This window comes from Pteronotus mesoamericanus, unplaced genomic scaffold (genome assembly GCF_021234165.1).
Source record: "Pteronotus mesoamericanus isolate MK-2021 breed Mesoamerican mustached bat unplaced genomic scaffold, CSHL_Meso_final contig_20, whole genome shotgun sequence".
Lineage (NCBI taxonomy): Eukaryota > Metazoa > Chordata > Mammalia > Chiroptera > Mormoopidae > Pteronotus > Pteronotus mesoamericanus.
In genome coordinates, this window is record NW_026555085.1 from 94,050,185 (window position 1) to 94,194,029 (window position 143,845).

A 143,845-nucleotide genomic window follows, 5' to 3' on the forward strand; every position below is an offset into this window, starting at 1 on the left:
TGAGTCCCACTCACACACTAAAACCTGCCTTCATGGAGGTCCCAATGAGGAGAGGCAGCACAGCATATTTTCAGATACGTGGATGAGAACTTGTCGGGAGTGAATGCCGTGGGAGGGATGATTAGGTTGGGGATGGCCTCCAAGGTGCCTTCCACCTCGGGGACCCTGCAGCCCTCCAAAAATTTATTTGATAGTGCTGTGAATAAGGGCAGTGACAATGAGCAACTTCATATGTTAGTTTTATTCCTACCACATAAAGCTTGTTTCTTATGAAATGTGTTGCATATAAATTATTCAGAGGTACTGTCTTTTACTTGATTATAAATGCCCTTAAACCAAAGCAAAGCTTCAGATTTAAAGCTGTTTCCAGTTCAAGCTAATAGTCTAAGTTTAGACACCTGGCTCCTTCCTTCTACCAATATTCAGTATGATGATTAAGGGAAATTATATACATTTCTATGGAAACTGAGATGGGTGCCAACATGTATGAAACCTGCAAACACTTCAGCAACAGATAATGCAGCTGAAAGCAGAGGCACAACAAGCTTGACACACTGTATGTGGAAAATGTGCCACCAGGGATGTAGGCTCCTTGACTTCGAGCGAGGATGTTAGCCTGCTAACTGTATGGAGAGGGTGCTTGCACCTGGTGGAGAGGGGTACTGTACCTTAGGCCGCATGTACTGTAGCAAGACACCCACACGAAGGGAAAAATAGAGCCAAAGGGAAATTCACAGCTATGTTTATATTATTGAACCCATGTGTTTACTGGCAAGGAATGTGCATCTGCCTATATTTGTTTTACAAAATAAAACCTACACATTGATGGATAAAGAACATACAAAAGACTATTATTTGCCATTATAAGTACTGAAAATTTTATTTATTGTTTTTCTGTAATGAATTACTTTTATACGAACAGTCTTAAAAATTGAGTCTCCTGCAGATAGGACCCGAAGGTGCCCCGGGCTGTGAGTGCCCAAACATGACTCAATACAAGGGTCCCAGGGGGTTAATGCGCAAAGGAACCCCAGGTGCCACGTGATGTGGGCTGAGCTGACAGCACAGCCTCTCTGCAGGCCGAGTGGGGCTCCTCGTGCGCAAACCAAGCCCCAACGCTTTACAATGAAACATTTAAAAAGCGAACATGGGTGTGGAAATCACAATGTGGTATTCAGTACAATGGAATATCGTTCCCCCATAAGGACAGTTTGGTGGTCTAAGTCGACCTGCAATGTGAACGAACCTTGAAAACATGACACTAAAAGAAACGGGACACAATAGGCCACACATGACATGATTTCATATGTAGAAAAGGTCCGGAATAGGCAGAGCCACCAAGACAGAATGTAGGTTCGTGATTGCAAGGGGGTTGGAGAAGACCAGAATAAGGACCGGCTGCTAATGGAGGTGGGGTTACTTTGAGGGAAGAAGAGAATGTGCTGGACTTAGATAGTGGTGATAGATGCATAACTTTGTGACTATTTTAAACCACGAACCACACACTTTAAGAGTAAACTAAAGGTATGTGATTTGTAGCTCAGTAAAAAATAAAATTATCATGAACTTTTCTGTATACAGGTTATATTTCAACAGTTAAAATTTTGTAAATGCTGAAGGAAAAAAGATGTTTCCACTAATATAAACAGATAAAATATTCCTATCAGCAACATTTTCTTTCCTTCTGATTCTTTGGAATTCAAAATTACTAATTATCTTTAATAAAACATTTTTGAGCCAAATGTATACAAAAAAGCAGATGTATACATGTGTTCCATTGTTAAATGTTGACAGAAAACAGAAACAAAAAAACCCTGAGATAAGGTAGCACAAAAAAATTGAAAATACTTGGAGAAATGCAATAGTTTATAATTACTATTACTAGATTACAAGTAAATTAAAACACTTCAATTATATAACATATTTGTCATGAAGGTCTTAATAATTCAATAATGTATTTAATCTACGAAATTACGAAAAGACAATGTCATTATACTGTCTTAAAACATGATGGTAGATCATTAATGTTTTGGATAAAGATGAAAGCAAAATTCCTTATTCTTACCACACCATCATAATGGCCTCTTATGTTACCTATCCAATTTTAGTGTGGGAGTAGGCTCATCTATCAATATCAAAACCTATTTGATTGCACAATGTCCAGCTCAGCAAGTTTCAACTACACTAAAAAACTAAGGAAAAAATCCTTAGGAACAAAATGTTTTTTTTTTTTCTTTTCAAGAAAAATAAAACAGTTGATAGAGGCCCACTCAAATGTATTCCAATAAAGGAACCTGTCAAAACATTTTCACCTTTAAAAAAAAAGTCAGTGTTTTTGTTCTAAATTCTTTCTGAGTAAGTTTATTACAGTCATTAAGGAAATAAAATCTGAAAGGATTGAAGAAAATACTTGCAATGAAAAGAATAAACATTAACACTGGCTAATGCCATGTACTCTTGATACAAAGGAGAGGAACCTGTTGGTGACCTGCTAGTCTCGCGTAATCAAACATGAAGAGCAGCTCCCGTGAGCCGTCCAGGAGAGTCTGTTTGAAGGCCGTGTATTCATCAACACAAGGCTCCCTCTGTCGGTCTTCCACACGTTCCAGTTCTTTTGCCATCAGTCACCTATCAGATTCTGCAACTGTCAGGGCAATTTCCAACTAACAAAATCCAAAACTGACACTGCCATTAGCCACAGTTTACCGATGCCACCCCTGCACATTTCACATTTTTCAATAATAAATTTGTCAAGATGTTGGAGTTCAAAATGTTGACTATGTGTTTTTACCTGAAATCTTACAATGAAAATATTTTTATGAAAAAAGTTGTCTAGTAACATAAATTGCTTCTGCATCGGTTCCACACACAAGACAAGGACCTAAAACATCCAAACTGTTGACGGACAAAGTCCTGTTGGGAAGCAAACTTGTGATCTCAATACGGTCTTTCGCCGGGTCAGTGCTCAGCCAGGAGCTTAGAAGAGACTGGTGAACGTTAGCCTGGTTATTGATGCTGTGAGACAAAAAAGTACTACTTCTTCCTCCTGAGAGAAAAGAAAAGGGGGGTGAGGAGAATCTTTTTATTTTTTTCTGGTCTTCCCTGGGGATTAAAAAAAAAATTGTTGACACTATTACAAGGGTCCCTATATTCCCCCCCCCCGACTCAGCCCCCCTACCCCGCCTTCCCCATATTGTTGTTTGTGTCCATGGGCAAGTACGTTCTTTGGCTAATCTCTTGTAGTCCCTCCCCACCCCCTTGCCCTCAGATCTGGTAGCCCTGTGTGTCCATATTGTTCTTCCATTTAATTTGTTCATTAGATTCCACGTATAAGTGAGATCATATAGTATTTGCCTTTCTCTGACTGGCTTACAGGTTCATCCATGCTATCACAAGAGTTTCTTTTTTTTTTTAAACAGCTGTGTGGTATTCCACTGTGTAAGTGTACCTTATCTTTCTTAGCTGCTCATCAACTGACGGGCCCTTGAGCTGTTTCCAGATCTCAGCTATGGTAACAATGCTGCTATGAACATACCTTGGTGAAAGAGAGATGATTTTTCAGGCACGTCTGTGGAGGCATCCCAATGCCAGAGGGACCCATCCTCAGAACAGGTAAACAGGTGATCTGGGTTGGATGGGTGAAAGTGAACTTCCCACACTAAAAGATAAGAACCAAGAGGCTTAGTCTGTGCAGATTAGTTAAATAAACACTAAAACCCTATCTCTAGAGGTGATCTTCCATTAACCTCTATTATACACCTTCAAACCCCAAGGCTGTAAGATCAAAGGCTTCAGAATGAAACCACACCATACCTCTCCAAATGGCTTTAATGTGTAGACAGGGTGAAGAGGCCACGTAAATCTACAAGTGTATTGGGCCAGCAAAGGGATGAAAATAAATGCTAAGCACCTGACCTATTACCTTTTTTTAATGTAAAAGTATGATTATTGGATAATTCTAAAAAGTGTTTTTAAAAATTGGTTTAAGTTCTCTTATTTTCAGATCCTGTGTTATTAATGTACGCAGGTAACATTTTTGGAAAGGCTGAGAGAGAAGACTATAAAAGTAATATAAAAATGAAGTTCTATGAGGCAGCGTCTAATTCGACTCACACCAGGGCTTGATACTTCTGTATCACAGAAATAACAACTAGCTCCTAGCAAACTAAAACCTGGAAGTGCTCCAAATCTGGGGTCCAGTTTTGGATGGAGGACTCTTAAGAAATGAATTTTGGATTGAGGACGCCTCAAACTTGAAAGCTGAAGGAAACATCATGTGCCAATAGACACCTGGGAGCCAATGACTGGCCAGGGCACCTTAGGACGTTCTCTGCAGCCTGTAGATCTCTATAAAGAAACCTTATTTCATTTCTAGCCTAGAGTGGGAATGAATACATCACAATCCACTACATTTGTGTGTTTACTACATAACAACAAAGGCGGGCAATTAAAAAGGGGCTGGAAGGAACAGATCTGAAAGTTTGTAGTTCTGCCATCACTGGGTCAGCCAACATCAGACTCCCTCAGGGTGTACCCTACTCCTGTTTATTCATTTATTTTCTGGGCAGAGCTATAAATGGAAGGAGCAAGAAAATTTCTAACCTCTTCTTTGCTTTATTTAAATATAGTTTTAAGGGTCATTCATCTTTCCAAGATAATAATATGAAACTTATTAAACTGAAATTTTAATACTGATGTTTGCTTTTCTGTACTTTTATTCAAGTATTAATACAACTTCTCTCAAGTCAGAATTTAAAACACTAATCCACCGTCACAATATCAGAAACAGTGGTCAGATATGAAAAATTTCTGTCTGGCTAAGAAACCTCCACCAATATCACAAGACATGCAAACAAATAAAAAGACAAGAACCAGTACCTACTGTTTCTGTTAAAAGAAAAAATGAACATGCAGGCTAAACACTGGGCTTTGGATAGGATAATGAAACATGTTAAAGTACTTAAGTGCCAAATTTAATGATTTAAATTTGAGATAAATTAATTATTATAAACTGATATGATTCAGCCACAAGCTAAGATGCAAGGCAGTCTATGTTACTGTTATGGAAAGCAGCTTATAACATACAACTTGGCCAAAGAAAACTTGTATGTCTCCATAACACTTACTTTCAGCTTCGTGAGCCTTCAGCAGAGACACGGGCATGGTACCTTGTCTCACATCCCAAATACTCAATGTTCCATCCTGGCCACCAGTAGCTACAACATGCTGTTGGTTGGGATGTCTATCGACACAGTGGAGAGGCACTCGGTCACCAGTCCTTTTATGGGAGATACAATGACATCAAGTATGTTATAAGTTGTACTTTATCTTTGCAAAATCCATGAAACGGCTTTTATTCTAGTAACTAAATGATCCCTTTGTGGCTAGAGTTGCTGGCTGAATTGAAATCATGGCCTAAAATTGACAACATTAAATATACTTCTAAATATGAGAATCAGAGGGTGTGGTTTAAGGCCAAAGGTATTCATTCTCTTCAAATTGGGAGGCACTGAGAGCAAGATAATCTCATGTATGATCTGCAAAACACATTTCCATTTTTTGGCTTCCAAAACCATTATGTATCAACTAAACAGCACATTCTTTATTCCTATCTTGTTTAATGTTCAGTTTATGTTTTTCAGATTGACACATTCTCTTTTCTTATTAGAGAAGAGTAGGCCACACACATATAAAAGGGGATTTCTGCTCAAAAAAAAAAAAAAAAAAAAAAAAAAAAAAATCTTGGATTTTATTTTTCTCCCAGTCATAGCTAGAATGTATTATATCCACTTATAACAGAATCGTCTGATGAGCAAAAATAAGGTCCCCATTAAAGAATATAAACTTCAAAGAGATAGAAGCTCTGAATTAAGACAGCATATACTAAGTGCAGCATGGCAGTATCAAACCCACCAAATTATATTTACTTTATCAAATGTAAATAGGAATTATTCTCTTAAAATGAAATTACAATATGGTTTAAAGTCAATTGCTAGAAATGAACAAATTAATTTTGCATTACACAACTGAAATTAGAAATCAACTTACAGGGATAATATCTGAGAGGGCTCGTTTCCTTGTTGTCTGAAATCCCATATTTTTAACTGTCCAATTGAATTTACTGTAAGAATCTCAGGAGTTCGAAGGAAGGTTACAGCGTGCAGTGTACTGCTATCTGCATTGTCTGCAAATGAAGAAAACGGTCGTGTGTGTTACTAGGTTTTCCCTGTGTCGTGAAAAATTAAATCACACCGCTTTTCATTGAAATATTACAAGGAAATTTAAAATACATAACAGTTTAATTTCTGTAAAAAGTGTACAGTACTATGTATGTTAAGATGACCTCTCCTTGATAGAAAAATGGTATAACTCACAGGACACCTGAACTGTTTTCTAAAGACAGGGCTGAGTTTTCATGTACGTATTTCTCCATTTCCACATAAGACTGTCACTCTCTCCTTCTGAGATAGCTGCGCAACCTTTGCACATGCCATTCTATTTCCGCCCAGCGCTTAACCCGGATCCTCCATTTATTCTATGGGGCCAACCCCAGCACTTTCTACAGAGCTCCCTCTAGTCTTGTGTTATTCTGCTGCCTCCCCTCCAACTTACTCATCTTCCTCCTCGTCAGCCCTCTCCTCCACGAAGTCCCTCCTAATTGCTGTAACGGTCCTCTCCTCCCTTTGACAGTGTTTAAGCTTATACCACATAACATAGCACACACTCACAGACTTTTGTTTTGTCACACTCCTCCAAACTGCCACCAGGCAGTGGTCCTTGAACAAGTAGAGTTCCTCAGAACTAAAAATTGGAATAAATTACACAAAAAACTGACTCATGAGCTCAGTCCACAGAGGTTCTGATTCAGGTCTGGGTTGGTGGGCTGTTTAAAATTTCCTCAGGCAAGTCTTTGTGAAACCTGGTTTCTCACTACCCCAGCAGAATATTCCTTCTAAAGCACAACAGGAAGTATATCACCCACTTGCTCAAAAAACCTTCACCTGCTACTTAGTGCCCACCTAACAAAATGTAACCTCAGTGGCTTTTTTAGTGCACTAGACTTCACAACCTGGCCCCAATTCCCCTTCCTTGCTTCATCTCTCACCTCCCCTACATAAATATACAAAGTCAGGTCAACATACACTTCCTGTCACTCTCTAAATGGCCTTATCCTGCCTCCACACTATTCCCTATATCTGGTGTGTCATTTTTTACTTATTTATGGTCTAGGACCGAGATGAAATGAATTGCCACGTGCCCCTCAATTCTTCATCCAACAACCCACTCCAGCCCAATAAAAAAGTTTCTTTCTTCTGTAGCCACTCAGCCATAGATGCCTTATCAACATGCTGTCTTGTTAAAGGCAGTATGCTTTGTATATTTCTGTATCCCTTAAACACCTTGCATTGTATTTCCTTAGCACACGGTAGGTGCTCATTATTATGTGATGGATTAAAAAAATATGACTTTTCTTACCTATGGTTCTCACAGCTTCCTTGTGATCAACTCGGAAGAGATTTATTCGACCATCTTCTCCAACTGTGACGATCTCTGGGTTGTTGCACACGACACCTGTGCATGGTGCACAGCTCCAGGAAGGACTGCCTGGCCCCGAGTGGTAGTGAGCCGCTGCCCACTGCTGGCTGACCGTCAGCGTCTAGGTGTCACGAATGAGTTATAATTCATCGAAGCAAAGCTCTAAAAAAACTAGCAGTTTTCCCTAACTGAAGGATGTTTTAAGCCCTGGGTGGTATGGTTCAGCGGATTGAGTGACGGCCTGTGAATGGAAAGGTCACAGGTTCAAATCCCATTTAGGGCACACACCTGGGTTACAGGCTAAGTGCCCAGTTGGGGGCGTGTGAGAGGCAAGCGATTGCTGTCTCGCATGTACACTGATGTTTCTCTCTTTCTCCTTCCCCTTCTCTCTAAAAATAAATATATAAAATCTTTTTAAAAAGAAAGTTAAAAAAGAAATCAATCTCTAGAGCACTTTCTAAATGATGTATTAGAGAAACGGTAAGAGCTTGGTCCTGTGTTTACTAAGCGTGGTTTTAAGCAAGGTAACTTTTATTAATTCCAAAACCTATATAAGCTCTCTCTTCCAGCAACTTAAAACTGTTACACGTGGGGCTCCTAGAAAGGGTTGCTTCACCACTATGCTTGGAAGGTCAGCACTCTGGGCTCTAGCACACAAGGCAGGCACCGTAAGCATGTCAATGGTGATGGAAGGAGATTTGATTTGGGGTGGGGAACGCATAATACAATGTACAGATGATATATTGTAGAAACTGTACCCCTGACACCTATATAATTTTATTAACCGATGTCATCCCAATAAATTTAATTTAAAAGGAAAACAAAAAGTCAAATCTTCATACAGAATAGCCTGTCTTTTAATTAAAACCTAGGTTCTAGTCACAGATGCAAAGTAGTAGCATGTTCTTTCTCATCATACTTGAGCTAGAAGGTGCTCTTTCTTCAAAGACCAGAATAGGAACTTAAGAGAGAATTACGGAAAAATTAATGGCCAGAAAGTATATTGTTAGGTCTAAACTAATAGAATTGAATATATATCCTATTTCAATAAAAGTTGATACACACATGGTTGTAGAATTAATCTACTAAAGGATGGGTAATATAACAATATTTTCTCCTATGTTTTGAGACCATAAAATTTAATTTTTTCTGTGATTAAGTACAGCCTTTCTAAAAATAATTAGAATACAAAGTTTAAACAAAATTTTTTTACCTGGTTATTCGGATGGTGAAGGAACACAGTTACACATCCTGTTGATGAAGCAGCTACAATTCTTTCCTGATCAAAAAACTAAAAAGAAAATTCCTGCTTGCTATAGATTCAGAAATATCAGTATGGAGGAAGCTCATTTGTTTAACTTAATTAGCATTAACAACAATTTCTTAAAAAGCTTATAAATGCCGCAAGTAAAATGTGATGATAGATCTGCAAGTCAAAACTCCTATACAAATAAATGTATTTTTGTGAAGGAAAAAAACCAATATTTTTTCTCTAAACTCATCCATCTATAATTGACTGAATTAATTATGGACCACTACCATAAAGTTTTAGAAAAGTATCATTCCCGCAGTGAGGCAACTTTCTGTAGAAAATGCAGGGACTCTTAAGTCACAAAGATGCAGATTTGAAAACTTAATTCCATTCCCATCATTTAGTAGTGGCTTTGAGACCTTAGCCAAGTTAAAACTATCTAAGCCTAGGGAAACCTTTACAAGGGGAAAGCTAATGACTACTTAGAAGGCTGTGAGAATTCAAAGAAAAAATAAAAGTAAATTCCCTTTCAAGTAGTCCTCACATAGTATGTGCTCCAAAGATCTTAGTGTCAGTTTTCTCATTGATAAATCACAACAATCTCTGATTCGTAACTATGGAATGAGAATTAACTTATGTAAAGTTCCTAAAAGAGTGCTTGGCATACAATAGATAGTCAACTAATTTAAAAAAAAAAACACACCTAAGATTAAAAAGCTAATATTAAATCCACTGCCCCGGTTCTGATTCTGCCATTAAGTGGCTATAGGTTTGAAAATCATAACCTACAAAGAACTCAGTTTCCTATAAATCTGGAGTGAGAGAAGACATAATTTAAGGTCTTTTGCATCTCTAAATGTGTTACTCTCCGTTTTTAAAAAGCTACCTTTCAACCCTGGCTGGTGTGACTCAGTGGATTGAGTGCTGGTTGGTCGAATTCCATTCAGGGCATATGCCTGGGGCGGGGCGGCGGGGGGAGGGATGGGGAGGCGGGGGAGGTCCCCAGTAGGGGGCACCAGAGTGGCGACCACACACTGGTATTTCTCTCCCTTTCTCCTTCCTTTCCCCCTCTCTATAAATAAATAAATAAATAAAATCCTTCTTTTTTAAACAGCTTTTGGATATTACACACACGTACTTGTAAATCCATAACATCGCCATAGTGCCTGGTACCGCACAATAACTGGTGGTCTCCTTCAAACCCTCCATCAGGGTCCAAGCTCCCCAAATCTCCAATAGACCACAATGAAACATAATTTTCCTGTAAAGCAAAATGTTTTATCTTGAGGTGGAATAAACGTTAAACTCTCCAAAACTAAAATTTGCATTGCCTTCAAGCTACCTTGTTTTAAAAGCATCTCAGAATATACCCTGGCTGGTGTGGCTCAGTGGATTGAGCACCGGAATGAGCAAAGGGTAGTCAGGTCACATGCCTGGGTTGCGGGCCAGGTTCCCTGGAGACGGGGTTGTTAGAGGCAACCACACGTCGATGTTTCTCTCCTTGTCTTTCTCCCTCCCTTCCCCTCTCTCTACAAATAAAGTATATTAAAAAAAAAAAAAAGCATCCCAGAATAATGCGATAAAGAGATTCGAGGTTCAGGCACACACCATCAATGGCTCAGAGGTATAGAGCAACAGAGCCAGAAACGGGGTCTCGGAGGGTGCGGGGAACAGAAGAGGGCGAGAGGATCTAGAAGGCGAGAGGATCTAGAAGGCGAGAGAATTCAGAGGGCGAGAGAACTCGCGCGCGGGCGGGCCGGGGGTGCGCGTCCCGGAGAGGACTCCCTCGGCCTGGGAGCGGGGATACCTCATTGTCCCAAGAGCCCGTAGCGAAAGTTTCTGCGGTCTGCAGACTCCCGGAAGGCACCGGTCGCCAGCGGGTTTTGCTGATTTTCTGAGACACAAACTTAGCAAAAATTTCCTCCATGCTGAAATTGTTCGCACTAGGCAGGAGCCCAGCGCGCGCCCTCAGTCCCGCCTACGGGGCCGACGGTGGCTGCGGAGAGCCAATTCTGTTCCTCCAACACCAAGAGGAGGAAGGAAGTTAGGATGCCCTCCGTCTCCGAGCAGTCCATGAGGAGAGGCAACAATGTCCTTGTACTGTACAAGTCTGCTCCTAAGCTGCAAAATCAGTATAGAACACAGATGCAATGCATTTGTGCAATAATTGTTTAATGTATAACAAATTTAAGAGCAAAACCAAAACAAAATAAATGCAAGAAAAATCACCTGCTGGCTTCCTAAGCTTTCAGTTTTGCAATTAACGGCGCAGAGTCCAAATCCTTCATTTCTCATGGAAGTCCAGCTCATTAACCCTCCAGCATATTATTCTAAACCTCTCCCTTTTTGTCTCCCAAACAAATCTTTTGCTTCAACGTTGTTAAAACACTGTCGGAGCCTGAAGCTGGAATTTTGAAGACTCCAGCTCTAGTTTTGACGACCGTTGCCTAGCTGTGTAACCTTCCTCAATTCATTTATAAATAATTAAGAATGAGTCTCATATATAATGCTGATAGCTCAGGAATCCGTGCTGTAGGTTCTTTCTGTACTTTTGACTACACCTATAATACCCTTTTATTCCTCTTCTCAGATCCTACACATCTTTCCAGGACCAGTTCCTTCCCATGTCTTTTCCTGATTACTCTAGTCCATGATCTAAATTAATATAGTACTTGATATTTAGATCACTAATAGAACTTAACTTTTGCCCTCTGTTGCTAGTTTTCTTTTGATGCAGATCCCCAATTAGAATGTAAGTCCTATTGCATAAAAGAGGTATGACTTACTCATCTGTAAAAAACAAATCTCCTTTATACAATATTTATAACGGTGTGTTTGTTGTCAACTTTAGAGAGATATCAGGTTTTACTGAAGACTGAGACTGTTTTTGTTTTGTTTTAAATGGAAGACCATCAGGAACCTTAGAGATTAAATGGAAAACTATTAGTCCCGAACTGACAATTTTATTTCTAATATTGAAGAACACTGCTTTGAATGTGGTTTCATTTATGGTCATAGAATCCCAGAAAATGGGTAATGTATATTTTGGATTGGAAGTCGGCTGAGTATTACACATGACAAAATCTCGTGAGAACTATAATTTAAAAAATGCTGCTGACGCAATAGCATAGATGTCTTGACATACTTTGTTTCCTTCCTTCAAAGTTTATTGGACTAAATGATGACTGGATCCTGTTAGTTTCAATTCTGATAAGCAGTCAGTAAGTTGGATGCGGTGGACATGTTCCCTTTCACCTTCTGGCTCATTGTCCGGCAGAGCTGACAGCGATAAAGTTGGTGTCCAGTCTAACGGCAGAATTTATAAGGCTTAATTTGCTGAAAACGCATACTTGTGTTGGGAAAATAACACATTCGACAAAGGACAATGTGTTATTTTTAACCGTTTGCATTGTTCTAACAAGTAAAACGTTCCCCACGTGCCCTTCTCCCCTTCCCATGCCATGGTATTCTTTCATTCTCTGAATTTGTGCTTTAGAATTGAGAACAAACCAGGGTGTCATGAGTCTCTGCTAATGAAACACTGATGTACTTGTTACAAAACTAGAGGCTGGAGCACTCGGGTTAGAGGGCCTTTGCCCTCCTGTGCCTACATTAAGATCATTGAGGCTCCACCACAGGGAGCTCTACTCTTAACCAACCTAAGTATTAGCCAACAGGGTTGGGTGAGGCAGAACGGAGGAAGCCCACCATCTAACAATCTGGACAGCTATAGGAGCAGACCCGCTGCTCGCAACAGCTGACCCATCGGCGACTGCGGAGCCACCGGCAGCGGCGGAACCTTGCCGCCACCGCGCTGGGCGACCAGATCCGCAGCCAGGCACACGACCGAACGCGCCGGGGCCCACCCCGCCTGGCTGTAGGGCAAATCCTGCAAGGAGGCGGTGTGCAGCCCGAGGGTTGCACGAGTAAAGGGACACGCAGCGGCGCCAGCGGAGCCGCTGATTCTACCTCGCTTTCCTACCCACCCCCAGCAGCCACCGCAGCAACCCGCGAAGGCGGCTGGGCTCCAGGCCACACCCGCCTCCGGCCCCACCCAGCCGCACGAGGCCGCGCGGCGTCACAGAGCGCATGCGTGCCGCGGGGGATGCCGGGAGCGCGCAGTGGCGGCAGCGGTGGCGACGGCAGTCAGAGCGGCGGCAACAGTGGGGACGCGAGCGGGGCGGTGACCGTGTGGGAGGTGGTCTCACTCTTGGCGAAGCTGCTAGGCACCGTCGCCGCGCTGAAGGTGGTTCTGTACCTGCTCCGGGTGTGCTTAGCGATGGCCTGGAAATCCGGCGGCGCCAGCCACTCGGAGCTAATCCACAATCTCCGCAGTAAGTGCCACCCCCGCCGGGTGTGGGGCATCTGGGGCAGGCCAGGCCTGGACCGGGTCCTCCGGGCCGTCCGGAACATTCTGTCTGCACACCCGTGCCCGCTGGAGGGCTTCGGCGCAGGGTTGCACCAACAGTCCCGAACCGCATGCGCTTGAGATCGCGTCCCCCGGGACCTGTCACTCATCGGCGACTCGGTCTCGAAGGGGAAAGAAAGAGCTCGCTGCCAGTGGGACAGGGGCCGGGGCAGGCGTCTCCCCGGGGGGCTAGGGGGAATGGGAGCGCGCGACACAGGTGGTGTAGCTGTCATTCGAGTCCGCCGGCTGCGCTTTCGGGTCCGGAGGGCGAGGGGCGTGCACTCCGGGTGGGGCGATGTTTGCCAGGCCTCCTGGACACTGGGATGGACCTGAGGGAACTCCACCCTGGCCCCTCGCTTGTCACCTTCCTCCTCCATAATCGACCTCGCTGCAAAACGCTCTCTCCTATCCTTCCTCCCCCGCCCTCCGTTTTTTCCTCTGGAGGGAGATGCCACCGTCTGATACAGGCGAGGGGAGGGAGGGGACGATGAGAGTATTGTCATTGCGGATGCTGGGAGAAATTTCTGGGGCGACTGTCCAGTGGAAAGCTTCTTGGGGGGGGGGGCCGGTGCAGGGGAAGAAATAAGCAGGGGATGCTGTTCCTGAGAGACTCGTATTTCAAGAGCCTTTAAAGATCTTGGGATACATAAACAATTGTGTGTGTGGAATGTTCTGACTTCTTCAGGACTACCGTATGCTTTACAAGGATTGTATGGGAGTTTCTATATATCATTCTCTTTAGTTATGGTATTCCTTCCTCTGATGGTAATTTTAGGGTGGGATGAGTGCTGTGTCACTTTCTTTTTTTAAATCGAAATACAGTGTCGCCGTCTGGTCGGGAGACCAGGACCGCAGTTCTGTAATACGCTCACTCTACTCAGAATTTATTTCACTCCCTTTGGCACTAATTTTGCCAATAATCACATCTTGGCACACGGTGTTTTTATGTTATTTAAATTTCAGATGACATTTAATACTTTTAAAGAAAGATACACAATTTCCGTTTGTAACACACATCACATGAATTAAGATATACAGCTCTCATAGTGCATTTCAATTAATACTTTTCATTGATGGGTTGTGTCCACTGCAATGGATTCACTGAACTTTAGATCACAATTGTATCAGGAGAGGCAGCACTATGTAAAGGGTATGCGTTATTTACGGTAATAGATATTTTTCAAAGAGTATTTCTTTTCATCTCCATAACAGCCTGAAAAGAATATGTGATGTTTCCATTATGCAATCAAGAAAGTTAGTTCCAAAATTTGAGGCAGGTTCCCCTACCTGGGCTCTGCTCTAGGCAGTGAATTCAGGTCTGCCTGTTCGAAAGTCCACACACTTCCCACTGCCTATTAGTGCACTAATCTACTAAGTAGTGCAGTAAATAGGAAAGGGGGATGGAGACATTCACCTTTCCTTCTAGGTTATTTAAATACTGAAGGAGTTTTATGTTTTTGTTTTTGTTTTTTTGACCACTTACTACTTTATCTCTCAGATTTTAATTATAAATGCAGACATCATATCTTTACTATGCAGTTATAGACAATTTGAGAGCAGAATTACTGTGTAATTCTACTTTGTGTCTTGTAGAATACCTAGAGCTGAGATAATAAACTGACTTGACATATTAATAAAGGACTTCAAGGAATATGGGTGGAAGGGGAGAGATAAAGATAAATTGTCCAGGCACAAGTATCTCAAACAATTGGTCTAAAGGGGACTGACTTAGAATACATTTTAGACACATGGTATTTTTCATTGTAGTAGGTTACTTTTTGTGTGTTTGTCATGTTTCCTAATTCAGTTTGTAACCTGTGGGACTTAAAAAAATATCTGAATCCATTCAAAGAACTTAATACTCAATTCCTTTTTTTCCTCATAAATTCCAATTAAATGTTCATTATACACTGGGATATGTGCTAGGAATACCAAGATGAGTAAGAGAAGTAAATAACACTGTATGGCACATGGTAAGTGTTTAATATTAGTCATTTGACTTTTTAAATAAACAGTTATTTAAAACTTGGAAATTGTGGCCTTAGTGTTTAGTAAGGAAGAATGTTTAGATTTTAAAGTTCTGTCAAGCATGGTCAGTATTCACTTTATGGAAGGCTGTTTGACTGGAAGTGGACACTTACATGCTGAGGCAGTATTTAATGTGATTTAAGTTCCCCACGGGTTGCACATAAGCTCAATGTGTTGTAAATGTTTTTGTAAAATTTCTGAAAATGGCCTGCTTACTATTGCAATATACACACCTGAAACATTCTATATACAGATTGTGGTTAAGTAATTTTCCACCAGTAGGTTATTGTAGTAGTCACTTGGCTGTGGCAGAAATTTGTAATCAATCAGGCTTTTAACGTTTCTCCTTTTTAAGCCAAATTTGTAGTAAGCCAACACTAGATCTTTTCCCAGTGGTTTTATAGTCACTTTAATGTATTGCATTACTATTCTTAGCTGAAATTTCTGAGGATGTTTTTCTATCAGCAAATTTGATAAGAAATAGTTAATGTACATGTTGAAATTGCAAATGTTTAGTTTATATTAGATCTATGGTAAGAGGAAATTAGAATACTGTAGCAGCTTAGGCATTTTTTGTAACACTTGTGCAACATTAGTTTCAACTTCTTGCTGAAGTAATTCCAGCTAAGAGATACCATTTTTATATATTACTTTATTATAAGGGTACTATTTGTTCATGTAAAAATGTCAGTTGGCACAAAATTTGAAAATATCTCCCTTTTCCTAATTATTCCACTACTGTCTATTCTCCCTAACTTAAGGCTTCTAATTAAATCTTTAGAGAAAGATTAAAATGTGAATGTGTCAATAGGATGTGAAAGGGATTTGCCAGCTCGAAGAGGAAACAAATTACAGTGGCAATTTTTTTTTTTTTTAAGAAATGAATTTCATGATTTTTTTTTTGTCCTTACCTAAGGATGTTTTAAAAATTTTTTTAGAGAGAGTGGGGAAGGGGGGGAGGGAGGAAGTGAGGGTGGCAGAGGAGGTGGGAGAGAGAGGAAGGAAGGAAGGAAGGAAGGAAGGAAGGAAGGAAGGAAGGAAGGAAGGAAGGAAGGAAGGAAAACATTGATGTATGAGAGAAACATCTATCTGTTGCCTCCTTATATGTGCCTCAGCTGGGGAGACTGGCAATCTAGTTATGTGCCCTGGCTGGGAATTGAACCTGCAACCTTTTGGTATACAGAAGATGCTCCAGCCAACTGAACCACCTGGTCAGTGCCATGATTGGTTTTGAATATTCTAAGGATTGAAAATACTAGTTTTTCTTTTATAAAGCATACTAGAAACATGATTGTGTATGAGTTTATAATTGATATACCATTCATAGATTATTTTAGGTTGTAATGATATTTCTTGTGATATAAGTTATGTTGTGTGACAACTACTCTTAAGTAACTTAGAACAATGGTCTAGGACTTAAGCATGCTTCAAAATCTACATCACCTGGAGAGCTCCTTAAAAACTGATTAATACAGATTGCTGAGGCTCTCAAGAATTTGTACAGTTGGCCCTTGAACAATGGGGGTTTGAACTTCACGGGTCAGCTTATAAATGGATTTTTTCCAATAAACGTACAGGCCAGCCCTTCATATCTCTGATTTGGCATCTGCAGATGTCTGATGGAAAACAGTATTTTCCATCCATGGTTGAGAATCCAAGGATGTGAAGGGCTGGTTGTATACATTGTTCTATGCCATTTTGCAATATATAAGGGACTTGAACAAAGCACCCCTGGATTTTGATATCTGAAGTGGTTTCAGGAATTAATCCCCCATGGATACTGAGGGGCAGCTTTTGTTAAGTTTTAGGGGAGTCAAAAGCTGTACACATATTTTCAGCTTGGGGGTGGTATCTGCATCCCTAACTGCCACGTTGTTGAAGGGTCAACTGTTTCTCCAATGAGTTCCTAAGTAATGCGCTGCTGGTCCAGGGACCAGACTTTGAGAATCACTGGTGTAGACAATTGAAAATTACAAGGTTAAATTCTGCCAGCGTTTTAGCTGACTGAGTTTTATGCTTAAAATAACATTTTTAGGAAAAAAGTCTATGGTAGTCCTGCCCAATAGGAATCTCTGTAATTTCTGTATCTGCTGTTCAGTGTGGTAGCCACTAGCTGCATATGGCATCGAGCATTTGAAATATCAGCACAACTGAATAACTGGATTTTGCTGTTTAAATTAATTAAATAATCACAGATAGATAATGGTTACCATATTAGTGCAAGTCTGTAGAAATGAAAAAAAGTCATTTTATAATTATAGGCTGATAATGTACTCATGAAACAAAATAATGTAAAACAACTATGAGCCTGCTTAATTTAGGGAATGTGACAATTTAATGTTTATATTAGAGTTTATTTTCTATTTTTATGGTGATAATTTCAGGCTACGGTAAAATTGAGGAAAAGAGAGGGGGGCAGGAGTGGATGAGGTCGAGAGAGGTGGTCTCCAAAAGTAGGGATGTCCAAATTGGATGTTTGTGGAAGGTTAACTCTTAACTAACAGGCGTCCAGATGCTGTAATGGCCACTTAAAACAATGCTAATGATTGTTCTTATACCTAAAAATATTCAATCCACTGCCCTAACACATGAGTTATTTCTACTTATATTTACTTTGCATCCCTGATTATGTTGTTTTGTGCATATAATGTATATAGGATTTGTCATTCAGTCAACTGATCAACTGATACTTGACTGTCTGCTATATGCTAGGCACTACAGATGCAGCAGTGAACAAATCAAACATCCATTCTTTCTTGTAGCTTACTTCTAATAGGAGCAGACAAATAAAATATATGTCATGCGATGAGTGATAAAGGGAAGGAGGGTGTGGGGGGGTGTAAGTTTGCAGTTGTAGGGGAGGAGGCTGCACTGAGGTGTCATTTGAGCAACGATTTGGTAGAGGGGGAGAAATTCTAGCCAAGCAGCTAGAGCTGGGAGCTGAGCACTCCAGGCAGAAAAAATAGCAGGTGCTGGATTTGGATTCGGGGTGTGGGAGAAGGATTGGAGCCAAGGATGGGGCACCAGTGTTTTAGGCCTGGGCAACGTGGAGGTGGTAGTCTGCCCAATAGCTGTTTTCTGAGTTGGAAATAATAAATGAGTGGGCAGCAGGGATTTTGGGTGTGTGTGGGGGGGGAGGGTGGAGTATGTGTAAGGAAGTGTGGGAGAGCAGTGTGTCTTGGGAAATGCTGGGCTGGAGATGCTTCCAAGACATTTAAGTGGATAGCTTCAGTAGGTGTTTGAGTATATAAGAATTATTATAATCTGTGTCCTTCTTTATTTCTGCAAATAAATGGAAATCATTTAAAAATTGTGTTTAGAGTGTGATTTGTTAGCCACTAGCAGCCTACTTATGGAAAAGGGAATATTCTCTTAGTTTTATCGTGTACATTCACGGGCCAAATGTAACCAGCTAATAAAGTTCTACGGGGCTGTTTTCAGAAATTGGGGCCTCCCTTGAAATCCAGAAAATACCTCCTCATTTTACAGATACGTACAAGTAAACTTGTGGTGCACCGAATAAAATTCAATTTAATTTATGGGATTGGGAGGATTTTAATACCAGTATGTGCTTAAATTTAACTTACTTAAAATTAAATAAAATGTAAAGGAGTCATATCAACCACAGTTCCAGAGCTCGGTGGCTACATGAGGCGAGTGGCTGGTCTGTGGAACAGTGCAGATGCAGAACACTTCCATCATCGTGGAACTGCTGTTGGACAGCACCAGATCGAGGCACGGGGTTGCATTACAGCCTTTTTAATGTGATCTAAGTTCCATTGTGCTGTTCCGCGTATTTTTGTTAGTATTGCATTCAGCTCTGGCCAGCATGCATTAAGTGTGGCAGTAAAACACCAGAGATTATCAGACAAGGGTCATCAAGATGACAAGAGTATCACACATTTTATATAATGATTCTATGGGATTCTGGTTTCATTTAGCGATGAGAAAGCTTAAGAGAGCAGTAGTGTTTAAATATTTGAAGAAATGTCACATACTAGAGGGTCAAACCAGGACAAATAGGAGGCAGACTTTGGCTAACTCTGAAAGTAGTCACAAAGCTATCCTAACAATCAAAGAGCTGGCTTTGAAAAATAGCGTTTTCTGTTACTGGATCCGTTAAAGCAAAGAACGGTTGACAATTTCACTGTAAGGGATATTGTAGAGGAGATTTGTCATCAGCTTTGATTATACACTAGATATTCAAGGATGCTTCCAAATCCAAGATCCTGTAACTTTAATCATGTGATGGATTGTGTGAAATCACCTGTGTAGGGTGTGTGTCTGTGTGTGTGTTAGGAAAGAGCCAAAAAGGTTAACATTTGGTTATATATATTGTATTTTTTTAAGTTATTTTATCATTTCTTTTTAAAATTTTTTTATTGGTTATGCTATTTCAGTTGTCCCAATTTTACCCGCGTTGTTCCCCTCCCGCCTCCCCCCCAGCTCTCCCCACACCCTCAGGCAGTCCGCCCACCATTGTTCATGTCCATGGGTCATGCATATAAGTTCTTTGGCTACTCCATTTCCTATACTGTCCTTTACATCCCCATGGCTATTCTGTAACTATCTATTTGTACTTCTTAATCCCCTCACCTCTTCACCCATCCTCCCACACCCGCTTCCCATCCGGCAACCATCACAACGCTCTCAGTATCCATGATTCTGGGTTGGTCCTTCTTGTTTTCTTAGTTTGTTTTTTAGAGTCAATTGTTGATAGATTTGTATTTCTTGCCATTATATTGTTCATAATTTTGACCTTTTTTTAAAAATAGGCTCCTTTAACATTTCATATAATAATGGTTTGGTGATGATGAACTCCTTTAGTATTTTCTTGTCTGGGAAGCTCTCTATCCACCCTTCAATTCTAAATAATATCTTTGCTGGGTAGAGTAATCTTGGCTGTAGGTCCCTGCTTTTCATGATTTTGAATATTTCTTGCCAGCTCCATCTAGCCTGCAAAGTTTCTTTTAAGAAATCAGCTGCAGGTCTTATGGGAACTTCCCTGTAGGTAACTAACTTTTTTTCTCTGGCTGCTTTTAGGATGCTCTCTTTATCTTTTCCCTTTGGCATTTTAATTCTGACATGTCTTGGAGTGGGTCTCTTTGCATCCATCTTGTTTGGGACTCTCTGTGCTTCCTGGACTTGCGTGTATTTTCATCACCAAATTAGGGAAATTTTCTTTCACTCTTTTTTTCAAATAGATTTCGTGTCTTGCTTTTTCTCTTCTCCTTCTGGCACCTCTATGATGTGAATGTTGCACCTCTTGGAGTTCTTCCAGAGGCTGCTTATACTATTCTCGTTTTTTTGGATTTTGTATTCTTCCTGTTGTTCTGATTGGTTGCTCTTTGCTTCCTTGAGTTCTATAACGTTGTTTTGAATTTCGGCTTCATTCACTCTACGGTTGTTTCCATATAACTTGGTCTTTAGTTCAATTAGTGTATTCTTCATTTCTGACTGGATTTATATTATGCTGTTGAGGTCCTCACTAAGTTCCTTGAATGTCCTTATAACCAGTGTTTTGAACTCTGCATCTGATAGATTGCTTATCTCCATTTCATTGAGCTTTTTTCTGGAGTTTTGATCTGTTCCTTCCTTGGGGCGATGTTTCTTTGTCTACTAATTTTGGCATCCTCCCTTTGTTTGTTTCTACCTGTTAGGAAGGGCTGCTTTGACTCTGTGTCTTGGTGGTGCGGCCTAATGCAGTAGGTGTCCTGTAGGGTCCTGTGGCACAGCCTCCCCTATCACCCAAGCTGGGTGCCTGAAGTGTGCCTTTCGTGTGGGCTAAGTACACCCTCCTCTTGTAGTTGAGCCTTGGTTGCTGCTGGCAGATCAATGGGAAGGATTTACCCAGGCCAGTCAGCTGCAAGGGCTGTTTGTGACTACTGACCACCAACCTCAATCCTCTGTGGAGGATCAGCTGTGCAGGGCAGGGCGGTTGTGGTGCTCCGACATGGGCTGTAGCTGTCCACTGGGTGCGCTGGCTCTGGGTTTTCCAGGTGATACAGGCCATGGTCAGTGCCCACCTTTGTTTTGCCTGGGGTCACCTTTCCAGAGGTATAAAGCAATCTGAGAAGACTGCTACTTTGGCTGGCCTCAGAGGTTCCCAGGGGAAGCCAAGCTGTGACTCTAGGCTGGCTGTGGCTAGTGCAGGGGCTGGGGCTCACTGAGGTCAGCTGTTGCATGTTTGATAGGATTTAGGAAGTAAAGATGCATGAGCCAAGACCAGCCATTCACATGGAAAAGCAGCTTGGGTGGGCATGTAAGTTGGGTGGGGCGGAGTCTCTGGGGAGATCTCTGAGTAGATCTCTGAGTAGGGTCAAACAGTGTTAGCCAGGTTGTTGGGGTCTCAGATATGGCACCAGCTTGCTGGCTCTGTGGCTCTGTGGGGAGAAGGTTTAGAAAAGGGACAATAGCCTCTGCTCCCTTTGATGCCAGACACTTCAGTTTCTTCCTGTATGCCACCGGTACCTTTCAGGCTGCTACGTTGGTGCTAGAGCTCAGAGAGAGTGAGTCTGAGTGGGTGAGTCCATGTGTGGGTTCTCTAAGAGGAACTGCTTGTGGCTCCCAACAGTTTCTTCCACCAACTCAATCCTTTCTGGTTTTGCAGCCAAAAGTTGTGGGGACTTACTTTCCTGGCACTGGAACCCTGGGCTGGGGGGATCTGGTGTGGGGCTGGGACCCCTTGCTTCTGAGTCATCCCTCCTCAATTTTTATCCACCACACATGGTTGTGGGACCAGCCTGTTCCCCGTCGGCGCCCCTCCTACCAGTCTGGATGGATGTGGTTCTGTAATTCTGTAGTTCTCAGACTTCCATTCAACTTCATTTCTGATGGTTCTGAGGGATGGTTGTTCTGTATTTTAGTTGTCATTTTGATGTGGTTGTGCGAAGAGGTGAGGCATGTCTGTCTATACCACCATCTTGACCAGAAGTCTGGTTATCTTTATTTTTGAGTTTTACATAATATTTTCATTTGTGAGGAGTCCAAGGATCATCAGCCTTTGGAAATAGTGTCAAAATAGCTGGCTTTATATGCACTCTTGTACTAAGAGTGGTCACAATTTAGAGAAAGATGCTTTTTTGGAAAGTAATCCCTGGTACTTAGATGATATGCTTTATCATAGCTTGCCATCATACAAAATTTTTCTTTGATAATGGTGTGAATTTAAGACTAATGCTTTTCAGACTTCCTGTATTGAATGTCTCAGGCTCTTCCTAATTGTTAAATGGGAAGTAAAAGGTGACTTTTGTTCACTTTTTGTTTTTCTTGCATGTTGATAGTTGAGAAGAAATATAGACTAGGTGATTAACAACTGTTCAAGTCATATAAATGAATATAATAATGTAATCCTTCCTTTATTGGGGTGTAACTTTGATATCAGCTTAGAGAAGGTTTCTATTCCTGTGTTTTTAGTGCTTCACACCAACACAGACCCTCTTGTTTATCATTCTGCCTGGGTTGCTTGCTTGCTTCTATTTTCCCAGATCACAAATCTTTGCGTAGTCATTGATTCTCGGATTGTCACCAAATTAACTAAGTATAGCAACTCTTCACTTAACATCTTCTATAGGTTCTTGGAAACTGCAACTTTAAGCATAACAACATGTAATGAAACCAACTTTACTGTAGACTAATCGATACAAACATGAATTAAGTTCCTATTGTATATTTCTGCTCACGAAAACATCACCAAACATCTAAATAAAGACTGAAAACTCTTCTCTATTAAACATTGAGATAAATGCAGACTGTGCAAGTATTTAAGAAAGATTAATGAAAACAAGTAAGATCATTATTTTACAACCCGTTTCTTCCAGTTCAGGGTCTTGGGAGGCTGGAGCCTCTCCTGGCAGCTCAGGGAGCAAGGCGGAACCCCACTCTGGACAAGACACCCTTCCAACACAGGGTGCACACACCCCCACCCCCACAAAGACTGGGCCAGTGTGGGCGCGCCAGTGGGCCTGATGTACACGTCTTTGGGATGTGGGGGGCGCTGCAGTACCCAGAGAAAACCCGTGCAGGCATGGAGAGGACGTGCGCGTTCTACACAGACAGTGGCCTCGGCCGGGAATTGACTTTTTCTCTTCATCAGTGTTATAGTGAAATGACGTTTAATGAATTGACAGTAGTCAAGGACCTGTTGTAGTTCTTACAGATGGCCTTTTATAGCCGTCTCACTGTATTTTCATTGATACCCTCCTAGCCTAGGTTCTTAGTGATATTCCTCCAAGTATCTGATTGGTCGTCACACTTTCAACTCTCCTCCCCTCAGATCTTTTTACCCATTATACTGATTTTTCTCGTGTACTACTTTCTATTCTGTCACTTTTCTCCCCAGGTTTCTTGTCACTTACTGTATAACGTGTAATCACCTCTTGCTTAGTTCTCGGGCATTTTTAAGGACTTATACAGCCTACTCCCATGCTCCAGCTCTAATCCTGGTCTTCGGACTGATCTCATTTTTCTTTTCTGATACTTTGTGCATTAGGGGATCTCTTTGGCTGCTAGAACAAAAATCAAAATAACAATAGCTTGCCCTGGCTGGGTAGCTCAGTTGGTTAGAGCATCATCCCAAAAAGCCAAGGTTGTGGGTTCAGTCCCCTGTCAGGGCACTTACACCGATGAATGTATAAATAAATGGAACAACAAATCAATCTCTCGCTTTCTCAAATCAATTAAAAAAGCAATAGCTTGAACAAAATCAGTTTCTGTGTCCTGTAACAATCCAAGTAGGCAGTTCAGGGCTACTATGCCGGCTACATGGTGTTGAGGACCTGGGCTGCTTCTCTCTTGTTGCACTTCCTAAAGCGTTTCCCTCATCTGCAAGGCTGAAGATGGTTACTTCTATCATTTCCATATTCCCACTGAGGGGCATAAAAATTGGGAAAGGGGAAAACCTCCATTTCTTTTAAGGGTGTGATGTAGAAGTTGCATACATAACTTCTGCATCTGTTCCATTGACAAGAACTCAGTTGACAACACATAACTACATAATGCACACGATTAAAATTCTACCACTGTGAAAGAAAGGAAAGGAGTCTCTGCCAGGCCTACATCTTGATAATAATTAGAGGATGCTCACCCATGTGTGTGCATGCACGTTGTGGTATAACTGTATAACTACATACTATCAGTGATAGCAAGGTTAGGATAATTTAAAAGATTAATGTTTAGTTACATAATACATGTACATGGTTAAAAGATAAAATAGTACAGAAGGGCTTATGATGAAAAATAATGATTACAAGCTATGTTCTTTCCCACCCCCAGGCTCTATAGTGAACCATTTTTAACCATGTTTTTGGTTCTTGTGGATTATATTTATGTCTCTAAATCATATACTTAAACTGCTCTTTTTTGCTTTATCAGCTTTGGACATATCTACTGACCTCCTGCTAAGAAGGATGAGTATTTATACCCTCCCCATACAGTTATACTCGTATCATAATTTTTGCTTCCTCTGTTTTGGTTACTTTTGTAACTTTGAGTAATATACTTTAACCTCAATTTCTTGTTACATAATTTATAAACTGATACTACCTCTTAACCCCTCCACTTCGTCAGAAAAGATATTAGGAAGCTCCCTTCTCATTTTCCAACTAATTAGCAGATTTTATGTTGTTAAAGTTAACATTTACATTTTGTTCTGAGCGGTAATTAAATCTTTCCCACTTTGTTGAAAAATCCGTAACCATCATTAATTATATGGCTGTGTCAACACATTGTTGAGCTATATACTCATAGTGTGCTATGAGTTTATTCCCTGCAATTATTGTCTGATATCACTGACCCATCTGTTGAAGAGGAATAGTCAGATGTTTTTTTTGTTTTACACTTCATCAGTTGCTTGAAATCGTGCCACGTTTTCATTTTCTTCATATCTAAATCATGACTTCTGTACAGTATTTTTTTTCTTGGAATTTATTTTCTTCTGTATCCTTCCTCACCCCTCAATATAAAAGAAACAGATACCCTAACATGGCTCTAATTTTTTTAGGTGTTTTATTATTTGGCTTATAGCTTGCATGCTATTACATTCTCCTTTTGACTCCTACCAACTTCTCATTGGAATCAATGGCGTATTTGGGCCAACATTCGCCATTTATTATAATTCTTTAATTAGGGTCGTTGGTCCCTAGGGCACAGGAAGATTGGGTATGGATGGTTCTAAAGCTGTTCACTGTTTCAGAAAGCCTAATGATAGTTGCATGTTTACTCATAATTAAGGTTATACACACAAAGTGAAACATAAAATTAGTTTGCTGTTTGCCAGAAACATTTTAGGGCACTGGCAGTTGTATAGGTCAGATTACCACAAATGGGAGAATTATTCAGTAACTTAGTAAATGTAGCTTTGTTTAGGTAATTTTTAACATAATGGAGTTACGGGCAAAAATAAATAACAAGAACATTGTGGTGAAAGTACTGGAAAATACCCGATAATGGCCTAAGAAAGCTTATTCTAAGTCTTGATGTGTTCGACTTTTTAATAAATGACTAGTGACATGCTTTTAAAAACTATAGGGTTTTTAGTAAATTCCATATACCTCTACAGATTAAGAAAGCAGCCAAGAAACTCACATGAGTGTGATAGAAGTATATTATCTAGTTTAAGGGAAGTGATCTCTATAACTTACTTTGATTTTTAGAATATGCCTGGAGCAATATGTTTGACTTTAGATATCATACTTCAAGTATCCATCTAGACAAGAATGAATAATGGCTCTGGCTGGTGTGGCTCAGTGGATTGAGTGCAAGCCTGTGAATCAAAGGGTCGCCGGTTCAGTCCCCAATCAGGGCACATACCTGGGAATTCCTCTCTCTAAAAATAAATAAAATCTTTAAAAAAAGAATGAATAAATTAAAATTGGAATTATTGAGTGAGGCTGCTTAACCTGAAAAAGACCAGGCTTGAAGTGGCCATGATATGTCTTTAGATGTATAAAAAAGGTTCGCCGGGTAGAAAATTCCATGTATTCTTTGTGGCTTCAGAAAGAGAGCAGCACTGAGGAGTCTTGTAAATGGGTTATAAGGAGGGAGATTTCATCTTAATACAGGGAAGTGTTCTGTTGACAGTGGAACTCTGCAAGCAGGGATCCTGGCACTCATTTATGAAGTTAGACTTGATGGCTTCTAAGGCCACTGTGACCTGGAGAATCTATGAATCACCTCTCTGGAATTTGAGTTGGGTTCAGGGCTAATGAACGACTCAAGATTTATTTTGGGAAATGAATTAATAGAAGTCACTGAACTCTTTGAATATGTCAGTAGAAGTACAGTGAAGTAGTCAGTAGGAATCTGGTACCACATTTTGAATGGCCCTTACCTGTTATTCACTCTGTCATTTTGAACAACTTAAGTCTCTCATCTAAACTCAATTTCATCATCTGTAAAATGTAGTAATAATAGTGCTTACTTTATAGCACTGTAAGAGATAATGTAAGATTGTTTCATAGTTTATAGTCTATATAAGTTCATATCTTAAAAGTGATAGTATATACAGTGTGCTTAGGATTTTGTCTGGCACATGGTAAATATGCAATAAATGATATCTATTCTTACTCTGATTTAAAACTTAAAAAAATGCTTTCACTATTTTATTTTAATAACCTTTTCAGGTAGCTTGCTTAATCTTGTTTGTGTAGAAATATTGGGTTGGCCAAAAAGTTTGTTTTTTCTTCAGTAAGATGGCTTTAGTAGAACTTAGTTATCTTTAACTTCATTCAAAACAGTTTTGTTAGATTGTATTGTGACAGCTGTCATTATCAGCTTGCATTTAAAAAAAAAGCTTATCAAAATTGGTGAATTTTTGTGTAGACATTTTGATATTGAAGATGGAAGAAAATATGCAACATTTCCAGCATATTATGCTTTATTATTTCAAAAAAGGTAAAAATGCAACTGAAACACAAAAAAAGATTTGTGCAGTATATTGAGAAGACGCTGTGACTGATTGAACGTGTCAAAAGTGGTTTGCAAAATTTTGTGTTGGAGATTTGTCGCCGGATAGTGCGCCACAGTCGGTAGACCAGTTGGAGCTGATAGCTATCAAATTGAGACATTCACTGAGAACAGTCCATGTTGTCCTGTGCAGAAGATAGCCAACATACTCAAAATAATCCAAATCAATAAAGTTATTGGTGAAAATGAAAAAAATGTACCTTTTGTTTTACAGAAAAAAACCATATAGACTTTTTGACCAACCTGATAATATTTTCTTTTTGGGTTACTTTATCTAAAACTTTTAAAAATGGAAACATGATATAAGTTTGTCTATGCCAGACTATGACTATTTACTGTGTTTTTCTATTTGGTGTGCCTGCCTTGTTTGCTGATTTTTAAAAATACTCTTATTTGTAGGGTTTGTATTTATATCTTTTATAGTGTCTTTAACCTACCTTTTTCTTAACTGTTTACCATCTAGTCAGTATTAAGTAGTGTCCTTTGATTCCTCCTATTACCTGTATGACAGTGTTCTAATTCTACTTTTGCCCTTTTTCTCCTCCAGTTGTTTTTAGTTTCTTTCATTCTACTTTGTCAGAACCTAGAACATATAGCACCCATGTCTCCTCCCTTATTTAGTCTTTGCTGTGCAATTTATGTGTTCTTTGCTGATATATTTCCAGTTATCCCTTGGTTAGACGAAGCACATCTCTACAAGATTCTTCAGGAAGGGCTAATGTGTACAACGTTCCCTGAGCTCTGGCACATGGAAAATGTTTTTTGGTGTTTGTTTTTTCTTCCCTATGGCCTTGACATTTGAAGGACATCTTGGCTGGACATAAAATCCTTGGCTTACACTTTAAAGAAATCAACTTTATTGAGGTAGAATTTACATGAAAATTCACCAAATTTTAAGGCTAAATTTGAAAAATTTGACAAATGAATACAATCTTAACTACCATCCTATTGATAATAGGACAAAGGTCAGCAAACTGTACCCGACAGGCCAAATCTGACCTGCTTCCTATTTTGGAAGTAAAGATTCATTTTAACACAGCCACATCCTATCATATAGTATTGTCTATGGCCGTTGTTGCTAGTACATCGGCAGAGTTGAATAGTTGCAATGGAGACCATCTGGCCTGCAAAGCCTAAACTATTTACTATTTGGACCTTCACAACTGTTTGCTGATACCTGATATAGAACATTTCTTTCACCCATGAGTTCTTTCATGCCGCTTTGCAATTGCTCTCCTTTTTTCATCCCCAACCCCTAGCAACCACCAGTCACCCCTGCCACTATAGTTTTGACTTTTCTAGACTTTGAGATAATTGGAATCTATGATGTATAGTCTTCTTGTCTGGCTTCTTTTGCTGAGATTAGTGTTCTTGCGATTCATCCACGTTGTTGAGTGCATCAGTAGTTGACTCCCATTTTGTTGACTTCATTTTCCCTGAATTTCTTGAAAACTCAGCTTCATTCTTATTTTTCTTTGAATGTTGATGGTTGAAAACATAAGAAACCTGAATGCCTATTTTTATTTTTACCCCTATTAGGTAATTTCATCTTTTGCCTTGAGACTCTGAAGAGGTGTATTTTTTGGGGGTTGTTTTTTTTGGGGGGGTCGCCTTTAAAATCTGATAGTTTTATTAACAGATGTCTTGAAGTTGATTGTTTCTAGAAATACTTGTATTCAATACTTACTCTCTGCAAGGTTTTTTTAGAATATTGTTTTAAATATTGGATTCTTTTTAATTTGTGGAAATGTCTTCTGTTATCTTTTGTTTCCAGTAGTTTTGAATGGAGTATTTTTTTCCCCTTTTTCCTACTTTAACAGTTCAGGAGCTTTTGCCAGTACGGTGACATGCGCTTTAATGGATGATGGATGATAGTGGTGGTGAGAAAAGGGAAGGGGTTGGCATATCTTGTTGCTCTTTTGTTTCTGTAGGATCCTTAGTTTTCTTCCTTCTCTCACTTCATTGTTACTTCAAGAGGCACCATCCTTTCCCTGTTTATCTGGTTGTCCTCCAGAAATAGTGCTTCTCTTGGTTGCCACCTCTGGTCCCACTAATTTTTTTAAAAAACAGCTTTTCTCAGGTATAATTCCATACCATATTCATCCAATTATATTGTAAAATTCAATGGCTTTTAGCTAAATCGGTTTGGTTAAAAAATTTATTTCTGGATTGCGAAAGTCAATTTGATACATTTAATCTTACAGATCTTAGGTCTGTGAGTACAGGAACTATGCTATCTTGTTTATTGTTATAATCCTAAGCATGTAGCACTGTGTTGGGTATGTATTAGTCAATAAATATATTGACTTGATAAGGGCTTTATTGAAAAACTAGCTATATGCATGGTACGATGAGGGTTATTGAAGTTTAACATACTATATTTAATCTTAAGGAATTGATAGTTGGGGGAACCAAATATATATACTATTAATATTGGTTTACTTTTTGAAAAATTTGTTTCTCTTGGACTCTGTCAGTTTATCTGCTTGATTTTCATCCGACACCGTGGTTGCTCCTTGTCATAATCTTTAAAGGCTCTACTTCTTTTGCATATCTCTTAAATGTTTATCTTTCTTTTTCTTCTTTATGTGACCATTTCTGGCCACTTTAGTTCACTTGCATTGCTTCAGTTGACATCTATATAACTAGAAATCTATTATCTCTAACTTAGATCTCTTTCCTGAGCCCCAGATCCACATGTTTAGCTAGCTATTGAATATCTCTATTTGTGTGGATCATAGCCCTTAACTGAATAAATTAGTTATCCTTTTCCTCCTTAACTCTGATCCTTTTCCAGTATTTCTCAAATCAATATATGACATCATCTCAACCATTATCTGCCTCTCTACTCGTCAGGTTTATACAGGGTGGGGCAAAAGTAGGATTAATGAGTAAGGGAAACACAGAGTTTATTCTTTCTTTCTTCTTTTTTTAGAGGGGAAGGGAGGGAAAAAGAGAGGGAGAGAAACATTGTTGTGTGAGAGAAACATTGATTGGTTGCTTCTTGCATGTCCCCAACTGGGGACCTGGCCCACAACCCAGGCATGCGCCCTGACCAAGAATCAAACTGGCGACTTCTCAGTTTGCCAGTGCTCAGTCCAATGAGCCTCAGCAGCCAGGGCCCAGAGTTTATTCATGTATCACTATTTACCAATTACTGTATTATTTTCCACATGAACAACTAGAAACCTCCTTTTGCTCCACCTTACCAAATATGCTTCACATCCTTCTACTTTTCTTCATTCTTACTATCATCATTAAAGATCAGATTGTGATTACCTGGGCCATTGCAACAACTTCCAATCTCGTTTTTCAGCCCAGTCTCCACAGTGCAGCCAAAGTAATTATTCTAAAATACATCTCACCATCTTACCCCCAGCTTAAAATATTTGCCTCATTCATTTCAGAAAATGGAATCATCAAGACAGATAAAGTATTTGAAGTAATGCTGGCTACTGACCGCTCCCACTATGCAAAATGTAACCCTTATATGGATTCTCCGCAATCAATAGGTAAGCTTTGGATTTCTGAAAATGACACATTTTTTACTTACTTACTGTATATTTTTTGTAAGTAAAATTGACTGGTACACAGATATTTATTATTACCTTGCTGATTTGAATTGTATGCTGTTTTAATAAAATGTTATGTGTTAGAAGTATCTTTTCTATTTTCTCTAATATATAACTTTTTAAAAAATTTTCATAAAATATACTTTTAATGAAATTTACAGTTTAAGCTGAGTGCTGAGTTTTCTTTAGGGTCCTTAATATTGACTAAGGTTGTTGTTTTTTTCATTGGCATCAATTTTAAAAATCAGTACTAAAGGAAATAAGTGTACTTAAGTTGTTACTGACTTCCTTGCTTCACTTGCCCTGAATTATTTGACCTGTGCTTGGTTTTAGAAAGTCCATATTTAACTCCTTCTCCTGAAGCAGGTTTTTTGCTGAACTGCTGAGCCTTGGCAGTGGGCGCCTTTGAGGCTCAGAAGTGCCTCAGGATCCTGTCGGCCAGCTGCCATGCTTTCTCCTTTTGAAGCACTGTAACAGCCAGCAGAGAAGATCCTGGGGGGCTTCTGAACCCCGAAGGCACCTGCTACCACCGCTCAGTGAAAACTGCTTCAGACGCAGAGGCAGGTAAATAAGTTTTGAGAAAGCAACCTTGGAAGGAAAGAAATTAAAAGTTAAAACCTAAAAAAAGATTGTATGAATTTACATCAGGTGTTAGTATAAAGGGTAAATTGAAGTAGTTTATTAGTCTCTTAACTACTTTGATTGATGGGTGCTCTAGTTGCCGGACATATAAAGAAGTTGAATTTTGCAAAGATTTTGCATACCTGTTGTATATGGAAGCTTATTTTCTTTTTATAAATCTGAAGTGAAAACAAGTCAAACATTTACCACCTTATCAGAATTCTTCCTTTCTTAGCCAACTGTACAGGAGAAGAAAACTTTAAAAATACTGTTGTAGTAGATGAGCACAGTAGCCTTCGGCTTGATTGGATTTCCTAATTTTAACTACTGCATGGCATTACTCTAAAGTACAAATTAAAAGTTTTATTTTCTTGCGGTCATAACATTGAAAAATATTGTGAGAAGTAATTTATGGATGTTAGAAAATGAATTACGTGGAACATTTGGTATATTTTTATGGCTGAATATATCAGGAGTTCTCTTCTTCTTTTGCAGGTTTCCAGGCGACAATCAGTGCTCCACACATGGTAAGTGAACTTGGGTCATTTGGTACTAATGGATCACAGGATCACGTTTTTCCGTTAAGATGATTTTCTTTAGTAAAAATGGTTTAAAGAAAAGGGAACTCTCCTTGATAGAGACTGTCAGTGAAGTTTTTGGTGGTTATGGTTAGCATTTAATCATGTAAAAATTCGATATAAAATGTTATTTAGTGATGACTTAATTAAGCCAGAGAATATTTCAAATAATGGATATACTATATAGAAACCTCAATTTGAATATTAATTTCAGATTTTATTTGGAAAATTGATTAGGAGCTGGTCAAGTATAGCAGCTCTGAAGCTATATAACTTTCAGAAGGACCTATTTTAAGTCATCTAGTACTTTCAATCTGCTGGAAATTTTCTTGGAGTTTAAATGTCAGTTATTTGAATGAGTACTCTGTTGGTTTTTGGTGAAAACAAAAATAGCTTTCCTGACTCTGCAAGTATTTTGATTTGGACAAGCTCTTACTTAAACTTAGAGCTTTCTTTATAGTAAAATAAATTCTGTACATACATTCATAGTGAACTGATAATTATACTAGAAGAAAAATACAGGAAAATTATTTATAAACATTGAATAGAATTACTTTAAAATATGAAAAAAGACTAAGAAGCCATTAAAAAATTGACATTAAAAAAACCCCCCCGATGTTTTGCAGCTTAAAAATTTGGGATTTCTACAGCGGAAAGAAATGTTACAAACAAAAGTGAAAGGAGAAAAACTAAGGGAAATATTTGTAATACATAAGATAGCATAGTGCAAATTCTTATGTATACATGTATTCATGTATGTGTGTATCCTGTATATTAAGGAGTAAAAGACCAATAAGTCCAAAAGAAAATGGGTAACGTACAAGAAAATAAGGTTGGCATTTAAATGAAAAGATGTCATTTTCACTATATTTAGGAAATTGCAAATTAGTGCTATAGTGAAATACCATTTTTCAGCTACCAGAAGGATCATCAGAGGTTAAAAAGTTTGATACCTTGTTATGAAGGGGATCACCTAGTAAGTTACCTAAGTGTCTAATCATTATGCTCTACACCTGGAACTAATATTGAATGTCAGCTGTAATTGAAAAATAAAAAAAAAATTGTTTTTAAAGTTTGATACCTTGTATTGGAAAGGGGAAACTGACAGTCACATACTTTTTTTGGTGGGAGAGTACATTGATAGTGCTGGAAAGCAATCTGGCAATATCTATTAAAAGGGAAATATACCGTAGGTTCTCTAGTCTCACTTCAAGATATTTATACTACCATAGTATATTTGTACAAGTGCAAAATGACTTAAACATAGTCATTGGCACATTATTTATAGGAATAAAACATAACAATAATCAGTAATCATCCACTAAGAGTGGATGGTTAATAAATTATAGTACATTCATGCAGTGAAATATTGTGAAACTTTTAAACGTGGAAGCTCTGTGAGTATGAATGTAGCAGGATCTTCAGGAATCATTAAGCATAAAAGTAGAGTGCAGAAATGTATTTAAACTATTCTTTAATTGACAAAATCAGATATACACAGATGGATACATGTGTCCTCCCAAAGGCATAAAGATTAGAAAAGATTTCTTCTAAGGTAAGGCGTTAGATGCCGTATTATAGAGAGGGCCAGGAGTGGAAGTGAGATCTGCTTATATTCTTCACATCTTATCAATTTTTTTCTGTCTCTTTTTTTTAAAAATCATGGACTAGGGACATTTTTTTTATGTGTTACATATTCAAAGAAATTAATTACTTAAAAAAATGTTATAGTCTTAAAATTCCTGCAGGTAGTTTGAACTACTACTTAAACTAAAAGATTTACATAAAAACATTCACTTAATCCTGAAAGTGTTTTTGAAGAATTGGTATGTAGCCTGTTTGGGAAATTGACTAAAGGAGTATGTTTCTAGATGTTCAGGGAAATACTGCATGAGTTATCAATAACAGCTTTATTAATATATTAACTCACCTACTGTAAAATCCGTCCATTTAAAGTATGCAGTTCTGTGGTTTTTAGTCTATCCTAGAGTTTTGCAAACATCACTGCTATCTAATGCCAGAACATTTTCATCACCTCATAAAGGATCCCTGGACCCAGTGCTGCCCATTCTCATCCCTCATTCTGCCCAGGTCCTAGCAGCTGCCTTTTATTTCTTTGTCTATTCTAGACATTTCACATAAATAGAATTATACAATATATAGCCTATTGTGACTGGGTTTTTATATTTTGCACAATATTTTCAAGGTTTATCTATGTTGTAGCATGCATTATACTTAATTTCTTTTATTGTGAAACATCACTACATTTTATAGATATACAACATTAATGTTCAGAGAGATTAGTGCTCCTTGGAGAAGTGACTGAATGTTGGAAAGTGAGGAAGCACTCAGAGGCTGCTGGAGAAGTGTCTGAAGGACACAGGAGCAGGATGGAGGAGGCTCCCAGGGGCCACGTTGGGGACAGTCTGAGAGTGAAAAAATGATAGATAATGAAGGCGAGCGATTGTAACACAGTGAATTAAGAAACAAAATCCATAAGTCCCTAGAGATTAAAAAAAAAAAAGGCAAGACAGGGGAAAAAAGAAAGAAGAATGCCTGTAAATAAATGTGAAAGGAGCCCTAGCTGGCCTGCTCAGTTGGTTGGCACATCATCCCATATCCAAAAGGCTTCAGGTCAGGGCACACGTCTAGGTTATGGGTTCCATCCCTGGTACGGGCACATACGGGAGGCAACCAATTGATGTTTCTCACTCGCTCTCTCCCTTCTTCTCTTAAAAAAAAAAAAAAGTCAAGTATATCCTCAGGTGAGGATTAAAAATAAAATAAAGTGAAAAGAGTGATGGAATTTTTAAAAAATCACTGTTTTGTAATCATCAGTTAATCTAAAACTATTAAAAGGAAGGTTGTTGGGGAACAAAAATATCCATGTAGTCTCAAATTATTACTGTACATGTTACTTGTCAATTACCAAGAGAAAAATAGGCCTTGAAAAGAAAGTGACCTGGTGATTACCCCATGTACTGAGTGGCTGAGCTTGGCAAGTGCGATAGTGAGATTGCCCAACGTTGTCGCTGCCCGATGTGATGCAATGGGAGATACCCAGTGAACCCTGTGGGGTGCTCTTGCCAAAAGCCGTTGTCTGAATCTAACCATGAGGAAACTGATATACCTAGATTATGGGGTAGTAAGGAGGACAACTAGATGGGACTCCTTAAAGGAGTCAGTATTCTGAAGAACAGAGAGAAGTGGTAGATGGAGGAGAGTTGGTAGGGAAAATATGCTAGATTGGCAAATGCAGTGAATGAACTTTGAATGGATTGGGGAGAAAAACAGCTGTAAAGGACTCATTTTTAGGACAAAAGGGGAAATTTGAGTATGGTACATGTGTTGGGTAATACTAAATCGATGATTTTCTTGAGCGTGATAATAATGGTGATGTGTTTGTGAAGCAAGATGCCCTAGTGAATGGGTTCCCCCGCAGATGCATGCTGAAATATTTAGGAATGAGGTATCATGTCTACAGCCTGTTTTTAGATGGTTTGATAAAATAGTAGAGCACAGTATACACAGTTGGTCACTTATTATATGAGGAGAATATAGTGTTCATTGTATTTCCAGTTTTTTTAATGGGTTTGGGATTTTTTTATAATTATAAACATAAACTTTAAAGAACTGTTAAGTTTTAGATTTAGAGATGAGCATGGGTTATCCAGAAAAATACCTATAGTGATAAAAACATGAAAAAACTAATCGTGATTAATGGCCTTGCAATTTAAATCTGAATGAGACTTTAAGAACTTAGTATACCCCTTTTTTTAAAAATGAATCTTACACAAACATGATAGTGAAGAAAATTTATTGAGTTTCTTTTGGAATTAAGTTGGGACAGTACTACCTAGAGATTGGGGATTGGTACCTTAAAGAAGTCCCTCCTAGTCCTCTGATTTTTTTAATTCAGGAAAATCAGGTATTATAGGAGTTATCTTGTTTTTTTTTCAGTTATTTTTATTTTCTTATGGTGTGAGACTTGTTTCCTTATTAATGGAAATTATTAACTTTCAGGGAGTAATGATTAAGAATGTGATAAAAACTACAGATTTCATTCCAAAAACGTACACAAACTTTTTTTCTGTAGAAGCTCCATCTTTCAGGTTAAGCCTCTTGTCTAAGAACAATAACTAACTTAGTAAAATATCCCCAGCAATTTCCTCAGTAAAAGTTAATTAATCCAATGTATCTCTTAGCTACATTGCTAAGTGTCATTATACTAATAACACTTTCTTGCTATGCTGGTTGATGATTTGGAGATAGTATCCCACAGTATCATTTTGAAACATCAATGAAAGATAAAGTTAAAATTTTTAAAATCAATATCCTTTCTTTTTAATTGATGAGAGAGAGCGAAAACATCATTTTGTTGTTCCACTTACTAATACATTCATTGGTTGATTCATGTATGTACCTGACTGGGCATTGAACCTGTAACCGCAGTGTATTGGAATGATGCTCTAACCAAATGAGCTACCTGACCGGGACAATACAATTAAACTTTTAAAAAATTTGAAACAATCTCAAACTTACAGAAAAGTTGCAAGCACAATATCAAGAAACTTTATCTATTTCTTGAGTGTAAGTTGGTGAAATGGTTCCCTATCACCCTTGAATACTTTGGGGTATATTTCCTTCAAACAAGGAAATAGGCAGTATAACCTATATAACCACAATATAACCACCAAAACTAGGACATGGACATTGGCACGTTACTACCATTTTATCTTCAACCTCCTTTCAAATATTTCCAGGTGTCCCTGTGATGTCCTCACTGTAAGAAAGGGGCCCACAGGATCACTCCTCTTTCAGTCTCCATCAGTCTGGGACAGCTCCTTAGCTTGCTTGCTTTGATTTCATGGCCTGAGTCATTTGAAGATCTCAGGCCAGTTTTTTTGTTGATGTCCTTCAGTTTGGGTTGTCTAATTTTTCCTCATGATTAGACTCAGGTTATGCCACTTTGGTGGGAATATCACAGAAGTGATGGTGCGTGCTCTTTATAGTCCTATCAGACAATGTACAATTTTGATTTGTCCCATTTCTAAAGATATGATACTCACTTGATTAAGGTGGTGCCTGCCAGTCTTCTCCACTGTAGAGTTACTCTTATTGGCTTTTGCAATTAATAATTATCTTATGAGGGTTTACTTTGAGATCATAAATGTCTGTTCCTTATTTATTTATACGCATATGTTTTTGTAGTTTCCTGCTTTCTCCCTTTCCATATTTAACTTCCTTTTCTAACAGGGAGAAGACTGGTTCCACTTTCCTTAATATATTTATTTAGTTGATCAATCCTCATGTTTGAAACCAATTTCCCACTGCTATCACTGTCTGTCCCCACCCCCCGATACTCCTCCTTCTCCACCATTTATGCTCTGACACTTAGCAGGGACCCACCGTGGTATGCAGAACCCTCACCTAGCGTCGGTCTGACTCTCGGTTCAGTCCTTTGCCCTGTGTGAACACAGGTGCCCTCCTGAACCTGCGTGGGTTCTGACACTTCTAACTGGGCATTGCAGCTACCCTCTTGGCCCTCTGGGTATGGTCAGCTTACTTGCTCAGCCCATCTTAATGGCTTCAGGAATGACCTGTTCAGAAATGGAAGGGATGGGGCAGGATGGCAGGAGAACAGGGAAAGGGGGGCGTTTACCAGATTTTTTTTGACCAACCAAGTCATTTCATTCTTTAATCAAGCATAAGAGGGAGTCTTCTGATTGACAGCTATATACAAGATTTCCTAATAGAGAGTTTACCAAAAACACACTAAGTAGAAGTAAAAGATCAACTAATTGTTAATTTTACCTTTATAAATGACTTGGAAATACCTTAAAGAGAAGCAGCAAGAAGTCATTGTGCTGTAATGGTTGACTTTTTCTTAATGTAAACATTATATGTTTCATTAGTAAATCTTTCAGAATCTGTAAAGTACTTTTTAAATACATCATGACTTTTAATAACAATGATACTTCTGTGGAGAAAGAAGGATAGCAACAGTGTTTACATATTTAATGACATGGAAACTGAGAACAATGAACTAAAAATAATATCCAATGTCATAGGGCTGATAAATTTAGAACGAGCGGAATCCAGTACTTTTGGCATTTAATCCAAAACTTTCTTCATAGTATTGGTGGTTTTCACTCTTTAGACAAGAATCTCTTTGCAAAAGAATTTATATGACTTCCTTTTGTCGAACCATTTTAAAGAAAATTTCAAACATATTTTACCCCTAAATACTTCAGTGTAAATCTGAGAGACTTCAAAACACAACTACAATGCCCCATCGTGCCAAACAGTGTTTCTTAACGTTATCTTTGATCTAATCCATATTCAAATTTTTCCAGGTGTTTCAAAAAGAATTTTTTTTTACAGTTGATTTGCTTTTTCAAGATCTAAACAAGGTCCATATATTGCATCTTTCTAGTCTTTTTATTCTTTTAAAAATGTTAACAGTCCCTTTCTTTTTGCTATTTATTTATTGACAGAACTCATTCATTTATTCTATTGAATTTCCCATATTCTGAATGTGGTTGTTTCGTAGTGGTATTTAACTTTTTATTTTTTTTAAAGTTATAACATACACACAGTAAAGTGCACAGATTGTTAACACAACTCAATGAATGTTTACATGTGTGCATATTTGTGAACACTACCCAGATCGAGATAAAGAGCATTTCCTGTATCCTACAAGGTTCCCTCATGCCCGTTCCTAGTCAACTCCTGTCCTTAGAGGAACCAGTATTCTGGCTTTTATCACCTAAATTAGTTTTCCAAATAGGGAGTTTCCAGCCTGTCCTCCATTTTGAACACATTACTTCTTTCTGATGATTAATTTTTTTTATTTTAACAGAATTTTAAACTTACAGAAATGTAAGAATACAAATGAATTTCCTTTACCTTTTATCCATACTCCCTGAATGTTAGCATTTTACCATATTTACTTTATTAATTTCTTTTTTATTTCTTTCTCCTTTCCCTCTCCTTTCTCTTTCTCTCTACACACACAAGCGCACATATACAAATATATATATGAAATATATATATTTCTTCAAGAACTTGGGGAGTAATTTGCAAGCAGAATGCTTTTTATCTTTAGAAACATTCTCTTAAATAATCACAGTACAATTATCAAAATCAAGAAATTAACATTAATACAACACTGTTAACCAATTCATAGACCTTATTTAGATATCATTAGTTGCTCTAGTAATGCCTTTTATAGGAAAAGGATATTGCGGATCAGAGTTTTATTCAGTTGTCATGTCTTAGTCTTCTTTAATCTGGAACAGTTCTTCAATCTTTTATGGTCTTGAAGATTTTTATGAATGCAAGCCAGTCATTTTAAAGAATGTCTCTTAATTTAGGTTTATCTGCTGTATTCTAATAATTAGACATGGGCTATGCATTTTTGCCTGGAATATCCCAGAAGTAATGTGTTTTAGCTAATGTCATGTGATGATGTCATTATATTCCATTAATGATGTTAACTTTATCATCTGATTAAAGTAATGTCAACTAGGTTTCCTCACTCAGAATTTTTTTTTCTGAACTCCACTGTAAAATTATGGTTTTCCCTTTTATAATAAGTGTCTTGGGCAAACACTTTAAGGTTATGTAAATACTCTGTTATTTCTCGAATTATAACCCCCTGCCTTTAGCATTCACTTATAATTTTTGCCTGACTCATTTGTTATTAAGATGGTTGCCAAATGGTGATTTTGTAAGTTTATCATTTCATCTATGTTTATTGGTTGGGAACAATTTTCCCTTATTCTCTGTTTATATATGTATAGATGTATGTATGTATTTACTTATTATCACTATAGATTCATGGATGTGTAATTAAAAAAAATTTTAAATCCTCACCCAAGGACATGTTTTACTGATTTGAGGGAGAGAGAGAGAGAAAGGAACATCTATGTGAGAGAAAAACATCGATGGGTTGCTTCCTATATGTACCCCGATGCACCCTGACTGGGGATCGAACCTACAACAACCTTTTGGTGCGATGATGCTCCAACCAACTGAACCACATGGCCAGGGCATGAATGTGTATTTTTATCAACTAAATTCTGGTAGTGAATGTTTTATTGCTATAGGATTTGATGATTTTTAGTGAACATACTAGGACAGCTCTTAAGATAACATTTATTAGTTCTAACCTCATATTTTAGAAAAGCACGGAAATGTAAGTTTATAAAGAAGATAATGTAGTGAAAGTTTTATTTCAAGGTTTAATCCAAAGCATAATCATTATGATTTTATTTGATTTATAATTTATATGTACTGTAAATATAAAAATATATCCTTTGGCCCTCTCAATTCCACTTCTAGAAATTCATTCTATAGATACACTTTATAAGATTATTATATTATCCTGCAGATATACCTTTTAAGATTATTTCATTTCTTTGTGGTCTTGGAGAGTGGAGCTACCTTAAATATCTTTCATTAGGGGTGTTTGTTACTATAATACATCCATACAAAAATATGCTCCTCAGCCATTAAAAAAAGGAACAGGCTACTTAAATATTGATTAGAAAGTTTCTTCAGGATATAATAAATGAAAAGACACATATGCATTGCTTATATATACATAGAATGGATATGTTTGGAAGGCAGCATAAGAAACTGGTAATACTGGTTGCCTCTAGGTAGTGAGACTGGTTGGGCGTGAGCGTGGTTGCAGTGGGGTGGGATAGAGACTTTTCACTGTAAATCCGGGTGTAACTTTTGGCTTTGAATTAATTAAATTTTAAAATTTGCACACAGGAGATCAAAAATTACTGAAACATTTTAATTAAATGTAAGAATGTAATCAAACCATGAGAATTTTCTTACTTCCTGTGTAGGTGTGAGTACTATATAATATGTTTTCATTGTCTTGGTAGATGACAATAGTAGTAACACTGGTATGAAGTTGGCAACTTTCTTTATATGCTATGATACATATATTCTTGAAAAGAAAATATTTGCTTTGTTTCTTTTGGCAGCACGCATATGCACTAGAACTTCTATTTGACCAATTGCATGAAGGAGCTAAAGCTCTTGATGTAGGATCTGGAAGTGGAATCCTTACTGCATGTTTTGCACGTATGGTAAGACCTTTATTTTGTTTTTCATTCTGGCCCCAACAAAAGCTTAGTTCTACGTGTCCTGCGTGTGATTTGGCTGTATATTTTTTTCATTAGAAGCTACTGAAGGTTTTTTGTTTTTGTTTTTGTTTTTTTAATTCTACCAAGGAAGCTGTTGGAATATATATCACTAAGATTTTTTTATTGTTCTGGCAAGTGACAAAACATTCTATCTAAACTGGCAGAGCTAAAAGGGAGTTTGTTTGGTTTACATAATGAAAACATCTAAAGGCTTGGCTGGCTTCTTATGTGGCTGGATTCAGAAGATCAGATGTTATCAACAGTGGGTTTCTCTGTGGTTTTTGGTTTGGCTTTGCTTATCTTCACATGTTGGCTTCATTATCAGACGGGCCCTTCTCTTATGATCTTAAGCTCCCAGACTATATTCTTCCAAATTCTCATCTGGCAGAAAATAGTAAATTCTGATATCTAAATACTCCTGCAGGCTTATTAGGAATGAAGAAAAGTGCTCTTAGAAAAATGCCTTGTTTAGTATACTTCAACTTAACAGTACCAGAGGCTTATTTGGTAAATGACTACCAGAGTGTTCAGAGTGAGCCTGGAGACCTACTCAAGCACCTTGAGAAAAGGTTCAGCTGTGCTCAGATAATCAAATCAAGTCAATTATGAAAAATCTTTTCCCTGGAGGCCGGATTGGAAGGTTCTGGTTTAGTTAATTTGGGATTTAGGGGTCCATCTTGGACTAGAAGCCATTTAACTTGCTATACATGTATAATCAGCAGACCACTAGCATGTTAAGTTCTAGAGAGATAGAAGTTTTGTCTGATTTTTTTCCTTGACATTTCTTAAGCATTCAGAATGGTGTCTGGCACATAAGGATGCAGATAGTTCTGTTCAATATTTTCTTTTTTTTTTCCTTATTTTATAGAAGGTAAGCCCTCACTAATGGGATGTCAGGGCCTTTTTTCCCCAAAGCTTAGAAATAATAATGAGATTATTTTCTATACTTGAGATATTTATAGTTTCAAAGGGAAATTTATTTTTTAAAAAATCATTAAATTCTGAGTTCTCTTTTTTAAAATTAGGTAATTTAATGTTTTTCACACATTTAGCACATGCTGGTCAGTGTTCTGAATGCTTTTCATATATTCTCTTATTTAATCCTCATGCCATTTTTGAGGTATATACCTCTTAACTCCTCATGTTACAGCTGAGAAATGTGATTCATGGAGTAGCTTGCCAAGGTTATACAGTTGTAAGTAGTAATGAAACTTAGATGTGAACTCAGCTAATCTGACATCTAAGTCTTTACTGTGTTAAATTTTTTTAGAATTAATATTTCTATTTGGGGCCATTTTATATTTTTATGTATTTTATACTTTCCACAAAATGGCAGTAGAATTGGGTATAGAAATTCCTATAAAATTATCTTAATCTCTATAAAATGTTATGTAATATTTTAGTATTTAAAGTCACACTTCTAGGTTTAATTTAAGTAAAAATGATTGTATTAGCTACCATTAATATTGACAGTTAAGTCGTCCATCATGGTCCTGGATTTAAAAATTATAAATTAAAGAATGATAGCATTTTTCTTAGTATTTCAAGTTTTTATAATCTAGTCTAGTTTTTAAAAATGTCCACCCAAAGGTATGTTTTTATTGATTTTAGAGAGGAAGGTAGAGAAAAAGAGAGAGAGAAACATCAATGTGAGAGAGAGAAACATCAATAGTTTGCCTCCCGTATCCAGGACTGGGGATCGAACCGGCAACCCTTTTGGTGCATGGGATGATGTTCCAACCAACTGACCCACCCAGCCAGGGCTAATTCTAGCTTTTTAGTTACTTAAATATAATTATTCATTTGAAGGTTATAGTCGAGAAAGTTGTTTGGTAAATAATTTATAATAAACTGAATAGTAATCTAATCGGAGGCTTTAGCTGTTTGTCTTTATTTCTCATTTGAGAATAGGACTTTACATAAGGAATACTTTAATGACAATTTAGAACAAGTTTAGCCTTAGCTGTTGTGGCTCAGTAGATTAAGCACTGGCCTGCGAACCAAAGGGTTGTCGGTTTGCTTCCTAGTGTAGGGCACATGCTTGGGTTGCAGGCCAGGTCCCCAGCAGGGGGTGCACGAAATGCAACCACACATTGATGTTTCTCTCCCTTTCTTTCTCCCTCTCTTCCTGTCTCTAAAAATAAGTTAAAAAAATATTTTATTAGAAAAGAAAGACAAATTTAGACCAGTCAGCTATTGAATTATTCTCATTTCCAGGTTGGAGCCAGTGGAAAAGTTGTAGGAATTGACCACATTAAAGAGCTAGTAGATGACTCAATAAATAACGTCAGAAAGGACGACCCAATGCTTTTGTCTTCAGGGAGAGTGCAACTGGTCGGTGAGTATCAGAAAACTTTAAAATTTTCCTCTCTGGAGAGTTTTTATTTTCAAAAGATCCCCATGCAGCTAAATAATACTCAGAGCTAATTACTGCATGTTTTAAACATTCACTTTTAAGTACTAAGTTGGAAAACAATTACTTGAAAATGTTATGCTAGTTCTACCTTGACTTTGGGACCTTGGCTGATATAACTGTTAACTGTTTCAGAAGGTGCCCATGTTAAGGTCTTTCTTCACTGCTTTTTTAAAAAAAAATTATTGGGGTGAAATTAGTAAAATTATATAGGTTTCAGATTTACAATTCTATAATACATGATCTATATGTTGTATTGTGTGTTCACCACCCCAAGTCAAATCTCCATCCATCACCATTTAAATCTTCTTCCATCACCATTTAACCCTTTACCCAATTCTGTCTCCCCACCCCCTTTCCCTCTTATAATCGCCATGCTATTGTCTGTGTCTGTGGGGTTTTTTTCTTTACTTTAAAACACTTCACCTTTTTCACCCAGTCCCCATCCTTCTTCCCCTGACAGCCGTCAGTCTATTGTCTGTCTCTATGAGCATGTTTCTATTTTGTTTGTTAGTTTATTTTGTTCATTAGATTCCACATATAAGTAATACCGAAGTAACAAGTATTCATTATAAAAAAATTTAAACAGTGTAGAGACGTCTAAGGTAAAAAAGAAAGCCTCTCCTTTTCCCTTTTAACTTTTCTAAACATAAACATATGTACGAATGAACTGCACACACACAGAGTTTAACTCATACTGTGCATATTTTCCTGTAGTTTGCTTTTTTATACTCAGCAATATAAAGTGACAATATTTCCATAGGAGTACACTTTGTATTGTAAAAAATAAGAAAACATTAAAAAATGCATAAAACATAAATGTGAATCTTAATAAAATACCCATTTAATTACCACACTGATCAAGAAATGGAGCATTATTATACCTTGGAAGTCCTTAGCTTCCTTTTTCCTCATCATAATTCCATCCCTTCTCCCTAGTGGTAGCCAGTATCATTACTTCTGTGCATTTACTACCTAATTGCACTTCCAAAGGTAACATTTAATTTAATTTTGAACTATAGATAAATGGAACCATGCAGTATACATTCTATGATGAATGGCGTATTTCATTCAATATTATGTTTGTAAGATTCACCCACTTTTTGCGTACAGTTCATCTTTATTGTTGTACAACGTTCCATTGGAAGAACATCACCAGAACTTGTTAATTCTACTGTAGATGGGTATTTTGAGTTATTTCTAATTCATGGATATTCACAATGCTGTTGTGAACATATATTTACATAAATCCAGATTCACACCTTATGCGAGCACTCATTTCCGTAGTAGTATTGTAGGTTCTAAGGGTTACCATAGACATAGCAAAACTGTTTTTTAAAATGATTGAACCAATGTACATTCCCAGAAACAATTTATCAGGATTTCTGTTACTCTATATCTCTACCAGCATTTGGCATTATTAGACTTTTCTTTTTGTCCATTTAGTGAGTGTATAACAGTATCTCTTTATGATTTTAATTTTGTGTTTTCCTATTAACCAGTGAGGTTGAACACTTTCATATGTTTGGCCATTTAGTTTCCTTTTTTGTGAAATGCCTGTTCAGATATTGAGTTGTTTATCTTTTTCTTAGATTTGTAGGACTTCCAGAGACTAGCCCTTTGCCTCTTTCTGTATATTATAAATCTCCTCCCACTCTGTGGCATGCCTGTTTACTCTCATATAGGTGCTTTATGATAAAATGGAAATTCTAATATTAATGTAGCTAGACTTACATTTTTTTCCAGTGCTTTCTGTACCCTGCTTAAGGCTACTCTGAAGTCATGAAGGTATTTCTCTATATTATTTCTTAGAACCCTTATTATTTTTAGCTTTTCACATTTAGGTCTTTGATCTTCCTGACATTGACTCTTGTGTATATCTGAGGTAGGGGGTCCAAGTATATATTTTTTCCATATGCAGATTCAGTGGTCCCACCATCATTTATCTGAAAAAACAAAAACCAAAAACTGTCCTTTCCCTGCTTTAAAATCTTCACACTAAGTAGTTCTACCTGGACAGGTATTGAAAGCATACTGCTTTTCTTTCAGTTGGGGATGGACGGATGGGATATGCTGAAGAAGCCCCTTACGATGCTATTCACGTGGGTGCTGCGGCCCCGGTTGTGCCCCAGGCAGTGAGTTGTTTTTTTTTTTCTCTGTGTTTGTGTGCTTTTTTCAACTAAAATTCTCAAAGATTTAGAGAGGAATGACTTATAGGTAATGCTCAAAATATAATTAGACTTTTATGTTGTACATTTTAGTTACAGTTAGTAGGTGATTATTGTTTCCATATGCAAACAGTTGTATAAATGATGCCAAGGTTACCAAACCCCAGCTCATGGCTGTCTTTTGAAGCAATATTTGAACTAGCAAAGAACGAGAATGCCAGTGGAATGGGGAAACTGCCTCTAGAGTTCATGACCTGATAATCACTTGATATTTTATGTAATACCAGAATACACAAGATGATTAGGTGTCTGGGAGAGCCAAGGAGTATTTGTCCTACATTTTACCCTCACAAAGCTTATATCCTAGAGGAAATGTGTCATATCCATAACAGGGAAATTAGTGATGTAATATCACATCATTAGCATATGATATATATTGAATAAAATGAAAATCCTTAGGAATTCAAGGTAACGAAAGAATTTTGCATGGAGTAATAAGGAATATTCATACAGGAATGGAACTTGAACTGATGTTCAGAGTAAGAGAATTTGTATTGTTTCAATGAGAAGGAAGGCTATTCCAGTATTATATATTATAGTCAAGGAAATATTTTAAGTACAAAATTAATTTTTCATTTTGCAAGACTGATAAGCTTATGTTAGCTCTTAATAATTCTTGGTTAATTTATTGAAATCTTAGGTTGCTATTATATGAGTTTTACATAGTTCTTGGCTAGATGACAAGTAACATTTTCTGCCCAGTCTGATCCACTCCTCAACCTAGAAAGGATTCTTGTTGTTGTTTAGATCAGGTATGAGAAGCTGAAAGTTGCGGAATTTCTTGTAATCATTGACTTGCTACCTACTGACTGCATCACTGTGGGAAAATCATTTATTCTGTCTGGCTCTGTTACCTGATTTTTGTGTTTGTTTTTTTTACTAAACCAGTGGCTTTAACACATTTTTTAAAAAATCCTCACCTGGGGATATGTTTATTGATTTAAGAGAGAAAGGAAGGGGTTGGGGAAGAGAGAGAAACATCAATGTGAAAGAGAAGCATCCACCAGTTGCCCCCCATACATGCCACAACCAGGGATTGAACCTGCAGCCTCGGTATGTGCCCTGACAGAGAACAGAACCCACAACCTTTTGTTGTACGGGATGGTCCCCTAACCAATGGAGCCACCCGACCAGGGCTGCTTTTAACACATTTTAGTTGAAGTATTAACGTGGTATGGAAAGGTATACAAGTCATAAATAACTCAAAGAATTTTCATTTATGAACTCACGATCAGCAGTTTTGTTTTTTTTTTAACTAAAAAAATATATTGGCAGCCTAGTACAGACAATTAAAATCTGAAATAAAACTGTATTTAAATAAAGGGACTTGGGTGCAGGACTCATTTTCTCCACTAAGAACCCAAGATGATCCTGAAGGACATTCATAGCTTTAACTCAATATGATTTTAAACATAGTAGCACTTGTAAGTATTATAGGGGTCCTATATACATGCTGAAGGGGCTTTCCAGTTTTAAGATAATGTGTAAAGATATTTATGCCCCTCTTGTATGTCACCCCAAAGCAACTAGGAAAGCCAGAAACAGAAACTATGTTCAGCTGCGTGGGAGACTATACGTGCAGTTCTGAGCTATGTAGTGTGTGAAGATGGAAAGCAGCTGGAGCGCTGATGACTCTGCAGGATGGAGGAGACCAAACCAAGGAGACCGCAGAGGGTGCCGTCACTGCAGCAGTGGTTTGTGCTGCAGACCCCTGAAAAGACGTAGAAATGAGAGGCATCAGGACCTGGGAAATCAGAGATGAGGCCTGGGTCTGAAAAGAGGGGCTGTGGCTTGAAATTTTTATAAGGGACAATTAAGCCTCAGTCCTATGTAAGAAAATCTCTAAGAACTGAAGGACATGATTCTGTAATATGAACAGATCTATTGAGTGTCCGGATGATGAATTAAAAAAAATACCAAACAAACCACAATATCACCGTGAAATTTCAGAATGTTAAATATAAAGAGAAGATCCTACAAGTTTCCAGAAAAGCAAAAAAGATAATCTGTTAAGGATCTGTAATCAGAAAGGCATCTGACCATATAATAGCGACATTGGAATCAATAAGGCAGGGAACACACCATCGCAGTTCTGAACTGCAGATGATTTCCAACCTGGAATTCTGTACCCACACATATTGCCAAATGGGTAGGATAGTTTTAGACTTGGAAATCTCAACTGTTGTCCTTTGCAATAGTCTGTGCACTGTTTCACAGAATTTTTCTGGAGAAATTGCTTTAATAGCAAAAAATGAGGGAGGAGAGAGACAGTAGGTAAAAACCAAACAAGGAAGCCGTGAGATCCAGGAAGGCAGGATATCTGTTTTAGAAGAGAGGGGATGAGAGTTCCCAGTGTCACTGCAGAGAGAAGTCCCTGGGTGAGGGCTGTGCCGCAGGCCGGGAGAACCCCCAGGCCAGATTTGGAGCAGCAAAAGGCGGCACCGGGAGATTCTGCCCAAACACAGTTAAAAAGGAAATTGAGTGAAAAGAGAAAAAGCTTCGGTTTTTAACTGCAGAGAAACAACTATTGTACAATATAAAAAAGGAAACAATCTTTTAATACCTCTTGGCTCAGCTGCAAATTATATTTACAGTCACAACAGAAAGTGGTTTAAATAAAAACCAAGGTATTGGTTGGATTGAGGGAAAGGAGGAGAGTATATGTAAGAGAGCTCAGTCCTCATTTAGTATATAATTTGAAATAAAATTAAATATTATACAGCATGGTAACTAGGTAATTCTGTATTGTATATTTGAAAGTTGCTAAGAGAGTAGATATTAAAAATCCTCATCACAAGAAAAAAATCGTAACTGTGTGGTGATGGATGTCAGTTGAACTTAAAATATGGTAATCATTTTGCAACATAATACATATATTGAGTTATGTTGTATACCTAAAACTAATACAATATTATGTGTCAGTTATATCTCAATTTAGACAAGTAACCCTGGCCTGTGTGGCTCAGTGGATTGAACAGTGGCCTGCGAACCAAAGGGTCGCTCGTTTGATTCCCAGTCAGGGCACATGTGTGGGTTGCGGGCCGGGTCCCTGGTTGGAGGCATATGAGAGGCAACCACACATTGATGTTTCTCTCCCTCTCTTCCCTTCTCTAAAAATGAATACATAAAATCTTTAAAAAAAAAAAAAACACATCAAAATTGGTGATTTTCTGAGCAGCCATTATATATTGAAGATGGAAAAACATATGCAACATTTTTGGCATATTATGCTTTATTATTTCAAGAAAGGTAAAAATGCAACTGAAATGAAAAAAGATTTGTATAGTGTATGGAGAAGGGGATGTGACTAACAGAATGTGCCAAAAATAAATAAAAAAATAAATAAAATCTTCAAAAGAAAAGATGTGCTTTAGAAGTAAGCACCTCCAAATAAAAAGTAACCAATGGAAGACACAGCTATAAGGATTAAAATAACTGGATTTAGGAAGCAAGATTGGAGGGAAGCAGCCTGCTCTTCTTCATCATAAACCTTGACATTTAAAAAAACCAACTCAATTGTTGCAAATATTACTTTATAAAGATTAAAATAGCAAAAAAAACAACCAACCAACCAAACTTGCTGACAACCAAAATTTTAATTGAGACACCCTTTTGAGGGGGGTAATACTTTTCAAAGTGTGGTTTCTTTCTCATTGTTTGTGATTAACGGTGATTTGTAAAGCTACAGTTAAATGGTAACATGACTTTCAAACTGACTGAAGGGGCTTTCATTGAGCGGCCTTGGCTCTTCACGGACAGGGGAGCCCTCGTTCTAACGCGTCAGGGGCTGCAGCCCTACTGTCCTTCGTCCCGGCACCAGCAGTCCTAAATTCCATTGTAAAACCAAGGTCCCCTTAGCTCTGGTTAAGTGATGCCCTAAATTCTACAATGATAGGGATTCCCTGCAGAATGTCTACACTCCCCTCTAAACCACAAAGATTCAAAACAAGCAGAAAGGCATTGGAACTTTCAGCTTTGCCTTTAACCTTCCCAAGAAGATAATTCTATATTATGTGTTCAGCTCAAACATTTGAGCATTGCAGTTGTACCAGACCGAGTAAGACACAGTCCCTATGGTCAAAAGACTTGCAGTTTAGTAGGAGAGGTAGATAAGTAAATGAGTGGGAATTGAGTGATAAGTTTAACAATGAAAGTATATGTGTACCAAATAAAGTACATTTGTACTTTCTGCCCATGAACACTGAAGGCTGTTTATGGACATGTAAAATGGCTATTAATATAAAATCTATAACTTTGGTGTGGATGTGGTTTTTTCTCTCTTTAGCTAATAGACCAGTTAAAGCCTGGTGGGAGATTGATATTGCCGGTCGGCCCTGCGGGTGGAAATCAGATGCTGGAGCAGTATGACAAGCTACAAGATGGCAGTGTCAAAATGAAACCGCTGATGGGAGTGATATACGTGCCTTTAACAGATAAAGAAAAGCAGTGGTCCAGGTGGAAGTGATTTTATCTTCTGCTCTTTCTTCTTCCACACATGCAAGGTGAAAGGGTGTGAATTTTAAGATGTTAGACTGCAAGAGCTGCTTTTTTGGTTATCACTTTTATGCTACTCCATTTTAACATCAGAAATTCACTACATTAAAAATTAGAAAAATTTTGCATGGTCTGCCCCTCTTTTGGTTTAACTCACATCTTTGGGGAAGGGAGGGTGAGACTTGGTTGGCACAAATGTGTTTTTTTAAGAGGCTTTCAGCCAGAGTTTAGTACTGTCTAGGGAGATTTTATCATCAGCCTCCCCGTTTCTATATTTACAAATCATTTTTATACCTGCTGTAATGTCATGGAGGTAAAGGCTTTGGTTTGAAGAGAAGGGGCCATCCTTTCCTGCCCCGTTCATTGTCATAAAGAGAAAGGGAGGAAAAGATATTCTTGTCCCAGTTTTTGAAGGTGTCGGAATCTCAGAGGGGACATTCTTCCTCTCAGCTTGATTTCTCTTTCAGTCAAGTTCATAGATGTCTGACAGCCTATGCCTGTTTTATACTCAGCCGTTATTTCAGAGCCACTGTAACAAATAAGCTTATTGCCCTTCTGTAGAACGGGCCAGCCAGTGTTTAACCTTTTTTAACTAAGTTTCTGGGGAGCGGAGGGGATTCCATGACCTCAAAGTGAGTGCCCAGGTCTCACAAACCCACCCAGAGGCCCAGCAGCATGCAGCATAGTCTCCAGCACGGCATGGCTCATCATGACACCCACTTTCGTTGTACATCTCAGCGTAGTCTGAATATTTTGGTGGAAGCCAAGATTTCTTCCTCTTCCTGCTTTTCCCCACTCCCACGGGAGGAGTGCGATCAGTAAGTCACAGTGACATTAGCTAAGACCGCTTCGGGTTAAATGCCAAGATAAGAAAGGCTTTTATAGTTTCCTTGTTTTAGATTCTATTTTTATTTGACAGAGGTATTTATTTTAAGATAATGATTTTCTTCATAAGTAACATGGTGATTGTAAGTTTAATAGATCTCCCAATTTTGTTTCCGAATGAATGTTTAATTGCAAAACTTTTGTTTTTCAATAAATTAATTGTAATGAATATAATTCAGTTTGTTCAAAACTGAGTTTTACTTTTAACTGAATTCTGATTGTTAAAATGATTGGTCATTTCTGGGATATCTTACTAGGAATTGCATTCTATTCATCACCAATTGTAGTTACGTTGTTTTCTTTGAGTTCTCACTTGGAGCACAGCCACTTCTTTTAAAAAAACTAAAAAGTTATCAGTCTTCAGTTAAGAGTCATGTTGTTATTAACAACTAATTACATCCTTCCTACACTTTGCTTCTAATATAGTTATACCGTTACATAATTGTATGACTTTTACTGTATAAAGGGGGCAAACATATCATTGAAATTACTGAAATTTGACATCAAGTAAGATTTCAGATTATTATTTCTAAGGTTAAACTTTTTCTTTTTATTAATATATACAATAAATACTAGTATTAAGCATCTACATATAATTTAATGAAAGAAAAAAAGTACTCTGTTTTGCTACCCAAAGTAGATTTTTAATGAAGCTCATGAAACCTAAACAATCAGGGCCCTTACTTGCTTAGGGTCGTTCCTGGCCTTATACCTAATATTACATGAATAGTCCTGTTTTTAGTTTTCTTTTTCTCCCCCTCCTTTATAAAGAGGTTTCCCCTCCCCCCATTATATAAACTTTAGGCTTCCACAATACCTGTATTAATTCCTAATAAAACTAAACTATTTATATTAAATTTATAATATTTATTTATTAAAATAATTTTTAAATTATGGGTAATTATTAAGTCAATTACCAAATATTTCATTGTATATATACTTGGTTTCCTTTCTGGCCTTCAGCTTTTTAAAACATAGAGCAATTTTACATGTATGCATCATTGGAAACTTTTCTCCTGTACTAGGAGGACTTTCTAATTTTTTCTTTTTAAGTTAAATTTTCTGTTCAAGTATACATTTTTCTACAATCAAAGATGTAGTTGTAATTACAAAGGTAATCAGTTACTTAATTGTAAATCTTAAATTTTAAAGAATACCAGTTTAAAGAATATAAAGGTGAAATAGATTGGAATAAGAACAATTGCTATATTAAAAAAATTGTACCATAAAAATTACTGGAAAATAGAATGTTTCAAGGGGTAAAACATCAATAGTTAACCTAAAATCCTAAGAAACCATTAATCTGCTTTTTCTATTTGTGTTCATAAACTATCAGTCAGAGTCAAGGCAGGAAACATAAATATTTAGCCACGATTTTGAATTGATTTTAATGAAGGGACTATTTAAGAAACACAGGAAAGGTTATGGGAAACCAGTAAAGGAAGTTGACTTACCTAGGAGCCAGGGACACCATGGATAATTTGTTTTGTTAAATATTTTTCAGTTTGAGGATTTGTATTAAAAGATTTAATTTATTTAGTTTTAGAGAGAGGAAGGGAGAAAGAGAGGGAGACATCAATGTGTGGTTGCCTCTTGCATGCCCCCTACTGGGGACCTGGCCCACAACCCAGGCATGTGCCCTAGACTGGGAATTGAACTGGTAACCCTTTGGTTCTCCAGCACTCAATCCACTGTGCCACACCAGCTAGGGCTCAGTTTGAGGACATTCTCAATACATTTATTAATTCAGTAAGTGTATTTCTGCCCACTATGCCAGGCCCTGTACTAGTTTAGGAATACACAGCTGTTACTTTGAAACTGACTGTTCTTGTGGAACTTACAAGTCATGTGGGAGATCCAAAAAAATCCAAGGACCAAGACAAACGGACATATAGAGGCACACCTTGTTTTAGTGGGATTCATTTTATTGCACTTTGCCAGTACTGTGGTTTTTTATAAAATGAAGGTTTGTGGCAACTCTGGGATAAGCCAAGTCTATCAGCGCCATTTTTCCAGCATCATTTGCTCACTTTGTGTCTCTGTAGCACATTTCAATAATTCTCTTAATATTTCATACTTTTTAATTATTACTACAGTATGTTTATTATGGTAATCTGTGATCAATGATTTTTGATGTTGTTATTGTAATTGTTTTGGGGCACTATGAGCCATGTTCTTATAAGATGAGTAACTTAATCACCAACTGCTGAGTGTGTTCTGACTGCTGCACCAACTGGCTCTTCCCCCATCTCCTTCTCCTTGAGACACATGAATATGGAAATTAGGCCAGTTAATAACTGTGTAATGGCCTCTAAGTGTTCAAGTAAAAGGAAGAGTTGCATAAATCTTACTTTAAATCAAAAACTAAAAATGATCAAGCTTCGTGAAGAAGGCATGTCAAAAGCTGAGACAGAATGAAAGTTAGACTTCGTGTGCCAGCAGTTAACCAAGTTGTGAATGCAAAGGAAAAGTTCTTGAAGCAAATTGAAAGTGCCACTCCAGTAAACACACAAATGATAAGAAAGTAAAACAGCCTGTTGTTGTTTTAGTGGTCTTTGTATTAAAGAACAAACTAGCCACGATAGTCTCTTAAGCCAAAGCCTGATCCAGGGGAAGGTTCTGACTCTTCAATTTTCTGAAGTCTGAGAGGTGAGGAAGCTACAAAAGAAGTTTTAAGCTGGTAGATGCTGGTTTGTGATGTTAAAGGAAAGAAGCCATCTCCATAACATAAAAGTGCAAGGGGAAGCAACAAATGCTGATGTAGAAGCTGCAGCAAGTTATCCAGAAGATCTAGCTGGGATAAAGAAGGTGGCTACACTAAACAACAGATTTACCATGTAGACCAAACAACCTTCCTTACATTGGAAGATGATGCCATCTAAGACTTTCATAGCTAGAAAGGAAAAAGCAGTGCCTTGCTTCAAAGCTTCAAAGGACAGGCTGACTGTCTTGTTAGGGGCTGATTCAGCCGGTGCCTAAGTTGAAGCCAGTGCTCATTTGCCATTCAGAAAATCCTAGGGCCATTAGTAATTATCCTAAATCCACTCTGCCTGTGCTCTGCAAATGGAACAAAGCCTGGATGACAGCACATCTGTTTGCAACATGGTTTATTGAATATTTTAAGCCTACTTTTGAGGCCAGCTGCTCAGAAAAAAAGATTTCTATCGAAATATTACTGTTCACTGACAATGCCTCTGATCACTCATGCTCTGATGAAAATTTAACAAATTGATACTGTTTTTATGCCTTTTAACATAACATATATTCTGCAACTTATAGATTAAGGAGTAATTTTGACTTTAAAGTCTTGTTATTTAAGAAATACATTTTGTGCCCTGGCTGGTGGTTTGGTTGGAGCATCATCTTGTAGACCAAAAGGTTGCGAGTTTCATTCTCAGGGCACTTGCCTATGTTGCAGGTTCGATTCCCAGTTGGATGCGTATGAGAAGGTAATGAATGATTGTTTCACTCTCTCACACCAGTGTTTCTTTCTTTCTCTCTTCCCCTCCCTCCCTCTTTAAAAATGTCCTCATGTAAGGATTTACAAAAAAAAAAAAAAAGAAAGAAAGAAAGAAATGCATTTTGTAAGGCTATAGCTGCCATCGATAGTGATTCCTCTGCTGGATCTGGGCAAAATTCATTGAAAACCTGGAAAGGATTCACCATTGTAGATGCCATTAAGAACATTCATGATTCATGGGAAGAGGTCAAAATGTTCACATACATGGGAATTTGGAAGAAGTTGATTCCAATTCTTGTGAATGACTTTGAGGGGTTCAGTAATTCAGTGGAAGAAGTAACTCCAGATGTGAAAATAGCAAGAGAACTAGAATTAATAGTGGAACTTGAAGATGAGACTGAATTGCTGCAACCTCATGATAAAGCTTTAATGTATTAGGAATTGCTTTTTATGGATGAGCAAAGACAGTAGTTTCTTGAGCTAGAATCTACTCCAGGTGAAGATGCGCTCTGAAGATTGTTGAAATGTCAACAAGGATTTGGAATATTATGTAAACTTAGTTGGTTGATAAAGTAGTGGCAGGGTTGAAGAGGATTGACTCCAATTTTGAAAAGTTCTGTGGGTAAAATGCTATCAAATGGCACCACATGCTACAGAGAAATTGTGAAACAAAGAGTCAGTTGATCTGGCAAACTTCATTGTTCTTATTTTGAGAAGTTGCCAAAGCCATTTCAGCCTTTAGCACCCACACCATAACCAGTCAGTAGTCATCAACAGTGAAGCAAGACCCTCTACCAGCAAAAAGACTATGACTCGCTGAAGGGCCAGTGATGGTTAGCATTTGTTAGCAATAATTTTTAAATTAAGGTATGTATAGTGTTTTTTAGACATAATGCTATTATTGTACATTTAATAGACTGCAGTAAAAACATAACTATTATATGCACTGGGAAAACATTCGTGTGACTCACTTTGTTGTGATACTCACCTTACTGCGGTTGTCTGGACCTGAACCTGTAATATCTCTGAGGTATACCTATAGGGCAGTGATTTTCAACATTTCATCTCATGGCGCACACAAACTAATTACTAAAATTCTGCGGCACACCAAAAAATGTGTTTTCTGCTGATCTGACAAAAAATTAGGTATAATTTTGATATATTCCCACCAGATGGCTATTGTTATATTTTTGTTGGTTGTGTTGGCTTGTTGTCATTTTTTAACTTGGCAGTCTAAGGGAAAAGAGGTCAGTGCCACTGGCTAAATAGTCAGGTATTACATGTTTTAAAAATTCTTGTGGCACATCGGTTAAAAATCGCTGCTATTGAATGGAGTATGTTTAGGCTCTTGCCTTGAGGGCGGTAGAGAGCAACGGAAGTGGTGGAGCCAGGCAGTGGAGCCAGATCGGAATGACATTTCAGAAAGATGACTGGCTGTGATGCGGACTAGGTTGGAAAGGGACAGCATTAGAGTCAGTGACAGGAGGTGGTTGTAGCAAGTCAGGGGTGAAATGATGGTGGCCTGAATTAAGGCGATGGTTATAATAAGGATAGAATGTGGTTAAGAGTCTCAAGATTTTCTAAGTGCCCATCCCACATTTGGGAGTCATCATCTATAAAGCTCCTTGGTTTGCTGCCTAGATGGCTAGATGATTTCTGTTCCTTCAGACTTTTTTCAGGATTAAATTTTAACAACTCATCCTAGTACTTATGAACCTTCTCTTGTTTCTCAGCACACCCCTCTCTCATGGAGGAACCCAGAGCTAGGTGCAGTGTTGTGAGAGCGTGAGGTCTAGTATTTGCTGAGGAGATGTGATAGAAACTATTTCAAAAAGAGGGAATTAAGTGGGCATGTCAAATTCTACTGCCAAATAGAGCCCCAAGCCTGAATGTTGGTTTATGTCGCCTTCTGCTTGGGAGAATGTCACTTTTACTTTGGTGGATTAATAAAAAAGGAGAGAATGCCAGCTGTATAGGCCGTAAACCTGGAATCTGTGGTATTACGTTCATGACTAAGGATGTGTAATAGTTCTATTAGTTGCTTCATAAACTCTTAATACTTTTAGATTTTTATTTTATTTTGCATAAGTATATTTATTTCATATATGTAGAAACGATATTGTTAATCTGGTTTTATTTTATTTTTGTTTTTAATAGCCATAAGAGTCAATGGAATAAGTTAACCTCTGCTTTGTAAAACTGAGGAATGTTTCGGGGTTCTTGTTCCATAAGCATTTTATCAGTGTTGTCTTAAAGTGCCATGCACGTGTGAAAAAGATGCTGTGAATTGATTGGACATTTCTAAGACTGACAGTATAGGTCCTAGGGTATCCAGTTGAACATATTGTTCTATATTGTCCCTTTTAAATTTCTTTACATATGTTACAATATTATTACATATTTTGCATCCTTAAAGGCAGGCATATATTCTGTTGCTTTGAAATTCTTTTAATGTCTCATGATGCTTTGTACAAAGCTTTTATTACCTCAAAAAACCCATTAACTAGAAAATATTGATGGATTTTAATTATTTTATGGTAGAGCATCTGTTTGTTTTCAATAAAGAATATATAATACTAAATGTTAGGGTATATAATACTAAATGTTAGTAGCTTAGAGTTATTAACCTAATAAGTTGTGTATAATTATATATTTTATAGCAAAGTAATCAATTATACAGTTAACCTAATGAAAGTATTTAGCACTAGAATTAATAGTGGATTAAGAGAATTAATAGAATTAATTAGAAAATATATGGTGATTTTAAAGAGATATTCTAGAAATTTAGGACATGCTATTTGTTATTGTGAATGATCTATATATTTAAGTCAGAAAAAATGCAGAATTTTGAACATTAACAAAAATTAATAACAAAAATTATACAGATTTTGGAGTATTAGGATGTGACAAGGTTATACATGCACAGGCAGCAAATTTTTGGTTTTCTTGGTATACAAATGTTAAAATACAGGTCTGTAAACTTGAATTTTTTTTTTTTCATTTTAGTACTGTACATTTCCTTTGTTTTTAACAGTACTATTACTGACACCAAAGTAATGCATATGCATTATCAAAATAGAAAAAAAGTACAAAGAATAAGGTAAAAATCACCCATAATCGCAGAACCCAGAGATAACCACTATTTAATATTTTGGTAATTTTTTATACTCTTATTTATAGGTCTATGTATTGATACATCTCTTTTATAATCCTGAGATTATACAGTAGCATTATTTCATAATCTTTTTTCATAAAATGTCACCAACATTGTTCATATCACTAAATTTTTTTTTTTTTACATTATGATTTTTTTCCAGTTTTACTGAGATATAATTAACTACAGGATTGTGTTGGTTTTAAGTATACAAAATAATACTTCGATGTATGTTTATGTTGGAAAATGATTACCACCATAAGTTTAGTTTTATGGTTTCAGGTCCTATATTCAAGCGTTTTATTCATTTTGAGTTGAATTTTTTGTGTGTACGGTGTACGATAGGGGTCCATTTTCATTCTTTCTCATGTGGCTATCCAGTTTTCCCAGCACCATTTATTGAAGATACTGTTGTTTTTCCATTGTGTATTCTTGGCTTTTTAATTACCTGACCATATATGTGTGGGTTTATTTCTGAGCTTTCTAGTCTGTTCCACTGATCTGTGTTTTATGCTAAAGCCACACTGCTGTGATAACTGTAGCTTTGCAATATAGTTTGAAATCAGGAAGTGTGTTGTCTCCAGCATAGTCTTCTTTGTAATACCATTGCTTTAGGGTTTTTGTGTTTCTATACAAATTTTAGGAGTGTTTGTTTTATTTCTGTGAAAAATGCTGTTGAAATTATGATGGGGATCACACTGGATCAGTAGATTGCTTTGGGTAGCATGGATATTTTAACAATATTAATTCTTTCAATCCATGAGTAATGGAATATCTTTCCATTTTTTGTTTTCTTCATTGTCTTTTACTCTAATGTCTTATAGTTTTCAGTGTATAGATCTTTCACCTCATTGGTTAAATTTATCCCTAGGTATTTTTTTTTTTTATTTTTGATGCAATTGTAAACGGGATTGTTTTATTAATTTATTTTTCTGATAGTACATTATTAGTGTATAGAAATACAACTAGTTTTTGTATATTGATTTTGAATCCTGCAACTTTATTGAATTAGTTTATTCTAACATTTTTTTAGTGGAGTCTTTAGGGTTTTCGGTATATAACATGTCATCTGCAAAAAGAGACAGTTTTATTTCTTCTTTTCCGATTTTGATGCCTTTTATTTCTTTTTCTTGCCTAATTGCTCTGGCTAGGATTTCCAGTACTATGTTGAATAAAAGTGGCAAGAGTGGGCATCCTTGTCTTGTTCCTGATCTTAGAGGAAAAGCTTTCAGCTTTTCACCGTTGAGTATGATGTTAGCTGTGGGCTTGTCATATATGGCCTTTATTATGTTGAGGTACGTTCCCTCTATACCCAGTTTATTGAGAGTTTTTATCTTTTTTCTTTAAATTTTTTTTCTAAATGGAGAGGATATTTGGAAATGTTGTACTATGTTGTTGGGCTATAAGGGTACTTATTTATGATATCCTTAATGCCTTGCAATAGGTAAATAAAATGTGGTAAATTATTTCAAAAACAGTAATAGTATCTTCAATGCATAAAAAGCACAAGTGAATTTAACTTATGAATAGAGCACTTTGGAAGTGCTCATAAATATCTTAATGCATGATTTTAAGTAAAAGGTATTCTATGAGAAATATAGTACTTACATATTTAAAAGAATATGTTAAGTATGAATATACATTGTATGACAAAGGTAGCTTATGGGAGAAGTAATTTTTAAAAATATTTTCTTGGATAATTTACAAAATTCAGTTTTAAAGAAAACATATTGTCTGATGATCCCTTAATTCACCACTTACTTGGGATATTTTAGCTCTTTTATTTGCCTTTCTTTCAAATTTATTTTACCAACTTTTAAAAATCTTTTTATTACAGAACAGTTGTAAGAATAGTGCAAAAAACTGAATCTCTTCATCTAGAGTTACCAGTAATTAACATTTTTCCATATTTGTTTTCTCCTTCCCTCTCTATATATTCATATATGTAATTTTTTTTTTCCTGAATCATTTGAGATTTGTTGCAAACATCAGACTTTTTACCCTTGAAGTGCTTGAGTGTTACAATGTTTTTGTCACTCAGGTTGCCCGCAGATATGAAGCTTTCGGGCTTTTTGGCTTTATTTTTTCACTTTTAAGAGCTTTATTTTTTCATTTTTAATACCTTTATTGAGGTATAATTTACCTACCATACCATACATTTGAGATTGCATTTTTATTCCTTCCTTCCTCTCACTGGCAGTTGCTGGTACAGTGCTACACGTGGCTGAGCGCATGGTTTCTTTTGGAGCAAATAAAGCTGACTTATGAAATCAGCTGACAGGTATATTATACCTACAGGCGATGCCTTTTCTCCCAAAGAGTTTGGGTTGAGATTGACCCATTCAACAATTGCTAAATGGATACTCTAAGCAAAAGGCTAAATTTTTTGTCCAATTTTGTGACTGTAACTGTAAAAACTTATTTGAATTCTTAAGTACTCAAATCATTTTACAATAAATAGTATTAGCAAGATTCTAGATCTAAAAGTAATTTCTCTGAATTTTTGGTCTTGAAGGAAGAAAGTTATCTTTAGAATTAAAAAAAGAATTCAGGCCCTATAGGGTTCATACTTCATTCTGAATTAGCATGAGAGATGTTTGAAGTGGCTGATTTCCATTTTTGCTTGGACTTGAGACCATTTGCTTTTTTTTTTTTTTTCCCTTTTAATATATTGCTTGGGGATCAATGGTTTTTTTTCCTTTTTTTTTCTTAGTGATTTAATAGTTGTATCTAAATTATTAGAAAGCCAAGTCTTGAAGTATGTGACTCCTATTTACATATTTCTCTTTTTCTCCCCCAGGGACGAACTGTAAAAGCAACATCAGCTTGACCAGTATATAATATTACAGTGGATTGCTCATCTCAGTCCTCAAAGCTTTTGAAAACCAACAGCATCACAGCTTGTTTTGGACTTTGTTACACTATTATTTTCAGCATGAAAATGTGTGGTTTTATAGGATTTTTAATTCTTCAAAGAGGCAGAAAAGCCAAATTGGTAGAGAAAGGATGCAAAGTGTACACTTGTTCTTACTTTAACATGCCCACATTTTACTTTAAAATATTAAATGAAAGGGTTCTACAAAATGGGAAACTTAGTTTTTGAATTGATTTTGAGGAGTAGTTTTTCTTTTCCTAGACATTAATTCTGTTCCAATATTAATTTTTCAGATTGCTTTTGTGTATCAGTTAACACCCCCATTCACAGGTTAAGAGTCTTGATTTTTGGATGTCTGTTAGATGCTACTAAGAAAAAATAGAGATGAGCTTCCTTTTTTAAAGCTTTTGATGTGGTGTCATAGAATAGCATGTTGTAGATACAATCAGCTGCTTCGTTATCTTAAGACTAAGCAATTGTAAATATTAAACTTTAAGAAGATGGAAGGTGATGTCCCTTAACATTCAGCAGTTCAGATTGGACATGACTGACATAGTTCTTCCTTTTTCTCTTTAAAAATTGTAGGAGACTTGTAGTTCAGTATTATTTCTTCTGTTTCTAATTTGCTGCTGATAATGTATATGAATTTAACATGCTGTGTAAGCTGTGTCCTAGTTACTGAGCAGTTTATGCAGTGCTGCTTTGCCAAATAAAGTTAAAAGTAAAAGAGGCATTGGTGGTGTTTGAATGCGGAAGAAGGAACAGCACGTCCACCAGGTACAGAATGCTGACCAAGATCGCAGAAAAAGTTTCTCTGATGCCCGTCTTGTGAAATACGAGTAGGTTAATGGCATGATTCAACTATACATTTGTGAAATAAATGCGACCATATTCCTTGAGGACAAGGACTACACCTCATGTAACATTTTTCTCTACCTAACACAGGGCTTGCCCACTTGTAGATGAGCAATAAATGCAGAACGAGTGAGTGAACGAATGGACTGAATGTCAGGGAACAGCTGGGTTGAGGATAAATGTACCAATACCCATCTCTTACCTGTAAAGGATTTGTTAATATAATGACGATAAGTGAGTTTCTAAGAAGTCAGTAGCACTTTAGAATCTTGCTTAAATATTGCGGTTTTCTACTTTTCATAGTGGGATCTTAGTGTCTCTCAGGGTTCGAGAACTTGAAGCAATATGAGCTCTAGAGCTAGCAGAACTAGCACTCCCAGCAAAGCCCTTGTGTCTGCTGATAGCAAGTGCGTATAATTCTGGCAATTAGATGCTTAGGGCGGGAGGTACCTTTCCCCTACCCCTTAACGTCTTAAGCTTTGCTTTAAAAATGGCTTTAAAAATTATGCATACATCTCACTAGTGTCTCTTTTGGGGTAAGGTCTTAGACACAAGAAACTAGCCTGAGTTGGTGGCCAAAAGTTGTGAGTTTCAGTTCATCACCGGCTTCAGCTTGCTGCTGTTGGTATTGCTTCTGGACCTAGGCCATGAACCCTTTTGTCCAGGACTCAGTGTCATTTGAGTTAGTTTCAAAGGTTAAGTATCCTTTCAGACTTTAAATTAATTCTTAAACTAATTCACTAGTCTGTATCCTTCATAGCCATTGTCGGCATTTTATTATATGTAGATCTCTCTGTTCGGTCTTGGGATAGAAAACGGCCCTTTCGAAGAGTTTACAGTCTCGTTGACGGGACAGTGCATAGATCGGATAGCACAAAGTGCCGCCTTTTTGGTATAGGCAAATACTGTGCCAAGCATTGCTCTTGGACTTTTACAGTTTTGTGAATTAAAATTTTAAAGTATTGGAAGAGCTGAGGGAGGGAAGGTGGGAGGGGGCAAGGGAAAGAGGTGGGGGGGGAGGCAGAGACAAATGTATTTAAAAAGTAAATAAATTAAAAAAAAAAAAAGGAGAAGGAACTAAACAAAGAGCATGTATGAAAGACCCATAGATATGGACAACAGAGTGGGAACAGACTGTGGGAGAGGGGGGCAAAGGGGGAAAAATTGAGACAACTGTAATAGAATAAACATGATTTAAAAAAAAGAAAAAAAAATAAAATTTTAAAGTATTAATAGATAGGAATGGATATTAAGGGAGCATATATAAATGGGTAGAGATGGAAATAATTTTAACTAGGTTTAAGAGCTTTTCTCTTTAAGACTTTTGAATTTATATATGTGTTGGTCAAAGATAAGAAATCTCTTTAATCTTTGCTATTCATAATTTCTAAAATATTTTAGCATTTTATTTTTCCTTAATAATATGAAGAGCAACAATGAAAATATTTTTAGAAGTTCCAGTCTAGCGAGATCCTTTTGAAACAAGGCCCTTTTTACAGATCTGATTTTATTAAAGGTCTAATCTAGCTCTCTAGCTCTAAAGAACTAAAATCAAGAATTCGAGTTTCTAATGAGGGTTTCAGCTCTTTCCCAACCCATAACATTAGGGGGGGAGAAAAAGTGACAGTTGAGGGAAAATAATACACTGATGTTGTCCATACAAATATTTAAATTCCTGTTGCCTTAATTTAAAAAAAAAAAACCCATTCAAAAAAAAACTTGATTACACTTTTTAAGTGGAATATAATGTACCTATACTAAAGCATCTTAAAAGTCCAATGTATTTTAAAACAGAATAACAATTTTTAGTAATAGTTTAATACTCATGAATTCTTTGAAGATATTCTTGGCATCTGATGGCCAAGAAATAAAGTTCCTTAATATTTTAGAGAGGTGGGTGCTTCTGATTTTCAGCTAAATGTTAACAAATTTCCAATAGCTTGGTATAGCATTAGAACTCATGCCTATGGTAATTGAACACTAGTATTATAAGTAAAATAAGCATGGGTAATTTTAAAAACATTCTAAATGGAGTTCAAACACCAGTAGCTTATTTTAGGCAAGTGCAAAAATTTATTTGCAGGGTATAAGTTGTCATTTTCTATCACCGTGTTATTAAAGCAGTAGACTAAGTAGACTAAGTTCTGATTGATTTTAGATTTACCTCTTTTGATTTCTCCTACCACCTTTCAGAAAGTGACAGGGTTTTGTCCTTGTTGTATTTAAAGAGTGGCTCAAATACAGTGCCAGTAAAAAAAGCCTGCCTGAAGGAAAATGGCTGGCCCATGGGGCTCAAAGAAAATTGTGTTTGTGAATTGCTATATAATAAACATTTAAACAAGTCTGAAAACTTCCTTATTCTTAATCCTTCTAGTATTGCTACAACAGAAGTTGCTGGTTCCCATTTTGGCTTCATCTCTTTAACTGACTTTGTGGTGTTTGGGCCATGGCTCTAAAGCACTTCTCTTGCTTGGAGAGAAAAGAAAAGCTGGCTTAGTTCCCATAGCGAGCTGTGCAGGTTCAGTGAATCCCTTCCTCCTCTTTTTTCCCCTCCCCTTCTTTGTCCTTTCCCTACATAAGAGGAAGTTCTAAGTTCTAAGGCTGCTGAGTCTGAAGAGCTCATTCTCACTTAGGTGGAGTGACCACATAGAATGGGTATCACAGAATAATTTTTTTTTTTTTTTTTTGTCCAAAGAGCAAGTGATGACAATACGGAGGACAATTTTAAGAATAAGGGGACAGCACTCCAGAGGCAGCTGAGGATATTTGTATTTGAATTCCCACATCTTGAACACTTTACCTTCCAAGGGATCACATCACTTGCAGTAATCTCTCTTGCTAGCACTATTTGTTTACTTAATTGTTTGGGTGGTTATCCTGCTAGGAGTTTGCCAAAATTACATTATGGATCAAAGAACTTGCCAAATTTCCAAGTTAACCCTATTGTGGGTTGTCTTTTCCTTTTGTTGATGGTTTCCTTTGCTGTGCAAAAGCTTTTTAGTTTGATGTAATCCCATTTGTTTATTTTTATTCTTTTGTTTCCCTTAGCTAGGAGACACATCTGAAAGACATTTCTGAGAAATGTCCAAGCTGTGGCCAGTGTGGCTTGGATGGGCAGCAGTGTCCTGGTTCAGTTGCCAGTCAGGGCACCTGCCTGGGTTGCAGGTTCGTCCCCAGTCAGGCAACCAATTGATGTCTCTCTCAGACGTCAGTTTTTCTCTGTCTTCCTCCCTCCCTTCCCCTCTCTCTAAAAATAAATAAAGTCTCTAAGGAAAAAAAAAGGAATGTCTGAGATTTTACTGCCTGTGTTTTCTTCTAGAAGTTTTATGGTTTTAAGTCTGACATTTAAATCTGATCCATTTTGAGTTTATTCTTGTATATAGTGTAAGGTGTGGTCTAGTTTCATTTTTTCCAATTTTCTCACCACCATTTATTGAATAGACTTGTCTTGACCCCATTTTGTATTCTTGTTTCCTTTGTCATAGGTTAATTGACCACGTAGGCATGGCTTTATTTCTTGGCTCTCTATTGGTTTCGGTTGATCTATATGTCTGTTCTTAGGCCAATACCATGCCGTTTTCATTATTATGGCCTTGTAACATATCCGTATTCTGCTATGTATAAATGCTCCTGTGTATAAATGCTCCTGTGTATAAGGCACACCCATGTTTTTGGCCCAAACTTTCAGGAAAAATTTTTTAATTTTTAATTCAATTATTTTAGATACTTGTTTTTTGTATTATAAAGCAGTTTTAGCATTTATTTTTGCTAAACAGAATCTCAGACTCAGATGCGTATGTGACAGGCACATCATTAATTTGATGTGGACGGGACATGCAAAGAGGAGGCTGGGGCCTGTGTTCTGGGGCACACTGTACTGGAATGCGTGAATACACAGGTGAGATCCAGTTAATTCGTTAACAAGGACTGCCTTGAACAGCAGATTGAGGCCCAAGCAGAAACACACTTCTCTGTTCACGTCTTGGGAAAGCACGGTGAAGTGCACTTGAATGGCTGCCAGTGGCTGGCAGGAGGTGTGGGTTAGTGTGAAAAGAAATGGGGGAGCATAGCACGTATTTTGAAAAGTCAGTGGGAAAAAGGTGGAGAAATTGTTATTTCTATGGAAAAGAACATATTTGTTACTTGGGTGACTTGAAACATTAAAATGCTTGTGGAAGGACAGAGATAGTAGCTGTAGTCTCCTTGTACTGAGGATTGAGTTTTTAGTTTTCAGAAAGATGGTTTTGGTGGGCCTTTCCTCAGGAAGAGAGATGTGAATCACAAGGATGTGTTGGAGAGAGAAATTGTGGACAACTTACCCTTTAAAATTATTTTTAATTGTCTTAGATGCAGAATTCCTACCATCACAGAATCAACAGGTAAGTTGACTTCAACAAGTCCTGTTCAGTCCATCTGACAACTTAAGTATTTTGATCCTTAAGTATTAAGATCTTGATTCTGCATCTCTAATTCTTAATTTCCATCTTTGTAAAATACAGTTGGTATGATTAAATCCAGGAAGATAGTACAGCTCACTAAATATTGGCAATTTATGATTATATTGAAGATTTATAAAGGCTTAAGAATAAAATACAATTTATTAATGAACTATTGTACACGGGACATCTTTTCTCAAGTTCTTCAATATCACAGCAATATTAAATTGTGTTTAATTTCTCCATGTATAAAAGATGTGCTGAAAGACATGCCTCAACAGTTTTTATTTTATTGGGTATGGCTATCCAAAACAAAGGGCACAGCATCACACAGAATGCAAACATCTTTTCAAAGTTCATTGGCACCGCCATTTCTCATAACTTCCCTTGAGGAGAAATTTAAATCTTTGCTCAATTCTAAACTTTCAACAAAATGCTTGAATTTTTTAGGAAATAAAAATAATTTGTTTTTCTAGAGCTTTCTATTTGTTAATGTATTCAGTGATGTCTCCAACCCAAATTAAGCTTTTTGCTAAAGGAACAACCTGTCTCAGGTTCAGTCTGAAAATAATGTGTTCTAGTGTTTTTAAGAATTTTAAAAGGTTTGTCACTTATGGTAAAAAAATAAATTAATGTAAATAGGACTATCATGTGAGTGTAGACAGGCACCACGTTATGTAGTCCACTCAAAATAATTTCTAGGAAATGTATAATTCCCGTATTAGGTAATTATGGAAATAATTTGCCTTTAAATTCCTACAAATTAAAAGAGATGCTAAGCTGGATGCCAGTTTTCTATAAAGATGAATTTGTGCAAAACTACTTTATGCTCTGGGAATACCTAAGCCTGGCATTTAGCCGATTGCACATTATAATATTTTATAGCATTATATAAATGGGAAAAACTGTTCATTCCACCGGATGAAAGAACCTGCTAATATGTAAACGTGGCATTTTTACAAAAGTGGCACTCAGAAATCCACTCAATGTCCTGCTTTTCAATTTAAATGCATTTTTCTCTCCCATCAACACAGACTAATGTTGAAAACTGGTGCCTGTGAGAGCTGCTGTGTTCTGGACCATCAAGCAGTGTGGAGTAGGTTCGAGAAAGTACTAGTGGTCCTTGCTCACTCTGCCCACAGCTAAGTTTCTGTTAAAATTTTTGACCTGCCAGCTTCTCTGCTTCCACCCTGATTTCCCGTATCACTCATGACCACGCTAGAGCTATTTATAATTCAGTCTGAACTTTTTCTCCCAAACGTCAGTCTAATGAGGCAGCCACCCATGTGACACGTCAAAGATGTTGGAAGGCACAGTTTGCTCACCTTCCTCATCACTGACCTGCACGTAAGGCCCATAATTTAGATATTCCCGCCAGAGGTAAAACCTGACGGAAGGTATAAACTCACTGGAGATCCATTCTCAGAAACAGGTTTTGAAGGGGAGAAGAGAAAGGAGAGCTACAGAAGCTTGAAGTGAGGACTAGGAGGGCCACAGAATGAGGAGGAGCCAGGCACAAGGGGGTATGAGGTTGCCAGGGGCCCATGGTTGTCTTCTAAGAAGTAAAGCATTTTAAGGGCACCTCTTGAGATACTAAATTTTCTGTCTTGGCTAACTACAAATTTCTGTTTGCAGGGACAGTTTATGTAAATCACAATTAGGTCTATAAAAGTCTTGAACCACATGGACTCCTCTAAATTCAAATATTTCACATACTTCCCAAGGAAAAGTTTTCTACAATAAATAAGAGCACAGGTTTGGGGCTTGTAGAATCTTACGGGTTTTCTGTACCTTCCTTTGCCCAGTTAAAAACAAGTTCTAAATATCCAAAACCCAATATATGTATCAATTACAAGTGAAACATGTCCTCGTCCCGGCTACTGAAGTTCTACTCATTAGAGATACATCCCATTGATGAGGTAGTCCGATTCCTCAGATGTAATGGGCCGAGCCTTCTTAAGCTTCTGTTTCACCAGGCGCAGTCGGCAAGCAACCACGAGAAGCAGCAACACAGTGATGGCCAAACCCAGGGTCAGGGGCAGCACTGCACCTGCGAACAGGTGGAAGGGAAGAGGGCAGGTCGGTGAGCAAGAGCAGTGACAGCCACAGTTTGCCATGCTTTGCCTGTGCTGGGTCACCTAATCTGAAGAACTTGCTCGAGTGGATGCCCGTAGTACCACCTTTCTGCAGATCAACTGAGGTGCCGAGCGATTAAGTAACTGGTCTAAGAGCACTGAGCTTGTGAATGGCAGGTCTAGGTCTCAAACCCAGACTTCTTTAAAAGCACATTCTCTACCAGGTTCCCACAAAATTTGATGGCATCAGTGGGTACAAATGTTGCAATCAGATCACCCTTACAGCCACTGTCCCGTAAATAGACATCTGTAAAGACACTGGGACCATAGGAAATTTTTTCATTGTAGCCATAGGTTACAGGTATGGACCCACACATGATCACTGTCTCTTAAAATAAATATGGACCAACTCCTGATTTATTGTTCCAGTTAGGGTTTTAAAATTTTTATTTCCTTTTCTAAATTCAGGGAACCTACTTTCAGCTAGTAGAACCATTGCTGAAAACTAACTTCAAAGTGGATATACTGGTGTCATTTTGGCTAAGGGTAGTTGGGGGGTGTGTGTCTAATTCTTCACAGGGTTTCCTCTGGAGTTGTTTCTATACACCCAGACTAGAAGCAGCCTTTAGCTGGGGTGTCCAACCTTTTGGCATCTCTGGGCCACACTGGAAGAAGAGTTATCTTGGGCCACACATTAAATACATGCAACATGTAATCACACAGAAACAATCTCAATTGTTTTAAGTAAATTCACGATTTTGTGTTGGGCACATTCACAGCCAGCCTGGGCCGTGTGCGCTGTGGGCTGCGGGCTGGACACCCCTGCTTTAGAGGCTTGCAGGAGCCTGGAAGGGACAGGGCAGGCCCTGGATTGGTCTTTTTTAAAGAAAAAATCTGAAAAATTGGATGCGTTACATTTTTTTCTTTTTAATCCTCACCTGAGGACATATTCACTGATTCTGAGAGAGAGAGAGAGAGAGAGAGAGAGATAAGAGGAGAGGAACACTGATGTGAGAAACATTGACTGGTTTGTGTCCTGTATGTGACCAGCTGGGGATTGAATGCACAGCTTTCTGGTGTACGGGATGATGCTCCAACCAACTGAGCCACCTGGCCAGGGCAGTATGTTCCATTTTATAAATTTAAGGTATACAGCCTGTTTCATACACTTACATATTGTAATATAATTGCCCTTGAAGCAATATTTATCATATTACATTATTATATTGTAGTACAGTATTATTGTCTTTATTCATTATACTGTGCATTAGCTCCCTATGGCTTATTTACTGAGAGAAGTCGCAGAGAAAGGCCATTATTATGTGATACCATTTACATGTGGAATCTAAAAAAGTCAAACCTGTAAAAAACCAGATCAGTCTTACCAAGTTCAGGAGGCTCTATTTTTAGTCTGGCCTACTCTGTAGTCAGCCAGCCTTGCAGATGAGATGGTGGAGCTATTTTTAGCTGCAAGGGTCTTGCCAACTGGTGAAGCTGGAGGAGCAAAAGTCTCCAATCCATAAGCTTATTCTATAACATTTTGTGTGTGTGTGTGTGTAAGTTTTACTTCTAATGTGTTGGTCCATGTATCTGTTGACAGTATATAGAAATACTTGGTTTTTATTGTTAAAGTACAGTCGTCTCCATTTCCCCTGCCCCACCCGCCCCACCCTCAGTCTTACCCCCCTCTGCCTTTGTCCATGTGTCCTTTATACATGTTCCTTGAGGACCCCTCCCCTTCTTTCTCCCGCTACCCGACTAGCCTCCCCTCTGGTTACTGTTAGTTTATTCTTTATTTCAATGTCTCTGGTTCTGTTTTGCTTGCTTGTTTTATTAGGTTCCACTTACAGATGAGATCATATGGTATTTGTATCTCACCCCCTGGCTTGTTTCACTTAGCATAATGCTCTCCAGTTCCATCCTTGCTGTCCTGAAGGGTAGTAGCTCCTTCTTTCTTTCTGCTGCATAGTATCCCACTATGTAAATGTACCACAGGTTTTTGATCTACTCATCTACTGTTAGGCACTTAGGTTGCTTCCAGCACTTGGCTATTGTAAATTGTGTTGCTATGAACACTGGGGTGCATAGGCTCTTCTGAATGGGTGTTAGAACATTTTCTTTCATTCATTTACTCTTTCCTTCTGCACCAGTGGACAGCCAGGCACCTGGCCCTGAGCTAAGTGCTGGGATTCCAAGAGAACGAGCTGATGCCAAAGAGCGCCCACACTGCCCTCTGGGCCTTACCGCCTCTTCTCCCATGGACTTTTCAATTTATTAATGAACTATTTTTAGGAATCAGGATACTTTTCTTCCATTTACTGAATATTCCCTCTACCTCCTACAGTTTCCCTGTTCCTACTGTCTTGTCACTAGAACACTTGGAGAGAGAACTGGGTGCTCAAGACCTTCACTCTTGTTGTATCATGAACAACTCAACCATAATAGCCATTATTTCTATGGCCCATTGTATGAGCCAAGCACTGTGCTAGACACTTTATCTTAAGTGTCCCATTTATTCTCCCCAACAACTCTGTGGGGCAGGCATAGTGATTACCTCCATCTTACTAACGAGGAAATTGGTATCCAGGGAGATAAGATAACCTGCCAAGGCCAAAGAGTTACTGGTGGAGCAAGGATCCGAGCCGTGGCATCTGATTCTAGAGCCCGTGTTCATAACCACTGTGCCATGAGGATGACTCTTCACAGAAAGCTACGCCTGGAAGGGGCTGCTAATGAAAGAGGAAGCGAGGTGACTGGTGTAAGGGTCCAAAGGTGAAGCAAGCTGGGAACACAGCTCCTTTTTATTTTCAGCCCCTCCAGAATCTATCCCTCCCTCTTAGTTTTGCAAGCACTTGTACTGTCTCCTTTTTAGTAGGTTGAAGAACGTATGCCATCGTGTGATGATCCTTGTCATGAGCTCTAAGAAATCACTGTTCTTTACCCTTCTTCCAACAGTCAGCAAGCATCGTCCCTTTTATTTTTGAATGCTTCTCAAATCTAAGGCACTTAACTAAGAGAATATGGCTCAGACCCACAGGTTGCTGCTCTTGTCCTGAATTGCTAAGGCTTTATCTAATATCCTCAGCCAAAGGGTATGTGGCTCTGCAACTGCTTATACTCCACCAGGCATTTGCAAGGCGCACGTTTACCTATTTCTGGGGCTGGGTGTTCCACTCCTGCTCGATCGCTCTTGGACTCGAAAATATAATTTTCCTCTTTTCTGTTCTTCCCTGAGGAACCACTATCTGTGGAAAATAAGAACACATACTGAGGGTACATTAGAAACTTTAGGAGACAGACATGAAAATACAGCCTTATTTACTTTTTTAAGATGGACTTAAAGAAAGGACTTAAAGGATATCAAATATATGAGCATTAAAAATGCTCATACGTTTAATACTTAGAAGGTAGTATCCAACACAGGCCTAGTCAGAGGCTATTTAACCTGAGTCTCTCAAACAGACTCAGTGCTGGACGGGGCCATAGGTCATCTGGTTGAAATCCCTTGTTAACTGATGGGAAAACTGAGGTCTAGAGATATGAAGCAACTTGTCTCTCAAGGCTCTAAGGGCGGAGCTGAGACCAGAACCTAATCAGAAGACCCAACCTTTGGTCTCCACCCTGCCTGCTGTGAATTCACTCATGCACAAGTGCGCCTCTCTACCATGGGGATGCAGCAAGAGTTCATCCGCCCTGGCCTCCGAAAACTCGGTTCTCTCCTTCAGCTCTTCACCCCTCCTGCCAAAAACACTAGGCCTCCCCTGACTGTTTCTTAGGTGGCTGTCTACTCCAAGTAGAGAAAACGGACTAAACCCTAAGGCAGTGCTGGGGGTGACAAGTTTGACCATTAGGTGGCAGTATCAGCAAGGAATTGAGCAAAGCAGGCACCAGAAGTGCACATAACCTGAACTGTCAGAAAGGCGCCCTGTATGGAATTTGTGCAAATGTATTTATTTGTATGAAGGCACTTAAAACCTACAAAGTAGATAAAATATTAGAAGCAAATATACCAAAACATCAAAATTTGTTTTCAATAAAGGGTAATATTTCAAGCCATTTTCTTTTTATTACTTGCATACTCTGTATTTTCTGCAATGGACAAAAAATTTTCATGAAGAAGTTATTAAAATAGTGACAAATTATTTCAGCTTAATGTATGCAGAGTTTTAGTACTGAAAAGATTTGCAAAAGCATACATGTGATCATCTATACTTGTATGTCATACAGTCATGCAACTATAAATGTATAAAAAAGAAATCTAAAATGACATCTTGTAATGCTTCAGCAGTGTGAATACATTTAAAAATATTATTGGCCTTATTTAAACTATAAATTACAGATCTAGTTAAACTAGAGCATAACAGTGAATAACTAGCACATGCAACCATTTCAACATGAGATAATATTTTCTTTTCGTTTACTTAGTGTGAAGAGGATTTACATGAATACATAGGGGTTATACTGCTTCATCTCAAAATAATCTAAAATTTAACACTTAGGCCATTAGTTTCCTTAACATAGGTGTTAAAACTTTAAACTCTATCCCTGGTCAGCGTGGCTCATTTAGTTGGAATGTTATCCTGTAAACTGAAGGGTCATGGGTTCGATACTCAGTCAGGGCACATGCCTTGCCTAGGTTGTGGGTTCAGTGCCTGGTGAGGGTATGTATGAGAGGCAACCTATCGATGCCCGCCCCCCTTCCTCTCTCTCTAAAATCAATATGCATGTCCTCGCATGAGGATTAAAAAGAAAAAAACTTTCTAACTTATTTACAAATAAACATTGATACTTCTGGAATGTGTATCTAGGTATTAATGTAAGGATGTATTTAGTATTTCTTACTATAAATAAGCAGTACAAATGTCAGGGATTTTTTTCCTTTTGGCTAAATTCTTCATTTTACCTCTTGAGGTATCTCCCTAACACTCCTCAGATATAACCTTTATTCCCAGCCAGTGTCATGACAGAAAACGAGGCTCTCCGTGGAGGGCCTGCCTCAAGTCCTTACCTGGCCCCACAGGGTCAGTGTGAATCTTTGGCCCCCAAAGTGTGGAACGATTCCTCTCCTCCGTGTCTGATAACGCGGGTGGCCTGTCCGGGGCCGCGGCTTGCTGAGCCTCCTCCCACCAGACGCCCCCTGCCGCGTCTTGGCTCGGTCCTGCGGCCCGGGGCTGGGCAGTCGCCCCGCGAGTCGCCGTCTTCCGCTCCAGGCTCACTGAAGCGCAGGAGAGCTAATGAGCTGTTGGGTTTCTCTTCTGAACTTTAACTAAAACCACTAAATTTGCCATAAATTTGAAGTCATGGGTATTTGGGAATAGTAACCCATCTATTTAAGACATGTCAAAGCCTCCATGAAAACCTGCTCTCCCTCATTTTCAAGTGATCTCTCTTCTTCCAGTAATTCACTTTCTAAATGTCACATATAAGTTGACAAAGACAAAACTTTTAAACCTAACATTGTGACATTCATCCTCTTTCCTCAAGCTGCTTTTCCTCAAGCAGGAGCTGCTGCCGCTTTTCCTTTTTTACGGTGCATGTTTATGTATATGACGTAAGACTGCTTTAGATGGCTTAGCCACACCCTGGTGTGTCAGAAATTTTCTTTAAAAGTTTTATCAAAACAAAGTGTTATCTCACTTAAGCTTTTTGAAAGCATATATAGCAGAACCTTGCTAATTCATTCCAAAGACAGTTTGAGAAGCGGCTTGTTCAAAAAAACAAATCTCCTTTGTTGCCTGCGAGGCACACGCCAATCACATGGGTATTGGAATAAAAGAGTTGTCAGGCAGAGAATCTAGACCCAAAATTTTGGACAACCGAGGCATTTTTCTCCATGAACAACTTGGTTGTGAACCAAATTGTTTGAGAACCAAGGTTTGACTAGAGCATTTTTAGGATGGTAAAGAATCTTTTGGAGAACTGAAAACAATTTCTTGAAAATGCTAGCAATACAGCATATTTGACCTTTGTTACTACCATTAGAGACTCATAATAAATGCTGCTTAATTTAAGGCAAAGCTTGTTCACAGGAAGTTAGTTATACCTGAAATCGGGCAGAAAAAGAGCGATACTGGCTTTGCATGTTATTATGAGAATACAGACATCCCTTCTCCACAAAACGCCATGCAGCTGACTCACAGTTTTGACAGAAAGCTTCATCAGATCCGTCCGGACACTGCTCTACTCCATCACAAGCCAGTGTGATGTCGATGCAACAGCCATCGTCACAAAAGAACTGGTAGCGTGAGCAAACCTTCGAGCATCCTATTTATAAACAAGGCTCAAGTCACAGGAGCGCCAGAAAGCTGACTTCCACCGCGCCAACATGAACAGAGAGACTAAATGTATGATGAAATGCATGTGGGTAAAGAGAGGCAGATAATGAGGAAACACCCTGTGGTCGGAACTGGAGCAATAGGTTCTGGAAAAGTAGGGTGGCCTCTTCTTGGCGCCCCGACTTAAATCCAGGAATCACCATGGGCAGACACTGCCTGCGAGGTGCGAGGAGAGAAGCAGCAGCTCTGGCCCCGCTCCTGACATGGGCTTCCTTGCTCCGGTGTTTCCCTCTGAGCTAGTTCATCCCACCGTCCCCCCAGCCTTGCCCCGCATGGCACCTGGGTGGCCGGCCCTGTTTCACACATGCTATGTCTTATGTTCTCCTTTCCTTTTTGCTGATGTTCACTTTTTACTCTTGAACCCTGGCTGCTGACTGCCATACCTCCTTGGCACAATAAAGAATAAATAGGATCTTTAGATACTAGATGGTATGAATTTATTTTCTTTAAATAATGAAACCGTCTCCTTTTTGGAGCTCTTAGGGGTTTTTAATCCACAGTGCAATTCATAGAAGCTATGATGTATTTTTGTAAGAGGCTTCCCCCACTCCCGAGTAAGCCCAATTTAGTAGGCTTAGCTACACAGCAACTGGGGGGCTGCCTGAAACCGGGGGTGCAGATGGGAGAGTTCGGGCCAGAAGCACGCCATAAGGAGCCCCATAGTTCTCCAGGGACGGGATGGACTAGCGAATTCTCTCAGGACATGAGACAGTGGTGGTGATGTTGTTCCACTGAGACACATGGCTGAGCACAGTGCACGTGCTCAAGTGAAGTCCTGGCTACACAGGCCACTGGGAGGCGGTTAAAGACTGGCAAAGAGGTCAAAGGGAGGAAGGTAAAAGAAAGATTGGTTAAAGCTCCTGAGAAAGAAGAGGAATCCAAGAGCCTGCAGTTGTGACTGAAAACTTGGGCCTAAAAAAGAGAATCTGCTTCTGTCACAGGAAGGGAGTTAGGAGGAAAAATGAAGGGGACATTGTGAACACCAAGCAGGACACAGCTCCTGCTCACATTTCCTAAGTTCATGATGTAAATTTCCTAAATGCATCAAGGTTTTACCTATTCCCTGGCAGTTTTGGAGATAGAGCCATATTTATAATTTATCCATCTATTTCCAGATTAGAGGTCTCCAAACTTTCGACCATGCATCCTGATCAACAATATATTGGTAAACACACATCTCCAATCTATAAATAACATGCATGTACTACTGTGCGAACACACTGTGCATGTTATAAAATATACTGAGAACTTAGAAAAGATTAAAAATTCATAAAACATAGATCCTAGCATCTTCCATCCTAAAAAATGTCTTCACCATTTGTTGGGGATCCTATTTGGAGACCATTAATCTAGCTCATCTTGGAAGTGTTGGCTTGCTCTTTGAATGGATTACTTTTCCCAAAACTTGAGGACATCCAAAAATGTGCCAAGTTACTATCCCATTAGCAGAAGTATGGGCTTGTCTGTTTACCCCAGAAGGTGCTACCCTTGGTTACCATTACAGCTGGGTCATTAGATCAATATTTGCAACAGAGGGGAGAGAAACACCTCTTCCTCCCCATCTCTGGTTGTCAGTGCCTCGATGTGGTGCTTTATTAACTTTAATTCATAGTATGTTATTCCAGTCTAACCAGTGAGCGACTTCAGAGGGCAGTTAGTATTATAGCTTTCTTTTCTATTTCCTATATAAAGTTACATACATTAGACCTATACCCAAGAGGCCTTTCAGTAATCAAAAGTGACTCCAATAACTGTTTGCCTCTTCAAATACATTTTATCATCATCTTGGAGAAAGGCCAGAAATGTACAACTGGCAATTTACCTCTGGAGCCCGGAAAACGGACCTGAGTAAATACACCAGGAGGAACAAGTGGCTGGTGAGCCCCAGTCACCCGTGTACCTAAGCCCAGGCCCGCCCTCCCTCCCAGGCTGTACCAAGCAACCCTCCTCCAATTTCTGTAGGGAGGACAGGGCTTCTCTGTCTTCCTCCCATGAGCCCTCTTCCCCCAGAACCAGCTCTCCCCTCGGTCCCTGCCTAGGCCTGCACTGCCTCCCAGGAAGACAGCCCTCTGCGCCCAGCCGTCCTATGCCCGGGGAGGGGGGGAGGGTGACTGGCTGGAGCCAGTGTCGTGTTTCCAGAGGCCCTGGTGCTCGCCCTGCACGTGAAGACACATAACGTTGTGGGTGGCCGTGTGCAGGTACAATATGTCCACAGGGCCTGCTCGCATCGGCAGGGCTGATGGCTCCGCTCCCTCTCCGTCCCTCCCCGTTCCTTTCTCCCAGAGCCGCCAGGCGGTAGCCTGGTGCCTGGTCTGCCCACGTGCACTCGCCCCTCCCGCCCCTCCTCAGGCACAGCCAGCTTAAACCTGGGCTGGGCCGTGAGCCAGCCCCGCCCCGCCCCCGCCCCCCAGTTCTGAATGCTGCTCATGCTCTGATTCCCGGGGAAGGCAAATCACCAAGACTGCCAAGTCCTTGGGATTCTAAAATCTCCTCCTTTCATTGTTTTTTCTTCCAATTCAGCAAACAGTTACTCAGCAAAACAGCACACAGAGAAGTGTCCGTGGTAGGTCAGAGCAGGCACAGCCCTCCGGACGCCCGGATTGCCAGCTGCTTCGGTCCATGGGTCAGCAGCTCAGAGACTGCACCTCGCAGAAGGAACAGCAGCCTGACCTTTGTCGTTAGAATTTACCCCATCCTCGGACGGAAGCACAGCTGCTCCCAGATCTGGCATCTCACGGTCGCTTCACACATTCTGCTTCATACAAACATCACACACAACGGGATAAGTGTATGAAACCTGCTTGCGCCCCAAGAGCTGCCCTGGGGCCACGGCTTGGGCGGGGACCCGCACTGCCGTTTGGACGGCTGCGGGGGCAGCAGTCTGCCGGTCGGAGGGCCCCCTGCACGCGGTCACTAACACACACCGGGCAGTTAATCTGCTTCCCCCTTCTTTTTGTGCGCCTCCGCTTAATTTTTTTTAATACATAATTTTAATGATAGTACTGTTTAAGGGAGAATTTCAAGTCTCGAGTTACCGATATTGCTTGCATTTCTCTATGTCCTCAATGGAAGACAAGATCAGCAACAGTACAAGCAAAGCCCGGTCCCATTCCAATCTGCATTTCCTTATTCTTCTAAGTGCTGGCTTAATTACCATCCAAGTCCTGAGCAATCAAGGACGTCAGAGACATGCTGCAAGTTCACCAGAGCTACGGCTAGTGACAGTGCAGGTTCAGAGCCCAGGGATGGGGACCAGGTCTCTGGAGCCCCGCCCAGCGCAGAGCACAGAGTCTGCGCAACGCAGACGCTCCCACACGTCTGCCGACTGAATGACAGGCATGCCAGTGCACAACCTGTCAGCACTTCTCCGCAAGTGAACGGCGGGGGGTTCCCCCTGCAACATCCCTAGGCCTTCAGTGCATCCGTGTTTCGTGTGTGGTTTTTTTTTAACTTGATGAGCTAATCTTAGAAATGAAGATGTTTGGGAAAGTAAGACACATTCATAAATGAGATAAATGAGTTTACATTGTGCAACACAACGTCAACCTTAAGACAGGCAGGGAGGGCTATACTATCAATGTATCTGTGCATCTCCACAAAGTGTCCACGAAAATTTTAACTAGTCCTTTTAAATTGACATGCGCTTCATATGCTTTAATTTGTCTTGAATGTACTCCTTACTCTTGGATGTATATAGCAGACAGACCACCATGCTTTAAACGAGATCCTTCCTGGAAAAGCCCTTTATGGAATCGAGTGAAGGGAAGATGGATCTTCTCTGGCTCACACAGTCTATTCCCACCCTGACCCAGCAGCGCTGCTCTGCCTGAAGCATTGTACAGTGGAGCCTACTTTTGTTATCACATTTTTAGTAGAGACTGTCTCATTCAACAACACCCCCAAATAAGAAGAACCCATGGAATGCACAGTTAGGATATAAAAAGCCAATCTGATACCATCTTTCCACAGTAATCTGGTTTCCGCTGGCCACTGTGAATGCGAGGGACGGGCCTTCTCCTCACCTCCCGTGGCAACGGCCAAGGGCAGCACCGTCACCGAGATGTTGTCGGAGCTCCTCTGCCCGGCAGTGTCCGTCACCGTGAGCTGAAAGGTGTACGTTCCTTCCTGTAAGTGGGACAGCTTCACAGTTCCTGATTCAGGCACCTGTCACCCACACAGGAAACATCACACTGGGTTAGGAGACACGAGGCACAGAGTCCAACAGCGTCCTGGACTGGAAGTCAGTACCATCCTTGTAGCCGTCCCACGACCTGCCTCCCCACTCCTGTCCAAGGCTGCAGGAGCCTAAATCAAATGCTATTTTGGCAGCCTGGCCTGACTTTGAACTCACAATGTCCAGTTTTACCTGGGCTGATAATGCCCTAAGCAGGTAGCCCTTCTCTCGTCCTCAATGAGCCACTGTTCCAAACCTGTTCCCAGCTCCATACCCAATACCTGGCCCTTCCTTCTCGGCAGGTGACCCCATCTACTTCAAGAAGGAAATCAGGACCATGATTATGGTTACAATTATGGCCCCACCACCCGCCACCATGTTACCTGTCTCTATACCATTGCCCCCCCTTCCTCCAGCCATTAGATGAGCTGCCGCCGTCTTACACCCCACCCTCCATCTGGTCCTTGAGCCCCTATCCTCAATCACCTCTCTGCTCCTGCTCCTCTGGACCTAACCAACAAAACGACAACAAATAAAAACTCCCCAGATCTTCTCTAGCCACAGTGTGATTCCCTTCGCATTTCAGCTCAGCCCCCTGGAAGGGCCATCTGTCCACGCTGCACACACTGTTTCCGTTCGGTCATTTTCCGCTCGTTGTTTATCCCACCTCCGGAAACTGTGCTAGTAAAATGCACTAACTGACCTGTGAAAGGTTACCTAGCATCGAGGTCAACAATACTTATTCTTCTTGTCTTTTTAAAAAAAAATAACACTGGCCCTCGTACTGTGTTTGACAGTGTTGGCCACTCCTGTCTTCCGAACTCCCTACTTCCCTGGCTTCTGCTCCTGTACCCGAGTTCCTCCGGCTGTTCCTTGCCGATCACCCTCCGGGGTGTCTGTTCACTCCCTGAACCCAGGGCACCAGCTGGGACGTCTGCTCTCCTCACAACAAAGCAGCTTCCTCGTCCTGAGGCCCAGTTCCGCGGAGTGATTTTGGCAATCAATTTTAGATGCTCAATCTAAAGACTATTTCTCTGAGCCTCCCCAATGATACTATTAACTGTTTAATATCCTACTTTTTAGAAGATTCTGCCCTGGCTGGTGTGGCTCAGTGAACTGAGCACCAGTCTGTGAACCAAAGGGTGGCCAATTTGATTCGGTCTAGGGCACATGCTTGGGTTGCAGGCCAGGTCCCCAGCAGAGGGCGTGTGAGAGGCAACCACACACTGTTTCCCTCCCTCTCTTTCTCCCTTCCCCTCTCTAAAAATAAATAAATAAAATCTTAAAAAAAAACCCCACAAAACATTCCTTTCCACTAAAATGAATTAGTTTGAAAATTGTTCTCTACCAATGAATTCTGACCTTACACATTTTATCACATTGATGCAGTAATGGATTTGAAATAACCTGCCTGCTTGTCTTTATTTATGAAATCCTAGATTTGGGACTCCTGCACATAACCTTAGAGGATCTGTCAGTACCATATACACACAAGCAGAAGGCTTTACGATCATCTAGCAGCAGTATAATGAGATACAGTGGTTGTCACACTTTAGGCTGCTCCAATACCACGCAGGCAGATTTCCAGGCTCCAGCCTCAGAGTCTGAGTCTGTGGCTCTGGAGAGTGGCATCTGGGAGTCTGTGCCTAACAAGCACACCTGGTGACCCAGGGACCATGCTGGAAGAACCACAGGCGAAGCAGTAAGGCACGGAGCCCCGCGTCCAGCAGACCTGGGTGGGAACACCGGCCCTGCCGCATACCGGCTGGGTGGCCTTGGACGCGTCACTTAACTGATCTAAACCTCAGTGCCTTCATCTGTAAAATGGAAGTGACAGCATCTACCTCGTGAGGATCAAATGAGATGACCATGTTAAAAAAAAAAAAAAAGCTTAATGTAGGCCCTAAATATAATATTACATAAAATTAAATTTTTTTTAATATAATAAGAGCTTAGTATGGTAAATGAGTAAATATATCCACTATCTCCATTGGCTTGATTCTCAAGTTGAATGACATTATCCTGTTTTTATAGACAGGGAGCTGAAACCTAGTAAAAGTGACTTCCCTTCACTGAGACTGGCAGAATTGAGGCCTCCAATTCGTAAAACAGTCTACACGCTATCCCATCGCTTTCACTGCAAAAGCTTTAAGCTAGAGAGTTGGCGAAAAAGGTCACCTGTCCTCTGTTGTTTATTTCAAAGAGATGTTAAACAGTATTCGCTGCCGCACTGTTACATTATCTTCAGGTCCAAGTACACGGAGAGGGTACCAAACAGGGGCCACTTATGTGAGCACTAAATACCACCTGAAAGGCCAGCAGAGAGAAAGCTAAAGACCAGAAGATAACTTCAGAAGAGCCTGGAGTGGGCAACTGATCCTCAGGGACAAGAATGTACTGAGTTGAAGGTGGCAGGCAGTCTGAGATACTCAGATGAGTAAGATTTAAAACAAGATAAGAACTGTGGTTTAGAACCTCAGGGACACATTTTAACCCTTCTTTTCTTTCACATTCCACCAATCCACCAGGAAAAACTGAAAAGGATGTAAAGTATTTTATAAACATTTCTGAAGTGTCAGGATTCAGGATAAATCTACACATATTTATACACCCAAGTATATACAACACACTCAACTTTAGTAAAACAAGGAGTTTCTAATATCTGCCCAAGATCTGTTTGAGCCTTTGACATGTATTTTCTGGTAAACCACCAATGTATGTATGACTCAGCCTGCCATTCTGACTCAACTATGTCTCCCGGGCAGGTTAAGCTAGTGTCAACTAACAGTTAGGTTTATTTAAAACCACTAAATTACACACATGCCTACACATATTACTATACACTTACCATTATATTCTAAGCAACAAAATAATACCTAACTATTCTTTTCACCCAACAATTGCTTCTGAAATATGTAAGGCAATCAGGTGTAAGTCAATTACGAACTAGGGGTGAGATAATGTGGTACAAAATACTCCAGTAAGAAGCTCCACTGAACTAATGAATGCAACCAGCTTTCTGCCTCACCTCAACTAATCTAATTTACAAAGCTGGATAAGATCTCTATGAATGGTTTGATTAACATAATAATCCCTGTAAGCCAAGGACATCTTGCCAGAAATCTTGTGAGGGAGACAAATGAGGCAGTTACCCTGAGGCCGGGAAGTGAGCTGGTGCTGCAATTGTCTAGATTAGGCAGGTGAACGCGGGTTTAGGCCCTGCTCTTTGGTGAAGGGTTCCCTCTATCTACTTTCCATCGCAAATAGGATATGGAGATCTACAAAGAGAAGCAAGATGAATCCAGCAGCCTGACCTTTCCTTGTATATACATGATGAAATGAATGGAGTTGGACCATATTTACAAAGAACAGAACTCTGACATATCCACCTCTCTCAATTCTGGATGAAGGTGTTAAGGGAGTTTCCTTAAGGGTTGGGAATTTCTCTGGTCAGTCTCTTGGCGTCTACTCACAGATTTGCTGATTAGAAAGAAAAGATCTTTTTAATACCCACTTTTCCATAAACAATAAATGAAGTTATATTTGTTGATTTGAAAAAGACAGTAAAGAAGAAACAATTATAATTAATCACCCTAAGACAACCATCAGCAGCATTTATATTATTTCTTCTTTTTTGACTTTAACTTGGATTTTTTTGCATACTTTTAATTTTATTATAAATTATGGAATGGGTGTCTTCAAATCAATCCAATGCAGAAAATGATCATAATCATACCTCATCATCCTAAGAAAGAGAATAAAGGTTCTAGTGGTAAAAAAAAAAAAGAGTTGGGAATTTCTCATATAATCATGCCCAGAAGAGGATCATTTTCAAAAGAATATGACCAAAGAAGGCAGTAATTAAGACAATTAAATTGCATATATTGAGATTTCAGGAATCAGAAGGAGAAATATTTTTGGACTTAGGCCTTTCTCTTTCCAAATCCTCTTAAAACACGTTATATAAACAGTGGCTCACTTCTAGAATTGGCCAGGATGAGAAGCCTCTAGAATTAGGGAATGGAGGGAAAAACACTTATTCTTCCTTTCTACAACCCAACCAAATTTCACTTGTTTTACTGTTTCAGAATATGTTTACAATTTTCTCCAACTGCCCTTATTCCCTTTTCGAGCCTCTAACGCAACTCAATCAGAGAACTATTTTTTAATATCAACATTGCAAAAACGCTTTTAGATATAAGCAGAGCTGCTTACTTAGGAAGAAGAGTCAGAAGCACAAAGGAACAGTGCATAAAATCAGAGAGGAAAGGCAAACTGAGCTCTTAAGAGTGTGTAAAAACAAACAGAGAAACAGAAGAAATAGCCTTGGCTGGTGTGTCTCAGTGGACTGAGCGCCAGCCTGTGAATCAAAGGGTCCCTGGTTTGATTCCCAGTCAAGGCACATGCCTGGGTTGTGGGCCAGCTTCCCAGGGTGGGGTGCATGAAAGGCAACCACACAATGATGTTTCTCTCCCTTTTTCTCTCTCCCTTGCCCTCTCTAAAAATAAATAAATAAAATCCTAAAAAAATAAAATAAATAAAATCTAGTTGTCAGCCTCTTGGTTCTGACCAATCGTCTCTCCTATTCTTTCTTCCTAAATGAAGAAACCAAGTCAGGAACACCAGCTGTCCCAGTGCGAAGCGCTTAGCACAGTGCTGGACATGCACTATGTGCTAAAAAACGTTAGCTATAAATTGTACTATAATTAAGGCGGCAGCATAATTCCTCTTACGGTGAGAACCTCCCTGGTTTTTGTTGTTTTTTGAGTACCTGGATCAGTTTTGGACGTGAAAAAATAGGTCCTTCAACCTGGTCATAAACTGTTGCAAGACAAAAGGAGGGCTGACTGTCTCCCACAGGAGGTGAGGGAAGGGGCGAAGGGTGGGAGGTGGGAGAAGGACTTCGGATGGGGCTACGTAGGTGGGGGAAAGTCCAAACAATGAGAGCTCCCGAGAGGCTGGGAATGCACAGAAGTTAACAGGGGACCTATCTTGTTTGTCTAATAATTACAGCTGTTTAAAGATATCATAGGACATGATGTGAAGTAGTGAGTGCTCAGCTCTGGAGATATCTAGGCAGAGAGTGGGAGATCCCCAAACGGGTGTCACAGAAGGGGCTCTTATATGGATGGGAGATGGTACCATGCTAAACAAGGGCCCAGCCCAATTCTAAGACTACATAACCGCCGAGTAAATCAGTCTTGAGGGACTAGGTGATCAGTTCCTGTTTCTGTTTCAAGAGAATATAAATCACTATTTCCCAAAGAGGTAAGATCATGTGAAGATGACACAGGAAGGAAAAGGCAGCCAACCAACTACAAGCCGAGAGCAGAGGCTTTGGAAGAAGCCAACCCTGCTGGAACCTTGATCTGGGGTTTCTCCCCTCCAGAACTGTGAGGAGATAAATAGCGTCTGTTGCTTAAGCCACACAGTCTGTGTGGTTCTTTATGTGGCAGCCCTGGCAAACAAATACAGATCTTTCCCACTTCCGCTGTTTAAAGCGGTTTGGGTGAAGTTTATCTTCCTAAACCAGGAAATACTGCTAACCAGAAGTGGTCCTGGCGGGGTTAACAACAAGCCTCAGGACTCAAGGCTCAGTGCGCCTGCAGCTGTGGCTCACTCCTACCTCCACCAACCGCAGCCCGGCCCAGAGGAGCCTGACGGGAATCAGGGTGGCGCGCGCACTTATTGGCTGGCTCTCTCAGCCAGGCCTGACTGCTGGGTAAGATGCCTGCTTTCTGGATTGTGTCGAGAATGAGTTCATTATGATGTTATTTTCCTCCTCATGCTCCTTTGTGTTTTTCAAATTTTCTACCTGGATCTTGAACTAAGAAAAGAAGAAATCAAAATTTTAAACAGTAATCTGAGTCATTAAAACAAGCATGAGTCTTTTTCCTCAAAGCTTTTTTGTATACTGGAGAAGTCAACAAAAGAGCAGCAAGAACAAAGTAAGCTTCAAAACAAATGATGAGAATCACTGTTTACTCAGTAGAAAAGTAAATTCACAGACTAAAGCATTTTTTTGACAATTGCTTTTATACTTTCTCCATTTTATACCTTTCCTGCTAGCTGACAGGCCTTTTGGAAACATAAATGGAAAGACAGTACCAAAGACCACTTCACTGAAACATCTATTTCCATGACAATGAAGAAAGACAATAGTTACCTTCACGTCCACTGATGGGTCACCCTGCAGCAGTGTCCACTCATACCGGACGATGGCATGGTCGTCTGTGCTCTCTCGGCCATCCAAAGTCACCTCGTCCGTGGGCAGACGCAAAACCACATCCTGCCCGGCCTTGCTAAGTGGAGGTTCATCCTTTTCTGTGGAAGAAAATAATTCACGGGAGAGATGATTCCCTATTCTTTCTAATTGAGATGTACCTTGTTTACTAGGATAGAGGTAGTCCAGCAAAGAACTGCTAAGAAAATATCTTGCAACTGAAAATTGTTTTCTTATTGATTTTCACTGTATTCTCTTTACATAATAAATAAAATGGCAATAATTATGAATACAAAATTTAGCTGTAATACATGCAGAAGGAAAAGTGTGACATGTCAGGTATGAGCAATAGCAAGAACAAACTTGCAGGTATATGGCAGTGAACTAGGCCCTCCAATGTGTGAATCTGAAGTAGTTTTATTCTCCTGGGTGAAATTTTCACTTAATTTATAAACTACTTATGTTCAAAGTTCTGTTAAGTGAATTTATAACAACTATTCTGGAAACAAATGTTAAACAAAACCAAATCCACCTCTGATATAAATTTTCTTATCCTCAAAAGTGTGTCAAACAGGAGTGATATCAAATGTTCGATGGATGGGAAACAATTTGGAAAGTTCAGACAAGTTCTTGAACCCATACAAAATGTAGCCCACACGAAAGTTTCTGGAGTCTAGTTTTTCATCTAGGGAAGCAGAAGTTCACAGTTCTTAATAACTAAGTAGTTTAAGGCTACTTATACTCAAATATATTTTTTAAAGATTTTATTCATTTATTTTCAGAGAGAGGGGAAGGGAAGGGAAAAAGAGAAAAACATCATCGAGCAAGAGAAACATGGATCGGCCTTCAAGAGAAACATGGATCGGCCTTCAGGTTTGCAGGCCAGCGCTCAATCCACCGAGCCACACCAGGCAGGGCTATATCCACTTCAGTATTAATAATTAACTGACAGCTACTTCAGTAATGACTGATGGGAGAAGCTGCATTTCTAACAGCAGAGTTGTAACTATATTAACTGATTTAAGCTTATTAGTAAGTTTACCCAAATGCACATATATTTTAAAGAAACTTAGTAATATCACTTGAAACAAACTCTATGGGGTGGTATACACACTTTTTGGCATCTATTATTTCCTCTGTCCTCCAATGCCAAAGCTCTGGTCTAAATGCCAGCCTGGACTTGCTCCTCCTTAACTAAGTATGGACGAGGTTGGAGGTAAGTCACTGCCTTTCTCCCTCTAAGCCAAAGCTGTCTCCTAAGAAAACTTCTGTGGGTTCCAGGTGTCCCAGTGCCTGAGGTGTGAGGCCAGCTGCAATCCTAGGAGTTTCCCAAGAGGCAACAACAGGTAGTTGCTCTTGATATACTGCAGCTAGAATGATGCTTCTGGAATGCTAACCTAAAAATCCTCCGACAAGTTACCATTCCCTTTCAGATGTTTAGAGATCTACTTGTCCAGCACTATCTTCTCAACTAGTGATTCTCTCAAGGCCCAGAAACAGGCGTTCCATGTGAGCGGCCTGCAGCTCTTTGAGCTGCGACTTTTCTCAATGAAAAGGCTGCTGCCAGCCTCAAAGGGAGATGACTTTTTTAATGAGCATGTTACAAGGAATAAGCATACTTGAATGTTTACTGAGAATATAATGAGTCTCATTTTTATAGTTCTTTAAAACACTGGGGACTTGTAACTCAGATTTCAATAAGCCACTGCTTAAGAAGAAACTTGTTCTGACTTTTTCCATGTCTTAGCAAAGGTCCATGCCCAATGTCTTTATTCTGCTTCTCACAGTTAAAAAGAGATGTAACAACTGCATTATTAATGGGCCCTTTTATAGAGATTTATAGAGAACTCTCCTTTGGTTCTGGTTTTCCACACAACGGTTTACTACTTTATAATTTTGGAATGCATCATGTAATTCTGCAATACTACATTAGGATTACCAGCTACTTGCATTGAAATTTATCTTAAAATACTATTTGTAAGTAGAGAAGCTGAAATATGACTAACTATATGCTATAAACAGCAATGGATGTTAATAATGCATATGAGTATACACACACACACACACACACACACACACACACACGTATTTCAACCCTCAAAGATTTAACCCCAAAGATTTCAGAAAGAAGAATCAGGTAAGTGCTGAAATATCCCATATATTTTAAAACTAATTAATCTTGCTTTCCAGGAAGAAAAAAACCCATCTTTTAATTATTTACTTTTCCTTACGTGAGCTTTAAGATATGATTTAAGAGCACAGTGAAACCTTCATATCCTCTAAATTGATCACTGTTGTATTTGAAATAACAGAGACACATTCCCTTCTCAGTTCAAGTCCCGGCAAATTACATTGTACAATGTTTTTATTTACTTATTTATTTATTTAAAAAAAAGGATTTATTTATTTTTAGAGAGAGGGGAAAGGAGGAAGAAAGAGAAAACATCTATGTGTGGTTACCTCTCCCACGCCCCCTACTGGGGACTTGGCCTGCAACCCAGGCATGTGCCGTGACTAGGAATCAAACCAGCGAACCTTTGGTTTGTAGGCCGGCACTCAATCCACTGAGCCACACTAGCCAGAGAACACTATGCAGTGTATTTTAAAATGAGCCAGAGCTTATCTACTCAGTAACAGGCCTTTAAAAAAATAAACAAATGATGATAAGAAGAGGAAAGGAGTATGCTACACTTAAAAAGTTGATTTGCTGATGAAGCACAAGATAAATGTAATTTTGAATTTGCATCATAAAAATGTAATAAACCAATGTTAAGTACTATGGTAATACTGATTTTTTTAAAAAACCTAAACGTCTTGGTAAAATCTACAAAGAAAAGACACACCAATTTTGGTGGTACAGGTAAAGGTGGTATTTTATACAGAGAATAATTATACTGTTAACTAATCTGGTTTATAACACACAGCTGTAAACACAGCCTTAATGACAAGGAAGAGCTTCTGCAATCTGAATCTGTACTGTGTGGGCACAAATGATAGAGCAGAGGCTGAGACTTTAGTAGGGCCTCCTGAAGTCGAAGTGGGGCCAGACTGGAAAAGAGGCTTAGGTAGTACGGGTAAAATCCCATCATTTTTTAAATCGTGATTTTTAAAATTGCAACACGTTAGAGAAAAAAGATCCATAACCTCAATATGATTATCATCATTTTTGGTGAGTACTGTTCTAGTCTTTCTCCACATGAACTGATGATGATGATGTTGGTTTCTTACAAATGTGCACAGAGAATAAGGAAGAGGGATTTTGGTTTTCTGCTCTTGGGATTTTTGAGTCTGTGTTTGCACACAGAGGAAGGATACATGTGTATCAGCCAGAGGCCCCTTTCAGGGATGCTGGTGGGGGTCTATGTAAAAATGCCTCCTGCCCCCCCCTTCAGGGAAAAAAATGAGGTCCTTCCCAGTGTCTGCCTCGAGGATGAGGCTTCAAAGTGACCTTCGCTGTCTGCTCCTATGACAAGGGTTCTGAGCCTCCTCCTTCGTGGAGGTGGGTAGGGCACTGTGCACACAGATTTCCAGACCCTTGCCATTGGCCCTGCAGGTCATTGAGACTCCAGATTTCCAAACCTACGGAGCCTGCTCCTCTAATCCTGAATCAAACAGTGAGTGATCACTGAGCTGACCACAGTCAAGGCTTTAGACCCTCAGTGACCTTCATCTCCAACTACTACAACGTTTTGTGCCTCCTTCTCTGTGTCCTGATTCTCTCATTCTGAACATCTGCAGAAAGCACAACTATCCCTTGAAAAGCAGGATTTTAGCTCTTTTTGAAAAGAGGATGTGACCTAAACTTTATTTTTAACTAAAATTAAGTGCATGGATCCACTTCAAAAACACCTGACACGTGCTCTTCCCCATTTTTATCTGATCAAAGCAACTATAGGTGGAACCAGGAGTCGGGAGAGCCAAACTAAGAAACGGTGTGTTATGAGTAATCTGGGATGTAATTAGATTTTGCTCTTGCAGTTATTTGACACAAGCCATACCCTATTAAAATCTGAGATTAAAATAAACAGGTGGGGGGGGGGTGTTCTATGTGTTTTTCTCTCTGAGCTTTTCTCCTTTAAACTGAATTTCCGTGAATGCGCTCAGCCTCTCTATCACCAAGCGTAGAAAAACTGCAAAACCAGTCGCCCGCCCAATCTACAGGGATTTTTCAGAAACCAGCTCTAAGACTGAGAAATCAAAGCCACTCCTCTGGATCCCCGCAACTAAGGTAACTTGGAACACGGGTGTTGCATTTCTGCCTTGGCTGGGGAGGGCCCAGCGGTCATGCCCAGGCGAGTCTTCCAGATGCAGCCACATAACTGGTGCAAGGGCAACAGGGCCCCAGCGGTCTGGCCGCAGCCCCCTTCAGCGGCCCGCTTACCCGGGCGAGGCGAGGCCCGGGCGGTGGCCGGGACGCCGGCTTCCGGGTCTTGCTGCCCTTCCGGAACGCGGCTGAGGCTGTAGCTGCTGTAGCCGCGGTGCAGCGCGAACCTGCAGACGCTGCGGCCGCTCGCGGTGCAGTTGAAGAGGTAGCACCCGAGCGCGGGGTCCGGGAGCGCGGGCCGCCGGGGCAGCTCCACCACGGCCACGGAGCAGCGCGGCTCGGAGCAGCAGGCCGCCACGCACTGCCGCCAGCTACGCACGGCCGCCGGCGCCCTCAGGAAGCTGGCGCCCGCCGCGATGGAGTCTTTGATGCGGATGATGACGTCGGACATGGCGCTGTAGCGGCCGCCGCCCGGGCCGGGACAGCTCTGCTGGGGGCCGCCGCCCGCGCGCAGCTCCAGCTCCAGCTCCTCCTGAGGCCGCTCCTGCTGCAGCTGCCGGCGGAAGTCCTCCAGGAGCTGCTCCACGCCCGAGAGCTGCGCGTGCAGCTCCGTCAGCGGCGCGGGGGGCGGCCCGGCCGCGCGGCCGCTCGGCAGCCACAGGCAGAGCAGCAGCAGTCCGCGCAGCGCCGGGTGCCGCGGCGGCCGCCTGCGCTCCGAGCTCGCGCTCCCCGCGGCGGCAAAGGCCATGGCGGCCGGCAGCAGAACACGGGAGCCGAGATGGGCCGTAGAGTGCGAGGCCGGCAGGCAAGCGCCGGCCCTGTGCTCCTCCTGCGCGGCCGCGGCGGGCAGAGACCCTGGAGCCTCAAAGCACGGCCTCCTCGGGGCCCCGCGGCGCCCCCAAGGCTGCGGGCGCGCAGTCGCCGGCTGGAACCGCAGCCGCAGGAGTCATAGCGCGCACGACCTGGCACTGCTCCTCGTCCTTTCGGGAGGTTTCCCCGCGCCCCTGCGCCTGTTTTCTGCGCGGGGCTTTCTGCGCGGATCAGCACCGCGATCGTGAACAGCGGCCGCGTCCAGTCCCGCCCCCCCCAGCTCCCCCCGTCCCCGCGGCGCCGTCCCCTCCCGCCGCCCTCCCGTGGCTCCGTCCCCGCCCGCGACTCCGCCCCTTCCTTGGCTCGCAGCGACCCCGCCCGCTCCCAGCCTGTACCACTCAGAGGGAAAGGAAAGCTGGGAGGCGAGCTGCGGGGAGCGCCGGGCTGGGGGAGCGGCCGGAGCTAGGGAGCGGCCGGGACGAGTCACACACGTTTGTGTGTTTCCACAGTGGCGGCTTTACTAGGGGAGACCCCGCCACTAAGCCGGCAGGGTCACATGCTGATCACACACGGAGAGGGAACGTACGCCTGGAGGTGAGCAGAACGAGCGGCGCGGCGCCACGTCCCAGACACGGGCCGGTGTCTGAAGCGCCCTCAGTCATGACCCCAGTGGTTGCACCTCTGGAAGAGAGAGGGTCGCTTTCGAGTCTTCCCTGTTTGTCACTTGGCTGAGTTTATACCCGGCAATGGCAAGGAAGGAGAGGAGAGCCACAAAAGCTATTGCTCAACGCAACTTTTATTGCTCAATTGAACTTTTAAGGGCAGGTTGACACAAACTAGAATATCAGTATCACATTAATAGCCTGTTGTGGTATCACACAATCACCGCAACACACATCAGTAAATGAGGGACAAAGAACCCAAGTCCCACAGGCACAGTCCCAGGTTCGGGAGACAGCGCAGCGGGCGAGGACCGTTCCGTAAGGAAGATCTCCGCGCACCGGATCGGAGGCCGAAGCCTGAGCAGAAGCCTGAGCAGAAGCCTGAGCGGAGCCTTGCTTGGGCGGAGCCCCCGGCCGCGCGTGGCCCGGAGTGTGAGAGGAGCAGCTTCTGGAGGTCGGAAGTCTTCAGTCTTGGCGGTTGCTCTGAAGTCCACGTCCATTATACCCCAATTCTTGGCACCTGATTGAACTAGGGAATTCTGTGGCTTGGGGCCGAGAGCCCTCAGAGCTCTATCACTAGGCGTGCCCTCTCTGCAAACACACGGGTGTGGTGTGCCGCTCTGGCAGGCACTCAGCACGGCGCCTGGCATGACTAAGGTGGTTTCCTTCTTGAACCAAAGTGTCATGGCTGACATGAGTGACACCATTTTGTCTTCTATATGTCATCCTATCTCTGTGGGCATGGGTCTCAAGCCACGGTTCTACAGTAGCACCTGTGGGGTGGAGTGCAAGTCTGGCAGGGCTTGGGGCAGTTACCGCAGGTACAGCCAGGCTCCTGCATTGGTGGTCAGGGCTCGGAGTTCTCAGAGCCCACCAGGAGTGAAGGTCCCATTCTTATCAGTGTCCAGATGGAGTCCTTATCCAGTGTCCAGACTTGTGGTTTTGTGCATTCTGTCTCACCTCATTTTCTGTCTTGACATGGCACTTGACATAACTGTCATGGCTGACAGAGACTCCATGTATGATTGTCAAAGTGTTGAAAAAGTCTTCTCTGCTCTTGTTCTATACAGTGGTTGTCAGCACCCGTGAATCAGGACAGGGTTTATATCAAAGCCAAACTTTCTTTCTTTTTAAAAAATAACTCATTCTATAATATTTCTCTATTTCACAGTCTTTATGAGTTAATAAGGTGAACGACCACTACCATCACCCTCCTAGGGCTCCTCAATTTCCTCATCTATCCTCATAGGGAGAGAAAGAAACATCAATTGGTTGCCTCCTGTACATGCCTGTACAGGGCATCAAACCCGCAACCTAGGTATGTGCCCTGACCAGGAATCGAACCCAAAACCCGTACGTCATAGGATGACGCTCCAACCAACTGAGCCACACTGGCCAGGGCCAATTTTACTTATGAATACTCTGCACCTCAGAACAACCTGCTCTACTGCTCTAGTCTGTGAAATAAACCTGCTGCATACCTTTTTAAAATTATGGCATGTAAAACCGTGCATCAGTTCAGTGTTGGTTTTTCATATATTCCACTAACCAGGATGTATGCTGACTCTCACCACAACATCCTATGGACAACAGCAGGTGGCATAAAGGCATCACTCATGTTCATTTTGCAGCATCGGTATTCCAGGATCTAAAATGAGAAAACAAGGTTTGGGGGGACAGAAAGTTTGTATCAATGCTGAAATGAGACAGGATAACAGAAAATTCTGGAAGTCTTAGTGGTCTTCACAACATTATGCTGTAGGATCTAATTAGCCACTGCCTGGCACAGTTGATAAAGCCAACCTTCTTAAAAATTATTATTATTAACTATTCAGACCTCCTAAGGGTATGAGTTCAAAGGAGCATGAACTCTCGGGGAGGAGGGGCTCTCCACGAATCCTTGTGACTTCAGGGACTACTCCGGATACATCGACGAGCTCATCCGGGGAACCATGAGACACCATATTCAGTTCTTCATCGCCAACGTCCCTGATTGTTCCCACATTAGGTCCCTGAGGTGTTGTACTTGGGCAACACAGTGCTGTTGAAAAATATAAAAATCAGTAGTCACACTTATTTGGTTTTCTACAAACATAACTAGAAATATGAACACAGCCAACTGTGGGGACCTGATAATTTCTCTCTACAGCCTGTGGAGGGGCCTTCAATTAGGTCACGCTGGATCAAAAGGAGGTGTGTTTTAACACACAGTAAGGTATATGAAAATGTCCAACCCAAGGGAGGCTATACTGGAGAGTTCTAGCTGCCTGCGAGCAGCTTCTGCAACTTGTTTATATCTGAGTCAGTTTCAACTGACTCGTTTTTCTCCTGATTATGGATCACATTTTGTTGCTTTTTAGCATGTCCGAATATTTTTTGATTGCACATTTGAACGTTATGAGTTTTACATGGTTAAATGTCTGTATTTTTTTTTAGAAGGGCAAAAATAAATAACTGGATTGAAAAAATGCAGTCTCTACTATAACGTTTTATTTTCAGGACAAACATTGAGGAAACTATAGCTTTCAGACCCAGAACAGAGTAGGAGGTAGAACTAGAAGGTAAAAATAGAAAAAAGAAAGGGAAAAAATTAGCTCAATATTTGTCATTCCATGAAAAGGAGAAATTGTAAAGTTTTTTGGGGTCCATCTCCTAGTGAATTTGAGGCAGAAAAACGTGGCCTCTCGGCCCAAGCTCTGTCTGGAGTGCACCATGGTGGGCCGCAGGGCCTCCCCCTGCCCCCACCGCCCCCGTGAGATACTCGCCCTGCACAACTGCGGTCGCTGTAAGATTCCCTTGAAGCAGCGTAAAGATTTTTATTTGGCCTTAGGCCTCAGAGAGCTTAGGTAGGCTTGTTATGAGGAGAAACTCACACTTGTGATAAAAATCCATGAAGGTATCATCACACCTTTTAAATACTAGTTATTATAACTATGAATATTAAAAATAAATATGTTGATAATATGTTAACCAACAATTGTGTATGATTTCAAAGTTTGCTGAACACTTTCCTGTACATGATTTCAAATGGCTCCTCTGGAGTGCGGGGGCTCAGCACTAACAAAGTGCATCATTTCTACGTAGAGATGGATGAGGGCAGAAGGGTTTGGGAGACCGTGGCTCACCTCTCCCAAGTCCTCGCCAGACTACACCCTGCCCAAGAGCCAGAGGCCAGTCCGCTACTTACCTCCCACCCTGCCTGATCTATGCATCCTAATAACCAAGAAGATGATGCCGACGACGACGATGACGCCACCGACGCTGATGCTGAGGAGAGTGAAGTTGACTGCACCGGTATTCAGTGAAGTGCTTCCCTGCGTACTTGGAGGGAATGCTGAGGGTGGTAATAGTGTTACTAAAACAAACAAAAAAGCAAAAGCCCTATCAAATATGAGACAACACCTAAACAGCACCTATTTTCCCAGGCAGCACAGTTTGCCCCCATATTTACTGGCTCATCATGGGACAGCCACTCTATTAGGTCCAAGGGTGTAAAGATGTACAGGGGAGGTGCTCTGTCCTCAAGGGTCTCATATTCTACTGAGGGAGATAGTAAATGTCCATCTGATTATCAAACAGTTTCTAGACCTTACTATGTGTAGGCCTTTTTGGGGATGACAGAATTAGGGGTGCTTAATTCTATCTGAGGAGAGAAGCAAGGGCTACATAAAATGTGACCTTTGACCTGGTTATAGGATAACTGAAACACAGGAAGAAGAGAAGGCCTGGAAGCATTATAATGCATAGAGATTTGGGGCCATCTGGTAGTCCCTGATGCCTGGATCATTGCTTAGTGAAGGTGGGAACTCTTGTGCTGAGGGAGGTGGGATGGGAAAGGGGGGTGATGGGAAATCTCACGGCAGTCCCTGACTCTCTAGATAGGAAGGCTGCCAAGAAACCAGTCAGTCCATCCATCTGTCAAACTTTCTATGACCCACACACACTCTCACACCAACACAAGGAGGCATTAGACCCTTAATGACGGCTACCATGTCCTCCGCGCCCTGCTCACTCACCTGTGGGCTCCAGCACTCCCTCCCAGTGCACTAAGAATTTCCTAAGCCAGCACTTGCAGTGTCCCTTGGAGAGCTTCTTGAACTCCTCCTCCAGGTGCTCCCAGTTCTCCTTGTTGCCACTGGCTCCAGGATCAACGAATGTCCAGTTCATGCTTCTTGGGTCGAAGAGGAGGGCGGTCTTTCCATTGAAGCTGAACTTCCAGGGCCCTGCAGTGCACTGTTCTCCCTCACACCGGCAGGACGCCTCGGCCTGCAGGGTGGGGGGACCTGCAGGCACACACAGGGATGACGTCCTGCCTCTCAGAGCTCCGCCATCTCCCACAGTCAAGCGTGTCTCTGCACATGTGGGGGCTGCAAACTCCTCTGCACGCCATGCCCTTTTCTTGCCCTTAGGTCCACCGTGGCTCTGAGGTTGGACTGCAGTGCAGTTCCTTCCACCAGGGCCCCTCCCTGCCTGTGCCCCTCCTTCCCCCTCCTGCTCACTGTGTCCGCCTCCCCTTCCCTCCCCTTCCCTCCCCTCCCCTCACTCACCCCTGGTCTTGTTTCTGTCCAGTTTTATGGCAGCCAGGATCATCCTGAGCTCTTTCCCCTCATCTTGAAGCATTTGGGGTAATTCTGTCCATGTTTTTGTGGCCTTTACCTTCTCTCCCAGGACACCCAAAGGTTTGACCTCGTTGCTGTCACTGTCATACTGAAAAAAAGGCTCTTTGTCCACTGAGCCCTGGACTTCACACTGGGGCTGTCCTGGCCTGGACTGCGATTGGACAGTAAAGTTGAGGACAAGAGAGTGAGCACCTGTGGGGAAAAAAACAAAGCAGAGGGGTGGCCTGGGGGCTCCCTCTGAAGGGCCTGGCTGCTGCGAGAGGGGCCCCCAGCCCAGCGCCCTGCATCTCTGCAACCTCAGTCCTGTCTCCCCTTTAACTACCTGCTGCTCAGGAAAGTACCCTGATCTTACCACATGCTCTGTTACCAGGAGGACTCATCTGACAGATGTTTTTAATGACATTCACCAGTTGTGAATACAAAAACACAAGATTTTATCTGTCCTGCCAGTAATTAAAATCAAGTTGAAGAGGCAGGAAGTAAAACACAAAAGGAAGAACGACATCAGCGAAGAACACATGGCACGGCACTCGTAATGAGTGCAGGCTATTCAGGAAAGGCTTCCCGGAGGAGGTGGGACATGGCAGGAGAGGGGGAGCTTTCAGGGGCAAGCGAGCACAGTATGGGGTGCGGTCCCCTGCGACCTGGGTGAAGGTAATGAGGCAGGGGAGAGAAAAGTTAGGAAAATTCCTTCACGAGCAGAATAAGGGAAACGGACCCAAAGTAATTAAACAAGGCCAAGCAATTTGAGCAATTTGCAGGCAGCTAATGAATCACAAAGTTTTATCTTCCCAGAGCAAATGGTTTACACATTCCAGACCATCCCAGAGCAAACCAACTTTGGTCCTGGTCCTTCTTCAATAATGTTCTTTAAAAATAAAACTACAGAAAAAATAACCTTGCTCCCTTTACACACTCATTCTGATGAATCAACAAAGAAAAATAAAAAGCCTCAAGACCAAGAATCCAGGGCTGCTCTTGCTAGAGCACACTCCCGCCTGGGTCTCTGTTTTTTTCCTAAACTCTGAGGGACCTCACAGGACTTGCAGGCAGGGCAGCAGGGGCCAGCAGCAGCTCCTCTTGGGTTTACCCTCCAAGCCTGTCTCCAAGGCCCCCGTTTGCTCCGACTTCCCAGTGAGCTCATTTCTTCTACGGTAACTTCTATTTCTTAGGGAGCCAAAGCAGCCCCGCCTAGTCTATCTCATGTTGCTTCTTCTATCTCAAGCCTTTCCTTTGTTTCACTGTCCCCAGCTTTAATAAATGTTTTCTCAAAATCCCCTGGACTTATGCTGTGAAATCTTTCCTACACGAAGTCAAGGACCCCCACGCACCACTGGCAGGCTGGAGGCTGACCCCCTCCCGGCCCAGACCCCTCCAGAAAGAGCAACGTCCTGGGGTGTCGGTCCAGCCATGCCACACCCACACCTACCCTTAGGAGCACCTGGACAGGCACCCACCTACTTGCCTGATTCCTGCATGAAGCCCCCTTCCCCTTTCCCCCTCCTCAGCCAAGACTCCAGATCCCGGTACACTCACTGTCCTGCAGTAATTGCCAGGCTTGTACCAGAAGCAGTAGAGGACAAAGACGAGAAGTGAGAAATGCTCCCAACATGCTGATGAGCAGTCCTGGCAAGATAGCCAGGCAGGGGATAATAAATATAGATTATCCTGGGAGTGACCAATGGGTACACGCCCTCCAGCAGACCAGCGAGGTCCCAGTGATCCTCATATGGGGAAATTTATTCCTATGATAGAGTTTTGCAATCAATACAATTACTCACTGAAAAAAGGAGTGGGTGTACAGAAACAAAGAAATTCACTTTGAGTAACCTTTCTCCAGTCTCCTCAAAGACGTGAGCAGGATTGGTGGAAGGTCTGTGAGCTCCTCTCTTCTCTCATCTTCCACCTACGTCCTCTCTCCTTTTGCCCTTCTTGTTCTTCCCCTACTGCCCTGTGTCCATCTTTTCTTTTCTCTCGCTTCCCTCGCCCAAACCTGAAAAGGGCCCTGTGCTGAGGCCCAAAAGGTGGCCCACAGTCAGGCAGCAAGGGCATCTGGGCCTCGCGCCCAGCCTGGCCTCACTGGCAGAGAACCCTCAGCAACCAGAGCTGCTGCTCTGCCAGTTGTTGCTTCTCCGCACTGGGACCAGTGGCTTTCCGCCTCTCTCTCAGCACAGGTAATCCGTGCGTCTGTCAGAGTCTGGAGTTTTCTGCCTTCCAGGTGCAGAGCCTGAGTTTACCTCACCTCAACTGCATCAAGGTGCAGGCACTGAGGCCACCAACCGTCAATCACAGAAGGTAAGAGTCTGATGAGTCAGCTTGGCCCTGTGGCCTAACAGGTCCAGTGACTCAGGTGCAGAGATTATGCAGTAGAAACATGGTAACTGCAGGACCTGGTCTTATCCTGTTTCTAACCCAAACGCAAAGATTAATCCTTGGATACACCGCTTACGAGTTACACTTGTGAATCCTTAACTGTTACCCTTTTAAAAGGTCGCCTTCAATCCTGGATCAAGAACACAGACTGAAGGCTTGCCTCCTGTCCTCCAGCCAGTGGACTCACAAATAACACTCAGTCCTCGCAGGCGGGTGCCTTCGTATGGGCCTCCATGCACGCTGGGCGGTGACCCTCCTTCAGTGGCAGCTTTGCTGTGGACATGGCCTTCCCTCCCTCAGTGAGGATGGGGTGGAGGAAAGGGGGTGGGAGGGCACTCAGGAAAACCCTGAAAAGCTGTCTTTTCTTTCACTTAATTTTTTAAATTATATTTTATTGTTCATGTTATTACGATTGTCCCAATTTTTCCCCTTTGCCTCCTTTTGCCCAGCCCCCCGCCACTGCCTTGGGCGATACCTGCACCGTTGTCCATGTCCATGGGTCACGCATATGAACTATAAGTTCTTTGGCTTCTCCATTTCCCACACTGTACCTGACATTCCTGTGGCTATTCTGTAACTATCTATTCATACTTCTTTTTCTTTTTCTTTTTTTTTGGATACAGGCGGCACTCTTGTTCTTAATGCACCTCTAACTGGGTTACCTACTATTGTGTTTTCCCTCGTATTCGGCTACTGACCAGATGGGAAACTTAAAAAGTGGGAGTGTCATTTAACCATTTTTCCTGCCTCTACACAATTTCCCTTCCCCTTTACTTCCTCCTCCAGGAATAGAGTCTTCTTCCTTCATGAAGGAAGTGCTGTTAATGACCGGGTAAGATGTGAAACAGGATTTTGCTTCCCTCAGAGCCTTATTATGTGTGGGTCACACAGAGCGAAGACAGTAATCAAGGCAGCCTGATGGAACTATGAATTTAAAAAAAGGAAAGAAACAAAAGCAAAACCACCTTTTCTCAAACTAAAGGAGAAACTGAGGGATAGAACAGCTTCCAGTGGTGATGCCCACAGTTAGGAGATGATGGCTGGGGACCACCTTGGCAGAGTCAGATTGTCAGCACTAGCTGACCGCTTCCTCGCAGGTCTCCTCAGGTCCTTGTATTTATCCTCGCAGAGGCGAGAGATGGTCTCAAGTTTGTGAGTCCTCTCCCTGCTCAGGAGCTCCAAAGGAAAGCTCAGATTATTTGCTTCTGCCAGAGAACGAAGATCAAAATAATACTTGGCATAAACACTGGAAGGAACATTGATGTTGCACTGAAGCAATTCAGGAAACTGTCATTCTAGCTCATTCATATCTTCCACTGTGATGTCTTTCAGGATCTGATAACAATCCACATTCCGTACAGCCTGGCCACCCCACACCTTGGAGGCCAGCAGGCTTGCCCCAAGGACAATTCACTTCCAGTTGGCTGGACAGATATCTACCCCTGCATATATTAGAAGTCTTTCAAGGTACACCAAAGTGACAATGGCACATTCAGCCGTGAGCTGAGCAGCACTGAACAGTGTCCGAAAAAACGGTAAATCTGCTTCTGCTCTGGGTTGTGTTTGTCATAATCTGGTGGCACTTCGGATTTCAAAAGAGGACGAAGGTTTTCATCAAAAATATCTAAGAGCATCCTTCCATCTGAGTCCCTGTTTTTGATGTGATAATATATTGTGAGAACTGCACATTTAATTGTATACTTGAGGTTTGGTTGACTGACTGTGCTATCTTCTAGGAAAATCGTGGAGCAGGAACTGTATTTCCTTGCTATTTGTCCTGGAGGAGGATGGTTAATGAAGAGACTCTTGCGTTTTTCTCTGTCTGTCTGTGAGTTACTGAGGAATATTGTGCTGGCCCGAGGATGGTCTGAAGGATTGAATTCCATGTTCAAATCCTGGTCTCTGGCAAAGGCGGGGCAGAGTGGGCTAGGGACGCCTGAGGACCCACTGGGGAAGGAGGCTTTGGGGAGAGAACTGAGAGAGTAGCTGGCGAGATCTCGGGGCTGAATCTATTCGTACTTCTTAATCCCCTCATGGTTTTCACCCATTACCCTGGTGCCCTCCCAATGGGCAACCATCAAAACATTCTCTTTATCTAGGATTCTGTTTGTGTTCTGCTTGTTTGTTTATTTTGTTTTTTTATGTTCACTTGTTGATAGATTGGTGGTCATTGAGATTTTATTGTTCATATTTTAAATATTTATTTATTTATTGCCTTGAAATGTTTTCTTGTCACTTTGGTTTAATGGAGAGTTATTATTGTTTCATAATGACATTGTATTTAGTCAAATGACCATCCCTTTTGATATATTTTGACAAACTTTCCAAAATTAAAACTTTTTTTTATTGTTTAAATCCATTTGTCTCCATTTTCCTGTCCCCGCTTTCCCCTGCCTCACTCATCCCCGCCTCCCACCCTCAATCACTCCCCACTTTGGCTTTGTCCAAAGGCCCTTTATACATGTTCCTTGATGACCCTTCCCGTTCTTTCCTCCTTTATCCCCCTCGCCTGGCCCCTCTGGATACTGTCACTTCGTTCTTTATTTCAATGTCTCTGGTTATATTTTGCTTGCTTGTATTTTTGTTCATTAGGTTCCACAGTAGCTACACACAGGTTGCCCTGGGCCAGTCACAGGCAGTGTCTGACATTGCTTACACTGGAGTCTGTGCAAAGAGGTCCCAGAAACAAGACACCCAGGAGTGGGCCTCAGACAACATCAGAGCAGGATCCAATTAGCTTCACAAGCAGCACATCAAAGAGAGTCCTCGCAGGCACCATGACCTGCTGAAGCAAATTCCACTCTGTGTGGTCAGCACCTGCACAGCAGTTCATACACTGTGGTTAAGGTCGATGCTCACAGTCGGCTCTGAGGGTTGATCCATTCACAGAAGGGCCTACAGCATTCAAGACTCGATCAACAGGAGGACTCACAATACATGCTCAGGGGACATTCCTGAAACACCTGTGATCAAGGACTGGGCCACTGGGTCCCACCAGACACCAACTACATAAGGCCACCCTACCAAGAATGGAACACAGAACCGATCTACATAATACACAGAAACCAGCACAGAGCAGTTGCTGAAATGGGTTGACAAAAACAAGTCCCCCACAATAGGATAAATCCAGAAAAAGAACTAAATAACATTGAGGCTAGCAATCTAGCCGATAAAGGTTCAAAACAATGGTTATAAGGATGCTCAAGGAACTTAGAGGAGGATTGGGTAAACTCAGTGAGAACTTAAAAAAGAGTTAGTAGGTATGAAAAAGAACATAGAAACTATAAGAGATCTTTATAAATTTTGGATATTAACTCTTTAGCAGATATATCACTGAATACTTTCTCCATACTGTGAGCTGTCCTTTTATTTTGTTGATGATTTCCTTCCCTGTGCAAAAACTTTTTAGTTTGATGCAGTTCCATCTGTTTATTTTTTCTTTAGTTTCCTTTGCCTGAAGAGACATATCTGATAAAATATTTATATGATCAATGTCTAAGATTTAGTTGCCTATGTTTTCTTCTACGATTTTTATGGTTTTGGGTCTAACATTTAAGTCTTTGACCAGTTTTGAATTTATTCTTGTGTTGATATAAGAAGGTGGTCTACTTTCATTTTCCTGCATGAATCAGCCCAATTTTCCCAACACCATTTATTGAATAAACTGTCTTTAGCCCATTGTATATGCTTTCTTCCTCTGTCAAATATTAATTGATTCTAAAGTTGTGGGATTATTTCTGGGATCTCTATTGGGTTCAATGATCTATGTGTCTGTTTTTATGCAAATATCATGTTGTTTTGATTACTATTGACTTAGCATGGAATTCATTACTACCAAACCAGTATTACAAGAAATGTTAAAGGGTCTTCTTTAAGGAGAGGAAGAAGTAAAACACAGGAACATACTTATAAAGAATAAAATGGCAATACATATGTACTGATCAACAGTCACTTTAAAGTTAAGTGGCTTAAATGCTCCAGTCAAAAAACACATCTGGTAGCTGAATGGGTAAGAAAACACGACCCATGCATATGTTGTCTACTGGTGACCCTCCTCAGAAGGGAAGACACGCATATACTAAAAGTAAAGGGATGGAAAAGGGGGGGTTCTTCTGAACTTTGGGGCTCACTTATCCAAACAAGTGGATGTGGCCAAACCACCTCTGAATCCATAGGTGCAATACCACTACCAAGTGTTCATTACTCTGACGACTTCGGCCACCCCATGCGGAAACCCTGATCACATTCTTGTCATTATCAGAAGGAAGTGGGAGTCCCAGCGGCCCCTGACATCTGGGAAGTCTTAGCTCATGGAGACGGGGAGAGCCCCTGAGCCCTTTCCTCATTTAGAGGAGAGAAACAGACAAAGACCTCCTACTCCACACATTCATTTTTCTGGATCCTGTGTCATTTTCTGCACCCAAGCCTCTTCTCAAACCAGCAATGTGTTACTAGAACGAGAGGCCCAGGTCAATGAGGAGGAACAGCAACTGCAAAGGTTCCTGCTGTCCATTCCCAAAGAGCCACAAGGCCACTGACTCAGGAGAGTGTGCACTGGAAGCAGATTCTATATGTTCATTCATAAAGGTGAGTTGTTTCCTTTCTCTGTTATTTTTTAGATATTTTTGACTTCTCTTTTGAATTCTTTTACCCTTTGGTTATCAGGAATGTTAATTTTCACACATTCATGTATTTTGCAGCTTTCCTTTTGTTGTTGACTTCAAAAATTATTTGCATTCTCTGCACACACAAAAAAGTGCTTTCTGTTCCCTCCAGCTCTAGGTTTGTGGGTCAGGTGCAGAGGCGTTTGCTGGGGAGCGAGTGTGTCCTCAGGAAAGGGAGATTAAGGTGCCACGGGTGGAGGGATTAGGGTCACTTCAAAAAGGAAGGTGTTGGAGGCCCTGGTGTTTTTAGGACGCCAGAGAATTGGGTAAAAATATGGTGTGAGCTGGGGTGGAAGCAGTGCCTCTTTAGGAGAGTGTCTGGTGAGCGAGCTTCACTGGAACGTCGCCAGAGGGCGCTAAATTTAAAGGTTGGAAGACCGGGCGGGGGTGGGGCGGGGAGGTCAGGGGCCGGGGACCCCCGAGTGGCGGGGATGGAGGGTTTGTTAGCTGCTGACAAAGGCGTTGAGCAGATGAGGGGTATGCAGCTGCCCTTGGGTCCCTACCCTCAGGGACGTCTCCTGTCCTTTTCACTCCACGATGGCAGGGGCTCGGGAGCCAACTTCACAAGAAGCAGTTAGTGGGCGAGGTGGGTGGGCGTTCGGGGAGCGCTTTGCGGGGCGCGGGGCGGGGATCGACGGAGCTTCTTCAGAAATTCCCGCTCCGTCCTCCTCTTTCCTTTCTCTGCCCTTCTACCCTCCCCGTCCATTCGCTCAGTAAGCCTTTTTTTTTTTTTTTTTTTTTTTTTTTTGCGAGTCGCTACTTTCAGCTCCTCTTGCCTGGAAGACCTGTGATGAGGTCTTCCTTGCCTGGAAGGGTCAACCAGTTACATAGAAATCATGATAGATGGTGGTCGAGGGGCCAGCGGGGTGTGCGCCCCACCCGGCGGGAAAGTTCTGGAACCCCGCTGTGGAACCCTCCAGTTCTTCCCCCGCCTACCAGTGGTTCCCGCCTCGGTCCTCGCCGACCCGCTCTCCCAGGTTCCCATCCCGAACTCACCGCGGGGAGCAGCCGGCGCCGGTACCAGAAAGAAGAGGATGAAGACAGCGGTGACCTCCCCTGTCCGCACCATCGCGACCCCTGCTGTGGAGCCCAGCAGTCAGTAAGGTGGAAGGAGCAGAGGGTCTGGTCCCTGAGCGGTACTGCGTCTGCCTCGGCGTGGGGTGCGCCGTCGAGGCGGTTTGGGCTCCGGAGAGGAGCGGGGCGGAAGCTGTGCAGGGACGGAATGCTGTGCAGGGGCGGGATGCTGTGCAGGGGCGGGGCCGCCGCAGGGGCGGGGCCGCCGCCCGGCAGCCGCGGGTGCACCTCTGTGTGCTGGCATTCGTGGCTTTCTTGACTTCTTGGCCACAACTTTTCCTCCCCTTTTATCTATCTATTTATTTTATTTACTTATCTATCTATCTATCTATCTATCTATCTATCTATCTATCTATCTATCTATCTATCTATTAAGAGAGAGAAGGGAAGGGGGAAAGAGAGTGAGAGACACGATTTACTGTTGCACTTATTTACGCATCCATTGGTTCATTCTTGCGTGTGTGATCAGGGATCCCGCCTGGGCCACGGCAGATCTGGTTGAAGCTTGAACCAGCTTAGCTTCCCGTACCTTCCTTTTTTGGGGGGAGGGGACGGAGGGAGGGGCGCGACAGGGAGGGAGGTGTGCTGAGAAGGAAACTTCTTTAAGGGAAAAAAAACACCAACTCACCTCAGTGTTACAACAAGGCTTTTATCCAGTCTGTGGAGGCCCCTTTCCCCTCCTCCGACTGTAATTCTTGTGATACCGGGTTGGCCAAAAAACCCGTTTAGGTTTTTCGCAAAATAAAAAACACATTTTTTTTTTCTGTTTTTGGAATAGCATTTACAACTTTATTTTTTTATTAAAAAAATGTTTTCTTTTTCTGCCCTTTATTCCCCCCCACCTTGCACTGCCTCACTCCCTCAATTCTCCTCTCCCCTCCTCCACCGTAGTTCATGTCCTTGAGTCATACATACACGTTCTTTGGCTTCTCCATTTCCTACACTATTCTTGACCCCATCTCCCCGCCTATTTTTTACCTATTCTTTATGCTGCTTAATCCCTGTATCTTTTCCCCCATTCTCCTCCTCCCCCTCCCCTCTGAGCTCTATTTCTATGATTCTGTTCTTGTTCTAGCTGTTTGCTTAGTTTTTGTTTTTGTTTTCCTAGGTTCAGTTGTTGATAGTTGTGAGTTTGTTGTCATTCTACTGTTCATAGTTTTTGATCTTTTTCTTAGATAAGTCCCTTTAACATTTCACCTAATAAGGGCTTGGTGATGATGAATTCCTTTAACTTGATCTTATCTGGGAAGCACTTCATCTGTCCTTCCATTCTAAATGATAGCTTTGCTGGGTAGAGTAATCTTGGTTGTAGGTCCTTGCTTTTCATGACTTTGAATACTGCTTGCCAGCCCCTTCTTGCCTGCAAGGTTTCTTTTGAGAATTCAGTTGATAGTCTTATGGGAACGCCTTTGTATATAACTCTCTCCTTTTCTCTTGCTGCTTTTAAGATTCTCTCCTTATCTTTAATCTTGGGTGATGTAATTAGGATGTGCCTTGGTGTGTGCTTATTTGGGTCCGATTTCTGTGGGACTTTCTGAGGTTCCTGGATCTCCTGGAAGTCCAATTCCTTGGCCAGATTGGGGAAGTTCTCTTTCATCATTTTTTCAAATAAGTTCTCATTTCTTGCTCTTCCTTTTCTTTTTCTGGCACCCCTATGATTCGGATGTTGGAAGGTTTAAAGTTGTCCCAGGGGTTCCTAAGCCTCTCCTCATTTTTTTGAATTCTTGTTTGTTCAATGTGTTCTGGTTGAATGTTTATCTCACCCTTCTGCTCCCAGCTGTTGATTTGAGTCCTGGTTTCCTTCCCTTTACTGATGGTTCTGTGTATATTTTTCCTTATTTCAGTTTGCATAGCCTTCACTCTTTCCTCCACTTTGCAAATATACTCAACCAATTCAGTGAGCATCCAGATTATCAGTGTTTTGAAGTGTGGATCTGATGAGTTGCCTATCTGTTCATCGCTTAGTTCTTTTTTTGGAGCTTTGATTTGTTCTTTCATTTGGGCCATATTTCTTTGTCTCAGTGCACCTGCTACTTTGGGGAGAGAAGCCCTAGGTATTCACCAGGGTGGGGCAACCCTGGTGGCTTTATTGTGAGGCTCTGTGTTGGGGAGGGGTCTGAGAGGGAGTAATGCCACTTGCTCAGCCCACAGCTGGCTTTCAGTCACTTCCCCTGCTACCCATAAGCAAATTGGGCCATTCTGGCAGTTCTGATTATTTTTTGACTTTAAATTTGTTGTTGTCCTTTTGATTGTGCGAGGAGGCAAAGTCTTTTTGTTGAGATTCCTTACTGAAAGTATTCAAGTTTAAATCTCTTAGTACCAGAGAAAGTTTTTGTGATGTGTTTTATTAAAGCATCAAAGAAGATAATGAGGAGAGAAAGGACATGAGATGTAGTATTTCCTATCGCATTTTGGTCGATGGCAGTCTCTGGACATGGCAGGATTGAGTCTTGCTGGCCTAAAAATGAGCTGCAGGTCACCCAGAGGCAACATCTGAGAGGCGGTGTCGCTGAGGCACACCACACTATCGGGGGCTTCTTGATAGCACCGTGGGCCTGCAGGAAAGAGCAAGTGTTGGTCCCTGTGTCTGAGGGAAACCTGGGGCCATTCTGCTGGGGCTATAGACCCCAGTCGCTCCCCATCCTGAGCCCTGCCCTCACTAGAATCATGTGCTTCCCTGAACCTGCCGCCCCTGCCCGGGGGCCTGCAGCCTGTCCTGACCTCTGCCCACCGCTTGCATGTCACAGAGTCAGTGCCAGGCCCTGCCGCAGGCCTGTTGGACTGAGACTGAAGTGAGTAAGGAATAGTCTGCTGCCTTCACTCAGTCCTGACTCTCCCAGGAACAGCAGGGCCCACAGGACCTGGTGGCAGCTCTGATGGAGAGGAAGGCCGGCACCCTCTCCCCATCAGCCTTGGGGAGGGTGTCAGACAAACATCCTTCCTTTCCCTCCCCTCCCAGCCTCCTACCCAGCAGCACAAAGAGTTCTCAGTTTGACGGTCCCAGCCCCGCCCCAGCCATTCCTGGTCAGCTGCACCCACCTGCCCCATCACCTCTGCTCAGGGCAGGGCCCTCAGTGACCCGGGATCTGGGGTCTGGAAGAGGCTGCTGCCAGCTGATTGTACCAGGGCTCAGCCAGAACTGACCTCCTTCCAAACTCACTATATGCTTCCTTAAAGAGCCTTTACTGTTGACCTAACTCCTTACTGGCCCTTCTGAGGCCACTTTCACAAGGAACACAGTCCTGAACTCCAGGTTTTAAAGCTGGGTCTGCAGGGCCTTCCACCCTCCTTGCTGTTACTAGACCCATGCCCTCTCCCCTTAGCCCCTGGGCGGCCCCTTCCCCGGACACCACACAAGGCCACCACGCTGCTCTCACCTGACTGTGAGCTCTGCCCTGCCCCGTGTGCCTGCTGTGCCCACAAATTGGGCCATTCTGGCACCGCTCTGGGCCCTCACACTCCTTCCTAAACAGAGACTCTGAGTCAGGACTGAAATCACTGACCCCTTCAGCATCCACAGACCTTAGGCCTTAGTGGGGGTCCCTGCCTGACACACTAGCACCAATAGTGAGGAGAGAGCCGCTCTCAGGGCTGAGCTTGTCCAACTGACTGCTATTAAGTGATATTAGGTCTTATTCTCCTGGTTCCTTTCCCAGGACAGGAAGGTTCGGTGAGGGGCAGGGGTCGGGCTGGGAATTCACCTTCCCTGTCCTCCGTGCAGGGCGTCAGCCTCTCACTTCCCACTAGTCCTGCCCTCTGTACCTGTTTCCGTTAACAGATCCATCAGAGGATTCCGATTATGATAATGAAAATAATCCAAGAGAGGATGCAGAATATGTGCTTTCTGGGTGTTGCCTTGGAATGGGCTCTCGCTGGGGCCATGGTTGGCGCAGCTGCAATGGAAACACAGAATAACACTCTCTCCAGACCCCGATTCTGAGGAGATCCTTCCTCACCTCCTGCTGCCCCAGGTATCCCTCCGATGCGGACAGGTTCTACCCTTCATTGTGTGGCAGAAACTGTTCATAGATCCTGGGGTTGGATCAAAGAGAGGAGGTGGGCCCTGTCCCTTTGGGGCTCATACAGCTTTGAAGACAACAAGGGTTACAATATACCCAGTCCCTCCTGCTGTGACGGAAGAGGAAGTGATACATAAGGAAGGTGGTAGAGCAGTCTTCTCAGGAGCTGATTTGGGTCAGTCCTGAATGAGATGAAGAAGAAAAGTGATACTGAGAAGAGGGAACAGTACAAGGAACATGTCTTAAAAAAGAATGATACACTCATGTTTGGGTCAGGAGAAAATCCATAGTGAGTGGTCCAAGATTATGTGCAGTGAGGAAGAGTGGCGATGAGGTTAGAAAGAATGGAGGGAGAGAGACTCCCAGTCAAGATGGCGCCATAGGTTTACACAGCTCAACTTCTCACACAACCACATCAAAATTTCAACAGAACTATAAAAACTATCCTTCAGAACTGAGAAATCTAGCTGCAAGGAAGTCCTGCAGTTACGGAATTAAAGAAAAAACTACATCGAGATTGGTAGGAGGGTAGAGACACAGAACAGGATGGTCCCACCCCCATGTGTGGCAGGTAAAAACTGGGTTGGGGGATATCTCAGGAGCAGAGATCCCAGCCCCACGCCAGGCCCTGAGCCCAGAGTTCCTGTGAGAGGTAGATACTTCTGGCTGTAAAAACAAGCAGCAACAGAGGCTGTGGAACACAGACACTGCTGGAGTGACATGCATTCCTATTAAAGGGTCTGTGCATAGAGTTAGTCGGACTCACTCCCTCTGAGCTCCAGCACAGGGCCCATATTTAGAAAGGCATCACAGACTTATGAGGAGGAATGGAATTTTCAGGCCTCAGGGCAAAACCTGGAGGCAGCTTTCTCCTACAGAGGAGTGCTGGCAGAGGCATGGCTCCTTTTTGAGCCCTCCCCCAAGAGAGTCACAGAGCCGACAGGTGGGTGCCATATCTGAGACTCTGTCAACCTGGCTCACACTGTTGGCCCTACCCTGGTGATTCCCTGAGATCCTGCCCCACCCAACTTTGTGCCCACTCAAGGCTGTTTCCTGTGGTTTTTCCATATGAATGGCTTGTCTTGGACCATGCTTCACATTCTCCTAAATTCTCTCAAACAAACAGCACCTGGCCCCTCCATGCCCCATACTCTCATTGAATAGCCCCAGGCCTGGCACTAGCAGCAGCTGACCCTGGTTCACAGCTTGCTATGCCTGGACACCTCCAAGCCCAGCAAAGGTAGCAGCCATCTGCTGACTGATTTGAAGCTTATGCTTTGTGACCCTGGACAGAACACAGGTGGTGGACGGCCTTGGATGTGCCAACAGGAATCAAGGCTCAACTACAAGAGGGTGTACACAACCCACATGGTCGGCTCATCTTGAGTACCCAGCTTGGGCGATAGGGGAGACCAGGCCACTGAACCCTGCAGGACAACTAGTATATTAAGCAACTCTACCAGGACATGGAGTCAAAGCAACTCTACTTAATCCATCGAGGCAAACACAGGGAGTCTGCCAAAATGAGGAGACAAAGAAACAAGGCCTAAGGGAAAGGACAGAACAAAACTCCAGAAAAAGAACTCAGCAAAATGGAGACAAGCAATACTAGATGTAGAGTTCAAAACACTGGTTATAAGGATGCTCAAGGAATTTAGTGAGGACCTTAATAGCATAAAGAAGATCCAGTCTGAAATGAAGGATACACTAATCAAAATAAATAATTATAGGGAATCAACAGTAGAGTGGATGAAGCTAAGGATCAAATCAGCCATTTGGAAAATCAGGAAGCAAAAACAACCAAGCAGATCAGCGAGAAGAAAAAAGAATTAGAAAAATGAGTATATTGTAACAAACCTCTGGGACAACTTCAAGTACACCAACATTTGCATCATGGGGGTGCCAGAAGGGGAAGAGAAAGAGTAAGAAATTGGAAAACCTATATGAAAAAATAATGACAGAAAAATTCCCTAATTTGGTGAAGGAAATAGACGTACAAGTTCAGGAAGTGCAGAAAGTCCCAAAAGATGAACCCAAAGAGGCCCACACCAAGACACGGCATAATTAAAATGCCAAAGGTTGAAGACACAGAGAGGATGTGAAAAGCGGATAGAGAAAAGCAGTTATTTACCTACAAGGGAGCTCCCATAAGACTGTCAGCTGACTTCTCAAAAGAAACTTTGCAGGCTAGAAGGGATTGGCAAGAAATATTCAAAAGAAAGTGATAAAAAGCAAGGACCTACATCTGAGATTACTCTACCCAGTCTGACTATCACTTAGAATCAAAGGAGAGATACAGAGCTTCCCGGACAAGAAAAAGCTAAAGGAGTATATCACCATCAAACCAGTGTTAGAAGAAATGTTAGAGGGTCTTCTTTAAGAAAAAGAATGAAATATGAACAATAAAATGGCAATAAATTCATATCTATGAACAACTGAATCTAAAAAACAAATAAACAAGCAGAAGAGAAACAGAATCTTAGGTAAAGAGAATGTTTTGATAGTTGCCAGATGAGGAGGGGCTGGAGAGTCGGTGAAAAATTGGAGGGATTAAAAAGTACAAATAGGTAGATACAGAATAGTCTTGGTGTTGGAAAGCAAAGAATAGGAAATAGAGTAGCCAAAGAATGTATACACATGATCCATGTGAGGGCGTCCCCATCCAGCGGAGTACTCTCCACCGTCACAGATGAGAATAAGTCGTCCCAGACACACTTGGTCTGCCAGGACAAAGGGGTGGCAATTCCTCTACTGGAGAATGCCCGGTGCCCTTTTCTGAAGTGGCTTTTATTGAGGACGATATGTGCCGGGGTATCCAGCATACATGCATAGCTCATTAATCAGTATCAGAGGGCTGCAGTTAATGGAAAACAGATATTGTTTACAGATAACAATAAGAGTGCACACATCAGCCTTAGGTTAGGGTCCATTAGACATACTGACACCAGATGGTCACTAAGGCATGGCTCAGGGGCTCAGGAAGTCACTCCCCTGCCTTGAGGTTAGATACCTGCTTTTTCATTATCAGGGCTGTGTAAAGAGAGCAAACTTATGTGGATACAATGCATCTTTAGGCCACATTTCCCATGGGGACCGTCGGTGCTCGCATCGGGTCATGTCTATCTCCCAGCATTCCCAGCTTTCTGGTCAAGACCTACAGGCCCTTTTTCAGGGCTGGCTTGCACAGGGCTGCAATTCATGATACCACACAAAGTGGTCCTCAACAACCATGGGCATGCACAATGGTGTGGAGATTGCCTGAGGGAGTGGGGGGGACTAGGCAGAGGGAGGCAAATGTGGAAAAACTGGGACAACTGTAATAGCATAATAAATAAAATATAATTTTAAAAAAGTCATGAAAGGAGGGATTGCCGAACATACCAATGGCTGTTATTCTCCCAAAAACTTCCACCGTGGATGGATCCCTTTCTCAAACCACACAGAACACACAGACACACAGACAGACACTCACATACACTGTGTCAATATCATTTCAAAAGACCTACTACTTAATCCACTCTGCACAGTTACCTTTTGTGTCCAGAACATCATCTTGGGGAAACAAAACCTGTTCAAGCCAGTTCACACAGTCTCCAGCTGCCGTTCGAACAAGGAGGTTGGTGATAGCTCCATTGCTGTTCAATATCTTCTTCAACGTTCTACCTTCATCACGCAACACTTTCCAACTACTGTTCTTCGAGTCCAAGGAGAGAGACATCTGTCCATGGAGGCCAAACTCCCAGGATGCATTGGTATGTCCATTGGATTCCTGCCAACACGTCATGCTGCCCTCCAGGGAAAGAGGATCTGTCCCCAACCCCAAGGGGAATAAGGTCAGTCTCAGGTCTCGATAGATCTGGTGTCCTCACCTGGTATGCAGCCCTCTGCTCCCCTCCTATCTCCTGGTCCTGCCCTGTTCTCTGTGCCCTACACCTGCTGCTCAGACTTGTGGGTGGGACCTACATCCAAGAATAACGTAAACATAAATCTCCCAAACCCTACAACACTGTTCTCCTTCTGCCCTGGGCCCTGGAAACTTACCTGTGGTCATAGTCATATTTGCTCTGTATTCAAGCAGTTTCTTTTGGATCTCTTCCATCACATATTTCAGATGTTCAGTCTGTTGAATGCTGGTCTCTGTGACATTGGCCTTCATATCAGAAACACTGAATCGTATGTACTTCTCACTACAACAGGTATAGTGAAAATCTGTGTTTCCATTGACTTGACTTTGAATTTCCAACCATGGTTGTCTATTAGTGGTGATGATGAATTTATAGTAACGAGTCTTAGCACCTGCAATGGAAAAACAAGGGTAAGGTTGGGGTTGGAAGAAGAGTCCTATAAGCTCCTCTCACCAATTCTGTAGCAGGAAGCGGATCCCCTGATGGCTGGCCAGACAGAGCAAGGACTGACCCTGCCCGGCGACTCTCATCACCAGGTGAAGGCTAGTGACCCTCTTTGCTTGAGGAGGTGCAGGAGGACTCTGCCTGGGAGGAAACCACACAACCCCCGACAGGTCCCCACTGTCCACCACTCCACACCCAGCATCACTGAGCCATAACCAGTTTGGAGGGTGCCAGGCTGGCTAGGGGAGAAAAAGGTATTGCTGCCAGACACTGTCACAAACTGGCCCAGTGACCTCTGGGGAGATGGTGAGTAGGAGGGCGGCTGCTCCTGAGGAAGCTGGATGACAGTGGGGATGGGGCGGGAAGGGAACCCAATGTTGGAGGAGAGTGACAACTATAGGTCACAGGATTTAGGACCACCCTGGGAGAGGGTGCTAACCTGCTACAAGGATCGGTCTTGGGAAATGGGACAGCTACGATGCACGGAATAGAATATTAGGAGCTTCCAAGACAGATAGTAGAGGGAGGGACTAAAAGACTCAGAGAAATACATATGGCAGAATGGATACAGTAGGAAAAGGCTGAACAACCAGAAAATGTCCCCCAGCTGTGCTCAAGGGTAGGCCTGAGGCTCTATGTTTATCAAGCTTACACAGAATGCACGGTGGTGATGGGGGTTCGTGGCAGGCCACCCACAAATGTGGCACTTTGGTGTATTGATTATTTTGAATTACAGTTACTTCAGAAACAGCTGGTGCAAGAAGGACACTCTGACCCTCCTTGGTCTCGCTAAAGCAGGACGTGAGTCTGCCGTGTGAAATGGACCCTCCCCGTACCCAGGAGGGAGGGAGACACCCATAGCAGCAGAGATGGAGAATTTAGGCCCAATAAGGCTGTGTAAATAACCTTCTTACTTTTGCCTTTCTCAATTCTTCACAAATTTATTGTTTCTTTGCTTAAAATGTATAAAGTCTGCCTAGTTGGTCACTTCAAAGGGTCTATATTCAGTGACCTCCTGTATGTACCATATTAAATGTACTTTTCACCTAATATTATTCACCTAATAATCTTTCTCATGTTAATTGAACTATTAGACCAGCCAGAAGAACCCAGAAGGGGAGAGAGAAAAAATTCTTCCTCCCCAGTAGTGAGAAGGGCAACGTCATCAACAAGAATCTCCATGCTGACTGTCTCTCGTGGGAGCTGATTAGCAGATGGGGAGCACATTCCAGAAATGGGCTCCCCGTAGTGATGGAGTTGAAAACTCCGGACATAATACATTTGAGATATAGGCGCTCCACTGCAACAAGCAGGGAGACTGCCGTTACTGAAATGGTCAGAAAGGTTGGAATGCCAGCCACGCACCTGGTCCACACAAACCTGTCCCATTGGCTCATAGAATATAGTAATCCTAGAGGCAAAATGCATGCACAGACGGCAAAGAAAGTGCTGCATTTAAGCAGTGAAAACCGACAACGTCTAACACAAAGATGGGTTAAGATGAGACTAAAAGTTGTCGGCCAAGAAGGAGGCCGGGTCCTTGCCAGGTGTCCAGAACTGAGCCACTTCTCAACCTCTCAGACCTGGAACCCATTACCAGAAGCAGACACCAGATTCCAATGAGGAGGGACCCTTCCTGTAGACAGGAAGGGCAAGGACTCCTTCAAGCCTTCCACGAAGCTCCATGCGGCTCTTAAGGAAGCGCACACTGGAAAAAGGAAACTTCTCAGACAATCATATCGGTCTTCTTGTGTGAGTGGACATCATCCCAGAGATCAGAATTATCACCAGGGCCCTGTTATTCAAGTGGTGCATGGTGTTGGGCCCAGTAATGAATAGACACGTGTCCCAGGTTCGGCTCACACTGGTGTTATTTAGTTCAGGAACCTGCACTGCGGTCATTTCACACTGCCCAGACTTATAGCAAGAATAGAAGATCACTGCAGTTAGGGAATTACTTTGTAGCATGAGTGCCTCACAGTAGGAAAATATTAGCACAACCTTTTGAAACTGGAGGAAAGAAATGATTCCTCCAAATAGATTGTTAAAAAAACTATCTTACCCTGGACAAATGTCAGAGAATACTATGAATCTTCAATCCTCTCTAACATTGCAGGGGTGTGATCATTTCTTACACTGCTTAACTGCCAGCCTGGTCCAAAGACTTTACATAAAAGGGTATCTATTGACTATTTCAGGCTTTGCAGAACATGGATCTCAGCTCTGCTGTCGTAGCATGAAAACAGTGATAGACAGCACATGAATAAATGAGTGTGGCTGGACCTTTTTCTTGGGCCATAAGATCCAGCAGACCAATGGCACTAGAAGTATCTGTGGTAGGACACGATGCTATGGGGACTTCATGGCATTCCTACTGAAGAATCACAACAGAAGCAAGGCCATGTCACTTGCAGCAGGAAAACCCTCACCATTTAAAGAGGCTCTTGGTAGGGCACTGGGGTCTGGGAGAGTTGAGGCCCCTGCCTTTGGTCTCTGAGAGTTATCCATTATCAGTGTCATTAGGTCACATAAGCCCAGGGGTCATAAGATAGAAGGGATGCTTGAACCGGAAGTCAGCAGGGTCACCGGGAACAAATGAGGTGCAGAAGCAGGAGGTGCTGATTTTGACACCAGAAATGCTGCACCAGAAGGACCTTCCGCTCACACCTATGGCTTCATGCGGTCCCTCTCACAGTCCCCTGGATCAAGGAGTCCAGTTATAAGAAAGAGGGGAGCAGAGGCCCCTACTTGTGGGACATTCATTCCACCACAGTTTCTGCTTCTTCAACATACACTGGTGGAACGCTGGGGGAGGATTTCCTAGGGGACAGCGCACCCATACCTGGGACACCATAAATGCGGTGTCAGCAAACTATGACCACATCTGAATCTGGTCCTTCATTCATGAGCATGTTGTCTTTGGCTGCTTTTCCATCACAAACATGGAGGCCTTAACCCACACAGACTCGCAGTGAGTGGCTTGCAAAGGTCATAACATTCACCATCTGCTCTTTATAGAAAACGTTTGTAAAAAGGCAGATCCAAGATGGCAGCGAAGCAGGTGGAGGTTACATTCACCTTCTACTAGGATGAAACTAGTATTACAACTAACATACAGAACACCAACCTGAATAACCAATGAAGACTTGAAAGACAGAAGCCTTATAACCAAGGGTTTACGGAAGCATGGATATAAACATTGGTCAAAAGGGTGGAGACATGAAAAGAACTGGCCCAACACCCACATGCGGTGGCTGAGAACCAAAAAGCGATCTCAGCTGCAAAGGTTCCCCTGGAGAAGTGTGGGGTCTCAGCTTCATGTGGGCTCCCAGTCCAGAGCTGCAGAGCTGGGAGGAGGAGCCCACGTAACACCTGGTGCTGAAAATCAGCAGGAATTCTGTCTGCCAGGGAGAGTCGAGTCTGCTAGGACCCCAGCTTCCATCCTAAGGGGTCAATGCACAAAATTTTGTTTGTGGCAACTCATCCTTCATCATAGTGGGGAGAGGGTGGCTGGCAAGGACTAGAGTCACATGATAGGGAACTCTGTTGTGTGGCTGTGGGAGAGACCTCCGCGTTGTGTGTGGACTTCCAGGTTGGCTCAGGGCACGTCAGAGACTGAGTTGTGTGCCTGTGAGGTGGGGTCAACTCCCCCCGTTTCCCCAGCATCCTGACCAGTATCTTCCCTGAATGATGGACCAAGTAGCTCCTCCCTCTGTCCTCCTAGTCATTCTGTGCTGCCGAGCTCAGGCTCTCCAGGAGGTCCAGGCAGAATCAGGGACACACTGAGTCCTGTGGCTGTAGGACAGGGACTGTTTTTCCTTTGCATGCCTGTCCGGAGAAGTGTCCTCTCTCTGCACAGCTAATACTAACTGGTCTGGTTTGGTCTGATAAAGTCTGTTGGACTTCACCTGAGGACTGAGTGAGACCCTGCCCCTCCATGAAGCTCTGTGGGCGCCTGTGGGTGGCAGCTAGTCTCGGTGTACCCTGGGACTCCTGCTGAGTGCCTCAGACCCAGCACGGGCATGGAGTTGAATTCGCATCAATCTGGTGAACACCTTCAACCCTACCTGGTGACTCACTGAGAACCGTCTCACACAACTCGTCTACCACCAGAGGTTCTATCAGTAACTGAGCTTAACAGGCAGGTGGTAGGCAAGTGGTAGGCAGAGGCAGGGGGAGGCTATTTTGGGCTGCTGTGAGCCCATTGCTGACCTGCCTTGGGCTTGGTACTGATGGAAACTGTACTTTGTGTGTGGCTTGGCCCTTGCCATGCACACACAGGCCCAGAAGAGGAAGCTGCAAACTGTGGATCACTTTGTAGCTACACACACTTTGCCCAGGGCCAGTCAAAGGCAGCGTCTGACACTGTCTGCACTGGAGTCTGCCCCAAAGGGCCCAGAAACAAGACACCTGGGAGTGAGCCTCAGACAACATCAGAGTAGGATCCAATTAGCTCCACAAGCAGCATGTCAAAGGGACACCTCACAGGCACCATGACCTGCTGAAGCAAATTCCACTTTGGTGGTCAGCACCTGCACAGCAGATTATGCAGTGTGGTGAAGGTCGGTGCTCACAGTCAGCCCTGAGGGTTGATCCAAGCACAGAAGGGCCTACGGCATTCAAGACTCAATCAACAGGAAGACTCACAATATATACTCAAGGGACATTCCTGAAACACCCATGATCAACGACTGTGCCACTAGGTCCCACTGGACAACAACTACATCAGGCTACCCTACCAAGAATGGAACACAGGGCAGATTTACAGAATGCAAAGAAACAAACACAGAGCAGCAGCTCAAATGGGGAGACAAAAACATGTCTTCCACCACAGGAGAAATCCAGGTTAGCATTCTAGCAGATACAGAGTTCAAAGCAGTAGCTATAAGGATGGTCCAGGAGCTTAGGGGAAAAATGGGTGAACTCAGTGGGAACTTAAAAAGTAAGGATGAAAAAGAACTTAGAAACTATAAAATGTCTTTATAAATTTTGGATATTAATTTCTTATCAGATATACCACCAAATATGTTCTCCCATAATGTGGGTTGTCCTTTTACTTTGTTGATAACTTCCTTTGCTGCGCAAAGACTTTTTAGTTTGATGTAGTATCATTTGTTTTTTTTTTCTTTTTTAGTTTCCCTTGCTTGTGTAGATGTAAGCGATAAAATATTTGTATGAGCAATGTCTGAGATTTTACTGCTTATGTTTTCTTCTGTGCTTTTTATGGCTTTGGGTGTAATGTTTAAGTCCTTGATCCATTTGTATTTCTTCCTGTTTCTGGTGTAAAAAGCTGGTCTAGTTTCATTTTTCTGCATGTATATGTCCAATTTTCTGAACACCATTTATTGAATAAACTGTTTTTATCCCATTGTATATGCTTGCTTCCTCTGTCAAATATTAATTGAATATAAAGGTATGGGTTTATTTCTGGGCTCTCTATTCAGTTCCATTGAACTATGTGTCTGTTTTTATGCCAGTACCATGCTGTTTTGAGTATTATGGCCTTATAGCATAGTCTGATATTAAAAAGCTTACAAATGCTATGTTTCTCTGATGCTTACTAATTATCAGAGGAATGCTAAGTAAAAGCACAATGAGATATCATTTGACACCTGTCAGAATGGCTATCATCAATAACTCAACAAACAAGTGCTGGCGAGGATGTGGGGAAAGGGGAACCTGTTTGCACTGTTGGTGGGCAATGTAGATTGTTGCAGCCATTGTGGAAAGAAGTATGGAGATACCTCAAAAAATTAAAAATGGATTTGCTTTTTAACCCAGCAATCCCACTTTGGGGATTATATCCAAAAGAACCCAGAACACTAATAAGCACCCCTATGTTCATTGTAGTGTTATTTGCAATTGTCAAGCTATGGAAACAGCCCAAATGTCCATCATTAGGTGAGTGGATAATAAAACTATGGGACATTTACACAATGGAATACCACTTGGCTGTTAAAAAAAGAAAATTTTACCCTTTTCTACCTTATGGATGGACCTGGAGAACATTCTGCAAAGTGAAATAAGCCCATCTGAGAAAGAAATACCATATGATTTCACTCACATGTGAAATGAGGAACAAACTGAACTAACAAGGAAAATGGGGACAGATTTGTAGTTGGAGTGCAGGAGAGCGGCTCAGCGGGGGAGGTGAGGGATGGAGGCGTTGAAGGAAAAGGAAAAAGGACTCGTGGACGTGGACAACGGTGTCATGATTGCTGGGGGGAGGGTGGTATAAGGGGAATAAATGGTAATGGGAAAAATACAATAAAGATTAAATGAGAAAAAAAGAAACTATAAAAAAACAGTAATGAAGAATACAATGTCTGAAGTACAGGCTACACTGGAAAGAATAAACTGTAGCTTAAATGAAGCAGAGGATGTAATCAGTGACATGGAAGATAAGGTAGCAGAAAATACCCTGTCAGAGCAGCAGAAAGAGAAAAGAATTAAAAGTGAGAATAGTTAAAGGGACTTTGGGACAACATTGAGGATAACAACATTCTCAATAGGAGTATCAGAAGGAGAAGAAAGAAAGCAGGGGTCAGAACATATTTGAAGAAATAATGACTGAAAACTTTCTTAACCCACTCAAGGAAAAAGACACAGGTCCAGGAAGTGTAGAGAGTCCCAAACAGGATGAATCCAAAAAGGCCCACCTCAAGGCACACCATACTTAAAATGGCAAAGTTTAAATATGGAGAGAGAATTTTAAAAGCAGCAAGAGAAAGACAGTCACCTACAAAGGAGCTCCCATAAGACATCAGCTTATTTTTCATCGGAAACATTTCAGAAGACATCGGCATGAAACATTCAAAGTGATGAAAGCAAGGACCTACAAACAAGACTTTATCCCTCAGGGCTATCCTTTAAAACTGAAGGAGAAATAGCTTCCCAGAGAAGAAAAGCTTAAAGGAGTTCTTTACCACCCAACCAATATTACAAGACATGTTAAAGGACTCTTTTAAGATGAAGAAATAAAACATACGAGCATAGTTATAAATAATAAAATGGCAATAAATACGTACCTATCAATAAACACTTTAAATTTAAATGGCTTAAATGCTTCAATCAAAAACAGATGGTAGCAGCTTCCTGTCAAGATGGCCGCATAGGCAGACATGGCTCACCTCTTCGCACAACCACATCAAAATTATAACTAAAACGTAGAACAACTATCACAAGTGTCAGAAATTGAGTTGAATGGAAGTCTGACAATTACAAAATAGAGTTGAATAGTGGTCTGACAACTACAGAATTAAAGAAACCGCATCTATCCAGACTGGGAGGATGGGTGTGTATGCAGAACAGGCGGTCCCATACCCACATGGATAAAAATTCGGAAAAAAACCCTGGTTGGTGTGGCTCAGTCGATTGAGTGCCAGCCTGGAAACCAAAGGGTTGCCGGTTCGATTCCTAGTCTAGGACCCATGTCTGGGTTGCAGGTCAGGTCCCTGGTAGGGGACTTGCAAGAGGCACCACATATTGCTGTTTCTTTCCCTCTCTTTCTCCTTCCATTCCCCTCTCTAAAAATAAATAAATAAAATCTTTTCAAAAAATTTTTTTTAAAAAGTAAAAAAAAAAACCCTTAAATGAAAGACTCAAAACCACAAAACCCCCAGAAGAAAAAAAAAAACAGGCAGTGATTTTTGTACACCAACAACAAAGTATCAGAATCAGAAATCAGGGGGGGAAAATGCCATTTGCTATAGCAACAAGAAAAATAAAGTACCTGAGAATAAACCTAACCAAGGAGGTAAAAGAGCTGTACTCAGAAAAGTACACAACACTGAAGAAAGAAATTAAAGAAGACATAAATAAATGGAAGCATATTCCGTGTTCATGGACTGGAAGAACTAAGATCATCAAAATGTCCATACTACCCAAAGCAATTTACAGATTCAACGCAATCTCTATTAAGATACTAATGACATATTTCACAGATATAAAACAAACATTTCAAAAATTTGCATTGAACCATAAATGACCCCAAATAGCTGCAGCAATTCTGAGAAAGAAGAACAAAGTAGAAGGGATCACCATACCTGACATCAAACTGTATTACAAGGCCACTGTAATCAAGACAGTCTGGTACTGGCATGAGAACAGACACATGGATCAATGGAACAGAATCGAGAGCGCAGAAATAAACCCACGTCTCCATGGTCAATTAATATTTGACAAAGGGGGCAGAAGCTTAAAATGGAGTAAAAATAGTCTCTTCAAGAAATGGTGTTGGGAGAGCTGGACAGCTACATGCAAAAAATTGACATTTGACCACAAACTTACACCACACACAAAAATAAACTCAAAATGGATAAGAGACCTAAATATAAGTCGCGACACCATAAAAGTCCTAGAGGAGAACATAGGCAGGAAACTCTCAGATATTCCACACAGCAGTATTTTCATCGATATGTCCCCTAGAGCAAGGGATATAAAGGAGAGGATAAACAAATGGGACCTCATCAAAATAAGAAGCTTCTGCACGGCTAAAGAAAACATCAGCATTATGAAAAGGGAACTAACCATTCAGGAAAATATACTGGTCAATACCTCAGACAGGGCTTTGAGCTCCAAAATATGTAAAGAACTCACACAACTCCACTGCAGGAAGATAAACAATCCCATTAAAAAAACGGGCAAAGGACCTGAAGAGACACTTCTCCAAGGAGGACCTACACCGGGCCCAGAGACATATGCAAGGATGCTCAGCATCACTAGCCATCAGAGAAATGCAAATGAAAACCACAGTGAGAGTCCCCTGCACACCAGTCAGAATGGCCATCATAAAAAAATCAACAAATAACAGGTGCTGGCGAGGTTGTGGAGAAAAGGGAACCCTAGTACGCTTTTGGCGGGAATACAGACTGGTGCAGCCACTGCGGAAACAGTTTGGAGTTTCCTCAAAAAGCTAAAAATGGAACTTCCCCCTTCCGATTCCACTGCTGGGATTATACGCTAAGAATCCCAAAACACCAATTCAAAAGGACCCATGCACCCCAATGTTCATAACAGCGCTCTTTACAATAGCCAAGTGCTGGAAGCAGCCTAAGTGCCCATCAATAATTGACTCCATCAAAAACCTATGGTTCATTTACACAATGGAATACTATGCAGCAGAAAGAGAAAGAAAGAGAAAGAAAGAAAGAAAGAAAGAAAGAAAGAAAGAAAGAAAGAAAGAAAGAAAGAAAGAAAGAGAGAGAGAGAGAAAGAAAGAGAGAGAGAGAGAGAAAGAAAGAAAGAAAGAAAGAAAGAAAGAAAGAAAGAAAGAAAGAAAGAAAGAAAGAAAGAACTACTATCTTTCACGACAACATGGATGGAACTGGAGAGCATTTGTTAAGCGAAATAAGCCAAGAGGTGAAAGCAAGTATTATATGATCTCACCTATTAGTGGAATCTAATCAACAAAACAAACAAGCAAGAAAAATATAACCAGCAACACTGAAAGAAAAAAGAAACCTACAGTAATGGAGGGGAGGAGGAAGGTGGTAACAGGGAAAAGAAGGGGAAGGGTCAAAGAATATGTATAAAGGACCCATGGGCAGAGCCAAAGTAGGGAAGGACTGAGGGTGGGAGGTGGGGGTGGGTAGGGCAGGGAGAGTGGTGGTGGGAAAATGGTGACAAATGTATTTGAACAACAAAAAAATTAAAAAGTAATTAAAAAAATAAGTAAATGGAAGGGCACAGACACAGAAAAGCAAAGTCAATGTAGTGAATGCGAGAACATATTGGCCGATAATACATCTGAGAAGGGGTTAATACCCAAATTTGAAAATGAACTCATACAACTCAACAACGAAAACCAAGCAACCCAGTATAAAATATGGGCAAAGAATCTGAATAGACACTTCTCCAAAGAGGACATATTGACGGCCAATAGATATGAAACGGTGCTCCATGTCATTAATCACCAAAGTTTTCGACGGTCAGGTGCACTGGCTTTTGCGGGGGGAGGGGTGCGTCCTCAGCCAAGAGAGACAAGGTGCCAGTGGTGGAGGAAATAGGGTCACTTCAAAATGGGAAGTTGTTGGAGGCACCTGCGTTCTTAGGACACCCAACAAGTGTGTAAAAGCATGGTGTGGGCTCATTAGGGACACTGCCTGGGGCGTGAGTCTCAGGTTTCCAGGATCAGCCGGCAGATGGCGCCGAGTTCCTGGCGGAAGGCAGCGAGCGCGGGAGTTGGGTAGGGGTGGCTTGGGATGGAGTGTCTTCAAGGGGTGAGGGTAAGCGGTGCACCCAGTAGGGGCATGTAGCTGCCTTTAGGTCGGTTCCTTGAGGGATGCCGCTTGCCCTTTTCACTCCCGGATGGCAGTGGCTCGGGAGCTCGCTTCCCAAGAAGCCTTTTAGTGCGACGGACTTGGGAGTTGTGAGGCGCGGGACGGGGAGTTGTGAGGCGCGGGACGGGGAATCGAGGGGGCTTCGTCAGAAATCCCCGCTGCCTCCTCCCCTCTTCCTTCTCTGCTCGTCCCCCTTCCTTGTCCATTAGCCCAGTATTACTACTTTTTCCGAGTCGCTCCTTTAGCCTCGTTAGCCTGGAAAGTGGCAACCAGCTATGCAGACGCCGCGGAGGCAGAAAGGCGACTGCGGAGATCGTGGCCGCTGGGGTCCGAGGGATCTGCGCCCCACCCGGCGGGAAGATTCCGTAACCCCACCGTGGGCACCCCTCCGGTTCACCCCTTCGGTTCTCTCCTCCTGTTCCTGCCCGCCGCACGCCTGCCCACACCGCCCCGCCCGTCCCTGTCCCCAGGTTCCGTCGCCGAACTCACCGTGCGGCGCAGCTGCGGCCGGTAGTAGGAACAAGAGCAAGGAGACAGGGATGACCCCCACTGTCCGCACCATCGCGACCAGAAGCCCAGATGGCAGCTTCTGCTCCGGTGCCAACCAGGTCTGTAAAGAGGGAAGGGCAAGCGCCAGCTACGGGGTTTTGAGCCGCTTTGTACTGTAGGGGTGGAGCTATGCTCTTGGCGGTGGGCCAAGTCCTCCTGCAGGCAGCTCGGTGACTCAGTCCTCAACCCACTTCTCACGGTAGGGGCTATAATTTTTTTTTCTTTTTCTTTTAACTTTTTTTAGAGAAGGGGGGCGGGGGAGGGGGGGGGAGAGAGAGAGAGAGAGAGAGAGAGAGAGAGTTTGTGGTTCCACTTACTTTGCATTCATTGGTTCTTTCTTGCTTGTCCCTGACCTCGGATCCAACCACAAGCTTGGTGTATGGCTCTAACCAAACTTAGTTACGTAGCCAGGATTTTTTTATTTCCTTTTTTAGGGGAGTGAAGTGGGGGTCGGATGTGGTGAGATATGAAACTTTAAATTCAGTAATTAAAAAAAACCTACCTCAGTAGCGTTAAAGCACACTTTTTATCTCTTGCTCAAGACCCCTTTCAACTCCTAGGGCTGTGATTCTTGTAATATTTCAACCCCTCCCCCACTCCTCCTCCTTCTCCCTCTCAGGCCTTCTTCACCCCGTTGTCTTATCACCCTGTCTTTTCCCACTTCCATTCCCTCTTTTAGAATCATTATTTTCTGTGCTCAAAAGGCACAAACTTCCAGACGTAAGCAAGTCATGGGCATGTAGAGCATGGTGGCTGTAGTTGATAGTACTATGCTGCATATTTACAGTTATTAGGTGAGTAGATCTAACAGTTCTCATCACAACAACAAAAAAGTAGTACCTAGGCATGGTGATAGATGTTAGCTAGACTTATTGTGGTGATCTTCCCTTAATACATACAAATATCAAATCACTATGTTGCACATGTGAAGGTAGTATAATATTGTATGTCAATGATGTCTGAGTAAAAATAGAAAAAGAAAAAAGGAATTGTACTCTCACATTCTGAAGGCCCGCATTTGAGATTGCGGTGTTGGCAGAGCCAGGCTCGCTCCCCTCCTTCTGCTTGGCCCTGGCTGTCCTTGGCTTACAGCTGCTAAGGCCACTGTCTGCCTCTGCAGGTCACAGAACCTTCTGCCCCTATATGTCTGTGCCTTCTCATGGCCTTCTCCCGGTCTGCCACTGTGTCTCTTCTTATGGACATCAGTCACACTGAATTATTAGTCACACTAATGACCTCATTTTAACTTGATCACATCTGCAACGGCCTTGTATCCAAATATAGTCACATCACAAGAAGGAGTCAGGATATCAACATATCTTTTGAGCGACACTCTTCAACTCACAACAGGAGGCATATAATCTATTATTTTCTATCCCCCACCTCTAATTTTTTCTTTTCAAAAATCTTTGTTCTGAGCTATAATTGATATATAACATTACAGTGGAACCTCGTTTCTCATATTTAATTCATTCTGGAAGACTGGCATGGGAGCGCGCACTCTGATCCTGCAGAGCCTGTCCCACCCAGGGTGAGCACAGATGGGGGAAATAAAATAAGTCACTCCAGACACTTCTCTGTCTGCAAGGAGAGGGATGGCTCTTCCCTCTAGTGGAGGAGGCCCTGAGCCTTTCTCTTGAAGTGGCTTTTATTGAGAACCATATGCGCAGGGGTATACAGAAAAGCTCATCAATCAATGTCAAAAGGCTATGTTTGCAGAAAACAGATAGAGATCATAGGTAACAATTGAAGGAACATGAGATCTGCCTCAGGTGAGGGTCTGTGAAAAATGTACATTTCCTTCCCAGCATGAGCTGGTCATGATAGTTTTTGAGGGAAGAGCAAAGCATGCTTCAAGGAACTTACTTCTAGGCCTGATTTCCATCTCTCTCTCCCCGGAGCCACCTGATCCCGTTTGGGTTGTACCTGCCTTCAGTATTGTTTCAAACCTGAGCCAGGTGGGTGGGGCAGAGCCACCGAGATATAAGGAGACTTCTTTCAGATAGAATGAGGACTCCGGCCATATCGAAGCCTAGGGGTGAGGGTCTTTTTCCCTTTCTCTGTGTCCCCAAAGTTCTTCCCTGATGCCCATGCAGCTGTGCCTGTCTTAGGTTGCCTCTTCCATTGAGGGGTCTTACCCATCGTTGACTAACCAGCCATTCTCCGGGGCCAAGCAGGGGGGTGATGTGAGGGAGGCAGGGGCTGTGCCCATGCCAGGGGGACAGGTTTCGTCTCCTCAGTGGCCTATTTTCCCAAGGCCTCCGTGATTAGCTCCAGCCTTGGGGTCCTCTCGCCTGTCAGCGAGGCTGCAGTCCCTGAAACCAGACAGGGCATTTCCCAACAGAAGACTTTGCAAGGAGTGATTTGTTCAAAAACTGAATCATTTTTTTCCCTTGAAAATAATGTAAATTGAATTAATCCATTCCAGACCCCCAAATAATTTTTGGTTTTAGCCTTTCTTATATACAGTGCATGTCTAATGTACTCTTTAATCTGTAAATAAACACTTTAAAAACAAAAAGAACATGAAATGTAAATGAAAATTTAACAAAGAAAATAAAATGTACAGTAAAAATTTAAAATTTATGTACACACTGGAACTTACCTTGAATGTTGAGAGTTACTGATGATTGAATATGGAGTAGAGGGATGGAAGGGTGTTATTGTTTGGAAGGGGGGTCCCCTTGCATAAAAATGTCAGGTAGCTATTCTTCTGGGATTCTTTCTCTCTTTGCTCTGCTAGAACTTGAATATTAGTTGACCATGCTTCAGTCTAAAACGTATCTAAAAACCTATCCAATGATGTCTTTTTTGCCTGCATTTTAACACTTGTCCTGAAGTGAAACGCTGCATTGTCACGGAACAAGGTTATCGCACATTTTGCTACTTCTATGTCAGGGTGGCATTTCTCAGTTTAACTTTGCACGTCTCCCCGTTTCCCAAGCATTTCCTTGTCTAGTGAAGTAGGAGTATCTTCCCTTTCCTCCTCCTCTGAGGAGAGCCCCGCCGCTGCCGTCTGTGGCTGCTCCCTCTGAAGCCCTTCGTTTCTTGGCGGTAGCGCAGCGCTCGGGGCCTTCACCACTAGTCCCCATCATCATCGTCCACGGGCAAGCCTGTGGACTTCCCTGGAGACTCACTATCCTCCACAACGGACATAGTCTCACCCTGAAAGCCCTCAAAGTCGCAGCAACAGACTCGGGCTACAATTCTTCCAGGCTGATTCCCCCCATACATTGTCTACGAGCCCCAAACAAGTGAGGAAATTGAAGCGTTTCTTCCAGAGCCCCCTAAGAGCTAAATCAGGTTCAGAGGTCACCTCAAAACCCCTCTGAAACAGTGACTTTGTATAATTTCTTAAAATTAAACATGGCCTGCTGGTCCACATGCTGGCTGAGAGGGGTTGGGTTAGGTGGCAGGAACCCAAGAGTGATGAAGCTGTACTCCGGCGCCAACTCCGCCCCCAAGCCTGGAGGGTGGGCAGGAGCATTTCTTCCATTACAAAAAGTGCCCCGAGTGGCAACTGTTTCTCCCACAGGTATATCTTCACACTTGGGGCAAACACTTCATGAATCCACTAAACAAAAAACTGCCAGGTTACCCAGGCCTTGCTATTAGCCCTCCACATTACATTCGACTTGTTTTTTTCATGACATTATTTTTATTGAAAACTCACAGGTTTTCCAATGGTAGACTAGTAGAGGCTTCCATTCAAAGTCCCCATTCGCATTCCCACACAGCAACAACATCACCCTGCACTTCACTGGCTTGAGACCTGGCAATGACTTGGTGTCCTGTCTGATGCAGGTCCTCTTTCATGTTTTCTTCCAGAAGAGGCCTGTATCACCACAGCTGAACACTTGTTGGGAGAACAAATCCTTTGGCCTCTATGTATTCATGAAATTCTTTCATTATCCACAGCTCCTTTGTTAGAACGGGCAGTCTCAATGACCCACTACACTGTGAATGCCGTTTCTTTTCTTTCTCTTTTTTTTATTTTTCAAATATATTTGTCTCCATTTTCCCGCCACCACTTTCTCCTGCCCCACCCATCCCCACGTCCCACCCTCAATCCTTTCCCACTCTGACTTTGTCCGTGGGTCCTTTATCCATATTCCAAACTTGACCCTTCCCCTTCTTTTCCCTGTTACCCTCACATCCTCCCCTCTCCTTACTGACGGTTTGTTTGTTTTTTTCAATGTTTCTGGCTATATGTTTTTGCTTGTGTTGTTGATTAGGTTCCACTTATAGGTGAGATCATATGGTATTTCTCTATCACCCCCTGGCTTATTTCACTTAACGCTCTCCAGTTCCATCCATGTTGTCGTGAAGGGTAGTAGCTCTTTCTCTTTCTTTCTTTCTTTTTCTTTCTTTCTTTCTTTCTTTCTTTCTTTCTTTCTTTCTTTCTTTCTTTCTTTCTTTCTTTCTTTCTTTCTTTCCTTCCTTCCTTCCTTCCTTCCTTCCTTCCTTCCTTCCTTCCTTCCTTCTTTCTTTCTTTCCTTCTTTCCTTCTTTCTTTCTTTCTCTTTCTTTCTTTCTCTTTCTGCTGCATAGTATTCCATTGTGTAAATGAACCATAGGTTTTTGATGGAGTCAATTATTGATGGGCACTTAGGCTGCTTCCAGCACTTGGCTATTGTAAAGAGCGCTGTTATGAACATTGGGGTGCATAGGTCCTTTTGAATTGGTGTTTTGGGATTCTTAGGGTATAATCCCAGCAGTGGAATCGCTGGGTCAAAAGGCAGTTCCATTTTTAGCTTTTTGAGGAAACTCCAAACTGTTTCCGCAGTGGCTGCACCAGTCTGTATTCCCGCCAAAAGCGTACTAGGGTTCCCTTTTCTCCACAACCTCGCCAGCACCTGTTATTTGTTGATTTTTTTATGATGGCCATTCTGACTGGTGTGCAGGGGACTCTCACTGTGGTTTTCATTTGCATTTCTCTGATGGCTAGTGATGCTGAGCATCCTTGCATATGTCTCTGGGCCCGGTGCAGGTCCTCCTTGGAGAAGTGTCTCTTCAGGTCCTTTGCCCGTTTTTTTAATGGGATTGTTTATCTTCCTGCAGTGGAGTTGTGTGAGTTCTTTACATATTTTGGAGCTCAAAGCCCTGTCTGAGGTATTGACCAGTATATTTTCCTGAATGGTTAGTTCCCTTTTCATAATGCTGATGTTTTCTTTAGCCGTGCAGAAGCTTCTTATTTTGATGAGGGCCCATTCGTTTATCCTCTCCTTTATATCCCTTGCTCTAGGGGACATATCGATGAAAATACTGCTGTGTGGAATATCTGAGAGTTTCCTGCCTATGTTCTCCTCTAGGACTTTTATGGTGTCGCGACTTATATTTAGGTCTCTTATCCATTTTGAGTTTATTTTTGTGTGTGGTGTAAGTTTGTGGTCAAATGTCAATTTTTTGCATGTAGCTGTCCAGCTCTCCCAACACCATTTCTTGAAGAGACTATTTTTACTCCATTTTAAGCTTCTGCCCCCTTTGTCAAATATTAACTGACCATGGAGACATGGGTGTATTTCTGCGCTCTCGATTCTGTTCCATTGATCCATGTGTCTGTTCTCATGCCAGTACCAGACTGTCTTGATTACAGTGGCCTTGTAATACAGTTTGATGTCAGGTATGGTGATCCCTTCTACTTTGTTCTTCTTTCTCAGAATTGCTGCAGCTATTTGGGGTCATTTATGGTTCAATGCAAATTTTTGAAATGTTTGTTTTATATCTGTGAAATATGTCATTAGTATCTTAATAGAGATTGCGTTGAATCTGTAAATTGCTTTGGGTAGTATGGACATTTTGATGATCTTAGTTCTTCCAGTCCATGAACACGGAATATGCTTCCATTTATTTATGTCTTCTTTAATTTCTTTCTTCAGTGTTGTGTACTTTTCTGAGTACAGCTCTTTTACCTCCTTGGTTAGGTTTATTCTCAGTTACTTTATTTTTCTTGTTGCTATAGCAAATGGGATTCCCCCCCCACCCCCGATTTCTGTTTCTGATAGTTCAGTGCTGGTGTACAAAAATACCATTGATTTCTAAACACTGATTTTGTATACCACTGCTTTGGCAAAATCACTTATTAGCTTGAGTAGTTTTTTTGGTGGAGTCAATAGGGTTTTCTATGTACAGTATCATATCATCTGTGAACCATGACAGTTTCACTTCCTCCCTTCCAACTTAGATGCCCTTATTTTTTTCTCTGATTGCTGAGGCTAGGACTTCCAGTACTATGTTGAATTGAAGTGGTGAAGAATGGACATTCTTGTCTTGTTCCTGATCTTAGTGGGAAAGCTTTTATTTTTTGCCCATTGAGTATGACGTTGGCTATAGGTTTTTCATATATGGCCTTTATTATGTAGAGGTATGTTCTGTCTACTCTCACTTTGCCATATTTATCATAACTGGGTGCTGTTCCTTATCAAATGCTTTTTCTGCATCTACTGATATGATCATGTGATTTTTTTCTTTCTTTTTGTTTATGTGATGTATTACATCTATTGATTTGCGAATATTGTACCATCCTTGCATCCCTGGGATGAATCCCACTGGATCATGGTGAATGACCTTTTCAGTGTATTGCTGGATCCAGATCGCCAACATTTTATCGAGGATTTTAGCGTCTGTGTTCATCAGCGATACTGGCCTGTAGTTTTCTTTCTCTGTTGTGTCTTTATCTGCTTTTGGGATTAGGATGATGCTGGCCTCATAAAAAGAGTTTGGGAGCCTTCCCTCCTCTTGGGTTTTTTGGGATAGTCTGAGAAGGACAGGGGTTAGCTCTTCCTTAAAGGTTTTGTAAAATTCTCCTGTGAAACCGTCCGGTCGAGGGCTTTCGTGTGCCGGGTTTTTTTTTTATTACTGCTTCAATTTCGCCAGCTGTTATCTGTCTGTTTAGGCTTTCTTCTTCTTCTCCATTCAGTGTTGGAAGGTTATATTTTTCTAGAAATTTGTCCATTTCACCCAGGTTTTCAAATTTCTTGGCATGTACTTGTTTATAGTAATTTCTTACAATGTTTTGCATTTCTGTGATATCAGTTGTTATTTCTCCTCTTTCATTTGTGATATTATTTATTTGGGTCCTCTCCCTTTTTTTCTTGATGGGGCTGCTTAAAAGCTTGTCGATTTTGTTTATCTTTTCAAAGAACCAGCTCCTGGATTTGTTGATCCTTTGAATTGTTCTTTTAGTGTCTATGTCATTCAATTCTGCTCTGATCTTGATTATTTCCTTCCTTGTACTCACTCTGGGCTTTATTTGTTGTTGTTCCTCCAGTTCTTGTAGATGTAGGGTTAGGTTGTTTATTTGCAATGTTTCTATCTTTTTTAGGCCTAAAAACTTGAGGTAAGTCTATGAACTTCCCTCTCAGGACTGCCTTCGCTGTGTCCCATGGGTTTTGGACTGCTTTGTGTTCATTTTCATTTGTTTACAGAAACTTTTTTACTTCTTCCTTGATGTCATTATTGACCCAGTCATTGTTTAACAGTATGCCATTCAGTCTCCATGAGTTTGAATGTTTTTGAGTTTTTTCCTTGAGGTTGGTTTCTAGTTCAAGCCCTAGAGGTCCGAGAAAATGCTTCTTATGATTTCAATTTTCTTGAATTTGTGAGGTTTGTTTTGTGTCCTATCACGTGGTCTAGCTTTGAAAATGTTCTATGTGCATTTGAAAAGAATGTGTATTTTGCTTCTTCGGGATGAAAGGGTCTATATATGTCAGTTAAGTCCATTTGATCTAATGTGCCATTCAGTTCCACAATATCCTTGTTGATGTTTAGTTTGGAAGATCTATCCATTGTTGACAGTGGGGTGTTAAAACCCTCTACTATCAGTGTGTTGCTGTCTATATCATTCCTGAAGTCCTCCAAAGTTTTCCTTATATACTTGGGTGCTCTTAGGCTGGGTGCATATAGGCTTTCAATATTTATGTCTTCTTGATTAATTCTTCCTTTGGGTATTATGAAGTGTCCTTCTGGGTCTCTTTTTATGGTCTTTGTTTTGAAATCTATTTTGTGTGATATAAGTATTGCTCTCCCTGCTTTTTTTTTCTCTGTCCATTGGCTTGGAATATTTTTTACATCCCTTTATTTTCAGTCTGTATAGGTCCTTTGTTCTGAGGTGGGTCTCCTGTAAGCAGCGTGTGTGCAAGTCATATTTTCTTATCTGTTCAGCTATCCTATGTCTTTTGATTGGGGAATTTAATCAGTTTGTATTAAGTTATTATTGATAGGTACTTATTCATTTTTCCCTCTGTCCCTATGTTCCTCTCTTTCTCACTCTTTTTCTTCATCTTCTTGAAGCAGTCCCTTTAGCATTTCTTGCAGTGCTGGTTTGGTGAAGGTGTACTCTTTTAGCCTTCTTTTGTCTGGAAAACTCCTTTTTTCACCTTCCATTTTAATTGAGAGCCTTGCTGAGTAGAACAGTCTTGGTTGCAGCCTTTGCTTTTCATTACCTGGAATATTTCTTGCCATTCCCTTCTGGCTTGCAGTGTGCCTGTTGAGAAGTCAGCTGCTAGCCATATTGGGACTTCCTTGTATGTTACTGCCTGTTTCTCCCTTGCTGCCTTTAAGATTCTCTCTTTGTCTTGATATTTTAATTTTGATATGTCTTGGAGCAGGCCTCAGTGGGTTCCTCTTGAATGAGACCCTCTATGCGGCCTGGACTTTTGTGGCTTTTTCTCTCCTCCAATTAGGGAAGTTTTCCATCATTACCTTTTCAAACAGGTTCTCTACTCTTTCCTTCTCTTCTCCTTCCGGCACCCCTATGGTGTGAATGTTGGTATGTTTGAAGTTGTCCCCGAGGATCCTTAGCCTATCCTCATTTTTGGATTATTTTTTTTCTTGCCATTCTGATTGGTTGTTTCTTGCTTCCTTATATTCAAAATCACTGATGTGATTCTTAGGTTCAACAACTCTGCTATTGATTCCCAATAAATTGTTCTTTATTTTAATTAGTGTGTCCTTCATTTCAGACTGGGTTTTATTTTGTTTTGTTTTTTAATGCTGTTGAAGTTCTCACAAAGTTCCTTCAGCATCCTTATAACCACTGTTTTTCCTCTGCATCTGATAGATTGCTTGTCTCCATTTTGTTTAGTTCTTTTTCTGGAGTTTCCTTCTGTTCTTTCACTAGGGCCCTGTGTCTTTGTCTCCTCATTTTGGCGGCCTCCCTGTGTTTGTTTCTATGTATTAGGTAAAGCTACTACATCTCCCAGGCTTGGCAGAGTAACCTAATGTAGTTGGTGTCCTGTAGGGTCCAGTGGCATAGTCTCCCCTATTACCCAACCTGGGTACAAGAGGCACGCCCACTGTGTGGGCTGTGTATACCTTCCTGTTGTAGTTGAGCCTTGGTTGCTACTGGCACGGCCAAGGTCAGCCATCACCTTTCTTCCTTCTGGGGTGACGCAGCATAAGCTACCAAGTGATCTACAGTGTTGCACTGCGTGGTGGGTAGATGGGAAGTGCCACCGTGGGGGAGCATTGCAGAGAGCATGGCGCTCCCTGAACCTGAGGGAAACTGGCTGGGACCAGCTGAGATGGGAGCAGGGCTCCGAATCCCACAGAGCCCATCCCGGGATTGTCATGGATGGGGGGGGATAAACAGAAAACCTTGCAAACACTTTTCTGTTTGCCGGGAGAGCAGATGGGGGCACTTCCCTCTCAGTGAGGAAGGCTGTGGCGCATCCCTCTAGTGGGGAAGGCCCTCTCTCCCTTTGTTCCAAGGCTTTTATTGAAAACATTAGCAGTGGGGCTAGGTAACAAGAATGCATACGTAATCTCATTACATTAGCATGTTAAGTTTCATAGAGAATAGATACTTTGAAGAAAACAAGTGACAGGAGTTCACTGATTTTCCTGGGTCCAAGAGGAGACCAATATAAACAAAAGAGAATGAAGGTAAGGGCAAGCGCCTTAATGATAAAGGGTAAGGGGTGCACATAATGTGAAGGTCCTTCGCAGCAGGAGCTGGCCAGAGATCCGAGGGAAGAACAAAGCAGACTTTAAAGAAATTACTTTTAGGCCTGATTTCCCTGGCAACCGCCAGACCTGATTTAGAGCCGACTCCTGCACTGCTTCAAGCCTGAGCCAGGTGTGGGGAGGGGACCACAAGAGATAAGGAGACCGCTTCTCGGCAGCAATGAGGATTCTAGTTGTGTCCAAGCCAAGCTGAGAGGTGTGGGGGCCTCTTTGCCCCTTCTCTGAGTCCCCCAATTCCTTGTTTGCTGCCTATATCGGTTGATGCCTGGTTTAGGTTACCCCTCCCCTGAGGGATCTTACTTGTTATTGGCAGTGACTATCACAAGGCAAAGAAGAGAGGCAGGAGCTACACCCCTGCCGAGGTGAGGGGCCAGACACGTCCTGTCTCCTCAAGAGCCTGTTTCTCCAAGGATCCCAGATATCAGCAGAGAACCTGTGGACGGAACGCTGAAACTGCATGACGGCCCACCCGGGAGACAACACTGAAACTCCCGAGGGCAGAGCTGAGACACTACACGGTGCCAGAAATTCCTCAGCCCCCTCTCCCCACCGTTCCCCGGTATAACATGGCCAGGATGCCTGAGGTGCTGAGGTGGTTTTGAAGGCATGAGCCTGCCATCTCCTCAAGTCTGTCGACTCCTGAATAAACATCTTTCCTTTTCCCCCCAGCGCCTGTCTCCTGAGTTTGGCTTTCGTTTTGGCAGGCAGCCACACCCTGGCTTCGGTAACGCCCCTGAAAGTTGTGTTGAAGGCCTAACTCCTGGGACCTGCAAATGTAGCCTTATTTTGAAGTCAGCTAGTTAAGATGAGGTCTTTAGGGTGGTCCCTGATCTAGTGTGCCTGCTGTCCTCACGAGAGGAGGAATTTGGACACAGACAACATAGCTTGAAGATAAACATTTCATGGCTCCCTCAGCCTACCTCTGAAGGGCTCTAGATCGGGCACATCTGCTCCTGTGGAGCGTGGAGGGGCAAATTAGGAAAGTGCGTCATTTCCACACACAGACGGATCAGGGGATAGGGGCTTGGGGGAAACTGTGGCTCACCTCTCCTAAGTCCTTTCCAGGCTATATGCTGCCCAAGACCCCCAGGCCAGCCACTTCCATGGTGCCTGACCTCCTCCTAAGGTTCATGAGGATGATAAAAATTAGGACTGAGTAGTTGAAGACATTGGTGTGGTCCATGTCATTGAGTGGATGGATGCAGCCTTGTTAGGTATCTAGGGCCTTTAATGGTGGTATTAAAATGAACAGATAAAAAATAAAATCTAAAGCCCTGTAAAACCTAAAAATATACCTCCCTCAGCATTTATTTCCCCAGGCTGCATGTTGTCGCCTCCGTATTTAATGACTCGTTATGTGGCAGACATTCTATCAGGTCCGGGGGTATAAAGACGAATGTGGTTGTGCAAATGTTCACTTGATTACCACACAGCTTGACATGTTTGCCATGGGTGGACCTCTCTGAAGCAAACAGAATTGGGGGTACTTAATTCTCTCTAGGGAAGGAGACAAAGGCTTCATAGGAAAGTGGTATTTGACCTGGCTAAATAACTAACATAGGAAGAAGAGGAGGCTTGGATGAACAATGAAGCATACAGATTTGGGGACTTCCAGCAGACCAGGGTGGCTGCATCCTTGGTTACTGTAGAACGAGACTCCTGTCCTGAGGGAGGCAGGGTGGGAAAAGAGGCTGGTGGGAAACCCCATGGCAGCCCCTGACTCTCTAGCCAGGAAGTCCTCCAGGAAATCAGCTTGTCCATCCAGCCATCCAATTTTCCATTACACACACTGTCACCGACACAAGGAAGGCATTAGACCCTTAAGGAGAGCCACCACATCCCCCGCGCCCTGCTCACTCACCTGTGGGCTCTAGCACTTTCTCCTAGTGCTCTAAGAATTCCCCAAGCCAGCGATCGCAGCCTCCCATTGAAACTCTCCGCCAGGCACTCCCAGTCCTCCATGATGTCTCTGGGTCCAGGATCAACGAGTGTGTAGTTCATGTTCACTGTGTCAAAGAGGAGGGCGGTCTGTCCATTGAAGCTGAACTTCCAGGGCCCTGCAGTGCACTGTTTCCCTCACACCGGCAGGACGGCTCGGCCTGCAGGGTTGGGGGACCTGCAGGCACACACAGGGATGATGTCCTGCCTCTCAGAGCCCCGCCATCTCCCGCAGTCAAGCGTGTCTCTGCACATGTGGGGGCTGCAAACTCCTCTGCACGCTGTGCCCTTTTCTTGCCCTTAGGTCCACCGTGGCTCTGAGGTTGGACTGCGGTGCAGTTCCTTCCACCAGGGCCCCTCCCTGCCTGTGCCCCTCCTTCCCCCTCCTGCTCACTGTGTCCGCCTCCCCTTCCCTCCCCTCCCCTCACTCACCCCTGGCCTTGTTTCTGTCCAGTTCTATGACAGCCAGGATCATCCTGAGCTCTTTCCCCTCATCTTGAAGCATTTGGGGTAATTCTGTCCATGCTTTTGTGGCCTTTTCCTTCTCTCCCAGGACACCCAAAGGTTTGACCTCGTTGCTGTCACTGTCATACTGAAAAAAAGGCTCTTTGCCCACTGAGCCCTGGACCACACCAGGGCTGTCCTGGCCCGGACTGCAACTGGACAGCGAGGTCAGAGAGAGAAGGCAGAGAGAGCGAGCATCTGTGGGGAAAAAAGAGGGGTGGCCTGGGGGCTCCCTCTGAAGGGTCTGGCTGCTGCGAGAGGGGCCCCCAGCCCAGCGCCCTGCATCTCAGCCTTGGAACTGTCTCCCCTTTAAGTGCCTGCAGTTTAGGAAAATATTCTGATCCTATCATGGACCCTGTTAGCAGGAGGAGTCATCTGACGGATGTTTTTAGTTACATCCACCAAGTTGTGAGTACAAAAATACAAGATTTTATCTGTCCTGGGTTTAAAATCAAGTTGAACAGACAGGAATTGAAACACAAAGGGAAGAACGACATCAGAGAACACATGGCACTCGTAATGGGTGCAGGCTATTCAGGAAAGGCTTCCCGGAGGAGGTGGGACCTGGCTGGAGACAGGGAGCTGCCACCAGTGAGCACAATACCAGGTGCTGTGCCTACACTGGGGTCCCACAGGAACTGGTTGGATATAACACCCTGAGGAATTGGTCCAGTTGTACCATGCCCTCAGGAACCCTTAGGAGGACCAGGTCAGGAATCCACGTTCCTAACACCTGCTGAAGCTTCCTTTCTCCTGCTTTTCCTTTCCAGCCAGTTACAGCATCAGTATCCAAAAATGAAGACCTGCACTGCTAAATGTCAGTGACATAGCTCCCTAACAATTTTATTTTTCAAAATTTTAGTTTTTTTAACTTAAATTACATTTTATTGTTTATGCTATTACAGTTGTCTCAATTTTCTGGTCTTTGCCCCCTCAGTCCAGACCCCACCCTCCTCCAGGCTGTACTCCCATGCTGTTGTCCATGGGTCATGCACATATGTTCTTTGGCTACTATATTCCCTCTGCTGTACATCTTCATGACTATTCTCTGAAAACCAATTTGTACTTCTTAATCCTTTCACATTTTTTGCCCATCTGCCAGTTCCCCTCCCAACTGGCAATGATCAGAACATTCTCTATATCTATGATTCTGTTTCTGTACTGGTTTGTTTATTTTGTTTTTTAGACTCAATTATTAACACATATGTATTTGTTGTCATTTTACTATTCATGTTTTTTATGTTTCTTTTCTTCTTAAAGAAGACCGTCTAACTTTTCATATATTACTGGTTTGGTGGTGATGTACTCCTTTAGACCTTTCTTGTCTGGGAAGTTTTGTATCTGTCCTTTGATTATAAATGATAGCTCCTCTGGGTAGAGTAATCTTGGTTGTAGGTCCTTGCTTTTCATCACTTTGAATATTTCTTGCCAATCCCTTCTAGCCTCCAGTATCTTTTGAGAAATCAGCATACAGTCTTATGGGAGTTCCCTTGTAGGTAATTATTTTTCTCTATCTGCTTTTAAGATCCTCTATTTGTCTTTAACCTTTGGCATTTTAATTATGATGTGTCTTGGTGTGGGCCTCTTTGGGTTCATCTAGTTTGAGACTTTATGCACTTCCTGGACTTGTTTGTCTATTTCATCACCAAGTTAGGGAATCTTTCTGTCATTATTTTTTTCCAAATATGTTTCCAATTTCTTTTTCTCTCTCTTCTCCTCCTCAAACTTCCATGATGAAAATGTTGGTATCCTTGAAGTTGTCCCAGAGGTTCTTTGTAATATCCTCATTTTTTAAATTCTTTTTTTCTTCTGGTTGTTTTGATTGGTTGTGTTTGCTTCTTAATGTTCCAAATGGCTGATTTGATTCTTAGCTTCATCCATTCTACTGTTGATTCCCTGTAAATCATTCTTTATTTCAATTCATATATCTTTCATTTCTGAATGGACACTTTTTATGCTGTTGGTGTCCTCATTAAATTCCTTGAGCATTCTTATAACCAGTGTTTTGAACTCTGCACCTAGTAGATTGCTTGTCTCAATTTTGTTTAGTTCTTTTTCTCGAATTTTATTCTGTTATTTCATTTGGGCCATGTTTCTTTATCTTCTCATTTTGACAGCTTCTCTATGGTTGTTTTTATGTATTCAGTAAAGCTTTTATGACTCCCTGTCTCGGTGGCCTAATGTATAGATGTTCTATTGGGTCCAGTGGTACAGCCTCCCCTATCACCCAATCTGGGTACTTGAGGTGCACCCACCCTGTGGGCTGAGTATACCCTTCTCTTGTAGTTGAAACTTGATTGCTGTTGGCAGGTCTATGGGAGGGATTTACTCAGGCTAATCAGCTGCAAGGACTGGTTGTGACCACTGACCACCAACTCGAACACTGTAAAGGATCAGCTATAGCGGCGCCCACTCCACAGAGTAGGACTTATTTCAGCAGGGCTCTGGTACCTGCTGAGTTTACCACTTCAGTGTGTCACTTTGGAGATGGCTGGGTGGTGGTGTTTTGACGTGGTCTGTAGTTGTTCACTGGGTGAGCAGACTCTGTGGCCTCCCAGGAGGTGCAGGCCAAGGTCAGCCGTCACCTATGTTCTGTCCAGCACCACCTAGCATAAGCTACAAAGTGATGTACAGGTGGCTGCTACTTGTGCTGTGATTTGGAGTGTCCCAGTGAGTCCAAGATGTGGACCAAAACTGGCTGCTGTTAGTGTCAGGCCTGGAGCGACTTACTGAGAGGGACGGGGTTTGTTGAGGTCAGAAGGTGCTAGTTGAAGAGAATTTAGGAAAATCTGAAGCATGGGCCAAGACAAGTCATTCATATGGAAAAGCCACTGAAAACAATGTGGATGGGCTCGAAAGTTAGGTGAGAGGGAGTCTTAGGGAGTCACCAGGGCAGGGCAAACAACGTGATGCAAGCTGACAGTCTCTGTTAGCACTTCTGTCTGGAGGAAATCTGCCCCCCAGCCCTTGCCCTGATACCAGATCCTCTTCATGTGTCCCTGATGCCTTTTAATCTGATGTTTCCGAGATGAGCTCAGAGGAAAGGAATCCAAGTAAGTCTGTGTATGGGCCCTTTAAGAGAAACTCCTGAAATTTCTGTCTTCCACAGCCTCAATCCCCTCTGGTTTTTACATCACGGATTTATGGAGACTTCTCTTCTTGGTGCTGGGACTCTGGGCTGGGGGGCCTGATGTGGGACTGGGGCCCCTTGCTTCTGAGATGCCTCCCTATTTTTATCCACCACATGTGAGTATGGGACCAGCCCATTCCATGTCTCTGCCCCTCCTACCAGTCTCAGTGTGGTTTCTTCTTTGAATTTGTAGTTGTAGGATTTCCATTCAGCTCGATTTCTGGCGGTTCTGAATAATGATCGTTCTGTAGTTTAGTTGTAATTTCGATGTGGTTGTGCAGTGAGGCAAGCCCTGGCGCTGTTTATCGATGCCACTTTCTTGACCAGAGGTCCAATACCCCTGCTCCCTAGCAGATTTTGGAGAGTAAACTGTAGTGACTAAGTTGGTGTTTTCACCCTCACCCACGTCATTGTCCATAATCTTCACTGTGGGAGCACTGAGGGTAATCTGTTTAATGTGAAGAACAATTATACTTGAGAGAGTATTGTGCAAGGAGTCAAATATAATTGCTTATAAAAAATAAAGTGGTAATGTTAAAATGCAAAATTCACTTTGAATAACCATTCTGACTCCCATCCATCCCCACAGAAATCAAACAACCAAAAACATACTCTGCTCAGAGCAAGGTACAGGTATTGTGATATCCTATTCCCAATTTTCACTAACTTCCTCTCTCCATTATACTCCACTCCATTGTTTTTACATCTCCCACAAACTTCCTCTAACCATATACCACAAACCTTCTCTCCCTACCACCCACAAAGTTCCTCTCTCTACCTCTGGTCAACTTCCTCTCCCCTCTTCCCGCCAAGATCGTCTCCACTTCTCTGACCATATTCCTCTCCCTGCCTCCCACCACCTTCTCCTCCCCACCTCTCACCATTTTCTCTCACCTTCTTTCAGCAAATTCCTCTCCCCCCTGCCCACCAAGATACTCTCTCTCCCTCCCACCAACTTCTTATCTGCACCACCCACCAAACAGATCTCCCAATTCCAAGAAACTTTCTCTCTCCACCTCCCGCCAATATTCTCTCTCCACCTACCACCAATTTCTTCTCCTCAACCCCCACCAAGAGCTCTCCCCACCCCCAGGAACTTCCTCTCCTCACTTCCAGCAACTTCCTGTCCCCTCCTCCCAGCAATTCCTTTCCCCACCTCCCACCAAGAATTTCTCCCTCCCTCCCACCAACTTCCTCCCCTGACCACCACCAAATTGCTCTTCCCAACCCCTGGCAATTTCCTCTCCCCACCCACAAGCATCATCCTCTCCCCACTTACAAGCAACTTCCTCTCCCCACCTCCCACCAAGATTCTCTCCCCTCCTCCCACCACTTTTTCTCCCCACCACCCACCAAGTTGCTCTCACCAACCCCTGGCAACATCTTTTCCCCACCTCCCAGCAACTTACCCTCCTCATCTACCACCAAGATGTCTCATTCCTCCCACCAACTTCCTCTACCTGCCACTTACCAAATTGCTCTCCCTATCCCCCAGCAACTTCCTCTCCCCACCTCCCACTGAGATTCTCTCCCCACAACACAGCAACTTTCTCTCCACACCTACCAGCAAAATTCTCCCTCTAGCTCCCACCAACTTCCTCTCCCTGCCATATACCAAGATGCTCTCCCTGCCCCCTGGCAACTTCCTCTCCTCACCTCCCAGGCACTTCCTCTCCCCACCTTCCACCAAGATTCTCGCCCTTCCTCCCAGCAACATGCACTCCACACCCACCAAGATACTCTCTCCCCCTCCAAAAAACTTCCTCTCCCCACCACCTACCAAGTTGCTCACCTCACCAGCTAGCAATTTCCTCTCCTCACTTCCCAACAACTTCTGCTCCCCAACTGCCACAAAGATTCTCCCAACTCCTCCCATCAACTTCCTCTCCCCACCTCCCACCAAGATTCTCTCACTTCCTCCCAGTAACTTCCTCTCCCAACTCCAACCGAGATTCTCTCACCTCCTCCCACCAATGTCCTCTTGCCACCAACCACCAAGTAGCTCGCTCTACCCCCTAGCAAGTTCTTCTCCTCACCCCCTAGCAACTTCCTCTTCTCACCTCCAGCAACTTCCTCTCCCCACCTCCCACCAAGATTCTCTCACCTCCTCCCACCAACTTCCTCTCCCCACTACCCACCACGTTGCATGCCTCACCCTCAAGTAACTTCCTCTCCTTACCTCTCAGCAACTTCCTCTCCCCACTTCCTGCCAAGATTCTCTCCCCAAAGCACAGCAACTTCCTCTCCCCACCTACTGGCAAGATTCTCTCTCTCGCTCCCACCAACTTCCTCTCCCCACCACCTACCTGATGATCTCCCCACACCCTGGCAACTTCCTCCCCTCAACTCCCAGCCACATCCTGTCCCCACCTACTAGCAACTTCCTATCCCCACCTCCCACCAAGATTCTCACCCTCCCTCCCACCAACATCCTCTCCATACCACCTATCAAGTTGCTCGCTACACCCTCTAGCAACTTCCTCTCCCCGCCTCCCACTGAGATTCTTTCACCTCCTTTCAGCAACTTCCTCTTCCCACCTCTAACCAAGATTCTCTCACCTCCTCCCACCAAGATTCTGTCACCTCCTCTCAGTAACTTCCTCTCCCCGCCTCCTACCAAGATTCTCTCCCCTACTCCCACCACTTCCTCTCTCTACTACGCACCAAGTTGCTTGCCCAACCCCATAGCAACTTCCTCTCCTCACCTCCCAGCAACTTCTTCTCTAACTGCCCTCCAAGATTCTCTCTGCACCTCCCACGAACTTCCTCCCCCCACCACCCACCAAGTTGCTCTCCCCACCCCCCATCAACTTCCTTTCCCCACCCCCAGAAACTTCCTCTCCCCACCTCCCACCATGATTCTCTCACCTCCTCCCACCAACTTCCTCTCCCTTCCTCCCACCATATTGTCTCTCAATCACCCACCAACTTCCTATCTCCACTATGCACCAAGTTGCTCACCCTACCCACAAGTAACTTCCACTCCACACCTCTTAGCAACTTCCTTTCTACACCTTCCATCAAGATTCTCTCACTTCCTCCCAGCAACTTCCTCCACTACTCTCACCATATTCTTTCTCAACCTCCAACTAACTTCCCATCCCCACCACCCATGAAGTTGCTCACCCAACCCTGTAGCAATTTTCTCGCCCCACCACCAGGCAACTTCCTCTCCCCACATCCTGCCAAGATTCTCTCACCTCCTCCCATCAACTTCCTCTCCCTACCACTCACTAAATTGCTGTTCCCACACCCCAGCAACTTCTCCCCACCTCCCACCAAGATTCTCTCCCCACAACACAGCAACTTCCTCTCCCCACCTTGCACAAAAATTCTCTCACTTCCTCCCACCAACCTCCTCGCCCCACCTTCTACTGGTATTCTCTCACCTCCTCCCAGCAACTTCCTCTCCCCTCCTCCCAGCAACTTCCTCTCCCCACCACCTACCTGATTATCTCCCCACCCCCTGGCATCTTCCCCTCCTCCACTCCCAGCCACATCCTGTCCCTACCTGCCAGCAACTTCCTTTCCCCACCTCCCACCAAGATTTTCTCCCTCCCTCCCTCCCTCCCACCAACTTCCTCTCCATATCACCTATCAAGTTGCTCTCCCCACCTCCCAGCAACTTTCTTTGCCCATCTCCCAGCAACTTCCTCTCCCCGCCACCCAGTCACTTCCTCTGCTTACTTCCCAACAGCTTCCTCTCCTCACCGCCCAGCAAGATTCTCTCTCAACATCCCACCAAGTTCCACTCCCTACCTCCAAGATTCTCCTCCCTCCTCCCAGCAACTTCCTCTCCCCATCTCCCAGCAACTCCCCCCACTTCCTCCCATCATTTCCTCTCCCCATATCCCACCAAGATTCTCTCCCCACCACCCACAAAGTGCCTCTCCTACTTTCCGCCAACTCCTTCTTCCTACCTCCCACCAACTTCTCTCCCTACTACCCACCAAGTTCCTCTTCTTACCTCTCACTACTTTTCTCTCCCCACTCCCGCCATGTTCCTCTCTTCACCTTCCACAATGTTTCTCTCCTCATCTCCCAGCAACTTCTTTTCTGCACCTCCACCACCTTTCCCCACTACCCACCAAGTTCCTTTCCTTACCTCCCACCAAATTTCTCTCCCAGTCTCCCACTAGCATCTTCCACCCACCTCCATCAACTTCTCACATCCCACCAACTTCTTCCCACCAACAGTTTCTCCCTCTACCACCCACCAACACTTTCACTCCTTTCCACCATTTTCTCTCCACCTACTACCAGCTTTTCTCCCCATCTCTCCAATACTTTGCTCATTTTTATTGGGTTAGTTCCTTTATATTATGGACTATGAGTCATTATATACTCTGGACACCAATCTCTTGCCAAATATATGCTTTGCTGATTTCTCTCTTATTTTGCAGGATTTGCTTTTACTATCTTGATTGTGTCCTTTGAAGCAAAATGTTTAAAATATTGATGAAGTTAAATTAATGTGTGTTTTTTTGGTCATTTTTGTTATTGGTGCATTTAAGGTTTTGCCAAACCCAAAGACAAAGCAGTTTTTCCTGTGTCCATAAGGTTTGAAGAGGGAATGTATCTTGAGTGTCAACCCAACCTGCGACCATCCGGGTTGTCTTTCCTCATTGCACGCCACCTGCTTCTTGGGATGAAGTGCCAGGAAATTTCAATCCCTTCCCCTGGCACCTTCCAGTCCCTCTTCCTGCACCTCATTCTCCTGGCCACACATTCCTTTACATTTCCTTTCTTGATTTCACAATCATTCCTTTTCTTTTCTTTTTAAAGATTTTATTTATTTATTTTCAGAGTTGGGGAAGCGGGGGAGAAAGAGAGGGAGAGTAACATCTGTGTGTCTAAGAATCACTGATCAGCTGCCTCCTGCAAGCCCCATCCAGGGACCAGCCTCAACCCAGGTTTGTGCCCTGACCGCAATACAATTAGCGAACTTTGGCTTTGCTCGGAGGGTGGGAGGTGATCAGCCAAGTGAGCCGCACCTGTCAGAGCTCCCTCTTTTCTTAAAAGAGTCAAGATTTCCCTTCCCAGGGTCACTTCCAATTGTAATGAAAGGGGCAGAAAACATTCTCCAGCTGTCCTGTCATCAGCGATGTGTTTTCTTCACTTTTTCTCTTTTTCCTTTTATTGGTGTTCAAGTATAGTTGTCTCCACTTTCCCTGCTGTTTTCCCCTGCCCCACCCACTTCCATCTCTCATCTTCAGTCCAACCACCCTTTGACTTTGTCTCTGGAGCCTTTATACATGATTCTTGATGACCCTTCCCCTCTTTCCCCCATTATCCTCTTCCCCTCCTCCCATCTGGATACTGTCAGTTTGTTTTTTATTTCCAAGTCTCTGGTTATATTTTGCTTTCATTGCTTGACTTATTTCAGTTAGCATAATGCTCTCCAGTTCCATCCATGCTGTTGAAAAGAGTAGGCGTTCCTTCTTTCTGCTGTGTAGTATTCCATTGTGTAAATGTACCATTATTTTTTGATCCACTCATTTACTGATGGGCATTTAGGCTGCTTCCAGCACTTTGCTATTGTAAATTGTGTTGCTCTGACCATTGGGGTGCATAGGTTCTTCTGAATTGGTGTTTTGGGATTCTTAGGGTATAATCCCAGCAGTGGAATTGCTGGGTCAAAAGGCAGTTCCATTTTTAGCTTTTTGAGGTAACTCCATATGGTTTTCCACAGTGGCTGCACCAGTCTGCATTCCCACCAACAATGTACTAGGGTTCCCTTTTCTCAACAGCCTCGCCAGCATTTGTTGTTCGTTGATTTTTTTAATGATGGCCATTCTGATTGGTGTGAAGTGGTATCTCACTGTGGTTTTAATTTGCATTTCTCTGATGACTAGTGATGCAGAATATCCTTTCATATGTCTCTGGGCTCTCTGTATGTCCTCCTTGGAGAA

General features: G+C 42.1%; 4 protein-coding genes and 1 pseudogene across 8 annotated transcripts; 1 reads left to right on the forward strand and 4 right to left on the reverse strand.

Moving 5' to 3' along the window:
- Positions 1-2,273: 2,273 nt before the first annotated feature.
- On the reverse strand, positions 2,274-10,762 carry NUP43 (nucleoporin 43). 2 transcript variants are annotated; one of them, XM_054568975.1, is made up of 8 exons: positions 10,596-10,762; positions 9,927-10,049; positions 8,750-8,827; positions 7,477-7,657; positions 6,049-6,184; positions 5,127-5,242; positions 3,536-3,658; positions 2,274-3,046 (listed from the first exon to the last, which is right to left on the reverse strand). In XM_054568975.1, exons 1-8 carry the CDS (start codon positions 10,713-10,715, stop codon positions 2,817-2,819), a joined length of 1,107 nt encoding a protein of 368 aa, XP_054424950.1. In that variant the 5' UTR covers positions 10,716-10,762; the 3' UTR covers positions 2,274-2,816. The 2 variants fall into 2 exon arrangements, with proteins under 2 accessions (XP_054424950.1, XP_054424949.1); XM_054568974.1 differs by having other exon boundaries at positions 2,276-3,046; positions 5,127-5,278.
- A 2,096-nt stretch (positions 10,763-12,858) lies between these two features.
- On the forward strand, positions 12,859-62,447 carry PCMT1 (protein-L-isoaspartate (D-aspartate) O-methyltransferase). Of its 4 annotated transcripts, XM_054570104.1 has the most exons (9): positions 12,859-13,122; positions 30,596-30,700; positions 31,877-31,908; positions 40,965-41,069; positions 43,344-43,464; positions 45,589-45,674; positions 50,053-50,222; positions 58,912-59,055; positions 60,561-62,447. In XM_054570104.1, the coding sequence occupies exons 1-9, from the start codon at positions 12,894-12,896 to the stop codon at positions 60,571-60,573; spliced, it is 1,005 nt and encodes a 334-aa protein (XP_054426079.1). In that variant the 5' UTR covers positions 12,859-12,893; the 3' UTR covers positions 60,574-62,447. The 4 variants fall into 4 exon arrangements, with proteins under 4 accessions (XP_054426079.1, XP_054426082.1, XP_054426080.1 ...); XM_054570107.1 differs by lacking the exon at positions 58,912-59,055 and having other exon boundaries at positions 12,862-13,122; positions 50,053-50,277; XM_054570105.1 differs by lacking the exon at positions 58,912-59,055 and having other exon boundaries at positions 12,862-13,122.
- A 5,374-nt stretch (positions 62,448-67,821) lies between these two features.
- LRP11 (LDL receptor related protein 11) lies at positions 67,822-90,024 on the reverse strand. The gene is made up of 7 exons (XM_054570108.1): positions 89,115-90,024; positions 84,677-84,834; positions 78,359-78,500; positions 74,140-74,265; positions 73,010-73,216; positions 71,151-71,246; positions 67,822-67,976 (listed from the first exon to the last, which is right to left on the reverse strand). The coding sequence occupies exons 1-7, from the start codon at positions 89,743-89,745 to the stop codon at positions 67,822-67,824; spliced, it is 1,515 nt and encodes a 504-aa protein (XP_054426083.1). The 5' UTR covers positions 89,746-90,024.
- Positions 90,025-94,203: 4,179 nt separating this feature from the next.
- On the reverse strand, positions 94,204-97,958 carry LOC129066945 (retinoic acid early transcript 1E-like). The gene is made up of 4 exons (XM_054568654.1): positions 97,937-97,958; positions 95,017-95,280; positions 94,486-94,752; positions 94,204-94,283 (listed from the first exon to the last, which is right to left on the reverse strand). The coding sequence occupies exons 1-4, from the start codon at positions 97,956-97,958 to the stop codon at positions 94,204-94,206; spliced, it is 633 nt and encodes a 210-aa protein (XP_054424629.1).
- Positions 97,959-98,487: 529 nt separating this feature from the next.
- LOC129067249 (cyclin-Y-like) lies at positions 98,488-99,353 on the reverse strand (annotated as a pseudogene).
- Positions 99,354-143,845: the final 44,492 nt, after the last annotated feature.

What these genes read in the sequence shown, in the direction of transcription:
- NUP43 (XM_054568974.1), bottom strand. Translation starts at nt 10,715, where the DNA reads ATGGAGGAAATTTTTGCTAAGTTTGTGTCTCAGAAAATCAGCAAAACC. An exon ending in CGGGCTCTTGGGACAATGAG is followed by an intron (nt 10,050 to 10,595) that starts GTATCCCCGCTC and finishes TTTGCTTTACAG; the next exon opens with GAAAATTATGTTTCATTGTG. An exon ending in GCGATGTTATGGATTTACAA is followed by an intron (nt 8,828 to 9,926) that starts GTACGTGTGTGT and finishes TTTTCTTTTTAG; the next exon opens with TTTTTTGATCAGGAAAGAAT.
- PCMT1 (XM_054570104.1), top strand. Translation starts at nt 12,894, where the DNA reads ATGCCGGGAGCGCGCAGTGGCGGCAGCGGTGGCGACGGCAGTCAGAGC. An exon ending in GCTAATCCACAATCTCCGCA is followed by an intron (nt 13,123 to 30,595) that starts GTAAGTGCCACC and finishes CATTCATTTCAG; the next exon opens with AAAATGGAATCATCAAGACA. An exon ending in AAAGAAAAGCAGTGGTCCAG is followed by an intron (nt 50,223 to 58,911) that starts GTGGAAGTGATT and finishes TGCTCTGGCTAG; the next exon opens with GATTTCCAGTACTATGTTGA.
- LRP11 (XM_054570108.1), bottom strand. Translation starts at nt 89,745, where the DNA reads ATGGCCTTTGCCGCCGCGGGGAGCGCGAGCTCGGAGCGCAGGCGGCCG. An exon ending in CCGGGCCTCGCCTCGCCCGG is followed by an intron (nt 84,835 to 89,114) that starts GTAAGCGGGCCG and finishes TTTCTTCCACAG; the next exon opens with AAAAGGATGAACCTCCACTT. An exon ending in ACCCATCAGTGGACGTGAAG is followed by an intron (nt 78,501 to 84,676) that starts GTAACTATTGTC and finishes TGTGGGTGACAG; the next exon opens with GTGCCTGAATCAGGAACTGT.
- LOC129066945 (XM_054568654.1), bottom strand. Translation starts at nt 97,958, where the DNA reads ATGGACATGGACAACGGTGCAG. An exon ending in GGACAGAAACAAGACCAGGG is followed by an intron (nt 94,753 to 95,016) that starts GTGAGTGAGGGG and finishes GTGTGCCTGCAG; the next exon opens with GTCCCCCCACCCTGCAGGCC. An exon ending in GGGAGTGCTGGAGCCCACAG is followed by an intron (nt 94,284 to 94,485) that starts GTGAGTGAGCAG and finishes CACCTCCCTCAG; the next exon opens with CACAAGAGTTCCCACCTTCA.